Source organism: Eumetopias jubatus, unplaced genomic scaffold (assembly GCF_037043125.1).
Source record: "Eumetopias jubatus isolate StellerSeaLion01/CBP00866 unplaced genomic scaffold, mEumJub1_p1.0 scaffold_15, whole genome shotgun sequence".
Taxonomy (NCBI): domain Eukaryota; kingdom Metazoa; phylum Chordata; class Mammalia; order Carnivora; family Otariidae; genus Eumetopias; species Eumetopias jubatus.
In genome coordinates, this window is record NW_028274821.1 from 1977273 (window position 1) to 2121451 (window position 144179).

Below are 144179 nucleotides of genomic sequence, written 5' to 3' on the forward strand. Positions count from 1 at the left end.
TTGTTTTAGATAATGTGACCAATGCTGCTATGAACATGAGTGTACAATATCTCTTCAGTACCCTGCTTTCATTTGTTTTGGGTATGTTCCCAGAAATGAAAGTGCTGGGTCCTATGGTAATTTTATTTTTAATTTATTGAGGAACATTCCTACTGTTTTCCACAGTAGCCATACCATTTTACATTCCCAACAGTGCACAAGGGTTCCAGTTTCTCCAAATCCTTACCAACACTTTTTTTTCTTCTTACAGTAACCATACTGATAGGTGTGAGGTAGTATCTCATTGGAGTTTTGCTTAGCATCTCCCTAATGGTAGGTGATGTTGAGCATCTTTTCATGTGCTGCTTTGGAGAAATTCTATTCAAGTTGTTTGCCCGTTGTTGAATCAGTTTTTTGTTGTTGAGCTTTAGGAACTCTTCTGGATAGTGATCCCTTATCAGTTTTATATGATGTACATATGTTTTCTCCCATTCTGTATGTTGCCTTTTTACTTTGTGGATAGTGTCTCTTGATGTCAAAATTTGGTTTCACTCATATGTGGAGTTTAAGAAACAAAACAGATGAACGTAGGGGAAGGGAAGGAAAAATAAAATAAGAAAACAGAGGGAGGCAAACTGTAAGAGACTCTTAACTATAGGAAATAAACTGAGAGTTGCTGGGGGGGAGGTGGGGGGTGGGGTAATCGGGTGATGGGCATTAAGGAGGGCACTTGATGGAATGAGCACTGGGTGTTGTATGCAACTGATGAATCACTAAATTCTATCTCTGAAACTAATAATACAGCATATGTTAATTAAATTGAATTTAAATTTTAAAAAATTTTAAACTTTAAAAAATTTTTATAATGTCCAATTTGTTTACTTTTTGTTGTTGCATGTGCCTTTGGTATCATATTAAGGAGGGCACGTGTTGAGATGAGCACTGGGTGTTATACACAAGTAATGAATTGTTGAACACTACATCAAAAACTAATGATAAAGAAGATGTCCATATATACAATGGAATATTATTCAGCCATCAGAAAGGATGAATACCCAACTTTTGCATCAACATGGATGGAACTGGAGGAGATGATGCTAAGTGAAATAAGTCAAGCAGAGAACATCAATTATCATATGGTTTCACTTATTTGTGGAACATCAGGAACAGCAGGGAGGACATTAGGAGAAGGAAGGGAAACATGAAGGGGGGGAATCAGAGTGGGAGACGAACCATGAGAGACTATGGACTCTGAGAAACAAACAGGGTTTTAGAGGGGAGGGGGGTGGGGGATGGGTTAGCCCGGTGTTGGGTAATAAGGAGGGCACGTACTGCATGGAGCACTGGGTGTTCTACAAAAACAATGAATCGTGGATCACCACATCAAAAACTAATGATGTATGGTGACCAACATAACAAAATAAAATTAAACAAACAAAAAACTAATGATGTACTATATGCTGGCTAACTGAACATAATAAAAAGAAAGAAAGAAAGAAAAAAAATTGTTGCCACATCCTGTGGCATGAAGCTTTAGTCCTATGTTTTCTTCTAAGAGCTTTATGTTTTAGGTCTCACATTTAAATTTAAGTTCTTGATCCATTTTAAGTTAATTTTAGTTCTATGGTGTTCGGTAAGGGTCCAGCTTCATTATTTTGCACATCCATATCTAGTTCTGTTGAAAAGGCTGTCCTTTCTGCATTGAATAGTCTGGGCACTCTTGTCAAAAGTCACTTGACTGTATGCAAGGATTTACTTGTGGGCTCTCTGTTCTATTCCATTGGTCCATATGTGGTTTCTTTATGCCAGTACCACACTCTATGGATTACTGTAGCTTTGTAGTAGGTTTTGAAATCAGCAAGTGTAAGTTTTGTTCTTTTTCAAGATTGTTTTGGCTCTTCAGGGTCACTTGAGATTCCATATAAATTTTAGAGTAGGTTTTTCTGTTTCAGCAAAAATAACATTGAGACTTTGGTAGGTATTGCATTGAATCTGTAAATCACTTTGGGTAGTGCTGACATTTTAACAATATTGTCTTCTAATCCATGAGTATGGGATATGTTTCCATTTATTTTTGTCTTCTTAATTTCTGTTTCACCTCCTTGATTAATTCCTAAGTATTTTATTCCTTTTGATGCTATTGTAAATGGAATTGCTTTTGTAATTTCTTTTCCAAATTGTTCATTTTTATGTATAGAAATGAAACTGATTTTCGTGTGATAACTTTATATCCTGTTACGTTGCTGAATTCATTTATTCTAACAATTTTTGTGGAATCTCTAAGGTTTTCTACATATATTATCTGCAAACAAAGATAATTTTATTTCTTTTTCTTGCCTAATTACTCTGGCTAGGACCTCCAGTTCTTTGTTGAATAGTAGTTGTGAAAATGAGGATCCTTGCCTTGTTTCTTTTTTCTTCTTTCCTTTTTTTTTTTTTTTTGAGAGAGAATGAGAGCGCATGTGTGAGCATGAGCCAGGGAGGGGGGCAGAGGGAGAGAAAAAATCTTAAGCAGGCTACCTGCCCAGTATGGAGCCCGACTTGGGGTTTGATCTTAGGATCCTGAGATCATAACCTGAGCCAAAATCAAGAGTTGGACGCTTAATTTACTGAGCCACCCAGGCACCCCAGCCTTGTTTCTGATCTTAGAGGAAAAGTTTTCAGCCTTTCACCTTTGAGGATTATGTTTGCTGTGGGTTTTTCCTATATGGCTTTTATTATGTGGAATGAATTTCCTTCTATTCCTGTCTTGTTACGTGTTTTTATTGTGAAAGAATGTTGAATTTGATCAAATGCATTTTCTGCATCAATTCAGATCATGTGGGTTTTTTCTCTTCATTCTATTAATGTGGTATAGTGATTGATTTTTCTTTGTTGAGCCATCCTTGCATTCTAGGAATCCCATTTGGTCATGCTGTATAATCCTTTTAATATGTTGCTAAATTCTGTTTGCTATCATGTTGAGGATTTTTGCATAAGTGTTTATGAAGGCTATTAGTCCCTAGTTTTTTTCTGCTGTCTTTATCTGGCTTTGGTATCAGGGTTATGTTGACCTCATAGAATGAATTAGGAACTATTCCCTCCTCTTCAGTTATTATGTAAAAGTATGAGAGGGATTGCTTTGTTTTTAAATGTCTGGTAAAATTCACCATTGAAGCCACCAGGTCCAGGGTTTTCTTTGTTGGGCAATTTTTAATTACTGATTCAATTTCCTTACTAATTATAGATTTATTCAGATTGTTTGCTTTATGATTTCAATGTTGATAGGTTTTGTGCTTCTAGGAATTTGTTTCATGCTAGGTTAACCAGTTTTTTTGGTGTACAGTTGTTTCTGTTACTCTCTTATAATCCTTTTTATTTCTGTAAGATCAGTAGTATTGTCCCCACTTTCATTTCTGATACCAATTTGAGTCTTCCCTTTTCCTTAATCCATCTAGCTAAAAGTTTGTCAACTTTGTTGATCTTTTCAGAGAACTAGTTTTTCATTGGTTATCTCTATTATTCTGTTCTCTATTTCACTTAACTCTTCTCTTTTCCTTATTTCCTTCCTTCTGCTAGTTTGGGTTTAGTTTGTTGTTCTTTTTCTGGTTCCTTAGTTGTAAACTTAGGTTATTTGAGATCTTTATTGTTTTTTAATGTGTTTTATAGTTACAGATTTATCCCTTAGCACTGTTTTCATTATGTGGCATAAGTTTTGGTATATGTTCATTTAATTCACAGCTAAGATCTAATTTTTCTTGTGATTTCTTCTTTTATCCCCTGGTTGTTTAAAACTTTAATTTCCACAGTGTTGTGAATTTTCCATTTTTTTTAATGTTACTGATTTCTGCCTTCATCCCACCATGGTTACAGTAGATACTATGTATAATGTCTACCTTTCTAATTAAAGACTTAATTTCTTTCCTAACATAGGGCCTATACCAGAGGCAAAATGTGCACTTGAGGAAAAATGTGTATGCATTTGTTGTTGGATGGAGTGCTCTGTATGACAGTTAGATCCGGTTGGTTTATCATGTTAAGTTCTCTCTGTCCTTATGTTCTACCTAGTGGTTTTATACTTTATTGCGAGAGGGATATTAAAGTCTCCAGCTGTTACTTACTTATATTTTTTCTTTAAAATTTTTAATCTTTTTTAAAGATTTTATTTATTTATTTGGCAGAGACACAGCGAGAGAGGGAACACAAGCAGGGGGAGTGGGAGAGGGAGAGGGAGAAGCAGGCTTCCCGCAGAGGAGGGAGCAGCCTGATGCAGGGCTCGATCCCAGGAGCCTGGGATCATGACCTGAACTGAAGGCGGCCGCTTAACCGACTGAGCCACCCAGGCGCCCCTAAAATTTTTAATTTAAATTCAATTAGCCAAGGTATAGTATATCATTGGTTTTTGATAGAATGTTCAGTGATTCATTAGTTCAGTTCAGTGCTCATATCATGTGCCCTCTTTAATGCCTATCACCCAGTTACCCCATCCCCACACACACCTCCCTTTCCACAACCCTCAGTTTGCTTCCCAGAGTCAAGAGTCTTTCATGATTTTTCTCCCTCTCTGATTTCTTCCCTTTTACTCCCCCCCGCATTGTCCTCTGCACCATTCCTTATATTCCACATGAGTGAAACCATATGATAATTGTGTTTCTCTGACTTATTTCACTTAGCATAATAGTCTTCCATTTCATCCATGTCGGTATAAATGGTAGATATTCATTATTTCTGATTGCTGAGTAATATTCTGTTGTATATGTGAACCACATCTCCTTTATCCATTCATCTGTTGAAGGACATCTCGGCTCCTTCCACAGCTGGTCTGTTGTGGACATTGCTGCTGTGAACATTGGGTGCATGTACCCCTTCTTTTCACTACATCTGTATCCTTGGGGTAAATACCCAGTAGTGCAATTGGTGAGTCATGGGTAGCTCTATTTTTAACTTTGTGAGGAACCTCCATATTGTTTTCCAGAGTGGCTGTACCAGCTTGCATTCCCACCAACAGTGCAAGAGGGTTCTCCTTTCTCCACTCCTCGCCAACATCTGTTTTTTCCTGAGTTGTTCATTTTAGCCATTCTGACTGGTGTAAGGTGGTATCTCATTGTGGTTTTGATTTGTATTTCCCTGATGGCTAATGATGTGGAGCACTTTTTCATGTGTCTGTTGGCATTTGTTGTCTTCTTTGGAGAAGTGTCTGTTTATGTCTTCTCCCCATTTCTTGACTGGATTATTTGTTTTATGGGTGTTGAGTTTGAGAAATTCTTTATATATCTTGGATACCAGCCCTTTAATCTGTTATGTCGTTTGCAAATATTTTCTCCCATTTCTGTAGGTTGCCTCTTAGTTTTGTTGATTGTTTCCTTTGCTGTGCATTAGCTTTTTATCTTGAAGTCCCAGTAGTTCATTTTTGCTTTTGTTTCCCTTGCCTTTAAAGACATATCTTGCAAGAAGTTGCTCTGTCCTAGATCAACGAAGTTGTTGCCTGTGTTTTCTAGGATTTTGATGGATTCCTGTCTCACATTGAGGTCTTTTATTCATTTTGAGTTTATCTTTGTGTATGGTGTAAGGGAATAGTCCAATTCATTCTTCTGTATGTAGCTGTCCGATTTTCCCAGCACCACTTATTGAAGAGACTGTCTTTTTTCCATTGGATATTCTTTCTTGCTTTGTCAAAGATTAGTTGACCATAGAGTTGAGGGTCCATTTCTGAGCTCTCTATTCTGTTCCATTGATCCATGTGTCTGTTTTTGTGCCAGTATCATACTGTCTTGATCACAGCTTTGTACTATAGCTTGAAGTCTGGCATTGTGATGCCCCCAGCTTTTGTTTTCTTTTTTAACATTCCCCTGGCAATTCGGGGTCTTTTCTGTTTCCATACAAATTTTAGGATTATTTGTTTCAGCTCTGTGAAAAATGTCGATGATATTTTGATAGGGATTGCATTCATTGTGTAGATTGCTCTGGGCAGAATAGACATTTTAACAATGTTTATTCTTCCAATCCATGAGCATGGAATATTTTTCCATCTTTTTTTGTCTTCCTCAATTTCTTTCATAAATGTTCTGTAGTTTCTAGAGTATAGATCTTTTACCTCTTTGGTTAGGGTTATTCCTAGCTATCTTATGGTTTTGGTGCAATTATAAATGGGATTGACTCCTTAGTTTGTCTTTTTTCTGTCTCATTCTTAGTGTATAGAAATGCAGCAGATTTCTATGCATTGATGTTGTATCCTGCCACATTGCTGAACTGTTATGAGTTCTAACAATTTTGGGGTGGAGTCTTTTGGGTTTTCCACATAAAATATCATGTCATCTGTGAAGAGAGAGAGTTTGACTTCTTTGCCAATTTGAATGCCTTTTATTTCTTTTTTTGTCTGATTGCTGAGGCTAGGACTTCTAGTACTGTGTTGAACAGTAGTGGTGAGAGTGGGCATCCCTGTCATGTGTCTGATCTTAAGGGAAAAGCTCTCAGTTTTTCTCCATTTAGAATGATAGTCACTGTGGGCTTAGATGGCTTTTATAATGTTGAGGTACATTCCCTCTATCTCTGTACTTTGAAGAGTTTTAATCAAGAAAGGATGATGTATTTTGTCGAATGCTTTCTCTGCATCAATTGAGAGGACCATATGATATGATTCCTGTCTTCTTTTATTAATGTACTCTGTCATGTTGATTGATTTGCAAATGTCGAACCACCCTTGCATCCCAGGAATAAATCCCACCTGGTTGTGGTGAATAATCCTTTTAATGGACTGTTGGATCTGATTGGCTAGGATCTTGTTGAGTATTTTGGCATCCATGTTCATCAGGGATATTGATCTGTAATTCTTTTTAGTGGGGTGTTTGTCTGGTTTGGGGATCAAGGTAATGTTGGCCTCATAGAGTTTGGAAGTTTTGCTTCCATTTCTGTTCTTTGAAACAGTTTCAGTAGAATAGGTGTTATTTCTTCTTTAAATATTTGGTAGGATTCCCCTGGGAAGCCGTCTATTCCCTGGACTCTTGTATTTTGGGGAGGTTTTTGATTACTGCTGCAATTTCCTTGCTGGTAATGGGTCTGTTCAGGTTTTCTGTTTTTTTCCTGTACAGTTTTGGTAGTTCATAAGTTTCCAGGAGTGTATCCATTTCTTCCAAATTGCTTAATTTGTTGGCATATAGTTGCTCATAATATGTTCTTATAATTGTATTTCTTCAGTGTTGGTTGTGATGTTTATTTGGGTCTTTTTTTTTTTTAAAGATTTTATTTATTTATTTGACAGAGACACAGCGAGAGAGGAAACACAAGCAGGAGGAGTGGGAGAGGGAGAAACAGCCCCCCCACCCCCCGCGGAGCAGGGAGCCCGATGCAGGGCTTGATCCCAGGACCCTGGGATCATGACCTGAGCTGAAGGCAGACACTTAATGACTGAGCCACCCAGGCGCCCCTTTTTTTCTTTTTGATAAGTCTGGCTAGGGGTTTGTCAATCTTATTCTTTCAAAGAACCCAGCTCCTGGTTTCATTGATCTATTCTGTTCTGGTTTCTATTTCATTAATTTCTGCTCTAATCTTTATTAATTCTCTTCTCCTGCTGGGTTTAGGCTTTATTTGCTGTTCTTTCTCCCGCTCCTTTAGGTGTAAGGTTAGCTTGTGCATTCAGGATTTTTCTAATTTTTTTTAGAGACACTTGGATGGCTATGTACTTTCCTCTTAGGACAGCCTTTGCAGTATCCCATGTTTTAAACTGATGTGTTTTCATTTTCATTAGTTTCCATGCATTGTTTAAGGTCTTTAATTTCCTGGTTGACCCAAACATTCTTTAGCAGGATGCTCTTTAACCTCCAGGTGTTTGAGTTCCTTACAAATTTCTTCTCGTGATTGAGGTCCAGTTTCAATGCATTGTGGTCTGATAATATGCAGGGAATAATCTCAGTCTTTTGGTATTGGTTGAGACCTGATTTGTGACCCAGTATGTGATCTGTTATGGAGAAAGTTCCCTGTGCACTCAAGAAGAATGAGTATTCTGTTGTTTTAGGATGGAATGTTCTGTATATGTCTGTGAAGTCCATCTGGTCCAATGTGTCATTCAGAGCCCTTTGTTGATCTGCTTAGATCTGTTCATTGCTGTGAGTGGAGTGTTGATGTCTCGTACTATTAATCTATTATTGATCTGTTCCTTTACTTTGGTTATTAATTGGTTTCTATAATTGACTGCTCCCATGTTGGAGGCATAGATATTTACAATTGTTAGATCTTCTTGTTGGATAGACCTTTTAAGTATGATATAGTGTCCCTCTGCATTTCTTACTACAGTCTTTAGTTTAAAAATCTAATTTGTTTAATACGAGGATTGCTACCCCAACTTTCTTTTGAGGTCCATTGGCATAGTAAATAGTTCTCCATGCCCTTACTTTCAATATGGAGTTGTCTTTAGGTTCAAAATGAGTCTCTTGGGGGCTCCTGGATGGCTCAGTTGTTAAGCGTCTGCCTTTGGCTCAGGTCGTGATCCCAGGGTTCTGGGATCGAGCCCCACGTTGGGCTCCCTGCTCAGCAGGAAGCCTGCTTCTCCTTCTCCCACTCACCCTGCTTGTGTTCCCTCTCTCGCTATATCTCTCTGTGTCAAATAAATAAATAAAATCTTTAAAAACACACACAAAAAATGAGTCTCTTGTAGACAGCATAGGGATGGGTCCTGCTTTTTTATCTAGTCTGATACTCTGTGTCTTTTTATTGGCGTATTCAGCTCATTTACATTTAGAGTAACTATTGAAAAATATGAATTTAGTGCCATTGTATTGCTTGTAAAGTCCCTGTTTCTGTAGATTGTCTCTGTTACTTTCTGGTCTATGTTACCCTTGGGGTCTCTCTTCGCTTACAGGATCCCCCTTAATATTTCTTGCAGAGCTGGCTTGGTGGTCACATATTCTTTCAGTTTCTGTCCGTCCTAGAAACCATCTCTCTCTCCATTCTGAATGATAGCCTTGCTGGATAAAGTATTCTTGGCTGCATGTTCTTCTCATTTAGTACCCTGAATATATCATGCCTGCCCTTTCTGGCCTGCCAGGTTTCTGTTGACAGGTCTGATGTTATTTTGATGTTCCTTTCTCTGTATGTAAGAAATTTCTTGCTCCTAGCTGCTCTCAGGATAGCTTCCTTGGCTCTAAGATTTGCAAGCTTCACTCTTATATGTCAGGGTGGTGATCTATTTTTATTGATTTTGGGAGGGGTCCCCTCTGCCTCTTGAATGTGAATGCTTGTTTCCTTCCCCAGATTAGGGAAGTTCTCAGCCATGATTTGCTCACATATACCTTCTAGTCCTCTCTCTCTCTCTCTCCACCCCCTCTGCCTGCTGATCCTGATATTGGTTCCTTTCAATGTATCATTAAATTTTCTTAAGTTTCTCTTCATGTGCTCTGAGTTGTTGTTCTCTCTTTTCTTCAGTTTCCTTCCTTTCCATCAGCCTGTCTTCTAGATCACTTATTCTCTCTTCTGCCTCATTTACCCTAGCTGTTAGACTGCATCTCATTCATAGCATTTTTAAGTTCAGCCTGATTAGATCTCATTTTTGCCCTTGGAGATTCTGTATTGTCATGTATGCTTCTTTCAAGCCTGGCTGTTAGTTTTATCATTGCTATCCTGAATTCTATCTCTGACTTCTTCCTTATATCCACATCCATTAGTTCTGTGGCAGAGGACATTGCCTCTGGTCCTTTTCTCTGTTGTGAGTTCCTCCTCCTAGTCATTCTGCCGAAGGATGGTTGAGCTAACAGAGTCCAAAATACCAACCATAACTGAAGCAAAATGCACCCTAGAAAAAATCCAAAGTGGTCGGAAGCTACTACAGATATGCTAACAAAGCCAAGATGATCCAAAACAATAAACGGGGGGGGGGGGGGAGAGGGGAGACTATAATCTCTCAGGGTGGACAGAGCAGGGTAGTCAGCCCATTTCTGATTGATTTTTGGTCACAGAAGACACTATATCCCCAAATTGCAAAGAAATCAGAACTTTATGTGTGTGTGTGTATACACACACATACATCAAGATAAAGTTGAATAGAGTGAAAAACAGACTAGTATGGGGCATATATCTATAAAACGTAGATGTGAAAAAAATGAAAGTTAAAAAGTGACTTAAAAACATTAAGTTGGGGGCGCCTGGGTGGCTCAGTTGGTTAAGCGACTGCCTTCGGCTCAGGTCGTGATCCCAGAGTCCTGGGATTGAGTCCTGCATCAGGCTCCCTGCTCAGCAAGGAGTCTGCTTCTCCCTCTGACTGTATCCCCTCTTGTGCTTGCTCTGTCCCTCTCAAATAAATACAATAAAACCTTTAAAAAAAATAAGTTGGGAAATAATCTATTTGAAATGGGAACAGGGTGGAAAAAAAAAGAAACAAAAAAGAAATGTAAAATTTTAGCCTGGAATATAAACGAGTCATGAGGGAACACCTGGAGCTCAATATATTATTTTCCCTGGTGCTGGAGTTTTATAATCCTGTGGGAAGTAAGCTTGTCATTCACCTGCTCTTCTAGTCTGCCTTGTGGGGAAGGGGCTTGCTGCTCGGCTTCTCAGGATCTTTGCCTGGGTGGAGTTGCCCCTCCCCTTGTCAGGAGGATGGGCTTAATGTGGGCTTAATGTGCGCTGGTCATCTCTATGGCTTTTGTTCCCTGGTGGCTTTCCGTGCCTCTTTAGAAGGTCAGAGCAAATATGGCCATGTGGTAATCTCTGGCCCAGAGCTGCAAGGTTGCAGTCCCCGTTCTTCAGTAAATCCTCCAGGTCAAACCATCTCCACTTCTACGTGTACCAAACTCCACAGACTCAACGCGGTTTGCGCCTGCTGCAACTCTCCCAGGGCAGTTCCGGGGAACCCCCTCCTAGCATCTCTGTGCTTTTTGCCTTTGCAATTGTGAGTGGCCGTGGGCTCACATGTGCACCCTCTTCTGGGGCTCCCAGGTCATGGCTGGGTGCCGCCCCAGTGTCCTTTTGGGGGCCACACTGACCTGAGAGCTGTTTTTCATTTGTGGGTGCAGGCTCTATGTGCTTCCCGAGGTTTGCGCCCACTGCAACTCTCCCTGGGGGAGTTCTGGGGACCCTCAGGCGTCTCTGTGCTTTGTGTCTTTGTGACCGCTTGCGCACACACCCAGTTCCGCTGTTCCCAGGTCACAGTTGGGTGCTGCCCTAGTATCCTTCCTGGGGCCGCCGCCACCCTCAGAGTTGCCCAGTTATGGGCACAGCCGTTTTGTATCTCCCCTGGGGTGTTAAACAGCCCACATCTTATAGTCCTTTTCAGGTGCTCAGGCAGAGAGCAGTCTCCCTACTGGTCTGGCTCGGGGTTTATGGCAATCAGAGCTGGGAGTCCCTTTTGGGCTCACTGACCATAACCAGTCTTCCCGCTCCGCCGCTTGGGCACTCTCTTCAGGCTCCTCTGTTCTTTCTGAGTCTCTTGGGATCCTGGGACCACAATGATTCACCTAGAATTCTGCCCTACTCATCACCTGTGCTCTTTTCAGAAAGGGCTGTCTCTCACTGGAGCAGATTTCTAAGGGTCCTGATTTTCCCTCCAGTGTTTTATCACTTTCCGGTGGCCGGCTTATGGAGGCTCCCTCCCCCTTCCGTTTATCTTTTGATATTTCCCTGAAGGTTCAAGATTCCACACCTCCTACCTTGCAAAAAGTAGTTGTTTTTCTGCTTGTAAAGATCCAGATAAATTTTCTTACATCTCAGATTGAATTCGTGTGTGTTCAGAATGGTTTGATAGATATCCAGCTAAATTCAAGGGACCAGATGAAATGAGGTCCCCTACTCTGCTACCATCTTGCCCCCAAATATTTATATTTATTTTTTAATAATGTGCAAGTCTTGAACTCATGACCCTGAGATCAAGACCTGAACTGAGATCAAGAGTCAGACGCTTAACCAACTGAGCCACCCAGGTGCCCCTAAGTCTCCAACTATTTTTATAGAACTGTTTCTCCTTTCAACTCAGTTTTTGCTTCATATACTCTGATGGTCTGTCATTAGGTGCACAAATGTTTATAATTGTTTTATCTTGCTATAGTGAACTTTTTATTAACATATAAATGTCATTCGTTGTCTCTTGTAACTTTATTTAAGCTCTTATTTTTGTCTGAGAAATAACAAGTGTTGGCGAGGATGTGGAGAAAAGGGAACCCTTGTGCACTGTCAGTAGGATTGTAAATTAGTGTAGCCACTGCGGAAAACAGTGTGGAGGCACACTCCAGCTCTCACTACCACTCAGTTGCTGGCGGGTGGCATGGAGATAACAAACACGTCTGTCACTCATCTCCAGGGAAGACGTGAGGATCCTACCTGGGAAGTGTCATCATTCGTTGTTTGTAAACATTAAAGTGGCAAGAGGGAAATGTTATAAAATAATACAACAGACCCAATTATCATAAAAGTGATAGGCCAGTCATCCATGAAACTCAAAGGTTCATTAGATTAACTAGACTTTGTGAAGTGGAATGTGCATTTCTAACTGCAGTTCCCTAATTATCACTTAACATTTTACCATTTTGTATATTTGACCTATATTTTTGTTTGGGTCTTAGACACCTGATAATATAAATTCTAAGGCAATAAAAAATTAATTTTCTTGTTTTATATTCTATAGATAATTATAGATATTCCTGGAAAATTATACAGATTTAAAAATTGAAAACAATTTTGGACAAAGAAAATAATCAGTTTTAGTTTTTCTACTTATCTGTCAACTGAGTAATTTTGGAGAACAGAGAATTGTAAACATTCTATGAATATCCTCAACACAAACAGAAGGCCATCTTAAGGTGAAAATCCTCTTTTATAACTGATAAACCAGAGACTCTCTCAAATATGAGAGATCTTAGGACTTCTGGCAGAGCTATGCCTTGGGTGCCTTAATTATCTCAGTCACTCCTGAGATTTACAATGCAGTGATGTCCTGCCATGGCATTCATCTCTTCAAGTCCAAATCCCAGAGTGACCCAGCTGAGCATAGGCCTATGGTAGGTTTTTCCAACATTCATTGTTCTTTTTATAAACAAAATCTTTTATAATGGCCTGTAACTCTAGGTGTGTAGGATTTTTCTCTTTTTTTCATTTTTACTTCTTCTCTGTCCCCAACTGCCCCTCTTCTTTCTTTGGGTATTCACCTATTAGCTCCTGGTGGCCCTGAGTGGCCCTTGCTGTGAGTGTTGACCACCCTTTCTTGGGCATCCCAGTCAGCCTCAGATGGGCTGGGGTCAGCATCCAGGAGGGCAGTGGTGGCAGCATCCTGATTTTCCAACGATGGTTTTGAGGAGGAAAGTCTTAGTATGCTAATGGGCACTGGCTTTAGTAGTGCCCAAACACATCGACCAGGAGATCTGTGATCTTAAGTCTGTTGAGAAACCTCCTTGGGTATCTTGGGGGATGAGAATGAAGTGACCCTTCCCCTTGACAAAGATTCTGTCCTGGGAAGATTCTACTCAGGGTTCCCTGAACTTTCCAACTGGCATTCTTCTGAGTTCTCTGCATTGTCCAGTTTTATTAAGAGTCCTAAGTCATTTCAGCCAGAGTCCCCACCCTTGGTATCTGGTCAGGTTCCTTATCATCCTCCACCATCCCCCGGGGGGGTGTCTGATCACCCTGGCCTGACTCCAGCAAGAATCCTATGAGGTCCATTTAGCCCTGGTCAAGGACAGGCTAGGATCATATACATGCTTCTGATGTCCATTCTTACCAGACCTCTTGGTGACTCCTGGAGCTTTGTATGATCTCCCCCCACCCCCATTCTCTACATCTGGACTTGGACCTCTATCATAGCAGCTTTGAGTGACATAGGGCTTGGTGGTCAGACTGAGGACTGTGGAATGTGGGATGAGTAGGGGGCAAGGGCAGCACAAACAAATACAGAAAAGTTTAGTGGTCAGCAGACACGCAGGACTGTGCACAGGCCAGAGAGGTACTGGGACATGCTGGGGTACAGCACTCCTTCACTGTTGGCAGCCGTAAAGCCTGTGGATTTTAGGTGCTGCTTAATGGGCACACATCACAAGGGAGGTACTGGGTTTGAGGAGCCTGTGAGGACTACAGAAAATGCCAGCTCAGTGCAAGTGACGGATGGTCAGTGCAGTTGTTGGAAAGGACATCTCCCCTTAGCTTGCACAGAACAACTAAAGCAGACATTTGCCCTGCAAGCGCTTTCACATCTCCCTTCTAGTCCAAGACAGTCCTGCAGGAATGCATGTCTTAGGGTGGCCATGCCTCCTCCACCCTCAAGGGGAGTGGTCTGGCTTCCAGTGAAGGGGTGATGGTGCTGTCTCTGCCCATGTTTGTACTGTGAGTGCACACGTCTGCCCCTGTGTGCACACCCGAGGGATTGAGGAGTGGAAGAGTGCAGTATGTCTGGTTGGTTGTAACTGTTGCCTGAAGGCACAAGGGCTTCTGTCTGGGCCTGTCTTTAGCATGGTATGGTCCTAAGGACAGGCACATATGTCACCACCTGTAAATCTGGACCACAGGCCACATGTAGCTATTTGAATTTAAAATTTTTTTTAGATTTTTACTTACTTGAGAGAGAGAGAGTGCGCACAAGTTGGGAGGAGCAGCAGAGGGAGAGGGAGAAGCAGACTCCCCACTGATCGGGAAGCCCAATGTGGGACTCAGTCCCAGGACACTGGGATCCTAACAGGAGCTGAAGGCATATGCTTAACCAGCTGAGCCACCCAGGCGCCCCTGATTTTAAATTTAAATAAAACTAAACAAAATTTAAAATTCAGCTCCTTGGTCACACCAGCCACATTTCAGAGTGCTCAATCCATATATGGTAGTGGCTGCTGTATTTGACAGCACAGATCTAGAACATTTGCATTATCACAGAAACTTCTACAGGACATCCCTGCTCTAGAGTATGTGTTTGTGCACCCACGTGTTTGTACGCGTCCTAGTTCATGAATGTATCCTTGGGTAAATCCCCATTTGTGCATGAGGGTCAAGTTTCTCCATGTGCTGCTTGCATGTGTGTACCTTTCATGAGTTCACATGGTCGTGTGTGCTCCTGGCTCTGCAGGTAGGATAATGGCAACAAGGAGTCACATAGGGTTAGATGTCCATTTGGGACAGAGTTCAACTTTGCTGAGCTTCAGTTTCCTCACATGTAAGACAGCAGTAGTAATCCTTTCCTGCCACTGTGTTGTTGTAAATGATGGAGTGCCGATCATTATCATCCCTATTTCAGCTATAGCAGAGATCTTAGATATATTCCAAAATACAATGTAAATGGTTACTGTATACGACACCCCTATGATGATTGTTCCTCAACATCTCTAGTGACAAAGTGTTATTAGTGAGCGCCTCCAGATACTGGGAGAGATGCTCATTACCCTGAGCTATGATCTGTCATCTCTACCAGCTAACACTAGTCCTTCTGTCAGGGTACACACAGTCTTTACCCACTGATAGTCCTTGAGTTATTTGAAGGTAATATCTTGTCTTGTCCAAATCTTCTTTACCAAAAGTTCACTTCCACACTTCTTGCCAATCTGATCATGTGTTCTGATATGTCATGTTTGTAAAGATCCCTTTGCTCCTTACTCCCAAATGTACAGAGTCGTCAGACTCCCTTGGAGTGCGGTCTGATTGGGCTATTGGTATTTGTACTCATTAGTAGTTAGTTGATAATACAAATAAATTTTGCTAAATCTTGATGGTTTCTAAAGGCCACAGTTCAAAGTTAAAAGTTAGTAAAATTCTCTTATTAGAAGAAAAAAAATGTGCTTTCCTGTTAATCAGAAACATTCCACATTGCTCAGGTTTTCTGCTCCTGATTAAAGAGGACTGGAACAAACATACATGTGTCTGCTACTAATGAGGTTAAAAGGAATAAAGTAATGTTATCAAATCTTATAGAAAGTCATAGCTAAAATGTAAAAACAGAACCATAAAATCTGTTATCTTCCCTTCCCAGAGGGAATTCAGGAATAAATGGGCCTCAGACCATGTTGGGGGAGAGTTCAGAGTCATCTTTGGAGACCAGAGTTTCTAATGGTCCACTCTTCACAAGAATTCATACTGATTCACAGAACCACAGATCAACACTGATTCACAGAACCATGTCGTACTGATACCGCTAATTCCAGTCCAGCACCACAGAGTACATTAGAGCCTTCCTCCTTTATTTTTTCTGTAGTTTCTTTCTCCAGCAGAGAGAACCTGGCTGTCGTTATCCATAATATATTTACTTCTTTCTTAATCCTAGAGTATACATATGGTGTGGGATACACAACCCCAATCCTTTTTGATTTTAACGATTTCTGAGGACGTGGAAACCAAACATATCTATAAATGCAAGGACAATTAAAAGGCATACCCAGTGTTCCTCTTTCTGTTCCTTCAACCCTATTTCCCTTTCCCCATCCTCACCCTTGTCCATTCCCATCTCTATAATCTCATTAGTTTTTAGTTTATATTTCCTGTGGGGTTTTTTTGCACATGTGATAGATATATGTATATTTGCCTGTTTCCTTTACTTTCTTGTATGAAAAGTAGATACTTCATGAGAAAGTTCTTACCTTTAAGTCCAATCCAATACCTAGACAAATGGCATAATCTCAAACATTTAGCAACTTCAAGTGAATACATAAGTAATGAAGAAAAGCTTCTAAAACTAATCTGAATTATGTACTCTACTCTCTATTTTTCTCTGTCTGTAAATATTCTTGTCCTGCGTATGAGTGTCTAAAGGCACTTAAGCATTCAACAAACGTAACCACAAAACAGTGGCAGGCATCCTGTTTGCCACTCTGGTCTGTTGAAACACTCATCTCTGTTTCTGAGCTAAGAGTATATGCAAGCCTAGAAACTTCTGACGGGCAAACGCAAGAGTTCAGGCTAAGTGGGTGGATCTCTGATGCCCCTCAGCCCCAGGATTCTGCGGGGCTCTGTTCCCATGGTGTCATGGTTCTGATATTCCGAACTGCAGGAGAATCATTTTGCTGAGACATTTACGGGAAGCCTCACTCCTGTTTTGACTTTCTTCTGCCAAAGTTTGACCATGGGTGGAATGGGCTACACAGTGAAGAAGCGCGCCTTGATGGCAGGAGACCCCACAGGCCTGCGGAAGGCCCTCGTGAACAGTGCCGGAGAGGGGGAGAGGACTAGGCTCCACATTCAAAGGCTCCGGAAGGCCTTAGATGCCCGGGTCAGGGAAATTGATAAAGAAAAAGCAGCCCTGAGGAAGTTTTTGGGACAGCTTCACAAGACAACTGGCTATTTAACTCGACTGTCCTTCTGGTGACCAGTGCCACTATGGGTGAGGAATTCATGGAAAAGGCTCAGTACAGAACACATCTGCGTCCCTTGCTATCTCTGTGTGACCCAAGAAAGCTGTATAAGGAACCACTGAGAAAGTTGAAAAAGAAAAAAGACTACACTGAAGATCCAAGTAGAATGTCTGTAAGGGAGTCAACAGATACCTCCTACAAAAGAGAGAATAAGGCCTTGCTGTTTCCAGATGGTTCCATACTTTTACAACTTCAAGGGGTAACAGGCAGTGCATACGCTATTTCCATTCAAACGTTCCTTAAGACAAGAATAAAGCTTAGCTATTATAGAGATCATTCTGACATTGATCACGGAATACATCATATATTTGCCTTACTTCTTTTCTCATTGATAATTATTTTCCTATACTTTATAGCACGAATAAAAGTTGAGGCAAAAATTAGGAAAAGCAAAGAATCTTGACTTTATAAAAGAACTTGACTCAAATCTAGGCTTTGCCATGTGTCACCTGTGTGATCCTGGACTTAGAAACTCCTTTCTCTCATTCAAGATGGAGATGGTAACACCTCTATTAAAAGATTGCTTTAAGGGTTAAATACGATACTGTACATACAGGGCACATTGCAGATAGCCCAACATGGTAATAGCTAGTATTGTAATTGATTCTGTTTTAATTATTTTTATTACTGTGTAATGGAGCTGTGGTTCTATTCCTAGCTCTCTAATATCTTATGTCTCTAGGCAAGTCTGTTTCCATCCCTGGGCCTTTGATTCTGCATGGCTGTAATGTGAGAACTGGACTGGACCATCTCCAAAGCCCCTTCCAGCTGTTAGCTTGTTAGCACAGTACTACTTCAGAAGGTGTCTGCAGCACAGAGAAAGGATCCAGCAATCAGAATGCGTACCTAGGGCACTAGGGGCTTGGATACATTTTCTTTTTCTTTTTCTTTTTAAAAAGATTTTATTTATTTGACAGAGAGACAGTGAGAGAGGGAGCACAAGCAGGGGGAGTGGGAGAGGGAGAAGCAGACTTCCCACTGAGCAGGGAGCCCGATGCGGGGCTCGATCCCAGGACCCTGGGATCACGACCTGAGCCCAAGGCAGACCCTTAACGACTGAGCCACCCAGGTGCCCCTTGGATACATTTTCTATTTAGCCATGACTTACTTACCATTCACATGTTTAAAGATACACCTTATTCAAGTATGTATATTCTTGGCAGCCTCTCGTGATTTATTTTCTAGGTGACTGCAGAGCGAGTGCAGCCTAGTTCTTGAAAGCCTTTGGGATTAAGTCGCATGTCTTTATTACTTCTTTAGGCTCTGCCATCCAGCAGACATGGATTCTGCCAGATACTGCTGTATGATACTAGGCAAGTTCGCTAATACTTAAAATACCCTCCCTGTACCATAAATTGCCTAGATTTTTCAACTGTACAATGGGAATAATAGTTCACTCAGAAGACTGTTGTGATGTCTTCCTGTGATACCATGTATATCACAACATCTGACACATTGCTGGAATTCATTATGTAGAATTGCTGTGGTCATTTCTGGGAATAGGCAACAACTGGAGCTTCTGGGCTAAGAAGTGGCATTATGGATTCTGTCAGCACTCATAGTGTGAGTCATTACTCTTGGATCTCAGATAAGACAACTTGCTTAGCTAGATCTCAATCACCTGCAACAGAAATGTGCATACATGTATTTAAAAAAAAGATGAGAGAGATCTAAAGACAGAACGTAGTGAGTTTGAGGATTTCAAGAAAAAGACAAGACTGCAGACAGCAGAAGTACACAGCTTTATTTGGATGGTGTTTGATGGGTTGCATGAGGGGCAAAGCCCTTTACAGGAGACCTTCCAGAGGTAGTGGCACAGGACTACCGCCCAGAAGGGGAACAGGGCATAGGAACTCCTAGGAGAGGGGGGTGTTTCGGATAGGGGGCTTAGGTGTCTAGGCAGTGTTGCTCAGCAACAAGATGGAAAGTGCATTGGTTTGTTCAGGCTGCCGTAGCAAGGTACCACAAACTAAATGACTTATATACAAATTGACTCTCTCAGTTCTGGAGGCTAGAAATCTAGGGTCAAGGGGTTAGGGCAGGTTTCTCTGGAGGTCTCACCTTGGCTTGTAGGTGGCTGCCTTCTCCCTGCATCCTCACAGCGTTGTCCATGTGCATGTTTGTCTCCTGATCTCTTCTTGTAAGGACACAGTTACATCGGATTAGGGCTCACCCTAACGATCTCATTTTATTTTAGCTCTTTAAAGACCCTATCTCCAAATAAAATCACATTCTGAGGTACTGGGGGTTAGGGTGACAACATATGAATTTGGGCACGTTCATATGTTCTGAAAGGCAGCAGCAATGTAGGGTCTTTCACGGCCCCAATGTTTGCCTTACCTGTGGCTAGCAGATGTTGGGTGCAGTTTCACAGGGTATGCAAAGCAGCTGGGTTTTAAATGGGCTTCTTTAGACTGTATTTAAAGCACATATGTAAAAATATGTAAAAAATTGAATTTGGTACCAGTATGCTTTGAACTAGAAGTCTCAGCCTGCTGTGAAGAAATAAACAGCATAGGGGCCAATATATGGGGCATCTTTGGCTCATTTACATAACAGTCCATCTGCTGGCTCCATGTTTGTTTTATAATGGAAATTGTGTGTTACTTTGTATTGTCTGAGTCTGGAGCCAGTAATTAAGCATTCTAAAGACTCCATATCCTACAAGGCGCAAAGCAGGATTTCAAAGCCCACTTACAGCTAGCTGGGGGAAGGTCAGGAGCATAGGTCAGAAAAGGAGATTTTTACTTGTTCGATCTGTTTCGTCAGTAAAGTGATGTTATGGCCCCGTTGATACATGTCCCTGGCTCTCTGTTAAAGCTTAATGAGAATTACCAACCCACAAGCAGCAAGATATGTGAGCAAGTGTACAGACCTCCCTCCTTTAACAGCTCGTAAGAAATCTAAGGCTTTGCAGTTATCTAACACCATGGTCCTAAAGTACACTGACATTCAGCCAAGAGTTCCAGTCCCTGGGCCATTTAGTTTCTGTGGATAATTCCTTGGACACAGCTGTTTTCTTTTAATTGTTGTAAACCTGTATGCCTACTGTCCTCAGATTGGTGATTCTAGAGTGGTTAGCACCAGGGAGACTGCTGGGAGAACTTGTTTTTGGCACTGGAGAGGTTCAGCTAGCATGTGGACGCAAATACTTGGGGGATTCCCCTGCTGAGTAAAAATCTGCTGGGATTTTGAGCCATATCCAAGTGCAGAAGGTACTTTGCAGGGTTGGAGGAAAGCTTGCGACAGGGAGGCCACCTGATTTTCTTTCAGGTCCACCAGGCTCCCTCTGCTCCCTGTATGCTCTGTGTTCCTGAGAAAGGTAAGTTTGTGTGGCTTAGTGCAATTCCAAGTGGTGTTGTAGTCTAATGGGCATGGGTGTTAACTTCACACTCAGCACCTGGGTCAACTAAGTGGGTTTGGTGCTTAGCCTACCACTGCCTACACATTTCTGTGACTAGCCTCACACAGATTCACTGGATGTCAGTGCTGCTGTTGAATGTTGTTGAGGGGAGTAGGGGCAGGTTGATGAGTGAGGTTTACAGGAGACTTTGGCAAGGGGAGAGCTATTATGCTTATATGCACCAAAATCAAGTTGTCAGAACCAAGCCCAGCATGCGAGTAGGTCTGTTTAGGTATAAATCACTGTGGCTAAGGCCCTGTGCAGGTTTGGTTTGGTGAGCAGTTGTATGTTCTTTCTAGCTCAGATTATTGTGCAGTAGTGATTGAGCTTCCCACAGATTGCCAGTAGTGAGAAGCATCAGGGGGCTTTCGTAGGTGTGGAATGAGCTTCACAGGTGCTCTTGGTGGTTTGAACAAAAGTTAATTTAGCTATGTACCAAATTAGATCCTCTGCCATGGGGCACTCACACATGGGATCCTCACAGGTGGGCCAAGTTATTTCAAAAACAGACATCAGTCGTATTACACATTTGGCCCATTTCTGCCCATTTCTGAGAATGTTGCTGTGTTTCACTGTAGGACCACCTGCTCCATTGTCATTGTATAGGGCAGATGTTTTACAACTTTTGTAGCTTCACGGGTGGTACCTTGAGAGGTAGTGGTGTGATCACATCAATAAAGCTCCTCCCAGGTTGCCTTCATTGCCATTTTTTTCATTGTTTCTATCTTCTTCTGTAAGGTAGAATATGTAGGGTTTTTTCTTTAATTGAGATATAATTTGACATATAGTATTAGTTTTAGGTGAACAACATAATGATTTGATAAATGTATAATATTGTAAAATGACCAACATAAGTTTAGTTAACATCCATCAACTCACAGGTATAATTTTTTTTTCTCTTGAGACTTTTTAAGATCTACTCTTAGTAACTTTAAAATATACAATATTATTAACCATAGTCATCAGGCCATACATTACATCCCCAGAACTTACTTCTCTTATAACTGGAAGTTTGTACCTTTTAAAAAATGTTTAATGTAGTTAACATACAGTGTTATATTAGTCTCAGGTATACAATATAGTTATTCAACAATTCCATGTATTTAAGGAGGGCACATGATGTGATGAGCACTGTGTGTTATATGCAACTGATGAATTGCTGAACTCTACATCTGAAACTAATGATACACTATATGTTGGTTAACTGAATTTAAAAAGAAAATTCCATGTACTACTCAGTGCTTGTCAAGATATGTATACTTTTAATCCCCTTCACCTGTTTCACCCCTCCCTCCACCCACCTCCCCTCTGGTATCCATCTGTTTGTTCTCTATAGTTGAGTCTGTTCCATTTTGTCACAAATAGCTGAATTTTCTATTTCTTATGGGTGCATAATACTCCATTATTTGTGTGTATGTATCTATTTCACAACTTCTCTATCCATTTCTACAACAGTGGACTCTTAGGTTGTTTCTGTAGCTTGACTATTACAAATAATGTTGCAATGAACATGGTGCTGCAGATATCTATTTGAGGTAATGAGTTCATTTCCTTCAGATAACCAGAAATGGGATTGCTGGATTATATGGTGGTTGTATTTCTAAATTTTTGAGGAACCTCCATACTGTTTTCCATAGTGGCTATACCAATTTCCATTCCCACCGAGAGGATGCAAGCGTTGCCTTTTGTCCACCTCCTCACCAACACTTGTTTTGTCTTTCTGGTAATAGCCATTCTAACAGTTGTGAGGTGATACCTCATCAGTTTTTGATTTGCATTTCCCTGGTGATTAATGATGTTGAGTTTCTTTTCATGTATCTGTTGGCTATCTGTATGTCTTCTTTGAAGACATGTCTATCTAGGTCCTCTGCCCATTTTTTAATTGAATTGTTTTTGCTGTTGTATGAGTTCTTTATATACTTTGTATATTAATCCCTCATCAGATATATGAATTGCACATATTTTCTCCTATTCTGTAGGTTGCCTTTTCATTTTGTTGTTGGTTCCCTTTGCTATGCATAAGCTTTTAGTTTTATGTAGTTCCACTTGTTTATTTTTGCTTTGTCTTTGCTTTTGGTTTATATCAAAAAAAATCATCATGATGAATGTCAAGAAACTTATGCCCTATGTTTTCCTCTAGGAGTTCTGTAATTTCAGATCTTACATTCATATCTTTAATCCATTTTGAGTTAATTTTCTGTATGGTATAAGTTAGTTGTCTGGTTTTCCCAAAACGGTTTATTGAAGAGTGCCCTTTCACTATTGCATAATCTTGCATATCCTTTATCATAAACTAATTGGTAATATGTGCATGAATTTATTTCTGGGCTCTCTGTTCTGTTGCATTGATCCATGTGTCTATTTTTATGCCAATACCGTGCTGTTTTAATTACTGAAGCTTTGTAAGATCATTTGAAATCAAGGAGCATGGTGCTTTGTTGTTCTTTCTCAAAATTGCTTTGGCTATTTGGGGTTCCATACAAATTTTAGGATTGTTCTGTTTCTGTGAAAAGGCCATTGGAATTTTGATAGAGATAGCATTTAATCTATAGATTGCTTTGGGTAGTATGAACATTTTAACATAGTAGTTCTTCTCTGTGAGCATGGAATGTCTTTCAATTTGTGTCTTTAGTTTCTTTTTTTTCATTTAACTTTAAATTTCAGTATAATTAGCATACACTGTTATATTAATGTCAAATGTATAGTGATTCAACAATTCCATACATCACCCAGTGCTCATCATGACAAGTGCCCTCCTTAGTCCCCATCACCTATTTCCCCCATCCTCCCACCAACCAATAGATACACACATATAATGAAGTAACCATCAGCTTGTTCTCTATAGTTAAGAGTCTCATTCTTGGTTTTTCTCTATTTTTCCTTTGTTCATTTTTTGTTTCTTAAATTCCACATAGAGTGAAATCGTATGGTTTGTTCTCTGACTTATTTCACTTATGATTATACTCTCTAGCTCTGTCCATTTGATTGCAAATGGCAAAATTTTGTCCTTTTTTCATGGCTGAATAATGTGTGTGTGTGTGTGTGTGTGTGTATACACACCATACCTTATCTATTCATCTGTGGACACTTGAGCTGCTTCCATCATTTGGCTATTGTAAATAATACTGCTATATAAGTGGGGGGGGGGTGCAGATATCCCTTTGAGTTAATGTTTTTGTGTTATCTGGTATATAGCCAGTAGTTGATTACTGGATTGTAGGGTAGATCTATTTTTAAGTTTCTGAGGAAACTCTGTACTGTTATCTCCAATGGCTGCACCAGTTTGCATTCCCACCCCCAGTGTAAGAGAGTTCCTTTTTCTCCACATCCTCGCCAACACTTGTTCTTGGGTTGTTTTCACCATTCTTACAGGTGTGAGGTGAAATCTCATCGTAGTTTTGATTTGCATTTTTCTGGTGAGGACTCATGTTGAGCATCTTTTCATGTCTGTTCACCATCTGGATGCCCTTTGGAGAAATGTCTGTTCATGTCTGATGCCCATTTTTTAATTGGGTTATTTGTTTTTTGGGTGTTGAGTTGTATCAGTTCTTTATATATTTTGCATACAAACTTTTTATTGGATATGTCACTTGCAAATATCTTCTCAGTAGGTTGCTGCTTAGTTTTGTTCTCTCCTGCATTGTATACAAGTTTTTTTTAAATTTAAATGCAATTAGCCAATATATCATTAGTTTCAGATGTAGTGTTCAATGATTCATCAGTTGCTTATAACACCCAGTGCTCATTATATCATATGCCCTACTTAATGCCCATCACCCAGTTACCCCATTCCCCACCCACCTCCCCTTCTACAACCCTCAGTTTCTTTCCCAGAGTCAAGTCTCTCATGGTTTCTCTCCCTCTTTGTTTCTTCCCATTCAGTTTTCCCTCCCTTCCCATATTGTCCTCTGCACTAAATTCCACATGAGTGAAACCATATGCTAATTATCTTTCTCTGATTGACTTATTTCACTTAGCATGATACCCTCCAGTTCTGTCCTTGTCAATGCAAATGGTAGGTATTCATCCTTTCTGATGGCTGAGTGATATTCCATTGTATATATGAACCACATCTATTTATCCATTCATCTGTTGAAGGACATCTTGGCTCCTTCCATAGTTTGGCTACTGTGGACATTGTTGCTATGAACGTTGGGGTGCATGTGCCCCTTCTTTTCACTACATCTGTATCTTTGGGGTAAATACCCAGTAGTGCAATTGCTGAGTCCATAGGGTAGCTCTAGTTTCAACTTTGTGAGGAACCTCCATACTGTTTTCCAGAGTGGCTGTACCAGCTTGCATTCCCACCAACAGTGTAAGAGGGTTCCCCTTTGTCCACATCCTTGCCAACATTTGTTTCCTGTTTTGTTAATTTTTGCCATTCTACTTCGCGTAAGGTGGTATCTCATTGTGGTTTTGATTTGTATTTCTCTGGTGGCTAATGATGTTGAGCAATTTTTCATGTGTCTGTTAATCATTTGTATGTCTTCTTTAGAGAAGTGTCTGTTCACGTCTTCTGCCCATTTTTTAAAAAGATTTATTTATTTTGAGAGAGTGAGAATGAGAGAGAGTACATAAGAGGGGGGAGGGTTAGAGGGAGAAGCAGGCTCCTTGCTGAGCAGGGAGCCCAATGCGGGACTCGATCCCGGGACTCCAGGATCATGACCCGAGCCAAAGGCAGTCGCTTAACCAACTGAGCCACCCAGGCGCCCCTGCCCATTTTTTGAGTGTTGAGTTTGAGAAGTTCCCTTTATAGATCTTGGTTATCAGCCTTTTATCTGTAATGTCACTTGCAAATATCTTTTCCCATTCCGTGGTTTCCCTCTTAGTTCTGTTGACTGTTTCCCTTGCCATGAAGATGATTTTTATCTTGATGAAGTCCCAAAAGATCATACTTGCTTTTGTTTCCCTTGCCTTTGCAGACTTGTCTTGAAAGAAGTTACCAATGTTGAGAGTTTACTGCCTATGTTCTCCTCTAGGATTTTGAAGGATTCCTGTCTCAAATTGAGGTCTTTTATCCATTTTGAGTTTATCTTTAAAAAAAAAAAAAAAACAATGAGTTTAGTTTTATTTTCTCTGTCCATTTGCAAAACACTTAGGACCAACATAGAAAAAAAAAATAAAACCTTATGTGAAAAACATTACACTTGAGAGAAAAAAAAAAATAAAAGGCCTGAGAGGGATTATTGCCTTAGCCATAGGGAGCTACAGCAACTCTGGTTCAAGGAATTGAAAAGATGATTGGGAAGATAGAACAGGAGGCAAAAGAATGAGAAATTACTGAGGAAGAGGGCCTCGAAGTGGGCCACGAGGGGGAACTGGAGGCCGGGGGGTAGGCCGGGGTGGAGGGAGGGGCCCCCGCTGGTAGCCATAGGGTGGGGGTCATGGAGGCCCAGTGTATCCATGAGGAGGCATCAGTGGAGGAGGTCCATGCATCCCATGTGGAGGTATAGGACCTGGGTGACCCATGGGAGACCCAAACGGAGGCCCTCAAGGGGGCATGCCCATTGGAGGAGGTCTAGGATGAGGCATTCTGGGTGGCGGTCGGGGTGGTGGCTGCCCCCCAGAGCCTGGGGGCCCAGCATGGGGATGTCATAAGCCATGAAGGCCATGGTGGGCCAGCTGCATCTGAGACATCCCTGGATAGGGCATCGCACCCGGTGGGAATGGGTGAGGATGTGAGTGTCCATGTCCAGGATGTCCAGTCCTTGGGGTTCCTGATGGCGGGCCATGTCCTCCAGCCCCAGGAGGCATAGGTGGTGGGGGCATGGCTGGGGGTATCCCAGGTGGAAGGGCTCCAGGAGGCAGCACTGGGGGTGGGAAGGACCCAGGAGGAGGCATGCCTGGTGGAGGAAGCCCAGACCCCAACGATGATACCATAGGACTGGGGGCTGAGGGTGGAGGGGGTGCATCTGCAAACAGCTGATGAGGGCGGTCAGCCTGGAAGAGTGGGTTCTGGGCTGCCAGAAGTCGTTCAGCTGCTGAGCCATGGCGCTTACCCTTGGAGTCCTTTTTGAAGGCGTAGGACACTGATAGGGCAGTTACAGAGATACTGCCCGTTCATGGCCTCAATAGCTGCATCCAGAGCATCAAATGAAGCAAAATTAATAAAGGCATAACCTTTGGAATTGCCTGTGTCAGGGTCCTGCATAATCTTCGGGGTTTGTAAGATGACCCCAAAGGCGCTGAAAGTATCATGAAGCAGCGTATCATCAATCTCCGGGTCTAGATTGCCAATGAAAATGTTGGCCCCCACATCCAGGTTCTTGTTGTGAGCTGATGCTTTGTTCACCCGTATTGGTTTCCTATGGAGTCTGATCATGTTCATGATCTTAATGGCATAGTCCGCATCTTCCTCACTCAAGAATTCCACAAAGCCATAGCCTTGGTGTTGACCTGTGACTCTATCCTTTGGCATGTGGGTGTTGACTATTGGCCCTCCCTGGAGAAATAGGTCCCACAGCAATGGTTTGCTAACCTTCTCATCCAGGCCCCTGACGTAGACAGTGGCATCCTGTTTCTGCTTGGAGATCGGCCCAGCCACCATGGTGAAAGAGCTTCCACAGTCTCCAGGCAGCAATCCTGCCCTCTGACTGCAGTCACTACTTCCACTTCCGGCGCCATTTTGAGTTTATCTTTGTGTATGGTGTAAAGGAATGGTCCAGTTTCATTCTTCTATGTGTAGCTGTCCAGTTTTCCCAGCACCACTTATTGAAGAGACTTTATTCCACTGGATATTTATCCTGATTTGTCAAAGATGAGTTAACCATAGAATTGACGGTCCGTATCTGGGCTCTCTATTCTGTTCCATTGATGTATGTGTCTGTTTTTGTGCCAGTACCATGCTGTCTTGGTGATCACAGCTTTGTAATATAGCTTGAAATCGGGCAACGTGATGCCCCCAGCTTTTTTCTTTTTCATCATTCCGTTGGCAATTCGGGGTCTTTTCTGGCTCCATACAAATTTTAGGATTGTTTATTCCGGCTCTTTGAAAAATGCCAATGGTATTTTAATAGGGATAGCATTGAAAGTGTAAATTGCTCTGGGCAGGATAGACATTTTAACAATGTTTATTCTTCCAATCCATGAGCATGGAATATTTCTCCCATCTTTTTGTGTCTTCCTCAATTTCTTTCATAAATGTTCTGTAGTTTCTAGGGTATAAATCCTTTACCTCTTTGGTTACGGTTATTCCTAGGTATCTTATGGTTTTGGGTGCAATTGTAAATGGGATTGATTCCTTAATTTCTCTTTCTGTAGTCACATTGTTAGTGTATAGAAATGCAACTGATTTCTGTGTATTGATTTTGTATCCTGCATAAAAGGATGAATTGCTGAATTCCTGTATGAATTCTAGCAATTTTGGAGTGGAATCTTTTGGGTTTTCCATATAAAGTATCATGTTATCTGTGAAGAGAGAGAGATTGACTTCTTTGCCAATCTGGATGCCTTTTATTTCTTTTTGCTGTCTGATTGCTGAGGCTAGGACTTCTAGCACTATGTTGAACAATAGTGGTGAGTGGGCAGCCCTGTGGTATTTCTGACCTTAAGGGAAAAGCTCTCAGCTTTTCCCCATTGATAATGATATTCGCTGTGGGCTTTTTCATAGATGGTTTTTATATTGAGAACATTCCCTCTATCCCTATGCTCTGAAGTTTTAATCAGGAACAGATGTTGTATGTTGTCAAATGCTTTTTCTGCATCAATTGAGAGGACCATATGGTTCTCCTTTCTTTTCTTAATGTGCTCTATCACGTTGATTATCTTCTGCTATCTGCCTGCAGAATCACAACTCTGTCCTTCATACTTTGAGACTGTGGATTTTCTGCTTGTGGAGATCCAGATATATATTCTTACATCTCAAGCTGATGTTGAGGGTGTTCAGAATGGTTTGGTAGGTATCCAGCTAAATTCAGGAGACCGGTTGAATCTGAGTCCCCTGCTCCTCCGCCATCTTGCCCCCTTGTCTTCTGCCCATTTCTTGACTAAATTATTTGTTTTTGGGGTGTGGAATTTGATAAGCTCTTTATAGATTTTGGATACCAGTCCTTTATCTGTCATTTGCAAATATCTTCTCCCATTCCATCAGTTGCCTTTTAGTTGTGTTGACCGTTTCCTGTGCTGTGCAGAAGGTTTTATCTTCATGAGGTCCCAATAGTTCATTTTTGCTTTTGTTTCCCTTGCCCTTAGAGACGTGTCTGGTAGGTTGTTGCAGCCAAGGTCACAGAGGTTGCTGCCTGTGTTCTCCTATAGGATTTTGATTAATTCCTGTCTCACATTTAGGTCTTTCATCCATTTCAGGTTTTTTGTGTGTATGTGTGATGTAACGAAATAGTCCAGTTTCATTCTTCTGCATGTAGCTGTCCAATTTTCCCAACACCATTTGCTTAGGAGACTTTTTTTTCCCATTGGATATTCTTTCCTGCTTTGTTGAAGATTAGTTGACTATAGAGTTGAGGGTCCATTTCTGGGTTCTCTATTCTGTTCATTGATCGGATGTCTGTTTTGTGCCAGTACCATACTGTCTTGATTACAGCTTTGTAATAGAGCTGGAAGTCCGGAATTGTGATGCCACCACCTTTGGTTTTCTTTTTTCAACACTCCTTTGGCTATTCAGGGTGTTTCCTGGTTCCATACAAATTTTAGGATTATTTGCTCCAGCTCTGTGAAAAAAGTTGATGGTATTTTGATAGGGATTGCATTGAATGTATAGATTGCTTTGGGTAGCATACACATTTTAACAATATTTATTCTTGCAATCCATGAGCATGGAACATTTTTCCATTTCTTTGTGTCTTCCTCAATTTCTTTCATGAGGGTTCTAGTTTTCTGGGTACAAATCCTTTGCCTCTTTGGTTAGGTTTGTTCCTAGGTAGCTTATGGTTTTGGCACACTGTAAATAGGACCCACTCCTTAAGTTCTCTTTCTTCAGTCACATTGTTAGTGTACAGAAATGCAACTGATTTCTGTGCATTGATTTGATAGCCTGCCATGTTGCTGAATTCCTGTATGAGTTCTAGCAATTTTGGGGTGGAGTCTTTGGATTTTCCACAGAGTATCATGTCCTCTGCAAAGAGAGTTTCACTTCTTCTTTGCTGATTCAGATACCTAGCATTTCATTTTGCTGTCTGATTGCTGAAGCTAGGACTTCTAGTACTATGTGGAACAGTGGTGAGAGTGGGCATCCCTGTCGTGTTCCTGACCTTAGGGGAAAAGCTCTCAGTTCTTCCCCATTGAGAATATTCACTGTGGGCTTTTCATAGATGGCTTTTATGGTATTGAGGTATGTTCCCTCTCTCCCTACACTCTTAAGAGTTTTAATCAAGAAAGGATGTTGGGGGCCCCTAGATAGCTCAGTTGTTAAGAATCTACCTTCAGCTCAGGTCATGATCCCGGGGTCCTGGGATTGAGCCCCACATCGGATGCCATGCTCCATGGGAAGCTTGCTTCTCCCTCTCCCACTGCCCGTGCTTGTGTTCCCTCTCTGTGTCTCTGTCAAATAAATAAATAAAATCTTAAAAAAAAAAAAAGAAGCTGTACTTTGTCAAATGCTTTTTCTGCATCTGTTGAGAGGATCAGATGGTTCTTGTCCATTCCTTTATTTACATAGTGTATCATATTGATTGATTTGCAATTGTTAAACCACCTTGACAGCCCAAGAATGAATCCCACTTGGTCACGCTGAATAATCCTTTTAACATACTGTTGGATCCTTAATAGGATACTAGCCAATGCTAGTATCTTGTTGAGAATATTTGTATCCATGTTCATTAGGGATATTAGTCTATACTTCTTTTTGGTGGGGTCTTTGCCTGGTTTGGGGATCAAGCTAATGCTGGCCTCATAGAATGAGTTATAAGTTTTCCTTTCATTTCTGATTTCTGAAACAGCTTCAGAAGAATAGGTATTAATTCTTCTTTAAATAGTTGGTAGAATTCCCCCTGGGAAGCCATCTATTGGACTCTTGTATTTTGGGGGAGGTTTTTGATTACTGCTTCAATTTCCTTGCTGGTTATAGGTCTGTTCAGGTTTTCTCTTTCTTCCTGCTTCAGTTTGGTAGTTCATAAGTCTCCAGGAGTGTATCCATTTCTTCCAAATTGCCTAATTTGTTGGTTTATAGTTGCTCATAATATGTTCTTATAATTGTATTTCTTTGGTGTTGATTGTGATGGTTCCTCTTTCATGATTTTATTTGGGTCTTTTTTTCTTTTTGATAAGTCTGGCTAGGGGTTTGTCTATCTTACAAATTCTTTCAAAGAACCAGCTCCTAGTTTCATTGATCTGTTCTTTTGGTTTCTATTTCACTGATTTGTGCTCTAATCCTTAATAAATTCTCTTCTGCTGGGCTAGGCTTTATATGCTGTTCTTTCTCCCGCACCTTTAGGTGTAATGGTTAGCTTGTGTATTTGAGACCTTTCTTTTTTTTTTTAAAGATTTATTTACTTGACAGAGAGAGCACAAGTAGAGAGGCAGGCAGAGGGAGGAGAAGCAGGCTCCCTGCTGAGCAGAAAGCCCAACATGAGGCTTGATCCCAGGAGCCTGAGATCATGACCTGAGCTGAAGGCAGACACTTAACTGACTGAGCATCCCAAGCGCCCCACTTGTTTCTTGAAAAAGGCTTGTATTGCTATGTACTTCCCTCTTTTGTGTTTTTATTTTCATTTGTTTCCATGCGTTTTTTTAATTCTTCTTTAATTTCCTGGTTGACCCATTCATTCTTTACTAGGATGCTCTTTAGCCTCCATGTATTTGAGTTCTTTCCAAATTTCCTCTTGGGATTGAGTTCCAGTTTCAAAGCATTGTGGTCTGAAAATATGCAAGGAATAATCCCAGTCTTTTGATACCAGTTGAGACCTGATTTTGTGACCCAGTATGTGGTCTGTTCTAGAGAACGTTCCATGTGCACTTGAGAAGAATGTGTATTCTGTTGCTTTAGGATGGAATGCTCTGTTTATATCGTGAAGTCCATATGGTCCAGTGTCGTTCAAAGTCGTTTCCTTGCTGATCTCCTGATTAGATGACCTTCCATTGCTGTGACTGGGGGTGTTAAAGTCCACTACAATTACTGTATTATTATCAGTGCTTTAATTTTGTTACTGGTTTATATAATTGGCTACTCCCAAGTTAGGAGCATAAATATTTATAATTGTTAGATCTTCTTGTTGGGTAGACCCTTTAAGTATGATAGAGTGTCCTTCCTCATCTCTTAGTACATTCTTTGGCTTAAAATCTAATTTGTCTGATATAAGCTACCCCAGCTTGCTTTTGATGTCCATTAGTGTGGTAAATGGTTTTCCACTCCCTATCAGTCTGGAGGTATCTTTGGGTCTAAAATGACTCTCTTCCAGACAGCATATCGATGGGTCTTGCTTTTTTATCCAATCTGATACCTTTTGTCTTTTGATTGGGGCATTTAGCCCATTCACATTCAGAGTAACTATTGAAAGACAGGAATTTAGTGCTATTGTATTACCTGTAAAGTCACTGTTTCTGTATACTGTCTCTGTTCCTTTCTGGTCTATGTTAATTTTGGGCTCTCCACTTAAAGGATCCCATTTCGTATTTCCTACAGGGCTGGTTTAGTGACACAAATTCTTTTGGTTTGTTTGTTCTCCTTCCATTTTGAATGACAGCCTTGCCAGATAAAGTATTCTTGGCTGCTTATTTTTCTCATTTAGCTCCCTGATTATATCATGCCAGCCCTTTCTGGCCTGCCAGGTCTCTGTGGATAGGTCTACTGCCAGTCTAACTCTTCTAGCCTTGTAGGTTATGGACCCCGTGTCCCACTTTGAGGACTTTCTGTCTCTCTGAGACTTGGAAGTTTCAGTATGTTGAGGTGCTGACCTGTTTTCATTGATATTGAAGGGAGCTTCTCTGTCCTTCCTGGACTTGAATACATGTTTCCTACCCGGATAAGGGAAATTGTCCACTATAATTTGCTCCAATATACCTTCTGCCCCCGGTCTTTCCTCTCCTTCTGGGACCCCAATTATTCTAATACTGTTGTGCTTTACGGTATCACTTATCTCTTGAATTCTCCCCTCATGATCCAGTAGTTTCTTTTTTTTTAAGATTTTATTTGAGAGTGAGTGAGTGAGTGCACAAGTAGGCAGAGCAGCACAAAGAGTGGCAGGGAGAAGGAGAAGCAAGCTCCCCGCTGAGCAAAGAGCCTGATGCAGAACTTGATCCCTGGACCCTGGGATCATGACCTGAGCCAAAGGCAGACACCCAACTGACTGAGCCACCCAGGCATCCCCCAGTAGTTTATCTTTTTCTCAGCTTCATCTCCATCATTTTGTCTTATAACTAATTCTTTCGTCTGCTTTTATCATAGCACTTAGAGCCTCCCATTAATAGCTTTTGTGATTTTGACTTGGTTAGATTTTAGTTTATTTCTCCAGAAGTGCTTCTCTAGTGTCTTCTATGCTTTTTTCAAGCCCAGCTAGTATCTTTATAATCATTATTCTGAACTCTGGTTCCGACATCTTATATCATACTGATAGGTCCCTGGCAGTCAGTATTGCCTTTTGTTCTCTTTCCTGAGGTACATTTTTCCGTCTTGTCATTCTGTCCAGAGAAGAATAGATTAATGAGAACAAAATACTAAACTGGCAACAACGACCCCAGAGAAAAATACACTAAACAAATCAGAAGAGACCCGAAACTGGGGAAAAAAAAAGAAATATATATATATATATATAAGCAGACAACAGAACAGAGCAACACACTGGATCCTGGGTGCATTTTCGTCCATTTGTTACAAAACTAGGTCCCAAAATCGTAAAGAAAGAAGAACTTATATATTGTCAAAAATAAATACAATGAAAGGATAGAATGTAACTGTAAAAATGAGAAAGACAAAAAAAAAATATATAAAGAGGCGAACAGAACAGAGCAATACACTCTATCCTGAGTGCAGTTTGGAGTGTTAGAAGAAACTGCATCCCAAAACTGTAAAGAGGAAAAACATACACACACACACACACACACACACACACACAAATATATATATATACACATATATAATCACATACATACATATAGCTATATATATACACAAAAACAAATACAGTGAAAGAATAGAATGTAAGTGTAAAGATGAAAATTAAAGATTTTTTTAAAAGTTGATAAATTGGTTGAAAAAAATTAAAACTGAATGACTGAAGAATCATGGGGGTCAAAACATGAATTCTATATATTTTCTCCTAGTGCTAGTTTTGCAGTTCAATGTAATGGTAAACTTGCTCTTGGCTCGATGTTTCTGCTGATCTGGGTGAGGGGCCTGTTGTGCTGATTCTCAGGTGTCTGCCCTGGGAGGAACTGCACCACCCTTGCCAGATGGCCAGGCTAAGTAAGTTGCTCCAGATTGCCCTCTATGGCTTTTCTTCCTTGTAGGCTTTCCACACTGCTTATAGGATGAGAATGAAAATGGTGACCTCCTAGGGTGCCTGGGTGGCTCAGTCAGTTAAGCCTCTACCTTTGGCTTAGGTCATGATCCCAGGGTCCCAAGATTGAGCCCCATGTCAGGCTCCCTGCTCAGTGGGGAGTCTGCTTCTCCCTGTGCCCCTCAACCCGCTTGTGCTTTCTCTCTCAAACAGAGATAAAAGTCTTAAACAAAAAATGATAGCTTCCCAATCTCCAGCCCCAGAGCTGAAAGTTTGGAGCCCCACTTCTCAGTGCGCCCTTAAAGAAAAGCAGTCAATCACTCCGGTCTCCCTAGTCTCCATCTGCACTCCGTGCTCACCCAGCCTGTGACTGAGTGTTTCTGTCATGTGATCCCATTTCAAGTCTCCAAACCCGGCACACTCCTGCAGCACGCGCACACGCCATTTCTCCCGGGGGAGGAGAGACCCGAAACTGTAAAAAAAAAAAAAAAAACGGTTGCAACGGTAATGCTGCTTGCTTGGCCCCTGCTCAGAGAACAGTGGCCCGATCATGCTGAGCTTCATGGTTTATGGCAACCCCAAGCTGAAAGCCCACTCTTGGACAAGCTGATTGCAGCTGGCTTTCCCCGCTCTAATGCCTGGGAGCTCAGCCGCACTCACACACCCTGCTCCTTCTGTGACCCTGAGGATCCTGAGACCACACTGTCCCGCCTAGGGTTCCACCCCACTTCACCACCAGAGCACCTTTCAGGCAGGGATGTCCCTCACTGGAGCAGACTACTAAAGTTCTGATTTTGTGCTACGCTGCTGTAACACTTTCCGGTAGTTGGCTGACAGAGGCTCCCTCCCCCCATGGTTTATCTTACCATATGTTGCCTTGGATTCACTTCTCCGCACCTCCTACCTTGCAGAAAGTGGTCGCTTTTCTATTTGTAGAGTTGCAGCTATTTTCTTAGATCTCCAGTTGAGTTCGCAGGTGTTCACAATGATTTGCTAGTTATCTAGCTGAGTTCCTGGGAACAGACAAAACTAAGGTCTCCTACTCCTCCACCATCTTGGACTATCTCCTGTGTTTTGATATCTTAACATTAAATGTTGTAGTCCATGAACGCAGGATTTCTTTCCATTTACTTGTGTCTTTTTTTCCTTGAACATTTTGTAGTTTTCAGCATACAATTCCTTTACTTTCTTGTTTATTTTTTCTTGTTAAGTGTGATTTTTTTCTCTAACATTTCATTATTATCACTATTATTAGTTTCAGGGGTAGAATTTAATGATTCATCAATTGCATATAACACCTAGTGTTCAATCATCAAAAAGAATGAAATCTTGCTATTTGTGATGCTGTTTTAAGTGGAATTGTTTAATTCCCTTTTCAAATTGTTCATTTTTAGTGTGTGATTTTGTAGCCTGAAACTAACCTGAATTTTATTCATTCTAAACATTTTATGGTATTTTTAGGTTTCATGACTATATCATATTTTCTTGTGTACAAAGACAATTTTACCTCTTTCCAAATTGGATACCTTTTATTTCTTTTTCTTGCTTAACTGCTGTGGCTGGAACTTCCAATATTATGTTGAATAGAAGTGACAAGAGTGGAGCATCCTTGTCCATATTCTTAAGAGACAAACCACTCAGTCTTCTGCCATTGAGTATGTTTCCTACATGGCCTTTATTATGTTGAGGAAGTTTGTGTTCCTAGTGTATTGTTTTTAATATGAAACTTAAATTTTATCAAATACATTTTCTGCATACATTGAATGATCATATTTTTCACCTTCATTCTCTTAATATTGAATACTATATTGCTTTTGAAGTAGTATTAGTTTCAGAGGTATAGTGATTCATCAGTTGCATATAACACCCAGTGCTCATTACATCAAGTGCCCTCCTTAATGCCCATCACCCACTTACCCCATTCCCCCACTACCTCCCTTCCAGCAACCCTCAGTTTGTTGCCTACGGTTAAGAGTTTTTTATGCTCTGTCTCCCTCTCAGATTTTGTCTTATTTTCCCCTCCCTTCCCCTATGATTCTGTTTCTTAAATTCCACATGAAACCATATAATTGTCTTTCTTTGATTGACTTATTTTGCTCAGCATAATACCTTCCAGTTCCATCCATGTTGATGTAAATTTCTGATGGCTGAGTAGTAATCCATTGTGTGTGTGTGTCTGTCTATATCTATATATACCACATCTTCTTTATCCATTCATCTGTTAGTGGACACCTGGGCTCTTTCCACAGTTTGGCTATTGTGGACACTGCTGCTATAAACATTGTGGCGCAAGTGCCCCTTCGGATCCCTACATTTGTATCTTTGGGGTAAATACCCAGTAGTGCAATTGCTGGGTCATCGGGTAGCTCTATTTTTAACTTGAGGAACCGCCATACTGTTTTCCAGAGTGGCTGCACCAGCTTGCATTCCAACATCCTCACCAACATCTGTTGTTCCCTGTCTTGTTAATTTTAGCCATTCTGACTGGTGTGAGGTGGTATCTCATTTTTGTTGACTAGATTATCAAGCAGAGAAAGACACTTATCATATGGTTTCACTCATATGTGGAACATAAGGAATAGCAGGGAGGACCACAGGGTATGAGAGTAAAAACTGAATGGGAAGAAATCATAGAGGGAGACAACCATGAGAGACTCTGGACTCCAGGAAACAAACAGGGTTACAGAAGGGAGTGCGGGGTGGGGGGTAGCCGGGTGATGGATATTAAGGTGAGCAGGTGGTGTGATGAGCACTGGGTGTTACACATAACTAATGAATCATTGAACACTACATCAAAAACTAATGATGTACTGTATGTTGGCTAACTGAACATAATAGAAAAGAAACTGATTAAGTAATCAAAGAACTTCTCAAACTCAATACCCATAAAACAAATAATCCAGTCAAGAAATGGGCAGAGGACATACAAATGGCCAACAGAACATGAAAAAGTGCTCCACATCATTAGCCATCAGGGAAATACAAATCAAAACCACAATGAGACACCACCTCACACCAGAATGGCTAAGATTGACAACTCAGGAAACAGGGCTTGGCAAGGATGTGGAGAAAGGGGAACCCTCCTACACTGTTGGTGGGAATACAAGCTGGTACAGCCACTCTGGAAAACAGTATGGAGGTTCCTCAAGAAGTTAAAAATAGAGCTACCCTACAACCCAGCAATTTCACTACTATTTACTCCAAAGATAAAGATTTAGTAAAAAGAAGGGGCACATGAACCCCAATGTTCATAGCAGCAATGTCCACAATAGCCCAACTGTGGAAGGAGCCGAGATGCCCTTCAACAGACGAATGGATGAAGATGTGGTTCACAAATACAACGGGGTATTATTCAGGGGTCAAAATGAATGAAATCTTGCCATTTGCAATGATGTGAATGGTACTAGAGGGTATTATGCTAAGCGAAATAAGTCAGAAAGACAAATATGTGATTTCACTCACGTGGAGTTTAAGAAACAAAACGGGAAGGGAAGGAAAAATAAGACGAAAACAGGGAGGCCAACCACAAGAGACTCTTAACTACAGGAAATATAAACTGAAGAGTTGCTTGAAGAGAGATGGGTGGGGGTGGAGTAAGTGGGTGATAAGCATTAAGAAGGGCATGTGGAGGTAATGAGCACTGCGTGTTGTATGTAACTGATGAATCACTAAATTCTACCTCTGAGACTAGTAGTACACTGTTAATTAAAGTGAATTTAAATGAAAATTTTTTTTAAAAAGCTGAAAGTATCACAATTCCAGGCTTAAAGCAATATTATAAAGCTGTAGTGATCAAAAAAGTATGGTACTGGCACAAAAATAGACATAGGTAAATGGAACAGAATAGAAAACCCAGATATACACCAACAATTATACAGCAAATTAATCTTTGACCAAGCAGAAAGAATATCCAAAGGGGAAAGAAGTCTCTTCATTAAATGGTGTTGGGAAAACTAGGCAGCTACATGCAAAAAAATGAAAACTGGACCACTTTCTTACATTCTGAATTTACTTTTGTATATAGTGTATCAAAGACCTAAGTGTGAAACATGAACCCATAAAAATCCTAGAAGAGAGCTCAGGCAGTGATCTCCTTGACATCAGCTGTAGGAACTTCTTTCTAGATATGTCTTCTGAAACAAGGAAAATAAAAGCAAAAATAAACTATTGGGACTACATTATTCCTGGGTTGCAAGGGTGGTTCAACATTCACAAATCAATAAACGTGATCACATTAATAAAAGACAAAAACCATATGATCCTCTCAGCTGATGCAGAAAAAGCATTTGACAAAATACAACATCTTTTCTTGATTAAAACTTCAGAGTGTTGGGATAGAGGGAACATACCTCAATACCATAAAAGCCATCTATGAAAATCATCTCATTCTCAATGGGGAAGAACTGAGAGCTTTTCCCCTAAGGTCAGGAACACGACAGGGATGCCCACTCTCACCACTGTTCCACATAGTACTAGAAGTCCTAGCTTCAGCAATCAGACAGCAAAATGAAATGCTAGGTATCTGAATCAGCAAAGAAGAAGTGAAACTCTCTTTGCAGAGGACATGATACTCTGTGGAAAATCCAAAGACTCCACCCCAAAATTGCTAGAACTCATACAGGAATTCAGCAACATGGCAGGCTATCAAATCAATGCACAGAAATCAGTTGCATTTCTGTACACTAACAATGTGACTGAAGAAAGAGAACTTAAGGAGTGGGTCCTATTTACAGTGTGCCAAAACCATAAGCTACCTAGGAACAAACCTAACCAAAGAGGCAAAGGATTTGTACCCAGAAAACTAGAACCCTCATGAAAGAAATTGAGGAAGACACAAAGAAATGGAAAAATGTTCCATGCTCATGGATTGCAAGAATAAATATTGTTAAAATGTGTATGCTACCCAAAGCAATCTATACATTCAATGCAATCCCTATCAAAATACCATCAACTTTTTTCACAGAGCTGGAGCAAATAATCCTAAAATTTGTATGGAACCAGGAAACACCCTGAATAGCCAAAGGAGTGTTGAAAAAAGAAAACCAAAGGTGGTGGCATCACAATTCCGGACTTCCAGCTCTATTACAAGACTGTCATCATCAAGACAGTATGGTACTGGCACAAAAACAGACATCCGATCAATGAACAGAATAGAGAACCCAGAAATGGACCCTCAACTCTATAGTCAACTAATCTTCAACAAAGCAGGAAAGAATATCCAGTGAAAAAAAGTCTCTTCAACAAATTGGACAGCCACATACAGAAGAATGGAACTGGACTATTTCCTTACACCATACACACACAAACCCTCAAATGGATAAAAGACCTAAATGTGAGACAGGAATTAATCAAAATCCTATAGGAGAACACAGGCAGCAACCTCTGTGACCTTGGCCGCAGCAACTTCTTGCTAGACACGTCTCTAAGGGCAAGGGAACAAAAGCAAAAATGAACTATTTGGACTTCATCAAGATAAAAAGCTTTTGCATGGCAAAGGAACAGTTGACAGAACCAAAAAAGGATTGACAGAACGGAAGAAACTATTTGCTATAAATGTATTATGAGATAGAGGGCTAGGATCCAAAATCTATAAAAATTTATCAAACTCAATACCTAAAGAATAAATAATCCAGTCAAGAAATGGGCAGAAGACATGAACAGACGTTTCTCCAAAGAAGACATACAAATGGCCAACAGACACATGAAAAGATGCTCAATATCACTCAGCATCAGGGAAATACAAATCAAAACCACAATGAGATACCACCTCACACCAGTCAGAATGGCTAAAATTAACAAGTCAGGAAACATAGATGTTGGGGAGGATGCGGAGAAAGGGGAACCCACTTACACTGTTGGTGGGAATGCAAGCTGGTGCCGCCACTGTGGAAAACAGTTTGGAGGTTCCTCAAAATGTTGAAAATAGCTACCCTACAACCCAGCAATTGCACTACTTGGTATTTACCCCAGAGATACATATGTAGTGATCTGAAGGGGACACCTGCACCCCAGTGTTTATAGGAGCAATGTCCACAACAGCCAAACTATGGAAAGGGCCCTGATGTCTATCGACAGATGAATGGATAAAGAAGATGTGATACGTGTGTACGTATATACATACAGACGTACACACATAATGAAATAGCCATCAAAAATCGAAATCTTGACATTTGGAACAATGTAGTTGGAACTAGAGGGTATTATGCTAAGCAAAAGAAGTCAATCAGAATATTATATCACTCATGTGGAATTTAAGAAACAAAACAGATGATCATGGAAGAGAGGGGAAAAGAAAAGTTGAAATTAGAGAGGGAGACAAACCATAAGAGACTTAATTATAGGAAAAAAACTGAGTGTTGCTGGAGGGGAGGAGAGTGGAGGATGGGGTAACCGGGTGATGGGCATTAAGGAGGGCACGTGATGTAATGAGCACTGGGCGTTATATAAGACGGATGAATCACTGACCTCTACCTCTGAAACTAATAATACATTATATGTTAATTGAACTTAAATTTAAAAATAGAGTACAAATAAAAAGATGTGAAAACATAGATCTATAGATTCAGTGCAATAACTACTGAAATCCTAAGTAATGTTTTTGCAGAAATAGAAAAACCAAATTCATATGGAATTTCAAGGGACACTGAATAGCCCAAACGATCTTGAACAAAGCTGGAGGGCTCACACTTCCTGATTGCAAAACTTATTGTCAAGCCACAGTAATGAAAACAGTATAGTACTGGCATGAAGACATATATAGGGACAAATGCAGAATAGAGAACCAAGAAGTAAACCTTCATATATATGGTCAAATGGTTTTTAACAAGGGTGCCAAAATTATTCAGTGAGGAAAGGATAGTGTAACAAAAGAATCAAGTTAGATCCTTAACTAACACCATCTATAAAAATTAACGTGGACCAAAGACCTAAACATAAGAGCTGAAACTATAAAACTCTTAGAAGAAAATCTAGGAAAAAAAGCATTATGACATTGTATTTGACAATAATTTCTTGGATATGACACCAAAAGGACAGGTTAAAAAAAACAAATTGGCCTTCATTAGACTTAAAAATTTATACATAAGAGGACACGACAGTGCAAAGGCAACCAAACAAATGGGAGAAGTATTTGTAAATTGTTTATCTGATAAGGGATTAATATCCACAGTTCTGTAAAGAACACCTACAACTCAACAACAAAAAAACAAGCTGATGAAAGAGTGAGCAAAAATGCTGGATAAAACGTTTTCCAAAGAAGACGTACAAATGGCCCATAAGTTCATGAAAGATGCTGAACATCAGTAATCACTGGAAATATGCAGTTCAGAACTACAATGAGATACTACTTCATACCCATTAAGATGGCTAAAAATATATCATGCTGGCAAAAATGTGGAGAAATTGGAACTTGTGCATTGCTGGTAGGAATGTAAGATGATGCAGCTTCTATGAACAACAGTATGGTGGTTCCTCAAAAAATTAAACATAGAACTGTCATAATCCTCCAATTCCACTTCTAATCCACCAATTCCACTTCTAGTATATGCCCCAAAGAACTGAAAGCAGAAACTGAAGCAGATATTTATTTTTTTTAAGATTTTCTGAGAGGGAGGGGGCTGCGGGGGAGGGAGAGGGAGAACCATAAGCAGGCCCCGCACCGAGCGCAGCGTTCCCAGCACAGAGTCTGATGCGGGGCTGGGTCTCACAAAGCTGAGACCGTGAACCGAACCAAAATCAAATGTCGGGCACTTAACCAACCGAGCTACCTAGGCACCCCTGAAGCAGGTATTTGTACAGATACCTGTGATGTTCTTAGTAGCACTACTCACAATTGCCAAAATTTGGAAACAACCCAAGTGTCCATTGATAGATGAGTGGATAAACAAATGTGATATATACATATGATGGTATATTTTTCAGCATTAAAAAGGAATGAAATTCTGATACATTCTACAATATGATGAACTTTGAAAACATTATGCTAAGTAGAATAAGCCAGATGTAAAGGGATATATATTGTATAATTCCAATAATTATGAGGTAACTAGAATAAATTCACAGAATTAGAAAGTAAAACAAGTTATTACCAGAGGCTGGAGGGAGGAGAGACATAATGATTGTTGTTCAATAGGTACAGACTTTCAGTTTGGGATGACTGAAAAGTTCTAGAGATGTATAGTGGTGACTGCATAACAGTGTGAATGCACTTAATGCCATTGGACTGTACATAAGAGCCTCCTAACTCTGGGAAACAAAATTGAGGGTTGCTGGAGCGGAGGTGTGTCTCTCTCCATCAAATAACTAACCAAAGTTGTAGTAATCAAAACAGTATGGTACTAGCACAAAAACAGACACATAGATCAGTGGAACAGAATAGAAAACGCAGAAATGAACCCACAAGTATATGGCCAAATAATCTTTAACAAAGCAGGAAAGAATATTCAATGGAAAAAAGACAGTCTTTTCAACAAATGATATTGGGAAAACTGGACAGCAACATGCAAAAGAATGAAACGATCACTTTCTCACATCATACACAAAAATAAATTCAAAATGGATGAAAGACCTAAATATGAGATCTGAAGCCATAAAAATCCTAGAAGGGAGCACAGGCAGTAATGTCTCTTGACACTGGCCATAGCAACATTTTTCTAGATACCTCTCCTGGGGCAAGGGAAATAAAAGCAAAATTGAACTGTTGGGACTTCATCAAGATAAAAGCTTCTACACAGGGGGCGCCTGGGTGGCTCAGTCGTTAAGCGTCTGCCTTCGGCTCAGGTCACGATCCCGGGGTCCTGGGATTGAGCCCCGCATCGGGCTCCCTGCTCTGCTGTAAGCCTGCTTCTCCCTCTACTCCCCCTGCTTGTGTTCCTGCTCTCACTGTGTCTCTCTCTGTCAAATAAAATATTTAAAAAGTTAAAAAAAAACTTCTACACAAACAATAAACAAAACTAAAAGTCAACCTATGAAAACGGGAGAAGATATTTGCCAATGATATATCTGATAAGGGGTAGTATCCAAACTCTATAAAGAACTTATCAAACTCAACACCCAAAGAATAATCCAGTCAAATGGGCAGAAGATATGGACATTTTTCCAAAGAAGACATCAAGATGGCCAACAGAGACATGAAAAGATGCTCAACATCACTCATCATCCAGGAAATACAGATCAAAATTATAATGATGCAATTTTAAATGGGATCAATTCCTTGATTTCTTTCTTCTGCCTCACTGTTAGTCTATAGAAACGCAACTGATTCCTGTGCATTGACTGTCTATCCTGTGAATTTGATGAATTCCTCTATCAGTTCTAACAACTTCAGGGTGGAGTCCTTCGGGTTTTCCACATACAGTATCATGTCATCTGTGAAGAGTGAAAGTTTGACTTCTTTGCCAGTGTGTATGCCTTTTATTTTTTTCTTGTCTGATTGCTGAGGCTAGGACTTCCAGTACTATGTTGAACAACAGTGGTGAGAGTGGACCTACCTGTTGCATTCCTAACCCTAGAGGAAAAGCTGTTTTTCCCTGTTGAGGATGATATGCACGGTGGGTTTGTTGTATATGGCTTTTATAATATTGAGGTATGTTCCTTCTGTCCCTACACTGTGGAGAATTTTTATCAAGAAAGGATGTTGTATTTTGTCAAATCCTTTTTCTGCATCGAGAGGATCATATGGTTCTTGTCTTTATTAATGTGCTCTATCACATTGATTGATTTGTGAACGCTGAACCACCCTTGCATCCCAGGAATAAATCCCACTTGGTCATGATGGATAATCCTTTTAATGTACTGTTGGATCCGACTGGGTAGGATCTTGTTGAGCATTTTGGCATCCATGTTCATCAGGGATATTAGTCTATAATTCTTTTTGGTGGGGTCTTTGGTTTGGGATCAAGGTAATGCTGGCCTCATAGAACAAGTTACAAGTTTTCCTTCCATTTCTAAGGAAGGAAACAGTTTCAGAAGAATAGGTATTAATTCCTCTTTAAATGTTTGGTAGAATTCCCCCTGGGAAGCCATCTGGCCCTGGACTCGTTTTTTGGGAGGTTTTTGATTACTGCTTCAATTTCCTTGCTGGTTATGGGTCTGTTCAGATTGTCTGTTTCTTCCTGTTTCAGTTTTGGTGGTTTAGCAGTTTCCAGGAATGCATCCATTTCTTCCAGGTTGCCTAATTTAGCATATAGTTGGCATATAGTTGCTCATAATGTTTTTAAAATTGTTTGTATTTCTTCATTGTTGGTCGTGATCTCTCCCCTTTCATTCATTTTATTAATGTGGGTCCTTTCTCTTTTCTTTTTGATAAGTCTGGCTAGAGGTTTATCAATCTTATTAATTCTTTTAAAGAACCAGCTTCTAGTTTTGTTGATCTGTTCTACTGTTATTCTGGTTTCTATTTCACTGATTTCTGTTATCTTTAGTTTTTCTCTTCTCCTGCTTGGTTTAGGCTTCATTTGCTGTTCTTTCTTCAGCTACTTTAGGTGTAAGGTTGGCTTGTGTATTTGAGATTTTTCTAATTTTTTGAGAGGCTTGAATTGCAATGTACTTCCTTCTTTGGATCTGCCTTTGCTGTATCCCAAATGTTTTGGAGAGTTGTGTTTTCATTTTCATTAGTTTCCATGAAATTTTTAAGTTCTTTAATTTCCTGGTTGGCCCATTCATTCTTTAGTAGGATGCTCTTTAATCTCCATGTGTTTGAGTTCCTTACAAATTTCCTCTTGTGATTGAGTTCAAGTTTCAAAGCATTGTGGTCTGAAAATATGCAGGGAATAATCCCAATCTTTGGTATCAGTTAAGACCTGATATGTGACCTAGTATGTGGTCTATTCTGGAGAATGTTCCATGTGCACTCAAGAAGAATGAGTACTCTGTTGCTTTAGGATGGAATATTCTGTATATATCTGGGAGTCCATCTGTCATTCAAAGCCCTTGTTTCCTTGTTGACCTTCTGCCTATATGATCTGTCCATTGCTCTGAGTGGGGGTGTTGAAGTCTCCTACTATTATTGTATTATCAATGTGTTTCTTAACTTTGGTTATTAATTGGTTGATATAATTTGCTGCTCCCAAGTTAGGAGCATAAATATTTATAATTGTTAGATCTTCTTGTTGGATAGACCCTTTAAGTATGATATAGTGTCCCTCTTCATCCCTCACTACAGTCTCTGGTTTAACATCTAATTATTTGATAAGAGGATTGTTACCCCAGCTTTCTTTTCATGTCCATTAGCATGATAAATGGTTCTCCACCCCTGACATTGAATCTGGAGGTGTCTTTGGGTTTAAATGAATCTCTTGTACACAGCATATTGATGGGTCTTGCTTTTTTATCCGATCTGATACCCTGGGTCTTTTGATTGGAGCATTTAGCCCATTTACATTAACTATTGAAGGATATGAATTTAGTGCCATTGTTATTACCTGTAAAGTCCCTGTTTCTGTAGACTGTTTCTGGTCTGTGTTACTCTTGGGCTCTCTCTTTGCTTACAGTACCCCCCTTAATATTTCTTGCAGTGCTGGTTTAGTGGTTATATATACTCTTTCAGTTTCTGCCTGTCCTGGAAGCTCTTTATCTCTCCTTCCGTTCTGAATGACAGCCTTGCTGGATAAAGTATTCTTGGCTGCATGTTCTTCTCATTTAGTACCCTGAATATATCTTGCCAGCCTTTCTGGCTTGCCAGGTCTCTGTGGACAGGTCTGCTGCCAGTCTAACATTCCTACCCCTGTAGATTAAGAACCTCTTGTCTCAAGCTGTTTTCAGGATCTTCTCTTTATCTCTGAAATTTGCAAGCTTCATTATTATACATCGGGGTGTTGATCTGTTTTTATTCATTTTGGGAGGGGTCCTCTCTGCCGCTTGATGTGAATGCCCATTTCCTTCCCCAGATTAGGGAAGTTCTCAGCTATGATTTGCTCAAATATACCTTCTGGCCCTCTCTCTGTTCTCCACTAGGGACCCCAGTAATTCTAATATTGTTTCCTTTTGTGGCATCGCTGATTTCTTGAAGCCTCCCCTCATGGTCCATTAGTTGTTTTTCTCTCTTTTCCTCAGCTTCCTTCCTTTCCATCAACTTATCTTCTATGTCATTTATTCTCTCTTTTGCCTCACTTACCCTAGCTGTTAGAGTATCCAATTTAGACTGCATCTCAGAGCATTTTTAATATCGGCCTGATTAGACCCTGTTTCTGCCCTAAGAGATTCTCTAGTGTCTTTTAGCTTTTTTCAAGCCCAGCTAGTAACTTTATAATTGCTATCCTGAATTCCAGCTCTGACATTTTACTTCTTATATCCATATTGATTAGATCTGTGGCAGAGTATTACCTCTGGTTCTTTCTTTTGTTGTGAATTCCTCCTCCTAGTCATTTTGCCCAGAGAAGAATGGATGAATGAGTGAACAAAAACAAATATATCAACCACAACCCAACAAAATAACATACTAGACAAATCTGAAGAGGTCAGAAACCAGAAAAGAAAAAGAAAAAATATGGGAAAGAAAACAAAAGGGGGGGGGGAGAATATAATCCCACAGGGTGGACAAAACAGGGTGATCCACTTGGTCCTCAGTGTATTTTGGTCCGTGTGTTAGAAGACACTAAATCCCCAAATTGTAAAGAATGCTAAACTTACATATATACAAAAATAAAATTGATTCGAGTGAAAGGAAGCCAAAAATGAAGAATATATCTATAAAATGTAAATGTAAAAATTGAAGGTTAAAAAAAAAGGACTTAAAAACAAAGAGTTGATAAAATAAGAAACTAGTTGAAAAGGGAAAAAAGAAAAAAGAGAAATGGAAAATTTTAAACTGAAACATAAAACAAATCATGAGAAAAAAACCTTGAATTCTATATACTGTTTTCCCCTAGCGCTAGAGTTTTACAGTTGCTCTGTGTGGCTTTTGTTCCCTGGGCCTCTTTAGAGGATCAAAATAAAAATGGCCGCGCCTGGATCTCCAGTCCCAGAGCCAAAAGATCAAGGTCCTCTCTCTTCCGTAAACCCTCAGGGATAAACGGTCTTCACTTTTGTGTGTGCCGAACTCTGCAGACTCCTGTGGTAAGCTCCCACACAGATCATCCTGGGGGAAGGCAGAGGGTCACACGTTTCTGCACTTTGCGGGGCCCCGCACTGAGAACTGTTGCCTGGTCCTGCGTACACCTGCTTCACCCGCCGCTACTGTCCTGTCTTCTGCAGGGCTCCCACACTGAGAGCTGTCCCCGGTGGTGCGCACATCTGCTCCACCCCTCCCAGAGGAAGGCTGAGGGTCCCCATGTTTTTGTCCTTTGCAGGGTCCCCACTTGGAGAGCGGTCACCCAATCGGGCAGCAGCACGGGCTTGCTGTTTTTGGCGAATTGTGCTGAGAGCCCCCTCCTGAGCTCTCTGACTTTAACCAGTTTCCCCACTCCAATGCTTGGGAACTCTGACTCAGGCACCCCCGTTCCTTCTGTGACTCCAGGGATCCTGGGACCACACTGCCCCACCTAGGATTCTGCTCTGCTTCACCAAGTGAGCACCTTTGAGGCAGGGATGTCTCAAAGGGAAGAATAAATATTGTTAAAATGTCTATGGTATCCACAGCAATCTAGACATTCAGTGCAATTCCTACCAAAATACCAGCGAAAATACATTAAGAGGATTATTCACCATGACCAAGTGGGATTTATTCCTGGGATGCAAGGGTGGTTCAACATTTGCAAATCAATCAATGTGATACATCACATTAGTAAAAGAAAGGACAAGAACCATATGATCCTCTCAATGGATGCAGAAAAAGCATTTGACAAAATACAGCATCTTTTTTTGATTAACTCTCCACAGTGTATGGATAGAGGCAACATTCCTAAATATCATAAAAGCCGTATATGAAAAGCCCACAGTGAATATCATTCTCAATGGGGAAAAACAGAGCTTTTTCCCTAAGGTAAGGAATACAACAAGGATGCCCACTCTCACCACCGTTGTTCAACATAGTGCTAGAAGTCCTAGCCTCAGCAATCAGACAACAAAAAGAAATAAAAGGCATTCAAATTGGCAAAGAAGTCAAACTCTCTTTGCAGATGACATAATACTCCATGTAGAAAACCCAAAAGACTCCACCCCAAAATTGCTATAATTCTTAAAGCAGTTCAGCAATGTGGTAGGATACAACATCAATGCAGAGAAATCAGTTGCATTTCTATACACTAACAATGAGACAGAAGAAAGAGAAATTAAGGAATCGATCCCGTTTACAATTGCACCAAAAACCATAAGATACCTAGGAATAACCCTAACCAAAGAGGTAAAGGATCTGTACTCTTAAAAACCACAGAACACTTATGAAAGAAATTGAGAAAGACATAAAGGGATGGAAAAACATTCCACGTTCATGGATTGGAAGAATAAACATTGTTAAAATTTCTATGCTACCCAGGTCAGTCTACACATTCAGTGCAATCCCTATCAAAATACCATCGACATTTTTCACAAACCTGGAACAAATAATCCTAAAATTTGTATGGAACCAGAAAAGACCCCCAAACAAAAGCAAAAATGAACTATTAGGACTTCATCAAGATAAAAAGCTTCTGCACGGCAAGGGAAACAGTCAAAACTAAAAGGCAACCTATGGAATGGGAGAAGGTATCTGCAGATGACATATCAGATAAAGGGCTGGTATCCAAGATCTATAAATAACTTATCAAACTCAACACCCATAAAACAAATAATCCAGTCAAGAAATGGGCAGAAGTCATAAACAGACACTTCTCCAAAAAAGACATACAAATTGCCAACAGACACATGAAAAAAAGCCCCACATCACTCGTCATCAGGGAAATACAAATCAAAACCGCAATGAGATACCACCTCACACCAGTCAGAATGACTAAAATTAACAAGACAGGGAACAACAAATATTGGTGAGGATTCACAGAAAGGGGAACCCTCTTACAGTTGGTGGGAATGCAAGCTGGTACAGCCACTCTGGAAAACAGTATGGAGGTTCCTCAAGACGTTAAAAATGGAGCTACCCTACGACCCAGCAATTGCACTAATGGGTATTACCCCAAAGATACAGATGTAGTGAAATGAAGGGACACCTGCATCCCAATGTTCATAGCAGCAATGTCCACAGTGGAAGGAGCCAAGATGTCCTTCAACAGATGAATGAAGAAAGAAGACATGGTTCATATATACAATGGAACATTGCTCAGCCATCAGATAAATGAATACCTACCATTTATATTGACATGGATGGAACTGGAGGGTATTATGCTAAGTAAGTCAATCAGAGAAACAGTTATCATATGGTTTCACTCAGATGTGGAATATAAGAAATAATGCAGAGGATCATAGGGGAAGGGAGGGAAAACTGGGAAGAAATCAGAGAGGGAGAAAAACCATGAGACTCCTGGCTCTGGGAAACAAACTGAGGGTTGTGGAAAAGGAGCTGGGTTGGGGGATGATGGGCATTAAGGAGGGCAAGTGATGTCATGAGCACTAGGTGTTATATACACCTAATGAATCATTGAACACTACACCAAAAACTAATGATGTACCTTATGTTGGCTAATTGAATTTAAATAAAAAGGAAAAAAATAGAAAATAAATTTTTAAAACTTCATTTCAATACATGAAAATTTCTGATATTTTTGTCATTTATTTCTAAAATAATTTTACTGTGGTCAGAGAACATACTTTGAATAATATTAACATTTACTGAGACATGATTTACTTCCCAGTATATATTTTTTTTCTTTTAAAATGTTCTGTGTGTACTTGCAAAGGAAGTACCTTCTGTAGTTGCAGATATGATGTCCATACTGGGAAGGAAACTGTGTACCTTCTTAGAGTCTCAAGTACTCTTGTTTATTTCTCTTGGTCAGGGGCCCACCTGAACTAGTTTCCCCTCTAGCACTTGGATGACATTCAGTAGCATGTCGGTTTACAAAAAGTAAATGACAGTCATCCTCCGACTTCAGAAAACCTATGAAAGCCAGAGAATCTTATCTTCTGTCGGCACAGGGCAGAACGCAAAGGAGTCTGCATGTACAGCCTCAGCAGGTCTTCTGTGAAAATCAGGCCCAGATGCAGGATGAGTAATACTGTAATATATATGGGTTGGGATATTTTGGTGGACAATCTGAGAATCGTGACATACACACCCATTTCCCTGAATCCTTCCTGGTGTCAGAAACAGCCCCTTCCATGTTAGCCTCACCTGAGGTGGATGCCTTGAATGATGATGCGTGGCCTCCTCAGGACCTACCCCCTACTCCTCATTGCCTCTAGGTTGATATCAAGAGTCAGGTATCAGCAGAGCCTGGAGAAAGAAATACAAACCCTGCTTTGACGAAAAAGTGCCTACATAACAAAGGAATTACAGGACCTAATAATAGAGCCTGGGGAGTGTGCGTAAAAGTGGATCTTGGTGTTCGATGAGGGAAGGCAGAATATGAGACCCGAGACATCTTCATTTACATGGGGCACTCACCTTTGATTTTTACTTGAGTAAAAATATCCAAGGCCATCCCAGCAGACTAAGGACGGGCAGAGTCAGAATGGCAATCAAGATGGTTTGACCTGCAGGGATCTGAGGCAGTGGCTGTTGCACCACAATTCCCTAGGATGCTAGTTTATTTATATAAAGAGGAAAAAAAAAATGAATGAATGAACTAGTTGCCTTCCACCTCGATGGAACATTGGGACCCCACACCAGGTTCCCAGCTCTAAATGTAGACCTAGAGCACACTCAGTGCAAGGAAGGTCAGTTCCCCTTCAGTAACATTCCTGTAACTCCATCGCAAATGAACACAGTAAATATTCCTTCAATCATTTCTCAAAGGAACCTGTGGCCATTTGTCAGGGTAAACGTGCACTGGGAAGGTCAAGGGCATGTCAAGATGTTTCTTCTCAGGTGAAGGACAAGCTGTGGCACTTCAAATATATCTCCACTTAAACAAAAACAATGAAAATAACATTTTGTGGGTCTCTCTGGAATTTGAATTTGGAGGCAACAAGTACCAAAGTTGGGAATACTCCTCTGACTCATTTATTGGGCAACCCCAGAGGCTGCCAAATTCTCAGGGGCCCAGAGCCAAAGTAGGCTCTCCAGCAGATCCTAGCTGTGGCACAAGATGCTATCTTTTTTTTTTTAAGATTTTATTTATTTATTTGACAGAGACAGCGAGAGAGGGAACACAGCAGGGGGAGTGGGAGAGGGAGAAGCAGGCTTCCTACTGAGCAGAGAGCCCGACGTGGGGCTCGATCCTAGGACCCTGGGATCATGACCCGAGCCGAAGGCAGACGCTTAATGACTGAGCCACCCAGGCGCCCCACCCCCTTCTTGATCCTAGAACTCAGCAGGTCAGAAGGTGCTAGCAAGATCTGTGATTGGTTAGGATGTCTGGAATCTGGAAAGCTCCAACACCGGAGAGAGAACACAGGGGTAGGATTCTAGAGTAAATCGGTGCCTTCTAGGGATGAGAACCAGTCATGTGAAGAGCAGCTCCTGTGCCCTGGTAGCAAGAGATCACCCAACAGCAGGACACCAAGTGAGAACTGATCAGTTTCCCATCATAAAATAGATGTGATATGATCCACCCATCACAGAATTCAGTGTGCACAGCAGTGAGCTATTGTGCAATGGTAATAGCCTGTTTGGGACTGGACCTAAGCGTGGCCACGAGGCCGAAGTGAATCACAGAACATGTGACCCAGACTCGTACCTGTGCTGCCTCTCCCCTCGACAGCACCCATGCTTCACGGGGGGTTCCTACGACTAACCGGCACAAGAAAAGGACTCAGAGTGAATCACAAGCAGCCTGGCTTATCATGTTGGCGGAAATGCCCTGCTGCTGCATGCTGCCTCCTTATAGCACCGCTTGGGATGTCCTTGAAAGACATTGTGAAAGGAAGTCCTTCAAATATACCAAGCTGAGAGTGGCTCGGTCAGTCACTCGTAAGAAAATGACTGAAGGTACAGAGACACATGGACTTGTGACAGTGGCAGATGGCTTGCCTGGTTAGGGGCCTAGAAGGGTCACACTGGAAGTCCAAGGAGGGAGGGCAAACAGCAGGAGATCTGTGGGTCTTACCTGAAAGCCCACCAGAAACCACACACTACAGGGAAGTCTCTCAATAATACGGTAACAAGACGACCACCCTCTGGCTGCCAGGCAGACTCTTCTCACCAGTCTGATCCTTGTGCAAAGGCCCAGGAACAAGGTCAGGGAGACCAGCTAAGCACAGGCCCAATGGCAAGGACTTCCTGTATCAAGACGCACCCTACCACCACAGCTGAAGGCCTGTCTGATGGACAGCACACTGATGCTATCAACTTGGCACCGTTAATCCTGGGTCGGTATTTTGTCCTTGTGACACCTGCCTATGGTTCTGCCAACACCATCACCCAAAGACTTAAGAGAATGCCTTACCTGTGATATCCCACAGTACTGCCTCAGAACGAAGGACCCATTTCACACCAAAGGAGGTGTGACCATGAGCCCATGACTGTGGAATGCACTGGTCTTGTCCCATACCCATCATCCAGGACTGACTGGCCTGATATGATGGTGACACAGACTACTGACAGTCCCACTAAGGTGCTGGCCAGGGGTCAACACTTACTATGGCCTGGATACCACCTTCCACCCAGGATGTGAACCAGTGACCAATGATGAATAGTGCCACCACTGCTAGAATACAGGAGTCTGAGAACCAACAAGTGTGGGAGCGGCCCCATCTATTATGACAGCAACCCTGCATATTTTGTTTCCCATTCATGCAACCTCGGACTCTCAGGGATTATAGGTAGATCCTAGCTCCTGGAGATAGGAGTGGAGACAATTCTTTCAGGGTCACAGCAAGCATTCCTTTTAAGGGGAAGCTATGACTACCACCTGACTCTTTTTTGTTCTTGGCCAGTAGCCCAACAGGCAAAGAAAGGATTGGCTCTGATGGGACTGTAACTGACAAACATCAGGGACTAAGGTTGCCAGTAGGTGACCGAGTGGAGTGGAGTGTGTCTACAACCTCGGTAAGTAACTGGCTATCGCTTGGCAGTAACTTAGCAGCAATGACTTTCAATGAGCAAGGAATCCACCACAACCATCACCTTGGGGAGGAAGGTCTGGCTCACCCCACCAAATAAGCAACCCAGATATAGCCCAAAATGCTGCTTAAAGGGAACCCAGCAGAGGGGCTCTTGCTCACTTCACTAGTGCTCTTGCCGCAGGCATCCAGAACAGGTCATCATCGACTTTGGGACCCTGGTCACACTTCCAGAGTAAGGACGCCTTTATTCTCAGCAGGAGGAGGCTCGGAGATGGTAAGCCCAACAACGTAGTCTGAGAGATGTACACGATGGGAGCGAGTGGTGCAAAAGGGTGGACTGAGCCGGGGCGCAGAACTTACGTATACCTCCAACTCCCTCAGCCAGTTCCGTCTCTCCTGCGCTTGGCACCCACCTGCACCAGGCTGCCCTGCACTTAGAGCTGACTGAGGCACACACTGCAGGGCATCCTGAGCTGCCTGTCAGCCACTAGGTGCTGGATGGGACACACCAGAGGTGCACAAGACTGAGTCCCCCACTGAGCGCGGACCTCAAAGAGCTTCACCCTCAGAGCAAAGGAGAGTAGCATCTAAACCTGCCCCTCCTGCCAGGTGCGGGGAATGAGAAGGCAGCCTGCTGTGGACCAGAACAGGGGAATGGCGGGGAGAGGAGGCCTGGTAGGGAGCTGAGACAGCTTCCCTGAACCTGCGCTACTGGAACACATACCTTGGATTGGCCAGACATTCACATGTGAACAGGACTGAGGCTGTCTCCATCACTGGGTCCTGTGTCCATGTGTCTGCACACACTCAGCTTCATCCAGCTTTCTACTTTTTTTTTGCCAGCCTAATAGTACAAAGTGATAGGTCATTATTTTATTTGGCTGTGATTACTAATGATTTTGAGCATTTTCTCCTGTACGTTAGGGTTTGGTTTCTCCTGTAAATTACATTTCCTCTTAGTTCAATTTAGGGGTTGCTGTCAATGGCATGTCTTAATTTTGGTTATGGTGTCACTTGTACAAAAGATTTAAATTTTGATATAGACTACTTCGCTATGGGTTTTGCTTTTCTATGATGCCTTTTCTAACTTTTCCCCTATAATTAAAAATGCTGTTTAGATCCTTTACACATAAAAAAAAAACTTATTTTTGTGCACGGTATGAGGAAGGAATCTGATTTTATTCCATTTGGATAGCCAGTCCTTCCAAGATCACATTCTGACTTGAAATGTCACTTATATTGTATACCCAATTTCCAAACATACCTGGGTCTGTTTCTTGATTCTCTATTGTCTATTCACACACTGATGCCACTTGCTGCAATGACAAAGTTTAATTTTGTCTTCATAATTCAAAGGGCAGGTCTACCCCTTCCTTTGCCCTTTTGCTCCTGCAAGACTGTCTTGGCTACTCTTGTCCTCTTATAGCTCCATATACACCCAATAATCATCTTTTTACATTGTTTTTAAAATGGTAGGAATTTTATTGGTATTGCTTTCACTATATGGTCTCTTTGAAGCAGTAATTCTTCTATCCATGAACATGGGTTATCTCTATTCTTTATTCCTTTAGAAAAGCTGTGTTTTTTCTTCATAAAGTTTTTCTTCTTTTTAGATCCCAAGATATTATAGTTTCTGGTGTTACTGTGAATGGGATAATTTTCCTATCATATTTTCTAATTTTTGTTACACTAATTTCAACATGTAGATAACCTAGTCACCAATCCTGCTGATTTGCTAATTTTAATGATTTTCTTAAGTTTCTAAACGAGATAGTACTATTTAGAAATTATAGCACACATACCCATTTCTAATCATTTTTTTTAGAATTTAAAAAAGTATTACATTAGTACATCCAGGGCAATACTAATCATGGTGGTGATCAATGTTGTGCTTACCTTGTTTCTAACATCAGTATTGTGATTACCTTTCATTAAGCATGTTTGCAGTCTTTCATATTCCTTTTACCCAGTTAAGAAAATTATCTTCTATTATTGATATTTCATCACTTCTGCTTAGATTTTTATTTAACTCATCATTTAAAAGTGAATTTTAATGGTGTGTGTTTGTGTGTTGGCGTGACTGTCTTTTCAAAAAGGAATTTTATAGTTAGCAATTAGTATTTTGGAATTTGTGAAGACTTCACTTGTGGCCAAGTACTAGGGAAAATTCTTCAATGTTTTCTATTTCTACTTAATACAGAGTATCTTGGCCTGCACCTAGAGTAAGAGGCTCAGAGGAAGGATGAGAGCTGCCTACTGGCAGGACTCAGAGGTGCCACTGAGGCCTTTGTGCTCCCCCAGCAGTAGCAGTCCTGGCCGTATGGAGAAAGAAGCCTCAGAACTTGGATTTAGAGGACGTGAGTCATCTGTGTTTCCACCAGGTCGTGCTGTCACACCTCACAGACCTTGCTTTCCCAGGAGGAGCCTGTCTGCCAGACCCCACACACACACACACACACCTTCCACAAGAGTTTCCTGTGCCCCCATCAGGACTCCCTCCTAAGCTTCCCACATCACACCCAAAGCGGGGGTCCACAGCGCTGTCCTTGGGCAGGGCCACCACAGCCAGACACGACACCACCCTAACGCTGCAGCCAGCACACGCCAGGCTCTGGCTGGCTGCCTTCCCTAAGAACTGACCATATTGCTTTCCCAGTCACCACATGTCCGTGCCTCTCAGGTGGCCCATACACTTACCATTCCCTTATCTGACCTCCCCTTTTGCCAACACTCCCTCTTTTCATGTGTCTCCACCAAAAACTCCTATATCTCAACTTACCTGAACTTTCCCTTCATCTTCTGAAACAGCGGTTTCCTTTCTTGCCGTGTCACATGTGTTTATCTTAGCTAATTTCTTGTCTCCTCTCCCTTTCCCCCATGGCTGTACGCAGGATGCACTAGGACCACTGCGCACCAGATAGGGCTATAATAGGATTAACAGAGAGTTCTGACAAAGACCTTGGGTTTCCAAATATCTTACGTTATGTAAGATATTCACACCAGGGGAGGCTGGGCAAAAGGTATATGGAATCCACGGCACTGCCTTTGCCACTTTTCTGTAAACCTAAAATTATCCCAAAATAAACCTTATCTTAGATTTTTAAAGGGGGTGAGGGTAGGCTATAGATTTTTTCCTTTTGAGGAAATGGCTATATCTGGGTTTGTCTATATGGGGCACAGGTGCTATGTTGGGTATAAAGTGCCAGGAAGAAGGGGCTGTGGTACTGGACAGCTGAAGCCACAGGTTGTAGTAGAGAGTTTTTCATCCTCATTGTCTGTTTCTCAAGAATGCTTCCTATTTTTGAAGAATTTTTCACAGTGCAAGTCGACTGGGAGCCGCTCAACTGAAGCTGAAGGGGTCGCTCTCCCGCATCCTGGCCCAGGTGGTGTGGGCATGTGGTGAAGCCAGAAGGTCGCACACACATCCTGGTGTTCTGAGCGTCGGGGCAGCTGGGACGTTTTCAGACAGCGGCAGCACCATGGGAGCGCTCGGGGCGAACGACGGCAGGCCAGACCTTGCTGGAACGGGCCCTGGCTGCTGCCCGCTGCCCTGCTTCCTGTAGTTCCACGTCTGTTCCTCCAGCTTTCCCACTGACCTGGTGCACTGCTCTATTTCCTTCCAGTAAATTCCTTTCTTGCTTTCTATCCCGTCGCTTACAGTTGAGAACACTAATGATACGCCCACCAAAGCAGCCGGGGCCTCCCTGTGGACCAACGCCGGGGATGCCACTTGCACAGAGTACAAAATGGTGTCCCTAGAGTTCTGCAGTGTGGCACCACACAACTATTTATTAATGTGTGTCTAAAGCATGTAACAGAATAGGACATTTCCTTACTTCACTACATATCTGAACAACAAAACAATCAGGATACAAGTCTAGTACCTTCAACATGGGCCTTCTTACATCCACTCCTCTCTCCCACTTACTGTCTGAATAAGCTTGGGCAGGTGGCATGGCAGCCAGACAACAGGCCAATAATGGGTCTCTGTTACTGGTCATGCTCCTTGTCTGAAAAATAGAGACATCATATGTCCTTCATTGACTTGTTGTGAGGATTTAAAAAGAAAGTCACAGGGCGCCTGGGTGGCTCAGTCATTAGGCGTCTGCCTTCGGCTCAGGTCATGATCCCAGGGTCCTGGGATTGAGTCCCGCATCGGGCTCCTTGCTCAGTGGGAGGCCTGCTTCTCCCTCTCCCACTCCCCCTGCTTGTGTTCCTCTCTCGCTGTGTCTCTCTCTGTCAAATAAGTTAATAAAATCTTAAAAAAAAAAAAAAAGTCACATTGCACAGTGCCTGGCCCGTAAGAGGCATTTGAGAATTGCTCATTCCTTTTCCAGTGTTGATAAAAAAAAAAAAATCATTTAGTTTGTATGTAGACAAGCTTTTCACCAAAATGAGATTATCTTCAATTGACACAATCATCTGAGCCACGCTGCATGTTGAAGCAATACGACCTCAGAATACTCGTCCCGATGCTTCTGGCTTCCACACCTACAATGCTCATACTGTCACTTTCCACATGCGTGAATCCACTGCAAAAGGAAGGGACAGGCTGCATGTTAAACTTGAGGAAGACACATATTTAAGTAGCTAAGCCTTTACGTAAAGATGGAACACAACCTCTGGACCTTCTCCACCCTAGTGCACCCCATCCGTGTGGAGACCTGCATTCATTCCTACCAATTAGCAAATATGCTCACATTCTGGAGTGGGAGTATCAGCTTTGGGCCCTCCTGATGGTAGCTGTCTGAATTTTGATTTCAGCAAGTCTAGAAATTCCCAGTAGAGAACAGGCACCTAATCCAATCTCAACAGGGTAGAGTCATTTCCCCAGAACCGAGAATCAGGCCATCAATTCCCAGCCAGTCTCAGTGAAAGACACCGACAGGAGCCGTCATTCTCCATGATGCTGTCTTTGCCTAGAAAGACAATGCTGCTCTGAGGTATGACAGAGAGTGAGCAGGTGGGGACGGAACCATACCAGCCAAACCACAAAAGGGACCTGAGTTTCCGGTAGAAGCTGGTTTTGGCCATAGATTGCTTCTAAAATATTGCCACTTTGGCTTTCATGAACTACCTTTTAGCTTAGAAGAAACTCCACACTAAAAATAGAACAAGACAAAATAAAGCTGCTAAGAACGTTCATGTACAAGTCCTTGTTTGGATGTAACATTTCTCTTGGGTAGATACCTGGGGGTATATGGCTAGGTTTCTGGCAAAGTTATATTTAACACACCCATGTTCCCTGTTTTCTTTAGAGAATTATTTACGCATTATGTATTCACAGATGATAACATTTTAGGAAACTGAAAAGCTCTCAGAAAGTACTGGTTATGTCTTGAGGCATTCAAAAAGGTGCTGGAAAAACCTTCCAGGGAACAGCATGGAGCAAGAGTGCCGAGTTTATTGTTGCCAAAGGAAGCTCCCAAAAGAAATTACCACTCAACTAAGGATTTCTGAAGGAATCTCTTCTGAATTAGGAAAGGGGCATAATTGAAAATCATGATCCCTTCTGGGGTCCTGATTAAAGCACACTTTTGAAAAGATATTTCTAAGTAAGTGTGCTACTTATTTATCACGTTGAGAATGATGTCATTTCAGTGAAAGATGTTTTCCATTCTACATCCATGTAATTCAGCGTGTAAAAACACGTGTTCAAGAGTCTCACAGTGCTACCTGCTCAGCACGAGGGTTCCCGTTGTGTAGTGCATGCAGGGCAGTGTTTCAAAAGACATGTAAAAAAGTTTCTAAAAGTGCCACTTGCTTGCTTAGTTGAAACAGTGTTATTTCAGTGAAAGGATGCTCTAATCACTCAGGAATGATGTAGAGAATTCTTTAAAGACACACATAGAAAAGAAACGGGAAAAGTGTATTTTGAGGCCAACATGGGAGCATAATCCCCTCACTTTCCAGCGACCATGAGAACAAATGTCTGCACCGTGTGTCCCTCAGCAGAGAGAGGCTTCCTGCCTCTGGAGGAGGAGGCATCACGACGGTCCGAGTGGTTGCGGCGTCTAAGCGGGACCTCTCCCGCCAGAGAGGTATGTCACAAACGCCGGCCCCTGGTCACAGGCAGACTCAGCATCGTGAAGCCACGATGCCCCCGCCCCTGAAGGGCAGCGGCATGAAGGGGCAAGCGTATAAGGGCGTTAACTAGCAAAGATACAGCAAAGCAGATGCAAACATGGCCTCAAACTTCAAAGGAATTTAAGGAGGAATCCTGAGTGAAGAAGCAACTGATGCAAGTCCTTCTCAGAACGGGAGCATCAGGCTGTCCCCTATGCTTTGTTTAGCAAGTTAAGAGAGTGTTAAAACCTACCAGTTATCATAAGATTTAAGCTGAATCTCTACTTCTTTCTTACCAGAAAGTTGAGTTTGTTTACTAAAAGGAATGAAGTTTTTCTGTATTAATTAGTTTGCTTTAATAATTATCTTCAAATGACAACTGACTGAAAACTCAGAAATGAGGTAGGTTTGTTACAGAAATCTAGTTTTTTTTAAATATTTGGTTTGGGGCTTGGTATTTTTTCATTTATGACAGTAAAATGTCTGCCACAGGAGGCTGCAATTACCTCCGACCTCATACCAGTTAAGTGATGGCGGTCAGCCATCTCACCGTGAGCGGCCCGGGGCAGGTCTGCCCACCCTGTCCGTTTGCAGAACTCAGTCTGGCAAGAAGAAACAAGTGATTCCAAAATACTAATTAAAGAACCAAAGCAAAACTGCATTCTTTGGGACTTTTCCCACCCCACCCCACTGACTCCACCACCATCTGCGTTTGGGAAATGGTTTTGGAATCGTGTGGCTCAGGGCGGGAGGTGAGAGCGGGGCTGCAGTCCATGCCGGGCCCACCTGGGTGTCACTGTGCGTCCCTGTGGGACTGTGGGCAAAAGAGCCACATCTCAGAGCCTCTGATCTGGGAGAGTGGGTGGTACCAACTGTAGGTGACAGTTTTGTACATTAGAGGAGATAATGTAGATGCTGCTTAGCATCTTTGCTTTCAAGCAGAGCAGGAAATGGTATCTGAGCAGCGACTTATCTCAGGTCCCCAGAGAGTGCAAATAGGCCGGGCTGAGACCCAAGTCCCAGCCACATGCCTTAACAGCTGCCGCCGGCAGGCCAGGTGAGGCCACTTCACGGGTCAAGCAAAGGGAACTGGAAGCAGTTACCTGGCCCATCTGTGGGAGCCCCCGAGCAGGTGATAGCAGCTCTTGAGGACAGGAAACTTATTTTCCTTGTTCCACACGTAGACCCGCAGGGAGAGGTCGAAGGAAGCAGTGAGGACTCGGCTCTGGTCCTTGAAATGAGAAGCCAAGTGAGGCGGAGCCACAGGCTCCGGAGGCGGGGCCATGATGCAGGCAGGCGGGCCCACACTCACCACCCACAGGGATGTGACAGGCCTCTGGTGGTCCTGGAAGGCTGCCAGCTGCAGGCCCTGGATGGTGAAGAGCACTAGCTCCGGCCCCGACACCAGCAGGATCACCTGAGAGCCGTGGCCCTTCATGAGGTGAGGAGGTGTCATGGTGTCTGGCAGAAGGAAACTTGCAATCTGTTGTACTTTTTCAAATAAAAACACAGATTGTCATCTCTCAATAGCAGCTGGGGGTGTGGGGCACACGTGCCTCACCTCAGATGACATGGTACACTGACAAGACCAACATCTTTGTGGTCACACCTGCAATTACTCCCTGAATCCTCCCGGTCATCCGCTCTCCCAATACGGATGACGGTGCCCTACTTAAGGGGACTGTAAAGATTCAAGGCAAAAATGCATGTGGAAGTGACAGTATCTGGCACATGTACCTTCCAGGGGATAGGCCCCCTGCCCCTCCCCAGCTACGGCAGGGTGATGTAAGACATGGCGCCATGAGAACTATGACATTTATAACATCTGCCAAAAACTATGATGATGATACTGTCTTTTATACTGTATAGCATTCCTTGTTTTTTGTTTTTGTTTTTAATTAACTGGATCATTTCCTTATGGTTTACCAGCAAGGAAAAAAATTACCTTTCGAAGAATTCATGCTCATACCAAACAAGGGATTAGAATACACATCCCGTTTCCCTTTTCTCCTTGGCTGCTAGGAAGCTCAAAGTAAAGTTTATGGTCAAATGATGACATGAAAACAAATGAATATATACAAAAGAAAAAATTCTAAGGGCCACAGGGCAGGCCAGTCACAGTGACATCCAGTTTGGGAGAGAGAGGAGGCAGAAAAAAAGACGGCTATGGGTCTTATTTTCCTGCTGGCTGGGGAGCTCCCTGGGGAAGAAATGGTTGTGGCTTTTACTCATCTCTGTGCACACTTAGCACCAAGAAGAGTGTGTCTGCCACAGTTGTGACAAGACAGGAGAGGCGAGACTGTACGTAGTCAGTGGTTCGTGTCTGGATCCCAGGGCCACACAGAAGGCCCGGAATGCGGCAAGCGCTCAACCACTCAGCCAGTACAATCACAAACAACAAGACATTTGTTGGGCCACTATATTCACTGAGAGGGAAGAAAAGTGCCCCAAAGGAAACACGAGGAATCTGTGCTTGAGGCACCACAGTGCAACAGTGACAGTCCTGGCACGGGGACCCTTACCCACAACGTCCACTCCTTCCTGGGACTGCTTGGCCCCCAGCTCGTAGGTGGTGATGGCCAGCTGCCCGCTATCATTGTTTCTGTGCATCACCATCAGCCTGGCTGCCTCATCAGGGGCCCAGCAGGCTCTGGAAGTCAGCCAGATGGGGAGAGTGGTGGAGACAGGAGGTTCATCCTCTACCAGACAGAGTAGGGAGCGAGTGTAGAACACCTGGGGGAACACCGCCATGTGGTCCATGCTGCTGACAAGCACCCAGGAGGGCCGCAGACCCACACCCAGTGACCTGTGTCTTACAGGGTTGCCGGTGCCCCTGTGCGCCCTGCTCTCCCCACTGCTTGGACTAGCCGGTCGGGCCCTGCTGGCAACATCTTGCACACCAGTCCTGGGTTGGTCGGTGTGATAGGACAACCAAATCAATGGCTCTTGTGTTTTTTAAGGGCTCTTGTGGTTTTGAGCAGTGTACGCCACTGGCATGCTTTTGCCTCCAACGTCTTGCTCTGTATTCCTGTCCTACCACTTGGAAGTCTGCTCCAGATGACTCCTCTGTCCCTGGACCGTCCTGTCTGCAGGTGCTTCTGCAAGGCTTGGTCCTGCACTGGAAGCCACCCTCCCAGACCCATCCACAAGCCTGGGCACAGAACTCACCACCTTGTGTGCACAAAGCCACTGACCTTTGGGCCCAAGTCTGAGTCCTGGGTCGAAGCCAACACCCACTGGCAGTCAGGAGAGCAGAGGAGACTGGTGGGGCTGCTCGGAAACACACTGGTCCTGGAGAGCAGCTGCAGCTGGGGCACGGTCAGCGCGTAGAGGACGCCCTCAGCAGAGGCCACCTGCACAGACAGCAAAGGCCGTGGTCAACACATGGCCTCCCCCAGGGCGAAGGGCAACCGCTTGACTGCCTCCTTGCTGGCTAACGCTCCTTGGAAATTTTTCTTGCCAGACATTTCCCACAACTTTTTACTTCCTCTCACTCTGATGGAAATTTAATGTGTTCACAGATCTTGTCACTGCAGCACTGAGTGCTCCTGCAGAGAAGCTCCACACACCGATTCCAGTATTTCCTCTGAGAGACCCCCTGCTGGTAAACCATAAGGAAATAGAACAAGCACGTGCAGACATGAAGCAACACCCTGAATTAGAAACTCAACACTCAAACCAAAATGGACAGAGAGCCAAGATGTGAAATCAGAGTTAAATTAATTCGGGGAAGATACTGAAGAAAAAGTTATCTTAAAGACCAGCAATAGACCTAGGAGAGAATATATTCCACTGGGCCAATAAGGACCCTGAAGAAGAAGGAAAACAGGCCAGAGAACAAAGATGGAATAAAGAACGAAGACGAATCCGAGAGCAGGTGTCCCGGAGGACGGGCAGAGAAGATCTAGTAAACATACGAGTGAAGCTCCCGCAGAGGAAAAGCAAGCAATTAAGAGACTAATACTTAAAGCTCACATGCAATGAAACTTTCTGAAAATAAAAGAAAACCTGAATCCATACATCAAAAGGGTACATATGCTCCTGGAAAAGTCAATCCAGGATGGCCAGCACAGACACCTCACAACAAAACTACCAGACTTTTAAGTATTTCAGAAATCCTTCAAGCCTTTGATTTACAAGTCCAAGTGTATAACAAGGAAAGTAAGTCAAAGTGGGAATAGACTTCTCAACAAAAACACAGTGAAATAATATTTTCACAAAATTCAAGACAAATATGAGTCAGGGATTTGGCGCCCAGCCAGGCCATTCTTCAGGCGGCCAGGCTGCGGGAAGCAGCGTCAGACCTGCAGGATGGATGGATTCGATGGACCTCCTCGGGGTTCTCCTAGAGGACGGGCCCCACCAGACCACAAGACACAAGGAGAACGTCACCAGAACTGGTGTGACTACCACGTACAGTACACTGTAGGTCAAAGTTTGGAAAAAAAAGCGGGGGGGGGGGGGAGACAAGGAAAAAGAATGTGTAAATGTTGCATATTCTCAGAAAGGTGGAAATAGTGCTCTGCAAAGGCAGGAAGAGGAGGGGCAAGGATCGGAGTAGAGGAGGTTCACCGGCCCCCATGGGAGAGAAGGGCTAGCAGGTGATGCCGGCAAACAAAACAGTGCGTGGGCCTGAACAGGGAAAACGGAGACGGGAAGCATGAAGACAAAGGAAACGACGCCACAGGAAAAATAAATACAAGCCTTCCTAAATAACAAAAGATAGCACCTTTACCCAAAAAGATACACATTAAAAAGGGAAAACATATTTGAAGAAAGGAGCTCAGTAATGTGCCACATCACACCATAAACGTGACATAAAACAACACTTGAGATCAGGCACAGACGTCATTCAATGTAAATGGCTTAACTCACTAAAAAAGATGATCACACTGATGTACAAAAGAAAACCTGACTGTATATTCAAGAAGCTCAATCAAAACAGAAAAGTTAACCATGACGGAACAGTAAAGGTGTGCCAGGCACACACAAATCTGCGGAAGGAGGCGACGTGGTCCTAATACCAGAAAAGGGAGGCCTCCGGCCAAAGCAGGAAATCCAACAGACACTTCCTATCCCTGTGAAAATTACTAAAAGGAAACCTTGTCTAGAATGGAGTTCAGAGGCTGGCGGGGGGGCTCTCACGCCAAGCACTGGTTGTCAATTGTGGACCCAAGAGGAAGAGAGGCACCTCCTGGAGGATGCTCCTTAAAATCCCAGCAGGAGGAGGAAGGTTTCTTCCGTCCCAGCAACAGCTCAGCCAACGAGAGGCAGTCACAGCTCGGCCAACCAGAAGCCACTACACTTCCAGCTCCCAGTTCATCCCCTCCCTACACCCCTTCCCCTCTCTAAAAGAACCTTTCTATTCTTTGTTTTTTGGACTTCTCTATGGTTTTGCCACAGCTAGCGTGTCCTGAATTAATTCTCTGCTATTTCCACACAAACCCATTTTTGCTAATAAAATAACTGGCAGTTTTTTTTTTTTAGGTTAACAACACTAAAGGCTGTAATTCACAATGAAGAAATAAAACCTCTGATACTTATCAAAGAAACACCCCAATCACCCTCACAAAGCAGACACAAAAAGAAACAAGGTGAAACACAATAATATTCAAATATTTATGAGTTAAACATATTATATAAAAATAAACAGGGGCACCTGGGTGGCTCAGTCGGTTAAGCGACTGCCTTTGGCTCAGGTCATGGTCCCAGGGTCCTGGGATCGAGCCCCACATCGGGCTCCCTGCTCCGCCAGAAGCCTGCTTCTCTCTCTCCCACTCCCCCTGCTTGTGTTCCCTCTCACGCTGTCTCTCTCTCTCTGTCAATTAAATAAATAAATAAAATATTTAAAAAAATAAATAAATAAACAATAATAATGCTCTCAGTCTAAGGCGAAGTAGACAAAAAGTAAATAAACGTTAAGACCCAACAATATAATTGAGGCACCTGGGTGGCTCAATCGGTTGAGAGTTGGAATCTTGGTTTCAGCTCAGATCATTATCTTGGGGTTGTGAGATCGAGCCGCATGTCAGGCTCCATGCTCAGTGCGGAGTCGGCTTGAGATTCTTTCCCCCTCCCTCCCTCTCTGCTCCTCCCCCTGCTCGTGCTCTAATAACAAGACTTAGCAGTAATAATAATGACTATATTTGGATATTTGTATCCCAATAATGGAGAATACACCTTCCTTGCAAGCACACATAAACTTTCACAAAAATGGAACAGTCACAAAGAAACCTCAGTAAATTCTATATTGTAAAGTAATACAACATTCTCTGGTCATGATAAGGAAAATCTGTGTCCTAAGATGGCTGACCAAGCCAGTGAGAGAATTCCAGTCCTTGCCCCGGGGCTCTTCCAGGTTCTTCTCCCTGCTCTGCTTCCCGCACCCACCAATTCGGGTTCTTCTCCCTGCCTCGCTTCACACACACACCAAAAGTGCCACGTGTGCGGAAGTAGAAGTGTACAAATTGCCCCCTTTGTGCTCGGGGCTCAGACCTTTGGAAAGCACTCTCCTCTGAGCCCGCCAGCATTAAATAAACCTCCTATGCTCCAAGATCTCCGGGTGCCACTTGGTTCTTCTGTCAGGCGATCCAGTCCAGGTTCTGTAACATTTGGTTCCCTGACCAGGAAACCCAACCGTGCTGGCCCATTGTTGCCACCGGTTTGGGGGCAACAGCGGGGGCACTGATGGAACGAGGGATCATAATGGAGAAGGTGTACCCTGCCTAATTTTTGGCAGTCTCCCGCCCCCGCCACCTCAGGCTGGCCCCTCTTTGCTGTTCCCACCCAACTCGAGGAAACTTGGCAGGTGAGGACCTGGTCCCAACATCGGATTCCAGTTAAGGCCTGGGGCCCCAGGACCCAGACAGGCCCTCCCCCACTGGGGCGGAAGGGGAGCCTGATCACCTCCCAGAGCCCTCTTGGAGGTCTCACAGGTCAGGACTCCCAGGGAGGGAATGTAATAACTTCTGGAGTGTGAATGTGGGAGTGAATGTGCAGTCCGAGCTTGCACTGATTCTGTAGCCCCACGGGGGGGCACCCTTCAGGTCCCCAGAAGTCTACCGAGTCTTGAGTGGGCCCGTCTGCAATTCTGTGGTGAATGGCATACAGTCTATGGCGGTATCAGAACAGTTTCCGATTGTAAGTCACAACGCTGAGACCGCTACAGCTAAGCCTCACCCAAGCTCCTTCGGGACACGGCCAGAAGGGCATCTGATTGGTCTCCTCACCTCAGGAGGCACCCCACGCCTTGTCTGTCTCTGCGCCACTGCACACGGGGACATCACCATGGGGTCAGGGCAAAGTAAACCTATGGTTCTAGAGACCATGATCCAAAATTTCAGGAAGGGGTTTTCAGGAGACTACGGAGTCAGGATGAACCCCGGCAAGTTAAGAATCCTATGTGAAATGGAATGGCCCACCTTTGATGTCAGGTGGCCTTCAGAAGGGACATTCGATGTCCCAACGATTCGTCGAGTATGGCGAGTCCTAACAGGAGAACCAGGACACCCTGACCAGTTTCCATACATTGACTCCTGGCTAGGAACTGCTCAGACTCTTCCCCCCTGGGTGCGATTCGTTTTCAATTGGCAGGGACAGGCCAGGATCTTAATCGCTTACCCCCAAGACCGTCTACACCTGGCCCTTCAGCTCCAGACACTCCACCGCCATCGGTTTCACCAGAGCCCCCAGGCCCAAAAGATCCACTTTCTCCAGGACCAGCAGCCAGGCTGCGCCCCACGCTGGGCACAAGCACCCTTCAAATGCCGGTATGAGGGACGCAGGGACCCGAGAGGCATGATGAAGACGGGACAGTCCAACCTGGGCCATTCCATGATGTCTTATCAGCCCTTCTCCACCACCGACCTCGTCAGCTGGACTCATCGGCCAACCTGGGAAGACTGCCAACGGTTACTCCGCACCCTGTTGAACACAGAGGAAAGGAGGAGAATAATGCAAGGTGCACGGCAGCACCTGGAAGAGCAGGCACCAGCTGGAGTCATCGACCCTGCTGCCTGGCCTAAGGTGGCCGCACCCGAAGAGCGCCCAGCACGGGACTTCACCACAACCGAGGGACAGGCCCACACCCACCGGTACCAGGAGGCCCTCCTCCGGGGAATCCGGGCAGGAGCTAAGAAACCCATGAACGTGACTAACGTATCCTCGGTCACTCAGCGACCAGGGGAGGCCCCCGGGGACTTCTACGAAGGACTATGTGAAGCCTACAGGATATACACTCCACTTGACCCCGAGGCACAGGAAAGCCAACAGACGGCAAACACCTCCTTCGTGGCTCAGGCCGCCCCAGACATCAGGAAAAAACTTCAGAAACTAGAGGGTTTTGCCGGGATGAACATCACCCAACTAACAGAGATTGCCAGTAAGGTCTACATGAACAGGGAGGTCGCAGCCGAACGGGAAGCCGACAAAAACATGAAAAAGAAAGTCAGCCTCCTCGCCGCCACCCTGAAAGAAAACGACAACACAAAGGCAGGGAGATCCTGACCTCCGGAAGGGGGGGAGCCCAGAACCCCCTGGGCGAGGGATCAATGTGCCTACTGTAAAGAGAAAGGGCGTTGGAAAAACGAATGTCCCAACCGGGGAAAGGCTCGGAAGCCCAGCCGCTACAGGGAAGAACCCCGGGGGGAGGCCCTCACAGGCCTTGTGGGAACGGACTCGGGCTGAGGGGGACCGGGCTCTTTCCTCCTTGGCCCCCATGAGCCCACCGTCAGAATGAAGGTGGGGGGCCAGTCAGTGACTTTCATGGTTGATACTGGGGCCGAGCACTCTGTCGTCCCTCCCCAGTGGCACCCTTCAGCAAAAGGACTGCGACCGTCCTCGGCGCCACTGGGGCACAGGCGATGCAACAGCCCTTGTGCCAGGCTCGCCAGTGCGGACTCGGGGGCCACAAGGTGCGACATGAATTCCTTTATCTGCCTGACTGCTCCATCCCCCTCCTGGGCCGAGACATACTCTCCAAACTTAGGGCTCAGATAACCTTTGAGCCCGCTGGACACACTAGCCTCCGACTGAACCCAAGGCAATTACCACTAGCAAGTACCACGCTGACGGAAGAAGAATGGAGGCTATTCTGTGCCCAGGCCCAACGGAGCAGCCCGCTGGGGTTCAGACTTGCCTACTCCCACCAGTCAAGGATACCGACCTACCCCCGCCAGGCGGGGGATACCGACCAGGTCAAGACCTGCGGGCCATCAACAAGGTGCCCATCTCTCGGCACCCAGTGGTCCCAAATCCATACACCCTCCTTGGCCAAATCCCAGGTTCGGCCAGATGGTTCACTTGCCTAGATTTGAAGGATGCCTTCTGCCTCCGCTTAGCTCCCCAGAGCCAGCCACTATTTGCCTTTGAATGCCCTGAACCTGATACAGGGCGCCAGATGCAACTGACTTGGACGCGCCTCCCGCAGGGGTTTAAAAACTCACCAACCCTCTTTGGGGAAGCACTGGCCGAAGACCTCGCCAGGTTCCCAAGAGGCCACACGATGCACCCTCCTCCAGTATGTGGATGACCTCCTCCTCACCACTGACACACACGAAGACTGCACAAAAGGCACAAAGGCCCTCCTACAGCTCCCGTCAGACTCGGGGTACCGGGCCTCACGGAAGAAGGCACAAATCTGCCAAGAGGTCCGATACCTCAGTTTCCTCCTCACCCAAGAGAAAAGAGAACTAGGGCCGGGGAGAGAGAAAGTCATCACCTCCCTGCCACAGCCCCAGACAAGGGGCCTACGAGAATTCCCGGGGGCTGCAGGATTCTGCCGCACCTGGATGCCTGGGTTCTCGGCAATAGCAAGACCCATCTATGATCTCTTAGGGGGACCAGACTGAGAACCCCCTGCCTGGACTGAGGAAGCAGAAGCCGATTTCACAGAGATAAAGATCGCCCTGGGGTGGGCTCCAGCCCTGGGTCCACCAGATGTAGAAAAACACTTCAATCTCTTTGTGCATGAAAAGGAAAAAACAGTGCTCGGGGTACTCACCCAGACTGTTGGGCCCTGGCAACGGCCAGCTGCTTACCTGTCAAAGAAGCTGGACCCTGTGGCAGTGGGATGGCCGCTGTGCCCCAGGGCGCTGGCAGCCACAGCCCTACTCATCAAGGAGGCGGACAGACTTACCCTGGGGCAGGAACTTAACGTCAAGGTCCCTCATGCACGCACAGGGACCCCGCTTCCTTCCCAACTCTCGGCTAGCACAGCACCAAGGGCTCCTCTGGGAAAACCCGCAGGTCACACTCAAAACAGTAAGGACATTAAATCCAGCAACCCTTCTCCCCACAGAAGAGGAGAAACCAGACCATGACTGCTCCAAAGTGACTGATGAAGCCTATGTGAGCCGTCCAGATCTGTGGGACCAAGCCATAAAGGACCCAGAGCTCACGCTGTTCAGTGATGGAAGCAGTTACCTACAAGAGGGTGCCCGGAAGGTGGGTTATGTAGTAACCACAACCTCTGAAGTCCTAGAAGCTGAGGCATTACCAGCTGGATGGTCAGCTCAACAGGCTGAATTATACGCCTTAGTCCGAGCCCTCACCCTCGGTGACGGCAAACAAGTCAACATCTATACTGACTCTCAGTATGCCTTTGCTACGGTACATATACATGGAGCCGTCTACAAGGAAAGGGGCCTCCTAACCGCAGCAGGAAAAGCTATCAAGAACAAGGAGGAGACACTGAGACTCCTCAAAGCCATCTGGCTTCCAAAGGAAGTAGAAATCCTGCACTGAAAGGGACACCAGAAAGGAGACGACGCTATAGCGCGGGGAAATCGCCTGGCATATGAGGCAGCCAAGACCGCAGCCAGTGAGGACAGGGACAGAGCCCCTTCCCTCACCATGGCCCTAACACCCCCGGAAGAAGTCCCTCCACCCAGTTGCACTAAAAAGGAAAATGAATGGACCGTGGCTGAGGGAGCCACCCTGACTGAAAAGGGATGGTGGATGATGCCAGACAGGCGCATCTTTGCTCCAACAGCAACTGGAGGGCATCTAGTCAAGGAGTACCACCAACTCGCTCATCTGAGAAAAACCATCAGAGGCCCTTCTCAAAAATAAAGCACTATTACATCAGTCAGCTGCCAGCACTATGCCGAGGAACAAGTAGATGCTCGGTCTGCACCACGGCCCCTACCAGGTGTCCAGAGGATAGGAGCAACCCCCTTCGAAGATCTAGAGGTAGACTTCACAGATGTGCAGCCGAGCAGGGGGTTCAGGTATCTCCTAGTAATAGTATGCACATACTCTGGGAGGGTCGAAGCCTTCTGTACGACTGAGCAAAGCTGGGAAGTAGCTGAAGTCCTCTCTTGCGGGAGATCGTGCCCTGGGTTGGCCTGCCATTAACAATCCATAGTGACAATGGACCCACATTTGTGGCAGACATTGTACAGGTCTTGACTAAATCTCTCAACATCACCTGGAGACTCCACACTGTATACCGCTCACCCTCTCAGTCTTAGAACCCAATGCCACCTCATGGGCTACAGGAATCATTCTCCTGTTGGGCCAATATCACCCCATGTGGACCGACCCCATGGCCAAATTTTTTTTTTAAAGATTTTATTTATTTATTTGAGAGAGAGAGAGAATGAGAGACAGAAAGCATGAGAGGGAAGAGGGTCAAAGGGAGAAGCAGACTCCCTGCTGAGTAGGAAGCCCGATGTGGGACTTGGTCCCAGGACTCCAGGATCATGACCTGAGCCGAAGGCAGTCACTTAACCAACTGAGCCACCCAGGCGCCCCCCCCCTCCATGGCCAAATTTATGATTAAGTCCATGTTCACTCCAAGCCTTACAGTCAACCCCTAGAGTCAGACAGAAAATAACTTGCCCTGGCTCATCCCTGGGTCCCCCATCCACATGCAGCAAGCATCTATACTGCAACTGTTAGGTATGATTAACGCCTCCCACCAAGTGCTTAACCACTCAAATCCACCCCTAGTGTCTGACCTGCTGGATCTGTATGAAGCCCGGGTCCCATCCAATACCTAGGTGTTATCCTCAACCAATCTACCATGTCACCTCCCACCCCGGCACTGGGGACCTCGGATTATCCCCTTCTGTGTCCGGTACTGCTGTATGGCAACTCTTCCTCTCCTGTCACAGGCCACAGTCGGGTCTGTGCACCTAACACCACTTCTGGCCTGAGATCACGGTGTACGCATCTGCACCACCCCGCGCGATCAATCACGCACGCCTGCCGGTCTCGTACCCGATTTTCAGTCCTCCCCGGAGCGATGCCCCACTCCTATGGAGACCTCCTAGCTGCCCTCGACGCTCCCCTGCAGCCGCCCCTCTGATTATGAGCCTGCCGGCTGCACCAGGTGTTGCCCTCAGCGCCACTGGCGTCAGTACGTCTCAGGTTCAGTACCAGGGGTTAACTCAACAATTCACGGCGGATTTTTCCACCCTCACTCAGTCGGCCCTGGCCCGGCAGCACCAACTCGATTCACTGGCCTCAGTGGTCCTCCACAACAGGCGCAGGCTTGACCTGCTCATGGCCGCGCAAGGGGGGCTCTGCCTCTTCTTACAGGAGGAATGTTGTTTCTATGCTAATGAGTCAGGGGTGGCCCAAGAAGCTCTGACCCAATTACGGGAACGAGTACATCGTCGGTGGGAAACACTCCAGCAGACAACTTGGTGGGATACCCTCTCACAGTGGTTCCCTTGGTTCGGCCCCCTCCTGTTGCTTCTCCTCATAGTGGCATTTGGTCCTTGTATTCTTAATGCCCTTATTGGATTTATTACTACTCAAACTGCTAAAATCAGACTCCAGTTACTCCTTATTCACTATTGCCCCTTAGAAGATGAAGATGATGCCCTCAAAACTAGGTGTTTAAAGGGGCATCAAAGGGGGGAATGATAAGGAAAACCTGTGTCCTAAGATGGCTGACTGAGCCAGAGCGAGTTCCAGTCCTTGCCCTGGGGCTCTTCCGGGTTCTTCTCCCTGCTCTGCTTCCTGCACCCACCAATCCAGGTTCTTCTCCCTGCCCCGCTTCGCGCATGCACCAAAAGTGCCAAGTATGCAGAAGGAGAAGTGTATAAATTTCCCCCTTTGTTTGTGCTCGGGGCTCAGGCCTTTGGAGACCACCCTCCTCTGAGCCCACTGGCGTTAAATAAACCTCCTAGCCTCCAAGATCTCCGGGTGCCGCCTGGTTCTTCCATCGGGAGATCCAGTCCAGGTTCCGTAACAATCACAATGAAATAAAAGGAAATGAAACTGGAAATCAATAGAAATATTAAATAAAACAGACAAGGCACTAGCTAATATAATCACGAAAAAATGGGAGAAAGCACATATACACAAAAAGAAATGGCAGAGCAATAAAGATGTGGTATTTATATATAGTGGACTATTACTCAGCCATCAAAAAGAATGAAATCTTGCCATTTGCAATGACGTGACTGGAACTAGAGGGTATTATGCTAAGCAAAGTAAGTCAGCCAGAGAAAGACAAATACCATACAATGTCACTTGTATGTGGAATTTAAGAAACAAAACAGATGAACATAGGGGAAGGGAGGGGAAAATAAAATTAAGATAAAAACAGAGAGGGAGACAAACCATAAGAGACTCTTAACTCTAGGAAACAAAACAGGGTTGCTGGAGGGGAGGTGGGTGGGGGGATGGGGTAACTGGGTGATGGGCATTAAGGCAGGCACGTGACATAATGAGCACTGGGTGTTATATGCAACTGATGAATCACTAAATATTACTCTTGAAACTAATAATACATTATATGTTAACTAAATTGAATTTAAATTAAAAATTTTTTAAACGACAGGGCATAAACAAATATTCAAATAGAGGAAATTTAAACAAAAAAAATCTCAAGAGTATTCTAGACAATTGTATGCATAAAAAAGTGAAAGTCTAGATATAGGGGGTCGTTTCGTAGGAAAACACAATGTATTAAAATTGATCCTAGCAGACAAAAGCTTGAGCAGGCCAATTTCCATAGAAAACACTGAGAAAACGGTTTTAAAACTCCACCACAAAAAAAGCACCCAGCACCCAATAACATCAAAAATAAATTCTACCAAACTGAAAAACCAGATAATCCCAATGTGACTTGAATTGTTCCAGGGCATTAAAAAAGCAGAAAAATGTTCACATTCTTGAAGTATAGCATTTATATGTAAACCTGATAAAGGAAGACCAAAAAAACTATCAACCAATCTCCCATAGACAGATCCAAATCCTGGTAAAATGCCAGCATTTAGAATGCATCAGCACATTAAAAAGAAATGCATGAATGATTTATATTTTAAAAATCCAATAAATCACCATAACAAACCTAAGGAGAAAAATCCTGTAATTATATCTGCATACTGAAAAGGCCTTTCACAAAATTCTACACTTAATCATGATTTTTGAAAACTAATAGTAAAATGGTCACTGATGGATCTTTCATTAACATCATTCCTGAAGCCAGAACCCCACCCCCCACCAATGAAGCTTCAGGTCATCCCACCACAGTCAGCCTCAAGGAGAAATGGCCACCAATGCCACCGCTGATTAATATTGTACTGGAAGTATTGGCCGGAGAAGCCAGAGAACAGAAAGCAACTGGATGCCTAAGGCTTGAAAAATAAATATCTCTAGTTATGGATGATAAAGTGTTTACCTAAAAAAATTAAGAGAATCAATTATAAAATAAATGCAAACAGGAGAATTCAGTAAGCTGACAGAATATAAAACACAACAACAGTTTTCATTTAAACAAACACCCAGTTAGAAAACAATGGAACAGAAAATACTTTCCCATACCAATGGAATAGCCACAAATGATAAAATACTTTGGAATACTGTTAACAACAAGAAATGGGCAAAATTTATCTGAGGAAAAACGTAAATCACTTCTGAAGGACATAAAAAGCAAACCTGAACCAATGGAAATACATCATTTATTCTTGAACAGACTGACTCGGCATCATGAAGATGTCCATTTTCTCCATGTTAGTATTTAAACTGAACGTGGTATCAATGAAAATACCCTTTTCTTTCCAGGACACAGAAATTTTGATTCCAAAGTTCATATGGAAAAATAAACATGAAAGTAGCTAAGGAAACTTGAAAAAATAAGAGTTAGGGAAGTCAGACTTACTAGATATCACAACCATAATCCGGTTCTAGAACATCTCCATCATCTCCAAAGTTTCTGTGTCCCTCAGCAGTCCCCTCCATCCCTAAGGACCACCGGTCTGCCGACAGTGCAGATCTGTTCTGTCGAGACTGGAATTTCCCAGAAACAGAATCATATAATATACACATACTCTGCTGTGTCTGGCTTCTTTTGCTCAGCATGTTTCTGAGGTTCATGCATGTTGTTGCACAGATCCATAGCCTTGTTCCTTTTCCATGCTGAGGAGTATATTCCATCGCATGCATACACCATTTTTATAAATCCACCTGTTGATAAGCACTTGGGTTGTATCCAATGTGGCTATTATTACTAAAGCTCCTACAAACATTTGTGTACCAATCTTTTTGTGTAAAGATTTTCATATCTCATTGGTAAACAGCTAAAAGAGAAACTGCTGGATAATACAGTTAAGTGTTTTTTAATAATAAAATAACTGCCAAACAATTGTGTCACATCTGTGTAAACATTTGTTTAATTTCAGCTCTTCAGATCAACATGGTGCCATATCTCACCATGGTTCTAAACTGCATTTCACTGATGACTGGCGGTGTGGAGCTTCTCTATGTGCTAATGGCTACCACTCTATATTCTTCTGTGAAGCATTCATATCTTCCACCGAATTTAAAAGTTGGGCTGTCTCTTACCTACTGAGTGATAATAGTTCTTCACATACTGTGGACAAAGTCCTGAAACGAGGTTGCATTATTATAAATATTTTCTTCCAGCCTAAGGTTTGCCTTTTCTTTTGCTGAACAGTGCTTTAAAAATGCAAAATTTCTGAATTTGATGACATCCAATCATCTATTTCTTTCTTGTAGTGTTTTTTGTGTCCTAAGAAATCTTTACCTACCTATGAAAATATTCTAGTCTACCAAAAAATAAACTACTAAAATCAGTAAGCGATTTAGCGAGGCTGCTAGATTATGAGATAAATACACAAAATTCAAATGTATTCTTACACACACACACATATACAGAAGTAGCTCCTATGTGTGCTATGTACAGTATGTATAGCAACTTCCTTATAAATACAGGAATACACATTTATATATTATTTACACATTTCTGTATATGCCAAATACTAGCAATGAAAAATCAGAAATTAAATTTTCAAACATTTAAAATATATAATATACAAATGACTAATTTTAACAAAATATATGCAAGCCCAGTTCTCTTAAAACCATAAAACTTTGTTGAGAGATACAAGTGAAGGCCCATCTAAATGGAGACATATTTGCCATGTCTGTGGCTTAGAAGACTACATCGTTGGATGTCAGTTGTCTCCAAATCAATCTATAGATTCAATGTCATCAAAATTCCAGTAGGTAGTTTTAAAGAAATTGACAAGCGTGTTGTGATGAGCACTGGCTATTTATACGCAACTAATGAATCGTTGAACACTACATCAAAAACTCATGATGTACACTCTATGTTGACTAACTGGGCAAAAAAAATTTTTTTTAAAGAAATCCATCTGTTTTTGAAATAAGAAAATGCTGTAGGTCATGACTTACAAGTCTACAGCCCATGAGAGCCTGTGTCTGTCCTTAGAGTGGAAATGGACTCACACATCATGTTGGTATTCTGACAAAGGTGCTGATGTAATTCAGTGAAGAAAGGATGGCCTTTCCTACAAATTCTGGAAACCCATTTGTAAATAAAAATGAACCTCGATGCTGACCTCGCACACACATATAATTTAACTTTAAATGATCTACATGTAGCATCTCCAAATAATCCCTGGGTGAGAGAAGTCACATGAAGCTGAGCTGAGGCGCCAGGTTTTTACCCGGACACCCAGTGGGATTGTTGGCAGCTCAGCCCCTGTGGCTGCAGGCAAAACTGAGGTTTCCCCTGTGGTGGGCGGTGGGGTGTTCCCAGTTCCCAGGCCCCCCACAACAGGACAGCCAGTGGGGGGTTCACGTGAGTGCCCCCCAGGCCTCCAGTCTCTGACTTCGGCGTCCAGCCAGAGGACTCACTGCCTTCAAAGCACTCACAGTGTGTCCACCGAGATCATTTCTCTTTAGCTGTGTAACAAACTTCTCATAATGCTTGTAGATTTGACCATTTCTCCTTGAAATTCCACAAATTTTGTTCTATATGTGTTTAGGCCAATTTTAGCCTTGCTCTATCTTCCTTGGAGGCTAATCAAATTATTACAACAAAGTTCCCCCCTGGTATCTAGTGATGACTTTCATCTCAAAGTCTCCTGGTCTAACGTTAAAAGCTTATCAGCTTGCTTTTAGTTAGCATCTCCAGGGCATCATTTTCCGTCCTTTTCATTCCAAACTTCCTTAAGTGTTCTGGGTTTTGGGTTTTTTTTAAGATTTTATTTTTAAGTAATCTCTACACCCAATGTGGGGCTCAAACCTACAACCCTCAGATCAAGAGTTGCACACTCTACCCACTAAACCAGCCAGGTGCCCCAAGTGTTCTGTTTTAGGGTCTTAATTTTTAGGGCTGCAGTAACAAATTGGGTGGCTTAAAAAACTAAAAATTTATTCTCTCACAATTTCAGAGGCTAGAAGCCCAAAATCAGGTGCCAGCAGGGCCCTCTCCCTCTGAAGGCTCTAGAGTTTTCCTTGACTTGTCTGCCCCCGTGTGCACCTGGCCTTCTCTGTATATCTGTGTTTTCTCCTCCTCTTAGGAGGACACTACTCATTGGACAGAGGGCCCAGTCTAAATCCAGGATGATTTTACCTGAAATCCTTAACCGGATACCATTTCTAAATAAGGTCACAATCTGAGGCTCTGGGTAGATGTGAACTGGCAGGGGGAGGGGGCGGAGAGGGTAGCCTATTCCATACCCTACTGGTGTACGTACAGAGCTAGCGATCTCCAAATCTGAGTTCAACCTTGGCAGGGGGCTGATCCTGCTCCATCGCCCTATAGGGCAACACCAAGAAAATGAGTGCTTCTGGCAAAACCTGCTGTCCTCTGGTCACAGAACACTCCACTAGGGTGAAGGACGCCAGCAGCGTCTGCGCCCTTGTGCTGAGGTTGATGCTCAGAGGTCCTGAGCCCCCGGACTTCCCACGTAGGCATCAAGCCTCGGGATGTGGAGGCGCACCTTGCAGCCTCTGCCCAGCCACCGAAGCCTCCCTGCTGACATAAAAATGGCATCTTCAGAATCCAGGCAGGCTTGGGCCATGGCGGGCTTTCCCTCTGTGGGAGGAAGTAGCTTCCCGTTGTCCTCAGACCCTTGCCACGTGCAAGGACGCTGGAGAAGGGCACCCTCTGAGCAACCAGGAAAGGAGTTCCCGTGCTACACAGGTACCATCACACGCAGTGGAGCCCGCTGCCGTGGCCCCTCCGCCAACTGGAACATCCCTGCTCAGGGGTGGACCCCACGGTTGGTGCAAAGGGCCCTGGAAGTGCCCGCTAAGGACCAGCAGCAGACGCCCGCCGATGCTCTCGGGCCACTGCTGGTGCTGCAGCCACGGGGCCAGAAACAAAGCTTCTCATCCCAAATTCTCCCTCTTGGTGAAGACTCAGGAAGGCTTGCCTCCCAGAACCCCCAAGACACAAATGGCAATCATACATGTCTCTGCACATATCAGACACCCCATCCCCTTTGGAGACCCACACATACCGACAGTGACCGGGCACTCACTTCACTTCTTGAATACACGCCGCGGAGCTCCTGAATGAGCCAGACGAGAGAACTCGCCCTCAGGTTCCAGCCTTAGCAGGCGGCCCCCAGAGCACCACACGTCTGGCTGCCTTACACAAGCCCGCGCTCGAGGACATAAAACGTGCACATTTCAGCCATCAGCCTGAAGGCAGAATTACAGCAAAGTCACCAGGAGGGAAGCTTACTGGAGTCCGACCCTGTCTTTGATGTTTGGTGACGGACAGCTTTCTGGCCTGCCCATCTCACCCTCCGTTCCACATGCGGGCAAGCGGAGAAAGGCCACCCACGGAGAATTCAAACCACAGCAACCTGGCCCACGCAGGAGCCCTCCCTCCATCCCCCCCAACCACGGGAAGAGCCGGCCACTCACTCCCCCTGCTGCCCCTGGCCCTTCAGACCCGCCTCCTGGGAGCCTCCGTCCTGAAAGCCTGGTGACGTGACAAATTGCCTTCTCAGGGCTCATGTGGCTTCATCACTCGTGATAATCAAGCCAAATTTGGGGTCAGGGTTGATCCTGCCCCTTTGCTCTTAGGACTTCGAGGCTGTATGCTCTTTCATTTCTCTTCTGGGAGTGAGGGGAGAGGTTCCTCCTTGTAGACGTCACTGCCCATCACTACGTAAATGGTCCCAACAATTCAAGGAGCCTGGGCCGTTTAGTTCCTCATAACCTTCTCCTAACGTAAATGCTAACGCCGTTTCTCCTCTGCGTGTAGTTTAAAAGCCACAAGACGCGGTTCCTGCTGTTTTACAGTCGACGCCCTCAGATCTCCTCGTCCCCAGCGCGGCTCATCGGCCTTCCGCTCCGGGTCCCACGCGTGTCCTCAGCAGTGCTGTGGCTGCTGCTAAGCCTCCATGTCACCTGAGATGCCTTCACTCCCCTTCACTCCTGGGGGTCACTTTCTGTTACGGATTTCCCGCTGGCAGTTCTTTCTTTCAAGATCCCACATTCTAGGATCCTGGAGATCCACGGCTGCCCGTAGTGAACCCTGGCTGCTACCAGACAGGCTTCCTTGGTCCTCAGGCAATCTCAGTTCACTCTGATGGGCCCAGATGCAGATTCAGTTTTGTTTATCCCACTTGGGGCTTGTAGGCCTTCTTGATTCCATGGATCAATGTCCTTAGTCTATTTTTTTTTTTTTTAAGATTTTATTTATTTATTTGAGAGAGAGAGAATGAGAGAGAGAGAGCACGAGAGGGAAGAGGGTCCGAGGGAGAAGCAGACTCCCTGCTGAGCAGGGAGCCCGATGCGGGACTCGATCCCGGGACTCCAGGATCATGACCTGAGCCGAAGGCAGTCGCTTAACCGAATGAGCCACCCAGGCGCCCTCCTTAGTCTGTTTTGGAGAAATATCTGCCATTATCTCTTCAAATGTTGCTTTTGACCCATTCACTCCCTCACCGACTCCTGATACCAAATACTAGAATTTTTCCATGGATCCTTTATGGCCTTGCTACTCAGAGTGTCCTCTAACACCGACAGGACCGATACTACCAGGCAGCTTTTAAAATGTCAGAATCCAAAAAAAAAAAAAAAAAAAAAAAAAAAAAAGTCAGAATCCAGGGGGCGCCTGGGTGGCTCACTCGGTTAAGTGTCCGACTCTTGATTTCGGCTCAGATCACGATCTCAGGGTCGTGACAGAGCCCCATGGCGGGCTCCACACTCAGCAAGGCGTCTGCTTGAGATTCTCGCTCCCCCCTCCCTGCTTGTGTACTCTCCCTCTCTCACAAAAGAAAAAAAAGTTAGAATCGAGGCATCCCCAGGGACCCAACAAATTGGAATCTACATTTAAACAACATCCCCAGTGGTTCACATGCCATTAAAGCCTGAGAAGGACTGGCCTACATCTTGTACCCTCTCTTTCCATTTACCTCACTCAATATCTGCATTTCATTCCAGGTAACCTCTTAACTTTTTCACTGATGCAGAAAACACCATACAGAAAAGTGCACAAAACACAAACCCAACGCTCAGTGCATCATTACAAAGCAAATATTCACGCTGCCACCCAAGTTAAGAAGTGGAATGTTGCCAGAGCCCCACAGGCTCCCCTCCACCCCCTATTTCGGGGTGATTCCACTGACCATCCTGCTATGAAACCCACCCACCGCGTTAACCTTTGTGCTCAGTGTTTCTATTCTGGAATTTCTACTTGGTTCTTTTCCAAATCGGTTCCATCATTTTTCATAGCTTTGAGCTCTGAAGCCCTCTCCCTAACCTACAGGGGTTTCAGCGTGTAAGGGCTGCAGTATCTGGAGCACGCGCTCTCTCATCTCTCCCGCACCTAGTTGGCTCTAAGTGTGTGCTGGACACTGCATTTCAAAGCAGAAATAACATGCGGCCCCGGGTGCCGTTATCTTTCCCAGGAAGGACTCTCCTTTACTCCTCCCAGGTGGCCGGGGTGCCGGGCTGCAGGCAGGTGGAGCACGGCAGGCCTGCAGACCCCAGTTTGGGCTGCAACCCCCGACACCCTGCCCAGTGTAAGGGGAGGCCCAGGGCTCCGCTCTCGCCGGCCCGGCACTCCGACTCCTCCCCGGGCCGTCAAAGGCCTACAGCCTCTCAGCTGCCTTGGGGGAAGGGTCTCCAGGGCAAAGTTGCCACAGTATCGGCGACTCCATCTGATTCCGGCTAAATCTCCTGAATCTCAGTCTAGACATTTTTGTTCTGTCTCCTCTCTGGGGTTATCCAGCAGATGTACGCCTCCTACCTTTACTATCCTTCGCAAAGAAAGGGAAGCACATGGTCTACCGCTCCCAGAGAGAACCTCAGTGGCCTCTTCATCTACGCAACGGATTCTCAAATGGATCTGGGGATGCCAATTACACTTATTCAGAAGTCTTCTTCAACAGCTGCACCGTGGTTTATGTGAAAACTGTTTCATCAGATGTTATTTTGTTTGCTGAGCTTAGTTCCTTTCCAGTCAGTTCTGTGCGCACGGACGTCTGCTCCTCCTGAACCCCGGGACGCCAGCCTGCCCAGCCTTCCCAAGGTCTCCTTCCCCACAGGTGGGGACACTGCCTCCAGCTGAGAGCCACTTCCCACACCTGCCACCTTACACCCACTTTCCTCGTTTCTCCCGGCCAAACCCTCCAACGCCCAAGAGTCACTTCTAAATGGACATTCTGGTAACAGAGGCTTTTGGTGTCCCGGGCAAGTGCTCATGTTTGTCAAACGTGCCTCAGTTTCTCCTGAGTTGGGCCTTAGCTGGGACTTGAAACAAGGTAAGGAAGGGTAAGAATGCAGACGAGAGAAGGAATTGCAGGGAGGAGAGAGACTGCCAGCAAGCTCAGGGAACAGGAGAGTGGGGGCACACGAACTGAACCCGGAGGCAGCCCGTGGCTGGGTCTCAGTGACGGTTCGCGAGGCGCAGAGACGGGGCTAGGGAGCCAGACTGTTGCAGGCAGCTGAGCTGGAGAGGAGGAGCCAGGGGACCGGGCCACAGAATGACGGCTTGTTCTGCCACACGGAGCACCCGGCTCCAGCCGCCACCCATCACAGTGGTCACAGCACCAGAGTGTCCGTGACCCCGGGAGACAGCCAGGACCTGCAGAGATTCCCAAGAGCCAGCCACTCACCAGCAGGAAGGGGCCCTCTGGATGGTCACAGGCCTGCAACGCAGAGGAGTGCGTAGGCAGGGGGAAGGAGGCCCGCTCCCTCCCGTTCTCCGCTTTCCACGCCTTGATCAGGCCCAGCTTGTCCACGGTGACGACCAGCTGCAGCCGAGGGTAGGTCACCAAATTCACCAGAGCAGCAGGCTGCAGGGGGCTTGACCAGATCTCTGTGCCCTGTGCAGCGACAAAAGGAAAATAACAACTTATACGGGGGCCATTCATTTCATAACCATATGACCATCGCCTGGCGCACACGGGGGACGCACGGGTGGAAAAGGCACACACCCCACGCTCACAGGAGCCACAGTGTGCTGTGGAGCACGACACGGAAGTGGTGTTTTGGGGCACAGCAGTGGCAGAACTGGGGGTGTACGGAAATTCCCAAGCGCTGGCACCACCAGGACTGCACGGGGGGAGGGGGGGGCGCGCGGCAGTGTGCACACAGTGGTTGCCCCCGGCTCCACCAAGGCAGGCTGGGCAGGGAGCTGGGGCCTGGGCCACACGCTGCATACAAAGAACTTACATGTGCAGCATCTCCCTCAGGCCCCGGCAACCCCATTTTATAGATTAGCTAACTCAGGCTTGTGGGTAAGAACAGTTCACGTGGCATGTCCATGTTGTCCTGCTTAAAACACCCCCTTTCCTGGGAGAGGCCCTAGCCAAGGCCCGAGCTGGGCGATTCCATGGTCTTTCCCAGGAAACTGGAACAGGTGGGAAAGAGCCGATGCCGGTGGGCTAAGGGCACCTGAAGGCGGGACACCAGAGAACCATCTGTGACGTTCCGTTCCCAGTCTCCCAAAGCCGCCACCTGGGCATCCGTTCCCATTCTGGGTCACTATGACCCTTTTTCTATCATGTGTTCATTTTACCATGATCTGGATCTCTTTTTCCAACCAAGATACTCAGGATTCCTCTATGAGATCCTTTCTCAGTTGATTTCTGTTGCTCGAGCAGCCAGGTGATGCGGAGGGATGGCAAGGAGTCTCGGGGAACAGAGCACATTCACCAGGGTTAGTGAAGGAGGCGTGAGACTCCCTCCTGGTTTCGGAGTGGAAGCGGAGGTCGGGGGTCAGAGCACAGAACACACTGACCAGTGACTGCTGGGCAACACGCCTGCCACAAGAAGGAAGTGGGCTGTGGTGGCACCAGGACTCTGATGCCAGAAACAGACGAACTCAAACCCTAGAATCTCCAGGGACAGTGGATGACACGTGGCATGGAAAGCCAGACCAGAAACAAATATAACCAGTCAAAAGCATGGTCTTAAATACTGTAAGTGGAAACTAAGATCATTTTTGAAAAGGAGGATTTATCGGGGCATCTGGGTGGTGCAGTCCGCTGAGTGTCTGACTCCTGGTTTTGGCTCAGGTCGTGATCTCATGGGTCGTGGGATCGAGCCCCACAATAAGCTCCACACTCAGCAGGGAGTCTGCCTGAGATTCTCTCCCTCTCTGTCCCTCCTGCTCGCATGCGCACGCTTTCTCTAAAATGAATAAATAAATCTTTAAAAAAAAAAAAAAAGGAATATTTATTAACTTTAGGAAAAGCCAAATGTTAGTTTGCCTCATAGCTCAGTGTGAAAAGCACTCACACAATCACAGTACCACTAACCATACAGATAACTCTTTGGGGACAGGAAGACTGCTCTGTATGGACGTGGAAGGAGGACGGGGGGGTCGTTTCCTACGGGAGGTTTGCTCGTGAAGAGTACTAAGGTTGTGCAGCCAGGCACGGTGTGTGCAGGTGGCTCTGGACTCTGAAAGAGGCTCATGCTGGCAAAACAGACCACACGGAAGTAGAGCTCAGCAAATCACGGCCTTCAGCCAAACCCAGCCCACTGCCATTTGTAGTTAAAAAAAAAATCAAAAGATGATTTCACAGCACATGAAAATATGTGCACCTCACATGTCAGCGTGAGTCGCTAGCTCTGTCAGAACAGGCCACTCTCCTGTTTGCTTTCTGCTCCTGCATCGAGCCCACAGAGCTGGGGGGTGACACAGGGACCACAGGGCCCTTGACGGGAAACGTCTGCCGAGCCTGTACCCAACTGCTCTCCCCGTTCAAGTCGAGACCTGATCATGTGGGCAACTCGAGGGCCTCCCAGGCGCCATGTCTTCTTCTGCCAAGCCCCCACCCTGAGCCCACGTGGCCAGGTGTCCGCAGCCGATGCAGGTCCTACAGAGAGGCCACAGGAAGGCGGGCAGCCTCCCACCCCAGCAGCAAGACCTTCCTGTGAAATGACCCTCAAATACTGCCTCGTAGGAGGAAAACCAAGCTTGAGAAGAGGAAACTAGCATCAACAACCGAAAACTTGGCCACAGAGAGAAACGATGCAAACAACTTTGTACCCTTTAAACAAAAGAGCATGGGGGTAAGAACGGGCTCCTGGTAACAAAGGAAGTTTCTGCAAAGCAGGCAGACAACACAGACTCTCTGAGGCATGCGGATGGAGCAGACTCCACTAACGTAAAGACGGATGAATCGACAGCCGCCAGGAAGACGAAGACTGGACAGGACGCAACAGGGGTCGCCTCTGGGAAGAACCGCTGGGGAGAGCAGGCAGGGGAGAATTCTTTCACTCATGAAATATCTCCCAGTCCTAGTTTCCAAAACCCTCAACAGTGTTCCACTTTCATGACTCAAAAGCAAAATAAATTGTAACTAACCGCAGTGCATCCCTCATGTGCCCCCGCCCGGTGCCCCCTCCTCCCACTCCGAGCCCCTGCCCCGGCTCCTGGGCCCCTCACGCCCGAGGCTGCAGCCCAGCTGGGACTTTCAAGACTCCATCAGCACCTCCGTGCCCAGCAATGGCCTCAGGTGGCCTCTCAAGTGCCCCCGCGTGACCAAACGGAGCACACACCCGCCCTCTCCCAGACTCTAACGGGACGTCCGGGCAGAGCAGTGACCCCACAGCTGGCACGGGGGTGGCAGGACGCAGCTCCCAGCAGCCTGCTTCCCTCGCACACTAGCGAGGAAGGCCCAGGTCTCGGTCAATGTGCTGAGAGCCAGGGTGCCCTGTTCAAAGCGGCCAGGGAAATCTGGGGAGCCCCGTCTGCTCTCTGCGCGAACTGGGCACTTCCAGCAGAGCTGGCCAACAGCGACACGAGGAGGCTCCCCACTTACCGTAGCAAGGACCCACAGGTGCCTTTGCTTGTCCAGGGCTCTCAAAAACATGAGGTAATCTGTAGTTTCCAGGAAAAAGTCCTACAGAGGAGGTTGGGTTCTATGTGTGCAGAGCCCTTGGATTTACAGGAAACCACACAGTTCAGGACTCAGAGACACTTCCCTCTCTGTCTCAGACTGACCGTCCACAAAATCAGGGTGATGATAATGCATGCTTTGCTCAGCTGCGGTGAGAATCAATGAGGAAATGGACTGCAAAGCTTTTTAACAATAGTGACAACCAAGTGTGAAATACCAGTTATCAAAGTCTCAACACTTAGCTGGTATATGGGGTAACTAGAAGGGGCAATTGTTTGGGCAAAGCACCCTAGACTGGGCATTAGCTCCAATGTGGACACCGCGGGACCGGGGGCAGGTGTTGGCTGTGTGGCCGCTGCCACAGGCGCCCACCTCCCCGAGGCAGGCCGCTCAGAGTCAAGGGCAGATCTGGCTCCATCTGTGATCAGACCGGAGTTCTAAGTGCAACCCGGCCTGTTGCAGCTCAGAGATCTTGTCTATACCAGGGGGGTCCCACCACCCGGTAGCTGCCCCCGGGGCTGAACGAGCTAGTGAAGGGGAAGAACCTCACCAGGACCCCGTGAGTCGCACCCTGGCCCCTCCACTCGGCTCACCTCCTGCACATCCCAGGCACGCACTGTGCTGTCCGAGGACACGGTGCACACCACCGACTTCTCCTGCCCATCAAACCGGCACTCGTTGGTTGATATGTAGGCCAGCTCATCTATGCCTCCTGGAAGAGAGCAGAGACTGGCCTTGAACGCACACCGTATGTCTGGGATGCGGACCCGCAGACTGGGGAAGGACCAGCGGAACACCCCTTCCTCCTTCTCTCTTGGGAGCACACAGGCGCTCCTTAGGGGGCAGCTGTGGCCATAGGGCTTCACACCCAGGACTGCCCCCTCCCACCAGCCACGTGGCCACAACAACTCCCTACTCTCTTGCCTTCTGTTTCTCTCTACTCTGAAATAAATGTAACAATTCCTTCTTCACAGGGCTACTTTGAGCACCAAGTGACATAGCCAAATACAGAACCCAGCAGGGCAAGTCCTCATCAAGCAGCCCCTTCCCACTCCCTGGCTAAACACCAAATCCCAGGGCACTCGACCTGGGCAAGTGAGCAGCAGGAAAGCTCGCAGCCATACCATTGTGCCCAGCAATGGCTTTGCAGATGAAGTCCTTCTCTGGCCGCCCAGATTCCATTCGGAACTCCAGCTCAGATCGGCAGAGATAGTACTGTTTCCATGTTTGTGTGCCCAAGGTCATCTGGGAGGCTTTACATGATGACCAGCGTCTCAGACACAGCTGCCTGGAAAACAGACCCATGACCCCAGGCAGGACAGGGCAGGTGTTAGAAGAAGGTACTATGATATCCACAGGTCTAGTTATGATTCCTGGCTTTACCATCTAGTAGCGTGGACAATGCACTCTGCCTACTGAGGCCTCAACTGCCTCCACCGTTAAATGGGGGTGATGATGAGATGACACTGAACAAGTGCTCATCACCACCAGGCATCAGTGCTTCTTGGGTACTCCACCAGTTTTCCTGACACCCCCGTGAAGTAGGTCCTGACCCCCTTGTACATGACCGGGGCTTTAACTGGCCCAAGGCTAAGGGCATGCAGCTTCGGTCATGCAATTGTAATTCAAGACTATTTCTTGGGGCGCCTGGGTGGCTCAGTCAGTTAAGCATCTGCTTCGGCTCAGGTCATGATCCCAGGGTCCTAGGATCGAGTCCCACATGGGGCTCCCTGCTCAGCGGGGAGCCTGCTTCTCCCTCTGCCTGCCACTCCCCGTTTGTGCTCACTCTCTCTCTCTGACAAATAAAATCTTAAAAAAAAAAAAAAAGTATTTCTTGAAGTCTCCAACTCTTATTGCTGAATTGTCTATTTCTCCCTTTAGTTCTGTCAACCGTTCATGTATTTTGCTGTTATTAGGTGCATATGTATTTATAATTTTTAGATCTTCAGGGATTCAGTTATCATAAAATAGCCTTCTTTGTCTCTAATAATGCTTTTTGTCTTACAGTCGACTTTGATATTAGCATGGCCGTTTCACCTTTCCTTTGGTTACTGTTTGCATGGTATATCTGTTTGCATTCTTCAAATTTCAACTTATCTAAGTCTTTGAATCTAAAGTATGTCTCTTGTAGACAGGAGAAACTTGGATATTGTTTATCCCTTCTGACAACCTCTTTTTTATTGAAGTGTACACTTAATACATTTCACATGATTAATGACAAGGCATGATTTACATGTCATCTTGCTACTTATTTCTAGGTTTTAAGCATTTTCCCCTCTAGTCTTCTGTTACTGTCTTCTTTTATGTTGAATAATTTCCAATGTACTAATTCCCTTGTCGTTTCTTCTGCCATATTTTTTGAGTTCTTAAATGGTTGCCTTGGGGATTAATCTAGTTTTGATTAATATCAACTTAATTTCAACAGTATTCAAAAACTTTGCTCCTATGTAGCACCATTTCCTGCCCCTCTCCAATTGTGCTGCTACACCTACAAATTACGTTTTATACATTATATATGCATCAACAGAGAGCTATATTGTTTTATGCAGCTGTCATTTAAATCTTTAAAGAGAAAAAAAAGACTTACAAATAAATATATACTGCCTTTTATATACACCTATACAGTTACTTCCCTAGTGTTATTTTCATGTGGATTCAACTTACTACCTAGTGTCCTTTCACTTCAACCTGAAAGACTCCCTTAGGGTTTCTTGTAGGGCAAGTGTATAGCAACAAACCCTCTAAGCTTTTGCTAATCTTAAAAGGTCTTCATTTTCTCCTTTATTTTTCTAGACATTCAACTCTTAATAATCTTTTCTTTCAACATTTCCAATGTCATCCCACTACCTTCTGGGTTCCATGTTTTTTAGTGAGAAATCAACTGTTAAATTTCATCAGGGTTTCCTCGTATATGAGGAGTTGTTTCTCTCTTACTGCTTTCAAGATTCTCTATCTTCAGCTTTCAAGTTTGATTAAAATGGTCTTCTTAAATATTTTATTTAAGTAATCTCTACACCCAATGTGGGGCTTGAACTCATGACCCCAAGATCAAGAGTTGCATGCTCTACCGACTGAGCCAGCCAGGTGTCCCTACAATGTGTCCTGATGTGGAACTCTCTGTGAGACTGACGTGCTGCCTAGTGCACTAAGATGACACTGGTGATGTGGAACTCTCTGTGAGACTGACGTGCTGCCTAGTGCACTAAGGTGACACTGGTGATGTGGAACTCTCTGTGAGACTGACGTGCTGCCTAGTGCACTAAGATGACACTGGTGATGTGGAACTCTCTGTGAGACTGACATGCTGCCTAGTGCACTAAGGTGACACTGGTGATGTGGAACTCTCTGAATTTATCCTACTTGCAGTTCGTTGAGCTTTTGCATGTGTAAATGAACATCCTTTATCAAATTTGGCAAGTTTCCAGCCCTTATTTCTTTAAATATTTTGTTCCTTCTCCCTTTCCCTTCTCATTCTGGGACTCCGGTTATGCAATGCTGGCAGGCTTGATGGTGTCCCACAGGTCTCTTAGGCACTGTTGATTTTTCTTCCTTCATATTCACTCTATTCTTCAGACTGGATAATCTCCCTTGGCTTATCTTCAAATTCACCAATTCTACCGTCTGTGCTCAAATCTTGAGTTTTTAATTTGATAGTATAATTTTCTACTCTGTAACTTCTATTTAGTTATTTTTATAAATACTCTTTACTGATATTATCTATTGGATGAGACACTGTCCTCCTTCCCTTTAGTTCTTTGCACATGGTTTCCTGTAGTTGTTTGCACATAATGAAAATAGCTAATTTGAATTTTTTACCAAGTCAGTCCAATGCCTGGGCTTTCTCAAAGTTTCTGTTGTTTGCTTTATTTCCTGCGTATAAGCTACACATTTCTTATTCCTTTGCATGACTCATAACTTCTGTTGAAAACTGAACATTTTAAATAATGTGGAGTTCTGGAAATCTGAACCGCCCCCCGGGTTTGTTGTTTCAGCTGTTTACTGTTATTGTTTGTTTAGTAACATTTATGAACAAATTCTGAAAAGTCTGCATTCTTTATTACATATGGCCACTGAAGTCTCTGCTTAAACTAGAGCTCACTAAGACTGGCCATGGATATCCCAAATACCTGGAACTACTAAGTCTTCTGGTCATCACCAAAAGGCTCCTGTGCATGTCGGGGGAATGCATTCGACACTCAGTAAGGCAGTTGACAACTATACCCAAGCCTTCGCTTCCTACTTGCATAGAACCTCAGGGTTAGCCAAACAAGTGAGTTTAGAGCCTTCCTAGGTCTTCCCTGATTTTGTGCACACACAACATGTGTTACATGTGCCTGGGCTTTTACATTCCTAGGAAAGTGTCTGGGCTTTTCAAAGCTCAAGCCCCTAAAGACATCACATTCTCAGGTTTTCAAGCTTTTTGGTTAGCCTACTATTTGCTCAATTGCTGTCCATCAGCTCTGACAGGCCACAAAGTTAATCAACTGTCAGTTACTGTTTTGACAAAGGTCCCAAAGTAAAAACTTTCACACTGACTGAACTCCAAGTCAGACCAAATAAAAACAGTCTGCCCATGGGGTCTCCCAAGAAATACCAGCAGGTCAAATAATGACAATTCTCTGGTAATGAGACTCCAGCCCCATTCTTCCCCCTCCAGTGACTGCCAGGCTCCTGGTTTCACTGTGATCGTGAGCTGTTGATATTCAAGGCTAACACAGAACTGGAGAGGTTTATAGGAACAGGGCAAGAAAACTTGCTGTTCTAAGATTCAAATATTTTTTCTTGAACGAACACTTCCTAGACTACTATAAGTCTCTTGTTAATTTCCAGAGTTCTGAAAAAGTTGATTTTGACAATTTGTGTCAGTTTTCTCATTGCTTTTATAGAGGAGAAAATTTTCAAATCCACCATTTTCCAAGATCCTGCATTCTGAGCTTCCATGTGACTGCTCTCAATTCTGATAGCACCCCTCTCATCGAGTTTTTGAGAATAAAAATGTTAGCTCATCCATACTGTAGAGGACTACGGACTCTCCATCTAGTCTTTGGGCACCAGAGTGAGTGAGACATGGCTCTTACCACAGGGCACTCTCAGCCAGTGGTTAGGAGAATAAGCAAAATACAAGTTCATGGGAGAAACGTGACATTTCAGAAGAGGCAACATGTGATATGGGACCTGAGCACAAAGAGAGTGGACTTCTGGCTGGGAGAGGGCTAGGGAGGCTTCATGGGCAGAGGCTACCAGCATTTTACAGTCCACAGAGCTGATGTGGCATTGTGTGGCTCCAGCCTAGCACTCCTAACTCACAGAGAACACAGATGAGGTTAGGTGGGAAATACGTGGCTCACAGCCCATGGCCTCAACGAGTACAACACAGTCATCATAGCTTCTCCATTCACTGAGCACCTCCATGTCAGTCCCTGGCTCTAGGAACCTTCTAACACACTGCGAAAGATCCAGCACCCATGCTGGATGAAGGTTTTACTGTGCTTACTGGAACTCTGGTCCTTCTATGTAGTATACTGGGGAGCCTGGGTGGCTCAGGTCATGATCCCAGGGTCCTGGGATCCAGTCCCGCATGGGGCTCCCTGCTCCACGGGAGTCTGCTTCTCCTTCTTCCCCTCCTCCCACTCATGCTCTCAACCTCTCAAATAATAAATAAAATCTTAAAAAAAAAAAAAAATCAACTTAAAAAAAAAAAGCAGTATACTGGATGCCTATGCACCAAACGGACCCCCAGATTATTTTGCTTGGCTTGCATAGGATTAGCCCACATGGACTAGCTGCCACACTTAAAAATCTTAAGTTTTCACATAAAAGTCAGGAAAAGGCAAGTGGTCTGGCTATACTGAACCCAAATTCCCACCTGACAAAATCTGTCTGGAGCTGCATAAGCCTGTACCCTTTAGATAAGAACGAGCTCTCAGCTTCACCATCTCTTTTATCTTCTGGATGGTGAGACCGAGTGTCAATTACCTCATATCACCATTCCTTATGTTGTTGGTTTTCAGTTGAAATAAGAAGAGAAATTTCTTGTACCCATATCTCAATCTGAAGAGTGTGAAAATGAAAGCTAGACCAAGAAGATAATGTGGCTTAAGAATAAGAGAAGGCACATTTCTTAGTGGCAGTAAAGTCTAGTATTTAAGGCCATTACACATCATTATACAAACCTTAAGTAGGACCCATGACCAATATTTAGAAGAAATGAAAAAACAAATGATTTGACAAAAACAAAGGCAGACTGGGGCCCCTGGTGGCTCAGTCAGTCAAGCAGCTGACTCTTGATCTCAGCTCAGGTCTTGATCTCAGGATCGTGAGTTCAAGCCCCACGTTAGGCTCCACGCCGGATGTGGAGCCTACTTTAAAAACAAACAAACAAAGGCAGACCATCAAAAAGGTTTAAGTATGACTATGAATAAAGTATGTGATATGCCTCTGAATTTCAATGTATCAAGTGAAAAAATACTGTGATACCAAAACTTTTCAGACAGCAATTAATAACAAATGATCTGCAGTACACAATAAAAATTATGTACCTTAAACAAAAGCAAATATTTGCAACTTTACTTCTAACCAAAAGTTAATGTTTAGTGTGTTGAAGGTAGAAATTAAAAGGTCATGAGGCATTAAAAAAAGGAACTTGCAGCATTCTCAATTAAAATTATACAGTACACATTAAAAATATATGACCAATTAACTACATTCATTTGCTGTGTCCATAAGAATTTCTAGCGGGCCCGGAGAACTTTGGGGCCTGGTACCCATGACAGACACAGCATCAGAAATGATACATGCATCTGACCACAGATGACGATGCTCCTGAAATGCTGTTGTCCCAGCTCCAGAAACAAACCCACTGTTTTTATAAGAACACAGTTCAAGGATATAATGCTGAGGAATGACTTTATGCTAAAAACATTTAGCACCAAACAGTATGAAATAGTAATGAACTGAAGCCTGTTCGTGACCTGGCTTGTAGAAGCCAAACCATCTACCTGGGGAATCAGAAGCACCACGTGGTAACATGTGACATCTGTGTGGAGGTTAGGTGATAAGCCACTGAAGGTATTTTTTGAACGGCTGAAAGAAACTTACTCCTGTCACTCAAACAAAAATTCCTCTCCTAGCCTATCAGCTATGAAGACCAGGGTTGCGGCTGGCATCCTACCTCTCTATTCCAACACGTGAATATTGCTCTGCTAGGTCTTCCACAAATACTCGCACCAACCCATGAGTCAGTTCATTTATTTCCCACGACACAAAGTCACTGAGCATCATATTTGGCAAGACATAATCTTGTCCACTCCCTAAAGAGAAATCAATTTCCAGAACTGAATGTTCTATCTGGAGTACATTCCCCCAAACTATAGATAAAGACAGAAAGCCAACAAAAGTTCTCTTCAAAACTACAGGAATTAATGTAATTTATATTTACATTAAGAATTTAATATTAGTTAATATTAAAATTAATATTAAAAATATATATTATAAATTATGTTAATTATAATAATATAATTTTTCTAACTAGTATCATTAGCAATAACAAGTGAATGAAAAGCAACAGATACTATAAGACACTGAACACTAAATACCGCAACACTGGCATTCTAGAATTCTCAAATATCTCAATGCACAGTTATCCTGAAAACGAAACCTATCAAGCAGAGATTCCCTCCATGTTTGGCAGCCCCTTCACGTGTGCACAGCTGTAGTGGCTAAAACTAAATACAGCTCCGCTGACAGTCAAGGCTACAGTCTGTCTTACATTCAGCAAGAGACAGACGATGACACTCCTTTCTTGGGACAAAAGAAGTCAGGTTCCAAAGGAAAAATGAATAAGAAAGAAAAATGTAATTAATGATTAAAATATTTTTTATTTTCAAATTTTATTTTTTTTTTTAAAGATTTTATTCATTTGAGAGAGAGAGTGAGCACGTACACAAGAGACAGCACGAGCAGGGGGGAGGGACAGAGGGAGAGGGAGAAGCAGACTTCCCACGGAGCAGGGAGCCCGAGCCCCAGCCCCTTCCGCGACTCTGAGGTCAGGACCTGAGCCAAAGGTAGACACTTAACTGACTGAGCCACACAGGTGCCCCGATGTTATTTTTTTTTTTAATATCATATGTGCTTATACAGCTATGTTGTTACACCAAAGATGAGTTCAAATAAAAGTAGTTTGTTGATTTATCTTGTCAGCCAGCTGTATGCATCTGCCCCTGAGTTTGGTACTCCTGATGTTTATCAATCTCCCACTCAATTAATAAAACTCTTATATTTCAATATACTATTAAAAAAAGAGTATTACACGCCTAACGGGGAGGGGGGTTTCCTGCTGATAAGTTCTGTGGATTGTCCTTTCTTGTGTATGCATCAAAGCCAGAAACACAGTGCTCAGACCACTTATCCAGTGTACCCCTCACCTTCATGGGACACTCTCCTGACCATGCTTGGCTTTTCCTTCACTCACCTCCACAGCTCCTTGGTCCTTGAAACTTCATTCCAGACCTAGAAGAGGGCAGAGAAGACAATGTCTGGTCAGTCAACGTAATGTTGGCGCCTAGCTTGCCGGACACTATAGAAGGGGCAAAGAGCTAAATCAGACTTGGTGCCAGCAGGAAAGAAGATTCACCCTGGGGAATGAGACCTATTTGGACAGGGCAATAAAAACAACCAAATGAGTGAGAAAGGAGAGAATGCCCAACTCAGTGGAGCCAAGGGGCTCAGAGGTGACTACTGATCAAGTCCCCAGTGTCTGAAGCACTCTAGGGAGAGATAAGACTACTTGAGCAAAGATTCTGAAGTGTGAAAACATGAGTATTCTGCCATAATTGGAGTATAATGTTCTGGGGAAAGGAGCTGGAGATCTGCTTAGATGCAAATGCCAAAGTCCTACCGGCAAAAAACTGTGTGAAGCCATTCGGGGACTGTGGCTGGAGGAGTGGCAGGGTTACACTTGTTTTAGGGGGAGGATCATTAGCTGTCATCAGAACTGGAAACAAGGGCAAAGCAACAGGCCCCAGAATGGCTGCTGCACTGGCCTAGAGGATGTCCCAGAGACGCCGAGATGGTGGAACCGACAGCCACCTGGGGGCGGGGGGACACGACACACAGTCAGCCCTGCTTCACAAACTGCCCCCTGCATTTGGGAGAGGCGCAGCGTCAGTCCCGGGAGGGGACCAGAGTGCCATGCCTGCCCTCCATCAGGCCCACAGCTGCATCCTGGGACTCCCTGGCCTCTCCAGCCTAGGCCAGCCTGGATTCTGAAGCCCACACAGCTTCAGTGGGAACCACTCTGGAGTTGTCTGTGGTCCAGCTCCACTGAAGGCCCCATCCCAGAAACTGGCTTTCTGATCCGTGACAGAAGGAACCACCTTCCTCTGAGCCCAGGCCCCCACTTCCACAGCCCTTGGTCACCTGCTAGATCAAAGTTTCAGTATTTTTGGAAGGAAAGTAAAATTTGTATTTTGCAAAAATCAAGCCAAGTCAGGCAAGAAGATTTACACATTTTCCTTTTCTGTATCTCCTGGTTCAAAACCCAACTGAGACCTTATTTTCCAAATACAGAAGTATAATGTGTAATATAACCTGATAAATGCCCCCCTCCCCCACCTTCGAGGCTCCCTGTTAGATCCTGGCCTTCAGGATGACACGGTGAGGCAAAAATTACTGACCTCCTCTTTCCTAAGGGGGAAACTATCTCCCAGCGAAGCTGGTGCTTTCCAACGTTTTAAGTCACCCTCCTTTCAACCTCTGCCCCTGTACTATGCCTATAGCCTGCTGCCGGGAAAACCCAGGCCTGTATGGGATTACCTGGGTGATACTCAGTTTCCTTATTGGTAAAAAAGGGATGAAAACCCAGTATTTTACGCGACACATTTTAAATGAGTTATAGAATTCAAGTAAAAATCTGCTAAAAAGAAATCTGCTTATTGACCTTTCTGTAAAATGGTGTGATAATGTGTTAAAATTAATAAGGAAAACCTTAGGAGACCAGCAGGGGGGAAACTCTTCAGGCCACGGCACTTGACAAGGGCAGACCCCACAGGAAGAGATGCACCTTGCAAATTGACACTAGCTCAGCTACTACATTACCATCCCAGAGGAAGATTTCCTGCCCCAGCAGCAGCCCAGCGAACGAGAGGCCACTACACTTCCAGCTCGCAGCTTGGTCCAATGGACGTTTAGTTTACAGCAGCCTTCCCCACCTTCCTCTATAAAAAAGCCTCCTGGCCTTTGTTTTCTGGACTGCCTATGATTTTACTCTTCAGTTGCCTGTCCCAAATTGCAATTCTCTGCTATTCCCAAATAAACACGTTTTTGCTGGTAAAATAACTGGCAGTTTCATTTCTAAGGTTAACAAACGTATTTTAGGTTCCTTAACGAAACTCATTTACGCAGCAAGTATTTACAGAGGTTAGTCTCAGTGCCAACAAATTCACCGGTGCTAGAGACAACATGACGCGAACCACAGAAATCCTTGCTCTCGGTAATGAGAAAAGCAGACGTTAACTAAATACGCTCTACCCTCAGTGAAGCTGTGCGCAGCTCTGGGACGAGCTCAGCGCAGGGGCCTACGGGGGCGCAGGCGCAGGCGGATGCGCTCCACAGGCACAGGGCAAGCACAGCCAAGCTCCAGGTGTGGCGAGGCCTGAGCGCAGGAGACGTGCCACTCACAGGAGAATCTTGGCTTCCCAGGCAGGCCCCAAGAGGAAAGTTCCAGAATATTCCCGAAGTGGGAGGGGCAAGGAAACCGGTGCCCAAGCCCATCTTAACTCTGAAGCCTGATGATGGCAGGGCGCCCGCTGCAGGCGAACCGAGCAGGGTTCTGGGCTCTGCCCCCACAAAAGCCGCCCAGGTCACCACCCCGGGGGCCAAGAGCGCTCCGCCAACCACGGCATCAGGGCCGCCTGACGCCGCCTCCCAAAGGGGGAACCCAACCCAAAGCAGAGCCAGCCGTGAACACTCAGGGGCCAAAAAGCCGGCCCTGCCTCCGCCCCGGACAGAGCGCGCTACCTTGTCCACCTGGGCGGCGCAGAGCAGGTCTCGGGCCTCCAGGAAGGAGAAAACGTGCAGCAACTCGTGGAGTCCAAGCTGCGGCTCCATCTCTCGCCGCCGCCTCGGCCGCTCTCTCCACACGCTTCCGCGCGTCTCAGCCAAACCCCGCCCACCTCACCGCGCTTCCGCCCGGCGGGCCAATCCCCCACCGATCCTACCGCGCGCCCGCCTGGCGGCCCAAACCCCGCCCACCTCACCGCGCTTCCGCCCCGCAGGCCAAACCCCGCCCACCCCACCGCGCTTCCGCCCCGCAGACCAAACCCCGCCCATCCCACCGCGCTTCCGCCCCGCAGGCCAAACCCCGCCCACCCCACCGCGCTTCCGCCCCGCAGACCAAACCCCGCCCATCCCACCGCGCTTCCGCCCCGCAGGCCAAACCCCGCCCATCCCACCGCGCTTCCGCTCTGCTCAGCCAAACCCTGCCTACCCCACCGCACTTCCGTCCCACTCAGCTAAAGCCCACCCATCCCACGGTGCTTCCGCTCCACTCAGCCAAACTCCGCCCACTCCGCCGCGCTTCCGCCCCGAAAGCTAAACCCCGCCCACCCCACAGCACTTCCGCCCCTCAGGCCGAGCCCCGCCCGCCCCCCCGCGCTTCCACTCCACTCAACCAAACCCCGCTCCGCCCACCTCACTTCCGCCCCGTAGGCCCAACCCCTCCCGTCTCCAGGCCTTCCGGCCCGCAGGCCAAGCCCCGCCCAGCCCGCCGCACTTCCGCTCCACTCAACCAAGCCCCGCCCATCTCGCGGCGCTTCCACCCCGCAGGCCTAGCCCCGCAGACTCCGCCCAGCCCGCAAGGTTGCCGCTGTTCGGAGTCCATCCTGTCCAGCCAGCTCTCCGCCTTATGCAGCAGCCAGTCCGCCCCGCTCCTCCCCAACCTTCCACCTGCCCCTGCCCCTCACCCCTGCACGGACCCTCACGACAGGGACCTCGGGCGGGCACCTCCCCAGCCCTGGCCGTTGCCCTCACCCTTGCCAGTAAACGTGCCCTGTCCCGCATTCCAGCCCGCCCCTTACCCTCTCAACCTGTCCTTTGCCAAGGTCCTCTCCTTTACCAGGGTCGGGCTGTCCCTGGGCCTGACCCCTCCCCTCCGCCCTGCTAGCACCTGCCATCTACCCTAGCCGAAGCCCTACCTTCACCGGACCCTGGCACCGTAACCCTCACAGTGAACCTCACCCTGGCCGTGACGCCCAGCCTCACTGTGACCTTGACATGCAAGGCCGCAGTCGGCGGTAGACCTGTGGGTACAAGCTCCAATTTATTCGGAGCTCAGAGCTCCCAGAAGGTAACCAGACTGCAGCTTCGAGCTGACAGAAGATGTAGCTGGAGAAACAGGCACACATCCCTCAAACCTCAGCTTCTCCCTGAAAGCAACAAATGAGTCGGCCTCGTTTTGCATGTGCCTAGGAGCTTGGAAGGAAATGACCTGTCCTCAGTGCTCACTGAAGTTTATCCACACGAAGAACAAAAGATTGCCAAGTTTGCTCTGTTTTTAATTCTTCCTGAACTAAGGCTGCACTGTCCCAATTACTGAGCCCTACGGTAAGTCTTAGGTCTAACAGAGTGAGTCCTTCCCTCCTTTTTCTCCTCTTCGGCTGCCTTCTCTTAACCCTTTTATTTCCATACATGCTGTAGAAAAGGCTTATCAAATCTTATTAAACAACAAACAAGGGCTGCTTTGGCTTGTATTTGGATTTACTAAATTAAGACATGAGTTCCAGGAATGCCTGTCTCCTCACTTGCTCTGTATCTGAGTAAGGAGGTGACACATCTGGTCCTGGCTCACCCTTATCCTGAGGGTAGAGATGTTGGTAAACCGACTTAAACCTGATAGACCCCCAACCTGAGCCAGCCCTGGGCTTGACTTCTGCCACCTCACTGTCTGAAGCCCCCAGGACCAGAGTAGCCACGACTGGGGCCACTTCCCTGGTGACCACAGAGAAGCAGAAGCCGGGAATCAATGCCATTTCCCTCAACAGGAATGGAAGAGGGGCAGACACCAGGCAGGACTACCCGGGCTTTTCATAATAAATCTCGAAACTGAACTAGCTTTTAATGCCTCTGAAAACAAAACCAAAACAAACCTGCCCTCCCACTTGTGTTTCAACGTGTGGACATCTTACACTCTGCACTCCCCTAGATGGCTCTACCAGGACCATCCCTGACCAGGAAGGCAGGGCCTGGAGAACCAGGACCATGGCAGGCACAGCCCTGGAGCCCACTGTCTCGCTCTGATGGGTAAGTCAGCAACACACAGATGGGAAGCCGACAGAGCAAGCTGCAGGTTTCCTCTGCTGGAGCTGGACGTCCTCATCACCTGGCTGGGAGCAGGACCAGGCATGGAGTGGAACAAGTGTGGCTGGGTAGAGGCCATGGGCGGTTGAGTCAGGCTAAGCAGAAGTACAAGAAGCCTGGGGCGCTCTGGGGAGCGGGACAGCAGGGCTGGCCCAGCGTCTCAGCCCTCTGGGATGAAGGGCCGAATCAGCTCCGGGTTCAACAGTGACTCTTCGAGAGGCCGGTCCACACGGAAGTCATGGACGTGGGGGGGCCCTGGGTGGGCCTTGGGGGCAGGTCCCCCTGGGCGCTGGGGAATCGGCAGCTCTGAGGGGTGGGCAGGCAGGGGAGCCGTGAAGAAGTACTGGTGCAGGAGGGCCTGGGGGCAGCAAGGGACAGCAGAAGGAAATCGGTCACCTCCCCACCCCCACCTCAGCTCACTTCCCTCTGAGGGGGGATCTGAACACTGCCCTCCCAAGGCTCACCCCCACAGCACCTCTGAGTGCTCACCATCTGAGCACTGTTCCAGAGGCCGGCAGACCAAAGAACCTGCCCTCGTGAAGTCTTCCACGAGTCAGGGGTGCGAGTGACCCGGATAAAGAAGATACAGGGTGCAGAGACAACAGGGGGTGAGGGATGCTGGAGAAACTGCAGGCCTGCAGAGCGCTGCTCCAGCAGAGAGCTGAGAGGTGCAGGGGTGAGGCCCGAGGACAGAATGCACCTGGAGCCCAGGGGAGAATGAGCAAAGGGGCAGGCGCTGACAGGGCCCCAGAGGTGATGGCTCCAAGTGTGTGATACCCGTGGGCCCCTAGGACCTGGGCTTCTGCTCTGAGAGGGGGTCACAGGAGAGCCCTGCGGCGGGTATGAGCCAGCCTGCCAGGCGGAGGACACACTGAATGGGCAGAAGCAGGCAGTGGCGGGGGGGGGGGGGGGTGGAGGGGGGTAGTGTGCAGGGGCTCAGACTGAGGGAAGCAGTCAGATGACCTCAGCCCACTTTAGAGGTGCCGATGATGTAAGAACTCCCCAGGGGGCATGCCAGTGCTGAGAGTGGGGAGGGGACAGTGGCCGTGAGGCTGGGGACACAGGGACACCCAAGATAGAGGCCCTGGCACCACTGGCTAGCAGCCCATGGTCCTCCCTCCTCCTTCCCGGCCACACAACCCACCCTTCCAGGTCCCCCCTGCCAGACCTCTGCTCATCATTTCTCCCATGCTTAAACCCCCACTTACGCACAGTCAGTCCCAACCCCCCCACCCCCAGGGCCCAGGATGATACTGGGCATGTGCCGATGCAGAGTAAATATCTGCTGAAGGGATGAAGGAGCCAGTCACTGAAAACCCAGATGTGCTCTTCTGCAAGGTGGGTATGGGCCCCCTGACCTGCCCGTGACCCCCCAGGCTCTGGTTCCAGCCCACCACAGATCCTGAGGGGCCTCAACCTCGGGGGTGCAGGGCCCAAGGAGGGTCAGGGAAAGCGGGTCAACCGTAGCTACCTGGGAGGCTGAGATGCGCTGGCGTGGAGGGTAGAGAAGGAACTGCCCCAGCAGGTCCAAGGCTTGAGGAGACGCGTCAGGCAGCACCTCCTCCAGGGGCACGGGCGCCTGCTCCTTGAAGGAAATCTTGTTGTAGTCGGGCAGCTCCGTGATCTCCTAGAACCACTGTCATCAGTTCTTGCTCGCTATCACCCACCTGCTCACTCTCATCCACGGCTCCCGCTCCCGCTGTCGCTCCTGAAATCCCACATCCCCTCCCCAACTCAGGCACCTGCGCCATACCCAGCTTGGTGAGAAGTGCAAGTGTGCTGGGAAGGGACAGGACCTGGCCTCAGGCACCCAGCAGGGCAGAAAGGGAGAAGCCCCGGAGGGAGGCCAGGACAGTGGTCTGGGAGGGCAAGGAGGCGTAGGGCCACAAGGAAAAGGTGCAGGAAAGGGCGGTCCTGGCTACTGGGGGGAAGGGAGGGTACCTGCCCCCACCCCCGCCTCACTGGGAAGCCCTACAAACCGGCCAGACTTGAGGACTGGGGGTGCCCAAGATTCGAAGCACACAGCAAAGCTGTTCAATATCGTTCTCCCCAGGAAAGAGAGGGGATCCGTTCAGCAATTCCCCCAGGATGCAGCCCACAGCCCTGTGGATACAGACGCAAAGAACTCAAGAGATCTCACACCAGGACACAGATCTCCACCCCCCCCCAGCTCCGTCACCTCACACCAGGACACAGATCTGCCCACACCAGCTCCGTCACCTCACACGAGGACACAGATCTGCCCACACCAGCTCCGTCACCTCACACCAGGACACAGATCTGCCCACACCAGCTCCGTCACCTCACACGAGGACACAGATCTCCCCATACCAGCTCTGGCACTTCACACCAGAACACAGATCTCCACCCCCCCCCAGCTCCGTCACCTCACACCAGGACACAGATCTCCCCATACCAGCTCTGGCACTTCACACCAGAACACAGATCTCCACCCCCCCCCCCAGCTCCGTTGCCTCACACCAGGACACAGATCTGCCCACTCCCAGCTCCATCACCTCCCACTAAGGACACAGATCTTCCCACATAGACCCACACCCCATACTGGGGCCAAGGAACCACAAAAGAGCACAGATGTTTCATATCTAGGAATACAGATTCGTAAATAAAGACCACAAGCCTAGAACATAGAACATATTCCCCTACCAAAGAGCTCATTGGCCTCAACCCTAGAAAACAAAGCAACATCCTCAATAGTTCTGAGACTTCTCAGAGTCTCAGTTTCTGGGACACACAACCACCACCTCACACTCCTCACCTTCTGGGGCAGACATCCAAAACAGCCCCTACATCTCAAGCTCTTAGGCATGTACAAACAAACCATCCTACCCCAAATAAAGGCTCAGAGCCTTCACACTCAGGGACCCAGGCCTCTAGACAGCTCACCTCGTGGGATATACGCAACCCCCTGTCCACTAATGAAGATGACCCATATGCCTTGAGCCTCAGACCACCTCCCCCACTCCAGCCCAGAAGCTTCCCACTCTGATTACCTAATCCCCACCCAGCTCAAAAATGTCACAGAGAGGAAAACTGACTCCAAACTCCTCAGAGATACCCCAACCAGGGAAGACACCCCCAAGGCAACCTATAGTTCACAGCAGGAAGACAGCCCCCCCAAATGGCTTAGCAACCCCGAAGCCCAGGAGAAAAAGGTGACTCCATAACCCACACTCCCCCACGCCCAGCCCACAGGGGCCTCACCACAGGTCCACGCCCTGGTCATATTGGCGGGCGCCGTACAGGAGCTCAGGGGCTCGGTACCACCTGTGAGGAGGAGGGTGGGCAGTCACAACCAGGTCGCTGGTCTGCCAGAAGGCTGCCCGGAGAGGTCACCCCAGCCCCACAAGCTATGTCTGAACTGAAGGTCCAGAAGCATCTCATCCCCAGTGAGAAGGCTGAGGCCTGTCCATCGCCAAGCCCTGCCTGGGAACTGGCCTTCCCTACCTGGTGGCCACCTGGTGTGTGTAGAGGCGGCTGCCATCTGGGGAAAAGACCCGGGCCAGGCCAAAGTCCGCTATCTTGAGCTGGCCTGAGGCACTGATGAGCAGGTTGGCCGGTTTCAGGTCCTGAGCACACCAAAGGAGGCATCAGTTCCTCCAGATCCCCCAGAGGACCTTGGGACAGGAGAGCTTGGCAGGCTAAGTGCATGGGTCAGCCCAGGCCCCCACCGTCTCTGGGGCCACTCACCCTGCGGTGCGGCCACACCATAGGTCCTGTCCCCTCCGAGACCCCACCTTCTTCAAGGGCTGGCCCCACAGGTCCCGCCACAGCCCATGCCAAGACTGACCCGATGCACGATGTTGTTGGCATGGCAGAATGCGACACCCTTGAGCAGCATCTGCAGGTAGCTCTTGACCTGTGCCTGGACCAGTGGCCTCTGGGCGTGGCGCACCACCTCAGCGAGATCTGACAGCATAAACTCGAAGGCCAGTACAAAGCCTGCACCGTGTGGGAACACCGCCTTCAGCTGCACCACCTGCAGGGCAGGCATCCTGTCAGCCCTGGACCCACAGTGCTCAGAGCCTCTCTGGGACCCCCAACCCTTGCCCTGACCGAGGACAAGGCAGGCAAAGGTGATATGTGATCTGAGCTGGGAAGGGAGTTCAGAGTTCCCTACTTGCAGGTCCCCATCTAACGCTGCCTTCACACTCAGGGAAAAGGAGGTCTAAGGAAGGTCACCTAGGGCAGTGTCTGGTCATCCACCCAGCCCAGGAACTGGAAAACCACCGGGGGGGGGGGGTCTCTCTCTCACTCTCATACACACACACACACACACACGGCACAGGTCTTCTCTGGGGCCATGAAATCCCAGTATCAGGAGACACATCACATATGCTTCCTGAGGGCCCACAGGTCACAGGGACTGGGCGGCACAGCAATGAGCAGGAGCAAGGCCTGGCAGGTCCTGACGACCTTAAGGAGCTCACAGGGACACACACACCTGACACACGAGCAGGCAAGCCCCCCGCCGCCCGCCGTGTCCAGGTTCTGAAGAGGACGGAAATAGAACGGGTGGGGTCAGAAACGCAGGGATGTGGGAAGGAGCTGAGGGCAGAGCGACAAGCACAAAGGCCCGCGGTGGGAACAGGAAGGAGGCTGGTCACTGGCATGTAGGATCCTCTAGGGAAGGGACCTTTGCTCGGTTCTGTGCTGTGACCTGGACGGTGTCACAGGAGACACTTCAGAAGGTGTGTGAAATGAATAAAGAGAGGGGCTGGCGTTCTCTGAGTGAAGCAAAGCCAGTGGGCTTTTCAAGCAGGGAAGTGGATTCCATCGACACCGGCTGACGGTGGGGGGAGAAGCACAGGCAGGAAGCAGCTGCACTGGCTCTGCTCAGAGCTGAAGGTGGCCGGGGCTCAACTCTGGAGGGTTTTACGGTAGAAACTTCCGGGCTGCTGACTCGAGTTGAGGCCCCTGTCACCAGCCTTCTTACAGGGCCTCCACCTCTCCCACACGTGGGCTGTCTGCATGCCCCTGGACTGTCCTCAAAAAAACGTGAATAGCCTTACTGCTGGTTTTCAGACTTTGAAAGCAGCACAGAATCATTTCACAGATCACACACATACATTCAGATAATACACAGAATTATAAAGAAAAAAATCAACAAAAGAAAAATCCTATCAACTACAATCAACCTCAGAGTACATTCTATCAGACTTTACAACAGATATAGCATGTACTAACATATATTGTATATATATATACACACACACATTTGCACACAAAACTAGGATGACATATTTTTAGACGTGTTTTATAAGCAGTTTTACCACATGCTTTTTTGTCATATATCCAATATATCATGGCCATCTCCAGAGGATAACAAACAAGCAGGGAGCACAACAGGACTGTCACTCCCCGGGGATGAGAGAAAGCCCAGCGAAGAGCACTGAGGCTGAGGGTGAATGTGTCCCTCCCCGTGTGCCCACAGCGCCTCCAGCCCCATCACAGCAGAACAGGGCCACGTGGGCCCTGCTGTCTCTGTGCATCTCCCCTACTGCACTTAAGTTATCAGAAGCCCAATCTGGGCCCATGCCCAGCCCACGGTAGGGCCTACGGGTGGACCCCAGGTTAGAACATCTGGACTCCTCAATCAGACCCCAGCCAAAGCCTCCACGGACCAGCTGCGAGCCCACAGCTGGTGGATGAGCCTCCCCACCCTGGCCTGAGAAGGGGAGATCCTGAAATCACCCTTGCAGAGAAGCAAACTCAGAATGAAAACGAACCCAACAGTTAACCTAGCCTGAGAACAGAACAGAAGCTCAACAGAGGCAGTTACCATTATCATTACAAATCACCAAGTGTTTTATGAAAAGAAGTCAGTGAATAAATGAATGAATTATGAGTACAGGAAGAAACAAATGGGTGAATAAGAGGGAATGAGTGCAGAGTGACGTAAGTGGGGGACTAGGTGGAGGAGACAGGGAGTAAGGGAGGCGAGCCGGAGGATCACAGGGAGGCTGCCAAAAGGGGCCCCCAGAGCCCAACCCCACTCACGTGCTGATTGTCCTCGATCTCCTGCAGGGCCTTGATCTCCCGCAGGGCCTGGTTGGGGATGCCATCCTCCAGCCGCCGCAGAGCCACCTTCTTGAGCGCCACGATCTCTCCAGTCTGCGGGACAGAACTCGGACACTGCCACCCGTCCAGGGCTGGGGAAGGGGGTGCGCCGACGGGGCAGGCGCCATCGGGGGGACGCAGAGGCCCGAGGTCCTCTTGGGGGTGGGAAGCGCCCCCACCCCGTTCTGGAGGGAAATCAGGTTCAGCCTGGGACCCAGCTGTTGCAGAGCTGCGCGAACAGCTCCGAGACTCTGACGCCACGCTCCTTGGGACACTGGCGGGACGACTGCGGTGGCATCGCGGGTGGGTGGGCATCTGACCGCAACCCGGACGACCCCCACTGAAGGGGGCCAAAGTGGTGGGCGCACACCACGAAGCGGGGCGGGGAGGCGGGCGCGGCGATGCAGACGTGGGCACGGAAAACGGGGCTGGGGGGGTCTTTCCCTCGACCAGGAACGGCTGGAAGCGAAGGCAGGCCTGCGCGCCGCCCCGCATCCGGGCTCACCTCCACGTGCTTGGCCTTAAAGACGATACCGTGCGCGCCCTCCCCGATGCGGCCCAGGATGCTGTACTGGTCCATGCCCGCGGCGCCGCAGGCCCCGCCCCTCCCCGCCGGCCCGACGCGGCTGCCTAGCAACGGGCTGCCTCCCAGCGCCCGGCCGAGCGGCCGGCAGCAGCTGCGGACAGCGTCCGGGCCTCGTCTACGCCTTCGCCGGTTCCCCGCGGCCAGGCCGCAGCCCACGCCATTCGGGGGAGGCCATCGTGCGCGCAGGGCGCCGGCACCGGGGCGGCGCAACAATGGCGCCCGGGGCCCCCTCCCCGCACCTCCCAGGCGTCACGTGACCAGCGACGCCGGGGCACGCGGCGGGGGGGCGTGGCCGCGCTTCCTGGGGTAAGGCTTCGCGGCCAGGTGGGCGGGGAGGGGCGGGGCCGGGATAGGCGGGCCTCGCAGGTGGGAGGGCGGGGCTGCGTGTCTGGGCGGGGCCTCCTGTAGAGGCGAGGGCAGCTCCGTCCCAGCAGGCCAGGCTCCCCGCCTGTAGCTGGTCATGCCAGCTTCAAGGACACTCTGGAGCCAATGATGATGGGACCCCGGTCCAGGGCCAGGTTGTGGAGGGAGCGTCAGTGGGGCCTCCCTTCTGGAAGGTCAGTTGGCAACACATAGAGACATTTTTTTAAAAAGTTCAAACTCTGACCAGAAGTGCATGTCTAAGGCTTCTCTTGAGGTAACATTTGGAGGAATTTGCATGAGTGATTCTGAAGAACTGCATACCATCAAAGGATGTTGACAAAAAACACAAGTTGCTCTTAAACCCCTGAAAAGATGCTCAATCTTATACACAAGATAAATGCAAAATAATCTACAATTTTCCGCCTATGAAATGACTAACGATCCCACATCTAAGTCCATTAGCCAGGCTATGGGGAAAAAGGAGCTTTTATACATTGCTGGTGGGAGTGTAACTTGGCAATGCTGACACGTTACAGATGCATATCCCTGGACTCAGCAAGTCCACTTCTAGAAATACCCCAACAGATATACGGCACACATGTGAGATGACCTGTGCAAAGTTACTCATTGCAGCCTTGTGTGAACAGCAAAAAATTGAAAACACCACAGATGTCCATCAGTAGAAGACTGCCTAAATGGTGGTACACCCATCCAGTGGAATATGTGAACTGCTGCTCTTTTATGTGCAGTAATAAGACTTCTAAGATATGTTTAGTTCAAAAGGCAAGACGCAGAACAGAGCATACAGTGTGCGCCTAGCTGTGTAAAGAAAAGAAAAAAATCTAATGTCTATTCATCCATTACTATATATCTGCAAAGATACTCAAGATTTCATAATTGCAGTTACCTGATGAGGGACTGGAATGACTGGGGACAGGGTAGGAAGTAAACTTTTCACCGGACCTTTGTATTCTTTGAGTTTTGAATCATATCATTTATTAATTTTTCAAAAAGGTAAATATTTTCTAGCTCAGAAGTTCCACCTTTGTTTTTTTAAATATTTTATTTATTTATTTGACAGAGAGAGAGACAGCGAGAGAGGGAACACAAGCAGGGGGAGTGGGAGAGGGAGAAGCAGGCTTCCCTCTGAGCAGGGAGCCCGATGCGGGGCTGGATCCCAGGACCCGGGGATCATGACCTGAGCCGAAGGCAGACGTTTAATGACTGAGCCACCCAGGCAACCGAGGTTCCACCTTTGTTTTAAAAAATTGCAGAAGAATGCCTTGATGTCCATACAAAGATGTTCACCCTGTTTGATGATAGCAGAGGCCGGAAAATAACCCAAATATCCCATGGAAGAATGGGTAGATAAGTTATGGGAGTGCCTTAGAATGGAATATTTTATAGCTATTACAAATGGAGAGGAAAAGGATGTGGCATGGGAAAAGGATGGTCTTCAAAAAACAGTACTGGGTCACTTGAAAGGTCATATGAAGAAAAAAATGTGTATTGACCCAAACCTCACACCATACACAAAAACTGATTCCAGATGGAGTGCAAAACTAAATATGGAAGGTAAACAATGAAGTTTTAGAAGAAAACAGAGAATCTTAATGACTTTGGGTTAGGTAAGATTTTTCTTAAAGAGATTATGGAAAGCACTAAAGGGAAACTGAAAGCACTAAAATGAGAAATTGGACTTTATCAATATAGTAAGAACATCTATCCTTCAAAAGACACCACTAGAAAGTGAAAAGGAAAGCCACAGAAAGGGAGAAGATACCGAAATACATATATATGACTAAGGCTCCTATCTAAAACTAATAAAGAACTTTTTTAAAATAATTAAGAAGCAGACAACCTTACCAGAAAAATGGGCAAAACCTGGAGTAGGCACTTCACAAAAGGCAATACCCAAATAGCCAATAAATGTTTGACAAGGTCTGTGCTAACTTCACTGGTCATCAGGAAATTTCAGATTAAAACCATAATTTTACTGGGGCGCCTGGGTGGCTCAGTCGGTTGAACGTCTGACTCTTAGTTTCAGTTCAGGTCATGATCTCAAGGCCATGGGATTGAGCCCAGCATCAGACTCCATGCTCAACAAGGAGTCTGCTTGTCCCTCTCCTTCCCTCCACTCATGCTGTCTCTCAAAAATAAATAAGTAAAATCTTTAAAAAACTCATAATTTTACTGTAACCACCCAGAATCATTTAGATGAAAAAGATAGACAATACCAAATGCTGGCAAAGATGTAGAGCAGCCAGAATTCTCATACACTGCTGATGTGAGAGCAAGTTCAGACAACCACTTTGAACACTGTTTGATACTATCTTTTCAAACTCATGTGGAAATTTTACATATTTATAGATAGATGATAGATAGATGCACACACACACATATATATATAATCTAGTAATTCCATTCCTAGGAATTTAACTTGGCAGAAGTGCATATAAGTGTGTTCCCGAAGGACATACAGGTTCATAGCAGCACTCGTTAATAGACTAACCTGGAAACAACCCAAATGTCTACAGTAGAATGGATAAATAAACTGAAATATGTCCCCAGTGGAGTACTACACAGTAATAAGAGTGAAGAAAGCATCACCACTGGCAACAACATGGATGAATCATAAACACAATGTTGAGGGAAGAAGCTAGACACAAAAGAATGTAAAATGGTGTAGCCACTGTGGAAAACAGCACGGTGGTTCCTCAAAAATTAAAAATAGAATTGCCATATGATCTAGCAAATCTACTTTTGGGTATCTATCCAAAAGAATTGAAAGTGGGATCTTGAAGAGATATTTGTACACCTATTTTTATATCAGCATTATTTACAACAGCCAAGAGGAGGAAGCAACCCAGGTGTTGATGGCAACAGATGAATAGATTTTAAAATGTGGTATATATATACAATAGAATATTATTTATCCTTAAAAAGGGAGGAAATTCTGAAACATGTTACAGCATGGATGGACCTTGAGGACATTATGCTAAGTGAAATAAGCCAGTCACAAAAAGACAAATACTGTAGGATTCCGCTTATATTCATAGTGGAATTCATAGAAATAGAAAGTAGACTGGTCAGTGCTAGGGGCTGGAAGGGAGTGGGGTGAGGAAAATAGGGAGTTATTGTTTAACGGGTATAGTGTTTCAATTTTGCCAAATGAAAAGTTCTGGATATTGGTTGCCCAGCGATATAAATATACTTAATACTACTGAACTTTACACTTAAAAGTGGTTCAAAAAACAAAAGAAATTATTCAGATGGCAAATTGTATATTTGTTTTTTCTCCACAATGAAATTTTTTAAATTAAAAATCTAAAAAGAAATGAATGGAGTGGGGTGCCTGGGTGGCTCAGTCGGTTACGCATCTACCTTCGGCTCAGGTCCTGGTCCCAGGGTCCTGGGATCGAGCCCCACATTGGGCTCCCTGCTCAGTGGGGAGTCCGCTCCTGTCTCTCCCTCTGCCTCCCCCCTCATGCTCCCTTTCTCTCTCAAATAAATAAAATCTTAAAAAAAAAAGAATAGAGTATGAGGGACCTGTAGGACAATAATAGTGCTTCTAACATTTAGGAGAGGAGAAAGAGCACAGGGCTGAAAAAACAGAATAAATGACAGAAAGCTTCACAAATTTGGGGGGAAGATAATGTAGAGATTTTAGAAGCTGAGTGAACCCCAAACAGAATAAACTCAAAGAGATCCATGCCCAGAAGCATCATAGTCAAATTTCTGGACACTAAAGGGAAAAGAACACTTGAAAGTATCCACAGAGAGATGATACATTGCCCACCCAGAGTACAATGTCCCCAGTGGCTGTGATTTCTCACCAGAAGCCACAGAGGCCAGAGAAGTGGCACCATGTTTTTCAGGTGAATTCCATATCCAGTGAGAAAATCCATCAGAAATGAAAGGGAAATGAAGATGTTCTCAAAGGAAGGAAAACAGAGATTTTTGTGGTTAGCAGACCTCACCTAGAGGAACTGCTAAAGGAAGTCCTTGAGACAGAAGGGAAATGGTAACAGAAGAAAGCAGGGAATGTTGGGAGTGAAAAAGAAGAGTAGAATGGGTTAATATTTGGTGAATATGGTAGATTCTTCTCCACTTGGGTTTTAAAAATTGATATTTGAAAGCAAAAATTATAGCATTGCTTGAAGTGGTTCTCAAAGTAGTCACAGACAATATTGAAAATGAAAAGGAAAAAATGCTTAAAAAAAAAATAGTTCACAGGAGCCAACCGGAAGAGCTCCCAAAGGCCAACGCTGTAACTGTTTGACCAACGAAATAAATAATGTGGTATTGGATTATAGCCCCAAATATAAAGTAAATGTCCATGGGTCCATAGTAATATAAATAAATGATTGAATAAATAAACAGATGGAGGATAATGGAAAGTACCTTACGCAGGAGAAATAATTTAGGTAGATACTCTGATCTCGGAGGTGCGGCATGACTCCCCGCTCCTTAGCGGGTGGTACATTTTGTCTTCCTGGCAAAGAGGACATAAGTTGTGCTGATGGCACGTATCACTGATAGATGCTGATGGTACGTATCACTGATAGAGAATAGAAACTTACCTCTGTGGTCTCCTTCCACCAACCCCCCCAGCAACCCCATAACTTCCATGTAACCATGAGAAAAACATCAGGAAAATCTCAACTAGGGGGCAATCTACAAAAATACTTGACTAGTACTCCTCGAAACTATCAAGGTCATCAAAAGCAAGGAAAGTCTGAGAAACTGTCACAGCTGAGAAGAGCCTAAGGATATGTAACAACTAAAAGTGACTTGGTATCTTGGATGGAAACCTGGAAGAGAAAAAACACATTAGGTTAAAACTAAGGAAATCTGAATAAAATATGGACTTTAGCTAATAACAATGTGTCAATATTGTTTATTAATTGTGATTGATGTACCATATTAATATAAAATGTTAATAGGAGAAACTGGGCTTTAGGCATATGCAAACTATGTATTATCTTTGCAGTTTTTTGGTAAACCTAAAACTATTCTAAAATTTTCAAGTTTCCTTTAAAAAATATATATATATAAACACTAATCCAAGACAGCCAGAGTGGTTATATTAAAATAAGGCAAAGTCCACTTCAGAACAAAGAAAACTACCAATGTCAAAGAGAAACATTATAATGATTAAAAAGTGTCAATTCATTGAGATATAATCTAAAATGTGTATGCACCAAGCAATAAAATTGACAGAACTGAAAAGAGAAATGGACGTATCTTCAGTTATAGTTTGGGACTTTAACACTTTTCTTTTTTTTTTTTTTAAAGATTGTATTTATTTATTCAGAAGAGACAGAGAGAGAGAGGCAGAGGGAGAAGCAGGCTCCTCGCTGAGCAGGGAGCCCGATGCGGGGCTCGATCCCAGGAAGCTGGGATCATGACCTGAGGTGAAGGCAGACGCTTAACCATTTGAGCCACCCAGGCGCCCTTTTAACACTTTTCTATCACAGTAATTGATAGAACCACCAGACAGAAAATCAGCAAAGACATAGAAGAACTGAGCAAAACTATCAACCAAGTACCCCCAAGAGTGTGTAGATGTAGACAAGCTGATTATAAGGTTTATATGGGAAGGCAAAGAAACTAGAATAGCTATTTTTAAAGTTTATTTATTTGTTTTTAAGCAATGTCTACACCCGTGTGGGGCTTGAGCTCACAACCTGGAGATCAAAAGTCACATGCCCTTCTGACTGAGCCAGCAGGTGCCCCTAGAATAGCTATTTTCGAAAGTGTAGAAAAGGAAGAATAAAGTTGGAGGGAGGAACCACCCTTCCCAATTTTAAGGAGTTGTATATAGGCACAGTAATCAAGACAGTGTGGTAATGGCAGGCAAAGAGATACATAAATCGATGGAACAGAATAGAGAGTCCAGGGATAGAGCTAAAAAGTATGGTCAAATTTTTTGTTTTGTTTTGTTTTCTAAATTGAAATATAATTCACATACCATAAAATTCCCCCTTTAAATTGTACGCTTAGGTGATGTTTGATATATTCACAAGATTTTTAAATATTCACAAGATTGCAACCATCACCACCACCTAAACCAGAATATATTTTCATCACCCTCCAAAAAGACCCCCTTCCCCATTAGCAGTCATTCCCCCTTCTCCTCTTCTCCCAATCCTGGACAACCACTAATCCACTTTCTAGCTCTATGAATTTGCCTAGTCTGGACATTTCTTATAATCATATGATATGTGACATTTTGTGTCTGACTTCCTTCACTTAGCATGTTTTCAAGGTTCATCCATGTTGTAACATGTATCAGGATTTCATTCCTTTTTTATGAATAAATCATATCCATCAAATGGGCATACCTCATTTTGTTTATCCATTCCTTAGGTGATGGACATTTAGGTTGGCTCCACTTTTTGGCTTTGTTAAATAGTGCTGCTATGAACATTTGTGTACAAGTTTTTGTGTGAAATTATGTTTTCGGTTCTCTTGGGTGTATATGTAGGGGTAGAATTGCCTGGCCATATGGTAACTATGTTTAACTCTTTGAGTCGCTGCCACATGGCTGTCCAAAGTGGCTGCACCTGTTTACATTCCCACCAGAGGTGTATGAGAGTTCTTATTTCCCACATCCTTGTCAACACGTTGACCATCTTTTTTATTTCAGTCACCCTAGTAAGCCTAAAGTGGTTTGATTTGTATTTCCCTAATAACTAACACTGTTTTTTTTAAATGTTTTATTTATTTATTCATGAAAGTCAGAGAGAGAGAGAGAGAGAGGGAGAGAGGCAGAGGCAGAGGGAGAAGCAGGCTCCTCGCCTAGCAGGGAGCCTGATGCGGGACTCGATCCCAGGACCCTGGGATCATGACCTGAGCCGAAGGCAGACGCTTAACCATCTGAGCCACCCAGGCGCCCAATAACTAATACTGTTGAGCATATATTTATGTGCTTATAGGCCACTTGTATATTTTCTCTGGAGAAATGTCTATTCAAGTCCTTTCCCCATTATCTATTGGGATATTTGTCTTTATATTGTTGACTTGAAAGAGTTCTTTATGTGTTCTGGATGCTACATTCTTACCAAATATATGATTTGCAAATATTTTCTCCTATTCTGGGAGTTATCTTTTTAACTTTCTTGATAGTATTCTTTGAAGCACAAATTTCATCTTTTTCACTTTCTTGATAGTGTTCTTTGAAGCACAAATTTCATTTCAAATTTCAAGCATAAATGAAAAAAAGATATGATGCTTTTGCTATAGGCATCATATTTAAGAAACCATTGACTAATCCAAGACCACAAAGACTTACATTTTCTTCTAAGAGTTTCATAGAGTTAGCTCTTACATTTAGGTCTTTGACACATTTCGAGTTCATCTTTTGATGTGGTTTGAGACAGAGGTCCAACTTCATTATTTTTAATGTGGATATACAGTTGTCTTAGCAGTATCTGTTGAAAGGACTATTTCTTTCTTTTTGCATTGTCTTGGAACCTTTGTCAAAAATCAGTTGACCATAATATATAGGGTTTTTTTCTTGACTATCAATTCTATTCCACTAGTTTTTCTATCCTTATGCCAGTATCACCCAGTCTGGATTATTGCAACTTTGCCATAAATTTTGAAATAAGGAAATGTGAATCTTTTAATTTTGTCCTTATTTTTCAGGATTGTTTTGGCTATTCTGGGTCCCTTGCATTTTCATGTGAATTTTAGGATCAGCTTATTAATTTCTACAAAAATGTGAACTAGATTTTGTAGGGATTGTAGTGTATCTGTACATAATTTGTGGAGTTTTGCCATCTTAAAGATATTAAATCTTCTAATCCATGAAGATGGGATGCCTTTCTACTTATTTAGATCTTCTTTAATTCCTTCAATGATGTTTTGTCATTGTCAGTGCAACATTGCTAAACTCTTTTATTAGCTTTTACCATTTTCACGTGATCCCTTGGTGTTTTCTATATACAAAATCATGTCCTCCATAAATGGAGAGAGTTTTACATCTGTCTTTTAATCTAGATGCCTTTTATTTCTTCTTATTTTCTAATTGTCCTGGCTAGAACCTCCAGTAAAATGCTAAGTAGAAGTGGAGAAACCAGACATGGTTGTCCTGTTCCTGCTATTAGGGAGAAAACTTTCAGTCTTCTACCATTAAGCGTGATATTAATTGTGGGATTGCCATAGATGCCTTTATTAGGTTGAAGAAGTTCCCTTCTATTCTTATTTTGTTGGATATATTTATCCTGTAAGGGTTTTGGATTTGTCAAATGTGGTGTGTGTGGTTTTTTTTTTTTTCTGTGTCTATTGAGGTTAGCATAGTGGTAAATAGACACAGAAAAAAATTCCACATGCTAATTGCACACGCTAACCTCAATATCCTTTATTAATATGGTATATTACATTGCTTATTTTCTTATTTTGAACCCACTTTGCATTCCTTGGGTAAATCTCACTTAGTCATATGTATAATCCCTTTTTAGAAAAGCATCCTTTATTTTTTAGAGCAGTTTTATATTCACAATGAAATTGAGGAGAAAATACAAAGTTCCCATATATTCCCTGTCCTTACAAACACACAGCTTCCTTCACCATCAACACCCTGCTCCAGAGTGGTACATTTATTAGAATCAATGAACCAACACTAATACTTCATTATTATTCAAAGTCCATAGTCTACACTGACAACTACTTTTGGTGTTGTACACTCTATGGATTTTGACAAATGCATAATAACATGGACCCACCATTACGCCACGATATAGGATAGTTTCATCGCCCTAGAAATCCCCTGTGCTCATCCTATGCATACCCTTTCCACTAACCCCTGGCAGGCACCAAACTTTTTATTGTCTCCATAGTTTGGGCTTTTCCAGGATGTTATGGAGTTGGAATTGCACAGTATGTAGCCCTTTTAGATTGGCTTCTTTCACTTAGTATTATGCATTTAAGGTTCCTTTATGTCTTCTCGTGGTTTGATAGCTCATTTATTTTTATTTTTTTATTTTGAAATTGTTTTACTATACAAAACCTGTTAGGGAAAAAAATGAAAGGAAAACACAAAACATACAGGAAAATTTTTACTCCATGAGCTCAAATCCTCCCTTGTTCGCCAATCCCCAAGATGAAAAAACTCTTCTAAAAAAGTATTCAGGGGTCCCTGGGTGGCACAGTAGGTTGAGCGAACGACTCTTCGTTTCGGCTTAGACCCTGACCTCAGGATCTTGAGATCAAGCCCCACATTGGGCTCTGAGCTCAGTGAGGAGTCAGCTTGAATTTCTCTCTCTCTCCCTCTGCCCCTCCCTGCGCTTGCTCTCTCTCTCCCCCTCAAAAATGAATAAATAAATCTTAAAAAAACTAAAAGGTATTCAGTCACCAACAATGATGTTATTACTAGCGATATGGATCAGTTTCACAAAAAAGGCCAGTGAATCCCATTATAGCAAATCCTATTGCTGTTGCCATGGCAATCTTCTGGAATTCTTTTCTACCAGGTTTAGTGCATCTTTTAGCCAGCCAAACTGCTGACTTGGCTCAACGAACTGCATTACCTAATCCATGATACCTGCCCACCGACACCTCAGATGCCCAGGACATGTAGCACAAAAGTGGACTAGCTCATTTCTTTTTAGCACTTAGTAATATTCCATTGTTTGGATGTACCAAGGCTTATTTATCCAATCACCTACTGAAGGATATCTTGGTTGCTTCCAAGTTCTGGCAATTATGGAATAAAGCTGCTATAAACATCCATCTGCAGGTAGTTGTGTAGACATAAGCTTTCCACTCCTTTGGGTAGATACCAAAACAAGAGCACACTTGCTGAATTGAATGGTAAGAATATATTTAGTTTTGTAAGAAACTTCCAAACTTTTTTCCAAAGTGGCTCCACCATTTTTGCCTCCTCATAAGCAATAAATGAGCTTGTTTTCCTTGCTCCACGTCATCACCAGCATTTGATGTTGTCAGTGTTTTCGATTTTCACCATTCTGATTGATGTGTAGTGGTATTTTATGGTTGGTTTAATTTGCAATTCTTAATGACATATGACATGGAGCATCTTTGCACATGTTTATTTACCATTTGTATATCTGTATATCTTATTTGTTGAATTATTTATTCTAATCATTTGCCCATTTTGGATAACAGTCCTTTATCAGATATGTCTTTTGCAAATATTTTCTCCTTGTATGTAACCTGTCTTCTCATTCTTCTGGTATTAGCTTCATTATGCTATATAATATGAACCAATGAGTTGGCTCATTGAAAAAAATGGACAAAATTGGTAAACCTTTAGCCAGATTCATTAAAAAAAAAGAGTAAGAGAGAACTCAAAGTCAGAAATGAAAAAGGAGAAATAATAACCAACACCACAGTAATACAAACAATTGTACAAGAATGTACAAGAATATTATGAAAAACTATATGCCAACAAATTGGACAACCTAGAAGAAATGGATAAATTTCTACAAAGATATAACCTATCAAAACTGAAGCAGGAAGAAATAGAAAGTTTGAACAGACTGATTACCAGCAATGAAATTGAATCAGTAATTTAAAAACTTCCAACAAACAAAAGTCCAGGACCAGATGGCTTCACAGGCAAATTCTACCAAACATTTAAAGAAGAATTAATCCCCATTCTTCTCAAATTATTCCCAAACATAGAAGAGGAAGGAAGCCTTCCAAATTCATTCTATGATGCCGGCATTACCCTGATACTATAACCAGATACAGACAGCACTAAAAAATGCCCAGAATACAGGCCAATACCTCTGATGAACATAGATGCAAAAATCTTCAACAAAATATTAGCAAACAGACTTCAACAATATATTTAAAAAGTCATTCACCAAGATCAAGAGGGCTTTATTCCTGGGAGGCAAAGGTGGTTCAATATTTGCAAATCAATCAATAGATGAATGAATAAAGAAGAAGTGATACACACACACACACAATAGACTGTTACTCATCCATAAAAAAGAATGGAATCTTGCCAGTTGCAACAACATAGACGGATCTAGAGGGTATAATCACAAGTGAAATATGTCAGAGAAAGACAAATACCATATGATTTCACTCATATGTGGAATTTAAGAAACAAAACAAATTAAGGGGAAAAAGGACAAACAAAAAAACAGACTTCTAACTATAGAGAACAAGTTGATAGTTACCAGAGCGGAGGTTAGAACCTGAACAAAACCCCAAAGGGCCAGGAAAACATGGGGTGATGGTTTCTCAAAAAATTAAACAGAATTACTATGTGATCCAGTAATAATCCCATTTCTTGGTATACACCCAAAAAGAACTGAAAGCAGGAGCTCAAACAGATTATGTGCACACCCATGTTCATAGTGGCCTTATTCATGAGAGCCAGGAGGTGGAAGCAGCCCAAGTGTCCATGGATGGTGAATGGATAAACAAAATATATATTGGTATATATGGTAGTAGATAAATCCAATGGAATACAATTCAGCCTTAAAAATAAGAAAATTTTGACTCATGCTACATGGATGGACCTTGATGACCTGCTTACCACGACACTATGAATGTCAAGAGTTTCACTCAGCTGCTCCGTGGTGTTGCTGCCTCAGCACCCATTCTGTGTGTGGCCAGGCAGCCTGGGGGGCCTTGAACTGACCCTGACCCCTCCCTGGAGCACATACCCTAGGCGGCCCTCAGAGTCACAAGCAGACATAGGCTCTGGATATGACTCCTCAGTAGCCCTTTTGAGCAAGCATTCCCCCACCAACCCCCACCCCTCAGGACCCTCCCTGTGTGCCTCCCTTAGATAAGACCCCAAGAGGTTACCAAAACCCCATTGTTTTTGAAGTGACTAGTCTGGCCTTAGTAGTGGAACCCAAGGCACTGCACCCAAGGACCCTAATACAGGCATGAGCCCCAGGCCCTGCTTTCTGCCTGCATCCTGCCTTGACCTCCCCATGTGACCCCTGGAGACGTGTGCTTTCCCAGAGGACCTGTGAATAATAAGCGTCTCTATTTCAATTACCTTGTGGTGCTTGTTGTTGTTGTTGTAATCCAGACTCACCGTATGGCACCCTGGGCTCCACTTAACAAATGCTAATTTAACAAAGTCACAACAATTATCTTCCTAAACAGGATGGGTTGAGTTGCTTGCAACTGACCTCAGGAAATGCCTTTTAGCTGCAAATGTTTCTCCCAGGGGATAATCTGAGAGAGGCCCACCATCGGCTGGCATTCAGTTACTGCTGTGGGCTATAGAATACTGCCTGTGCTGAGTACTTACTGCCCGTGCAGAGTATTTACTCTGCAGTGTGTACTGCCTATACAGTGTGCTCCCACTCTTTTCCCAAATTGCAAGCTCAGAGGAAGGCAGGCAGAGTCCCCTTGGACTCTTGGAACTCTGCTTGTTGGAGCTGATGGAGGTGCATGGACCTGTCTTCCACCCATGAACACCCCATGGGAGTTAAGTCCTCCCGAGGTGTGATACTTCTAAGATGGGACCCAGCTGCTGGCCGTGAAGTGAACTGGCTAAGATTTTTGCAAGGTTGCAAGGTCCGTTGCATTAGTTAATGGTGGAATGTCGATCCTGCCCACATGTGGGCTACCAGATAAGGGTGGCAGGCATGCCCTTAGGACAAGGAGGCTCCCTTTCTGTGACGACTGTGTTTATGAGCAGTACCAGGACTCCATGCGCATCCTCACTGGGGAAGGCATGGCTCCTTGCAAAGGCAACTGTGGCCATGGCCTGTGGTCCCTCTGTCACTACACAACTTCCGGCTGTCCCCCCTCGAGATTTGCATTTCCCTGATGAGGGATGTTGAGCATCTTTTGATGTGTCTGTTGGCCATCTGTAGTCTTCTTTGGAGAAATGTCTGTTTATGTCTTCTGCCCATTTTTAAATTGGATTATTTGGTTTTGGGGTGTTAGGTTTTATAAGTTCTTTATATATTTTGGATACTAACCCTTTATCAGATATGTCATTTGCGAATATTTTCTCCTATTCAGTAGGCTGTCTTTTTTTTTTTTTAAAGATTTTATTTATTTATTTGATAGAGAGAGATAGCGAGAGCAGGAACACAAGCAGGGGGAGTGGGAGAGGAAGAAGCAGGCTTCCCGCTGAGCAGGGAGCCCGATGCGGGACTTGATCCCAGTAGGCTGTCTTTTAGGTTTGCTGATTGTTTCCTTCCCCATGCAGAAGCTTTTTATCTTGGTGTAGTCCCAATAGTTCATTTTTGCTTTTATTTTCCCTGCCTCAGGAAACACATCTAGGAAAAATGTTACTATGGTGAATGTCAGAGACATTACTGCCTGTGTTCTCCTCTAGGATTTCTATGGTTTCCTGTCTAACATTTAGGTCTTCAATCCATTTTGAATTTATTTATGTATTTATGTATTTATTTTTGTCACTGCATTATTTTGAATTTATCTTTGTGTATGGTGTAAGAAAGTGGTCCAATTTATTTCTTTTGCATGTTGCTGTCCAGTTTTCCCAACCCCATTTGTTGAAGAGACTGTTTCTTTCCATTGCATATTTTTGCCTTCTTTGTTGTAAATTAATTGGCTATATGATCACAAGTTTATATCTGGGCTCTCTATTCTGTTCCATTGATCTATGTGTCTATTTTTGTGCCAGTACCATACTGTTTGGTTACTATAGCTTTGTAATATATCTTGAAATGTGGGATGGTTGTACGCCCAGTTTTATTCCTCTTTTTCAAGATTACTTGGCTATTCAGAGTTTTTTGTGGTTCCATACAAATTTTAGGATCGTTTGTTCTCATTCTGTGAAAAATGCTTTGATATTTTGACAGGGATTGCATTGAATCTGTAGATTGTTTTGGGTACTATGGACATTTTAACAATATTTGTTCTCCCCATCCATGAGCATGGAATGTCTTTCCATTTGTTTGTGTCATCTTCAATTCCTTTTATCAGTGTTTTATAGTTTTCAGAGTACAGGTCTTTCACCTCTTTGGTTAAGTTTATTCCTAGGTATGTTATTATTTTTGGTGCAATTTTAATTGGGATTGTTTTCTTAATTTCTCTTTCTGCTACTTCATTATTGGTATATAGAAATGCAACAGATTTCTGTGTTTTGATACTTTTAGCCTGCCACTGTAATGAATTCATTTATCAGTTCTGATAGGTTTTTTGTGGTCTGTAGGGTTCTATATATAGTATCACATTATCTGCAAATAGTGAAAGTTTGACCTCTTCCTTGCCAATTTGGATATCTTTTATCTTTTTCTTGTTTGATTGCTGTGGCTATGATTGCCAGTACTGTGTTGAATAAAAGTGGTGAGAATAGACATCCCTGTCTTGTTCCCGACATAGAGGTAAAGTTCTCAGTTTTTTCCCATTGAGGATGTTACCTGTGGATTTTTCATATATGGTTTTTTATTAAGTTGAGGTATGTTCTCTCTAAGCCTACTTTGTTAAGGGTTTTTATCATAAACCGATGTTGTACTTTGTCAATTTCTTTTTCTGCATCTATTGGAATGATCATATGGCTCTTATCCTTTCTCTTATTGATGTGATGTATCACATTGATTCGTTTGTGAATATTGAACTATCCTTACAGCCCAGGAATAAATCCCACTTGATCATGGTGAATGGTTTTTAAATGTATTATTGGATTCAGTTTGCTAATATTTCATTGAGGATTTTTGCATCTATGTTCATCAGAGATATTGGCCCATAGGCCTGTTTTTTTTTGTAGTGCCTTTATCTGGTTTTGGTATCAGGGTAATGCTGGCCTCAGAGAATGAATTTGGAAGTTTTCCTTCCTCTTCTATTTTTTAGAATAGCTTGAGAAGAATGGGGATTAACTCTTCTTTAAATGTTTGGTAGAATTTGCCTGTGAATTCATCTGGTCCTTGACTTTTGTTTGCTGGGAGTTCTTTGATTACTGATTGAATTTCATTGCTGATAATCAGTCTGTTCAAATGTTCTATTTCTCCCTGCTTCAGTTTTGGTAAGTTAAATCTTTGTAGGAATTTATCCATTTCTTCTAGGCTGTCTAATTTGTTGGCATGTAATTTTTCATAATACTCTCTTACAATTGTTTGTATTTCTTTGGTGTTGGTTATTTCTCTTTCATTTCTGATTGTGTTTATTTGAGTCCTCTCTCTCTCTCTCTTTTTAATGAGCCTGGCTAAAGGTTCATCAACTTTGTTGATCTTTTCAAAGAACCAGCTCCTGGTTTCATTGATCTGTTCTATTGGTTTTTTTGTTTGTTTGTTTATTAGTTTCTATATCATTTACTTCTGCTCTATATTATTTCCCTTCTGCTGGCTTTAGACTTTGTTGTTCTTCTTCTAGCTCCTTTCGGTGTAAGGTAGATTGTTTGAGATATTTCTTGCTTTTTGAGGTAGGCCCATATTGCTATAATCTTCCCTCTTAGAACAGGTTTTGCTGCATGCCAAAGATTTTGGATCATTTTATTTTCATTTTCAGTAGTCTTCATGTATTTTTTTATTTCCTCTTTTGATTTCTTTGTTGACCCATTCATTGTTTAGCAGCATGTTATTTAACCTCCATGTATTTGTGATCTTTCCAAATTTTTTCTTCTGGTTGATTTCTAGTTTCATAGTGTTATGGTCAGAAAAGATTCAAGGTATGATTTTAATCTTTCTGAATTTTTCATTTTCTGTTTTCATTTTCATTTCTTATTTCTTTTTTGACTTCAATCTCTTTGGATTTTTTGAGACTTCTTTTGTGGCCTAAGATGCGATCTGTTCTGAAGAATGTTCCATGTGCACTTGAAAAGAATGTGTATTCTGATGTTTTGGGATGGAATGTTCTAAATATATGTTAAATCCATCTGGTCCAGTGTGTCATTCAAAGCCACCATTTCCTTGTTGATATTCTGTCTAGAGGATGTGTCCATTGATGCAAGGGAGGTCAAAGTCCCCTAGTATTATTGTATTATTATCAATGTGTTCCTTTATGTTTATTATTAACTGTTTTACATATTTGAGTGCTCCCGTGTTGGGTGCATAAATATTTACAATTATTTTATCTTCTTGTTGGATTGTACCCTTTATGACTATACAGTGCCCTTTGTCTCTTTCTATAGTCTTTGTTTTTATTTATTTATTTTTAAAGATTTTATTTATTTATTTGACAGAGCAAGAGAGCACAAGCAGGGGGAGCAGTAGAGGGAGAGGGAGAAGCAGGCTCGCTGCAGGGAGCCCGACGTGGGGCTCAATCCTAGGACCCTGGGATCATGACCTGAGCTGAGGGCAGACACTTAACTGAGCCACCCAGGCGCCCCTATAGTCTTTGTCTTAAAGTCTATTTTGTCCCATATTAGTATTGTTATCCTGGTTTTCTTTTTTTTTTTTTAAGATTTTTATTTATTTATTGAGAGAGAGAATGGTAGAGAGAGAGCATGAGAGGGAGGAAGGTCAGAGGGAGAAGAGGACCCCTGCTGAGCAGGGAGCCCAACGCGGGACTCGATCCTGGGACTCCAGGATCATGACCTGAGCCGAAGGCAGCCGCTTAACCAACTGAGCCACCCAGGCACCCGTGGTTTTCTTTTGATACCCATTTGCATGATAAATGTTTCTCCATCCCTTCACTTTCAATCTTCATGTGTCTTTAGATCTGAAATGAGTCCCCTGTAGGCTGCATATAGATGGGTCTTGGTTTTTTTATCCACTCTGTCACCCTATGTCGTCCAGGCTCTGCCAGACTGAGCCCACTGATTTTTAAAATTCCAGACTTTAAATCCTGCTGGTTTTAAGAACTTGCTTTCAAAGCCACATATTATGGGGATTTATCCTCCCCATTCATGGGCTTCCCTGTGTGAACGTTTGTTTTTCAACTTTCTCCCCACTACCAGTTATTTACACTGACGTGAGTGTTATCTAGTTGTATCCACTGGAGGAAGTCAGCTTAAGGTCCTCCTACTCCACAATCTTCCTAGCCTTCTATCACTTCTTTGAACATAGCATTCCAGACGACCTGGATTTCATCTCTAGTCCTGGAGAGGTCCCAGTCAACCCATCCTCCAGAGAATTCTTCTTACAGGGAGTAGCCCCCTCCCTAAATTACAGGGCAGCACTCCTGCACTTTTGGGGTACTTCCCATACTGTTAAGGAAGCCCTATGGAAATAGACACCAGAGGCCCACCATGAGGGAGATGCTCACTCAGACTCAGATTTTGCAGTACTCTAGTGGCCCACCACCCAAAGACCAGCCCTCAGGGGCAGGTCCCCCATCCCACCTCCCAGAGCACCCTTCCCACCTGCAGGCCCTGAGCTACATACCTCCCCCACTGGAGGCAATGCCCAGGATGATTCTAAACAGCAAGGGGCTTTATACCACAGCTCTGCCAATTGTGGGTCCCCAGTGAGTTCATAGATGTGCAGCCCTCGTGGAAGATCCTCTCTCTTGACAAATGATTACCTCACAATACAGCTCAATCTCAAGGGTTGAGAGGCCTTCAGAGGGTCCTGAAGTCTACTCTTCTCCCCCACCCCAATATTCTCTGACCTTGGAGCCTGGGAGCCCCCAGAACCCTACCCTAAGGACTCAGCAGCTAGAAGCTTGTCCCACTTCCTGGGAACAACCACCCATTTGTGATTCTGGTGGTCTACTGGACAAAGGTAATAACCATATTCTTGGCTCTTGTAGTCACAGGAGCCTGAGTCATGGTAATTCCAGGTAACTCTTCTAAAGTCCCCAAGGGAGCCTCTGACAGCCTACCAGAGGGAGTACAAGTCAAGCTGGATATGTCTGTGGTGCCATATTTCCAAAATAGCTGCCAGTGCTGGTGGCCCCCTGCCTCTCTCTTCCTGTTACAGGTATAACACATTGCTGGGGAATGTCATCAAAAAGATGTGACTGCCGGTTGACCTGTGAGTTGGACCTGGGCACTTGGAGGCTCCTCACCCCCTCCCATCCTTGGAATGTGGGTTCTGCTTGGCTTTCCCGCTCCTAGAGGCTGCTCCAAAGATGTAGCCTTGAGATGGTGATGTGGTGTGGAGAACACCTGCGCCATATACGTGACTGAACTCAGTGAGGGCCTCTTTATAAACCTTTAAGATATGGCAGACAGGTGCGAGGATCCATTCATCTTGCTGCTGCTCAAGATGAGCATCATACATAAGTTCCCTTTGCTTATTAAAACAGCCACCTCCCAACCTGGAGTGGCCTGCCTCTTTCTACAGTCTCTCTCTCTGCCCTCTGAATACAAGGTCAGTTTCAGATTTCACCAGGGAGTCTCCAAGAAGGTTGTGATTCAACGCATGCCTACATTCCTGGTGTTTTTCATGGGAACTGCGAAACGGGAACCTGCTCAGCTGCTTCTCCAGTGTGAATAGGAAATGAGCCACAATACTGGCTGAAGCAAGGTACACAAGGCCTTTGGCCCATCATTACACAGATGCTTGACCCTGGGGTCAGTAGCCCACCACTTCATCCTTGTAGTAGCCCCATCTGGCCAGTGTTAAACTGGCCACCAAGGAGTGGAGACTACCAACTGACTCTGGAAATGTAAACGCACAGGTTCCTGCCGTTCAGGCTCCCATTTCCAGTAAGACAGAGATGATAGATGACATCAAAAAAGCTCAGGGCCCCTATTTTGCAGCTGGAGATCTAACCAATGTGTTTTACTCTATTTCCATCAGTAAGGACTCAACACATCAATTTGCTTTCACTTTCAGACACCCGGGGCACCTTTACTCTGCTGCCGACAGGTTACCTACACAGCACTGTGTCTCATATAACCTATGCAGACGAGATCTAAATCCATTCACAATAACCTGCTGTGGCCGTTAGCATCACATAGAGGACATTCTATGAGGGATCCTGAGATGCTGTCCGGGAAGACTTACACCTAACAGAACACCATTTATAGCAGAGCGGATGAGCCACTGCTCCAAATAAGATCCAAGGACCAGCTGCTCTGTCCAGTCTCTTGTCACACTGTGGTCAGCTGAGGGCCATGAGACTCCTCTCCCTGCAAACCTCAACTCCTCACAGTTGGCCCTTCCACTACACTATAGCAGGTGAACCCATGTTAGGTCTCTTCACCTTTTCGTGGCTTAGCCCTACTTATGCCATTACTTGCAAATTGGCCTCCTTCCTTGGGGAGAACATCAGCAAACTGCCTTACAGCTGGCGCTGTCCTTTGTCCCTCTGGGCCCAGACTTCCAAGTTCAATCACTGGCCACAACAAATTATGCCTCAGGGAATCTCCGGACTAAGCACGGCTCTACCTGGCTGCCTGTGGGGTTCTTGACCAAACCTGCCCCAGACCACAGCCTGGTACATGCCACTCAAGTGCCAAATTTTGGCAGCCTCCCGGGCTCTTTTAGAGACAGAGACATTAATAGGTTCATAGCCCATACTTCTTGGCACACAAGTTCCCATCCTGCCTTGGCCACCTTCCAGTGTACCAGACACAGCCTCAACACAACTCTTCCTCTAGAGATGGCGCACCTCTTCGCAGAGCAGGCCCATTACACTGGGTCACAGGGCATGACAGCACTCACTGACTGGGCACACAGGCATGGCAACCCCTCACCCCGGCTCTAGGCAAGGTAGTGGTACCTAATTGTCTCTCACTGGTACATGATTGGCTCCCAGGAGAGGACATGTGCCCCAGGGTGACAGAACCTATTTGTGAGCAGCCCTCTGCTGGAGATCATAGGCACAAAGCCACTATCTGGGCACCTTCGTTGGACTCCTGCTGGCCACTCCTCCACAAACACTGCTGCCAATGTGCAACCTCCTTCACCAGGTCTGTGCTCATTCCCTTTGGCACACCAGACATCACAGATGGAGAGCAAGGTGTGTGTCTCCTCCGAGGCTGTTCAGTTGTGAGTTCTAGAGCATGGCATCTTGTGGAGTTTCCACCTTGCTCACTGGTCCCAGGTGGCCTGGCTTACAGGAGGCACAATGATCTACTCAAAGATGTGCTCCTCAAGCTTTTAAACAAATGGGGTCCCCCAAATGGACAGAAACTTTGCCCTAAGCTCTAGTCTTGCTCATGTCCAGCTCTTGGGACTCCAAAACTGCCGCGCCAACTACCGGTTTCCCCTGAGGACTTCCTGTGAGTGCCGCAGGGAACCTCACCCCCAACACCAGGGAGGACATCATTCACATCTGTCACCAGATGATGTCACCAGAGGATGCTCCCCTCACCATTGCAATTTTTTTTTATTTTTTGGCTTTGATTTTGACTTTTTTGAACTGGTGATCTGGTTGAGGGCCGATTGTTTTTTTTTTTTTTAAGATTTTATTTATTTATTAGACAGAGAGAAACACAGCGAGATAGGGAACACAAGTAGGGGGAGTGGGAGAGGGAGAATCAGGCTTCTCGCTCAGCAGGGAGCCCGATGCAGAGCTCAATACCAGGACCCTGAGATCACAACCCGAGCTGAAGGCAGACACTTAATTACTGAGCCACCCAGGCACCCCGTGGGCAGATTGTATAACATGACCCTCTTATAATAGAAAGCCAGGGAGAAAACCCCACGAAATTGCTTAAAGGTCATGATTATATAGGTTTAATTGGTCCAGGTGGTGATGCCCAGGACCAGTTGCAAAGCTAAGGCCAATGGTGCTGCCTCATGTTTGTGTTATAATAGCTGGTCAATTTAAACAAATTCATCAAAACTTTTGCAGGAGATTGAAATTATAGCTCCAGGACCGTGTGGATCTCAGAGAGAGGAAAAGAGGTCTTCTGCCTAGTAGATGCCAGTCCCACTGCGAAATGGAATCGACGAAGGAGCCCGGCAATTTAGTGGTTGCTGTCGGCAGACATGGGCCCAGCCCCCAGCCCACCATAGACGGAGGGGTGAATGGACTCAGGCTCCAAAGCGGTCACACTGTGCTTCTGGTCAGCATCCAGACTACTGGTCCCAAAGAGGCCCTCCCAGCTGGTCAAGTGTAAATGCTGTCCTTGTTGTGGAGACTCTCTTATTTGCACAGCCTGGATGGTAGGGCAGCCAGTGGGTCCCTGGGGCCTAACCTGTCCTGGAAGATGTGCTGGGGCAGAATCAGCCGGCTGCACAACGGCACCACGGGTGGCTGAGCACCAGCTGCTGTAGGCCTGGAGGACGCTCCCCTGTTAGAAGGGCTTCGGCCACAGTGCCGCCCAGCATGGGTTCTGACCCAGAGCTCACCTCCCTCATATAATGGAGCCATGGAGGCTTGTCTTTATACCTCGCCTCCAATTATACCCCAGACAGAATGTCCTTCCGGTGTGACCAAGTCAGCCCGTCTGGCTGGCAGCTGTGTGCTCTGATGATCTGCCATAGTTTAATGGGGCAGTCTTAGGATTGTGAAGCTGCCATCCACAAATGCCCTACAATTAGTCCATCAGTGTGTCCAGAATCTGTATGCACCATGGATAGAGTCTCCACAAAACTTGGTCCTGGACACCTCGTGGTCCTTTGCAAGATGCATTCCCAACAGCCAGGTGGAACTCCCTGAGGTCCACTCACCTAGCCACAGAGCCCACACCACAGTGCCACCCTGACCTTGGCCCCTGGCAGGGAGACCAGGATTTAACACCAGCCAGCCCCACCAGCCCTTCATGGGTCTCCTCCCGGGTGGGTCACCCACCAGGCTGGCCTCCACTACCCCAAGTACACCATTGCCTTGGACAACGTACCCCCCAGCCCGAGAGAATGATGGGGACAATGTGCAGTAACCTCTTGGACATTGGGACTTTCCCTCCCAGGTGGCCTCTGCACCTGGGGGACAGTGACTGTAGAGGCTGAGCTGCACAGGTGCCTCTTGCTGACCACCCTGACAACTGCACAGAGTACTATTTTTCTGGAGTAGCTAACTGCCTCGCACACCCTGCCCCTATCAAATGCTTGCAAACCTGGGCGTAAGTCCGCTGCCCACCGCCTCGCACCACCAGGCAGCTTTTCACCTTTATGGCAGCCAAACAATGGATTCTAAACCACACCAACGACCAGAGGCATTTCTTGGGTCACCCCAGCTTGACCCGCCTGGACCTCACGGGGTAGGGCCCTTGCTGCCATCCTCACTGCCCCTAGAACACAGCTTCTGCTTTGCACACGCGGCACATCTGTCACCTGCTCCCTTGTCCCCACTACTGCCTCAGCTCTACCCCCTGGCTACTCGCTGCCCCCAGTGGTCACGCCTCATGCAGACTCCATTGTGGACCTGACTCCCCGGCCAGGAGCAAGTCCACCAGAACTTGCCCACCCACAAGTCATCTGCGGAAATGGCCCCTGTCATGGCAACATTGTGACCTTTACTGTTCCAGCCACTCTTTGCCCCCTGGGCATCTCCCCACCGCAGCCAGTCGGCACACTTACCGAAGGGACTTTCCCTATTGCCATCCTGTTGGGACTGGTCACCTCCACTCGCCCGGCAGGAATGGCATGCTAACAGCTTAGCCCAAAATCAAATGTTAAAAAGCCACACAGCAATTCTCAGCTGCTCTCATCAACCACATGCAGACACAGCACCACGCTCCGAGTCTGAATCAGCAGCAACAGGGCCACTCACTAGACGGGGGCGATGGGGAGTCCACGGCATTAGGTTCCTGAGGCGGAGGGGGCGGGGCCTGCTCGTTACAGGGCACCTTTCCCTTCACTCATAACAACTTAGACAGTCCAGGTCGACCTCCAGAAGAGGCCTCAAGATATGGCGTCATGCAGCACATAACTGAAATACCCAACGATCACTATCTCCCCGAGGTCTCAGGGCTCCCAACAGGCACCTGGAGGCAGCAGAGATAACAGGACTGCAAACGGCAGCGAGCCGATCCATCCCAAGCTTTGTCATGATGGCCTTAGTTAAATGTGCATTTGGTGGCTTCAGAAATATGTCCTTTAACAGATTCGCTCCTCAAGCAACCACTGCTGATGGCTGGGCGACCCACCTCGACATCTGTGTTCTGAGTAAGAGCTCTTCCAGGTTCTGTAAAAAGGCAACATTGCGGGGCGCCTGGGCGGCACAGTCGGATAAACATCTGACTCTTGGCTTTGGCTCAGGTCATGATCTTAGGGTCATTGAGATGGAGCGTTGGGTGGGCTCTGCGCTCAGCAGGGAGTCTGCTTAAGTTTCCCTCTCCCTCCCCTCTGCCTTGCCCCCCTATCCCCAAACCCCCAAACACCTGGGCATGCTTTCTCTCTCTCTCTAAAAAAAAAAAAAAAAAAAAAAAAAAAAAGGCAACATTGAGAATTGGCAGGTGGATCGCTTGCCCAAGCGGGAAGTGGGAACAACACAGAGCCCAGTGGGCTCCAAGCCTTACCCAGGACTTTGTAAAGATGCTTTAGGGTTTGGCTACAACTCAGCAACACATTCTGCTCTGAAAGTTCTCATTCTCTATCAGCTGAAGTTCCTACACAGGCAGTCCTTCTTTTCCTACAGGTTCACGCACCTCCTTCCTGATTGTGGCTGCTGGGTCAACAAGACCCCTTCTGCCCTCGGGATGCTCAGCCTGTGCTTGGGCATCTTCCTCAGAGGCCAGGCCACCCCGGGTGTGGTGCTCCTGCTGGGCTGAGGCAGCACCCCATTCCCTCACTACTCACCGCCGGAGTCTTGTCAGCACTCATATGTCCCTGGCAGGACGTCCACTGGACCCCAAAATATTGGGCAGGAATGTACATGTCCATGGGAGGAGGCAGGATGAGCCAACACAGAGTGAGTCTGGCCAACTGAAGTCCGTCCACACGGCCAGTATGTCCTGTTGGGAAGTACGCACGAGGAGGAACCACCCGCGGCCGAACAGTTCAGCATGCTTACGTTTTTGTAAAATAAATCCGATGTTATATGTAGAAATGCAAGGAAACTGTGGCAAAACAATGTAAGCAATTACCCCTGGGGTTGCCATTGGAAGGGTAGGCATTAGGGGCTGTGGATGTGGGGGAGGAGATGTTTTAATTTTATACCATTTTTAAAACTGTGTGGGATTATTGCTGGGTTTGATTTTGTTTGTTCGGTGTATTTTCCTAATGGAACTAAAGACACAAACTTAAGGTGTGGAGGAAGGGATTGTGCCCCTGTGTGTTGTCTGTGTCCTTACCCAGACCCTGGTTTTCAAGGCGTGTCCCCACCTGGCGGAGCCTGCCGATCCATGGGGATCACGACCAGCGCCCCCGTGTCCATGGTGGTGCAGGGCGCAGGCCCGCACCCAGAGTCTCAAGTTCAGGTTCTGTTGGGAGTAGTCCCCTTGGGGAAGTGATTTCCCATCCACCGGCCTTCACCCCCAGCCCTAGCCCCAGCCCCAGGGTAAGTTATGGTAATTTTCTGACTCATGGTTATAACCTCTTAGGAAAAAAAAAACTTGGAGAAAAGGCACAGCAAAGTTGGGACTAGTGCAACTGTCCTGCCTGGAGCCACGAAACACTTGGGTGGTGCTGCAAAGTGGGCCTGGGCCAGTCTGTTTGCATTTCAAAGGCTTTTAGAGGTGATCTGTTGTAGTCACTGCGTTTCACTGATGCAGAAACTGAGGCTCCGAAAGCCAAGTGTCTCACCAAGGCCATACTCTGTCCTTAGGCAAGGCCGTTGGCTGGACAAAGAGTGGGTGAGAGCCAACTCCCACCCCACCAAGGGAACAGTCCACAATCTCCAAATGCATCTCCCTCTGGGAGCTACCTGTGCACCTGGGCAGCACTCAACTCTCCAGATGTTCTGGGTCCTCTGTCTCTTCTGCAGAGGTGGAGAGCGGGCAGAGGCCAAGACCTGTCAGCCGTCTCCACGGTGCCTGGGGGAAAAGAGGAGGACATAAACATTTGTCCATAATTGTAGGAGGCTTAGTGTCCCTCCACGCGTCGCCAGGGAAACGTAGGAAGCCACTGTCCTGGGGCCTGAGCTGGCTCCCCTACTTGGCTGCCCAGTGGTGAGGTCTGCTGGCAGCCTGAGGGCCCACCATTCGGGACTACCATCTGGGGCAAAAGCAAACAGGTGACACTGATTTCACAATATGTCAAGAACGTTATCGTTTCGACCATGTAACGAATAGAAACATCATTGAGCTGCTTCACATCTGTTTTTTGTGTTGAGTGTTTGAAAGGCAGTGTGTGTACGCAGGCTCAGACTTGCCACGTGTGGGCGCCCAACGGCACGTGTGGCTCACGCACTGCGTCAGACAGAAATGCCCTCACGGCCTGTGTCAGGGGAGGAAACAGGCAGCAGGTCATGTTCAAGACCGCTGAAACCCAGGGCTGTGTCTGCTGAGGGGCCTGGGCCTGACCTCTGCTCTGGAAGAAACAGAGATGAGAGTGGAGGTGGGGACCACCTAACACACGGGCAGGGCTTGGCCAGGGCTCAGCCCCAAGCGGAGGTCCACGAGGGTCCTGGAGCTCTGGGCGAATCCCTCCCCGGGATGGCCCCCTCAGTCTCTGTTTTGATCCATTCTTTCCTACGATAACGCTCGAGTTTCTCCCCTCCTGAAACAAGCTCCCCCAGCACGCATGTCCACCGCTGTCAGAGCTTCTCCTTCTCCCGTGCAAACCTGCCCGGGTCGTGTACACCGGCCCTCCTCTTCCCCCCTCTCTCCACTTGTCCCTGCAAGGGCAGCGGGTGTCCTCAGACCCCAGAGCTCTTCAGTGGGACTCGGGGCAAGAAAAGAAGAGAGGGCTTTCAAAGAGGGAAGGGTCGGTTGTGGCCGTTGGGGGACATGTGGGGTGCTGTGGGGCCTTGTATTGTCCCTGTAGGGTTGTTGTGGGGTTGTGAGGCCTGGGGGATCATTGTGGGCGGTGCGTGGCGGTGCGTGGCGGTTTCGGGGTGGCATGGGGCCGTGTGGCGCTGGGGGCGGGGGGACTGAGCTACCTTGTAGCTGGTGTGTCTGTTCCTCTGTTCCCTAGGAGAGGAGTGGGGGGCTTTAGTAGCCATCAGGTGGCTCCTTTGGCCCCAGGCGGACTCTCTGAGGCTGAATACGCTCAGCCAGAGACTCTGCACATGTCCTTCAAAGACATACAGCTCTGGGGACCATTTCTAACCAGAACTGGTGCCTTTTAGGAGTGGAAGCACTCTGGATTTGTGGCCTGCTTCCCCCTTTACAGCAGGGAGCAGGCCAGGAGGGCAGTGCTCCTGCGTCTTCCAGCTTCCTGGCCTGCAGAGCGGGAACCCGGTTTCCTGGGCCTGTCCGGGGAGATTGTCAGGACGGTTCACGTGGTATTTCACGTGGTTCTAGGCAGCTCCCAAGGACGGTCCCGCTCTGCTTCTCAGCCCCCCAATCTTTTCAAGGTTGCTCCTTTGGGTATTTAAATCATTCCGTTCAGCACAGACTTTGGTGAAAATTTCTTTCTCCTTCTTTTTCTGAGTCAACCTCACGAGGCTGTCCCAAAACATTTCACTTGCAAATCAATCCAGCCAGAGACAAAACAAAGCAAAACTCTACAGAGTTTGAAAGGGAGCACTTGCTGCTCATTAAAATGTGGTTGTAATTAATGTCCTGCCCTGCTAATCGGCAAAGTGAGATAAGCCAGCAGACGTGCAGGTTTGCACTCGGGCCTCTGTTCTTCGCTGCCGCCCCTGGAACCTGCAGCTCGGGGCCCTGCCCAACCCGCTGTCCTATTCACAAGGGTTTTCCACGCTACCGAAAACCCTGGGACTTGATCAATCCACCCGGATTCCAGAAAAGGGGGCTCAGATATTTGCATAAACCTTGGCTCACCACCCTCTGTATGCCAGGTGGGCATAGTGGAGCTGCTTTATGGAAAGCTCATTTTGTGGTCAAAATTTGCCCGTTGTAATTCAGAGGGTACAGACGAGCAGGCAGCAGTGGAGGGTTCCACAGTAACTGAGGAAGGAGTGAGAGTCCCAGCCCACGTCAGCTGCTGCACAGCACACACGGGCAGGAGGGGTGCATTTGGGGTGCAGAGGAGGTGCTCCTGTCCATTCTTTTCACTTAATTCGTTGGTGGCTGAGCCCCACAGAATGGCACTCATGGGCGACGTGCGTGGTTGGCATAGGCTACACCTGGCAGCCTGTCTTAAGCCGCGATGTCAGTGAGCTCATCGGGTGGGCAGCCCTGCAGGGAAGAGCCCACACTGAAGGGGAGCGGGGCGGGTGGCTGCGCACCACTCTAGGAAGCAACCTTTCCTGAGAAGATGGTATTAAGGGAGGTGGGTCTTGCAAAGTGCTAAAAAGGGGCTTGACTGGGTGGGTCCCTCTGCCTTTCTATAAGACTCCGGGCGGGTGTGGGGGGGGGGGGAGAGGGACGCAGTTCCCACTGGTCCCTCCTGGGCGCCTTCGGTGTCGGCTTGGTCATGTCTTCAGACGGTGAGTCCTTCAGGGGGGCCCTGGAGGGTTGGCGGGCGAGTGGGGTCCAGGCAGGTCTCAGCCATGTGGCTTGAGGGTTTGTGTTCATGGTGACATCTGTCCTGAGACCCGGAAGGGGGGAGACGAACACCCCAAACCAGCCTCTGGAAGGCCGCCTGGAGGAGCTCAGGTGGTAGAAGGATGAAGGTGGTACAGTGCTCTTTCGATTCAGAAGTGTGGATAAGCTGCTTTGGCGGGATGCTTGGTGCTGCAGGGGCTCTGAGCAGGACTTCCCCTGGGCCTGTATTGTGCCCGCTTTTCTCCACTGAGTGAATTCCGTTTTGGCCTGACTCTTCTTGTCAGTGGTGAGCCCCGCTCTGATGGACTCAGGTTGGGGGGGGGGCGGAGAGGTTAAAATTGAGGGCTGGGGGGCTCCCCTGGGTCACACGGGAAAATGCTGATGTTCAGAAATTCCCTGATGCTTGGATTTCTCACATGAAATTTCCTTATCTTTTGGTTTTTGGCATCTTTTCCTACGTGTGTATCGTGGGTGCAAGCAGAGGTAGGGGACCCGGGTGTGCTCATCTGATACCTGACGGGAACGTGAGATGTCCCTACAGTTCACAGAGCAGCTGCTGGGGAACTGTTTGGGGCGGCCGGCTGTGGCAGGTCGAGCCTCTGGAGCCCCCTGATGCGGGAGCCGAAGGGGCTCACGAGCGGCTTCTGCCGAAGGTACCGGGCCAGGGGCAGCATCTCAGGAGAGACTGGGAGAATTTTTCAGAGGGGCCTGAGTCCTATGCCTGGAAGCAGATGCCTTGTCCTTGGGACGCCACAGGCTGCTCACTGACTGGACATGGGAGGGGTCAGACTAATGCCTCCTCCTCCCCTGTGCATCCGTCCCAGCGCCCCAAGGAGGTCGCAGACGCAGAAGGACCAAGTTCAGCAAAAGCCAGTACAAGGTGCTCATCGAGGCCTTTGAGAGGGACTCGTACCCTGATATTATCGCCAGAGAAGAACTGGCCAGACGAACCCAGATTCCTGAGCCCAGAATCCAGGTGACTATAGAGCCGCGCTCCCTGGTGGGGGGCGGGGTGGGGCAAGAGCCTGTTTTAACTTGGATTTAATCACCCGCTTTGCGTTAATCCTCTCAATACCCTGTGAGATGGGCGTTAATTATCCCTGTTCGCTGGGCTGGGCAAATACAGATCGTGGTTTGGGAACAGGTTACAGCTCTGGCCGGGTTGTATCTGCCGAGTATTTACCATGTTAGCGATTTGGACAAAATTTCAAATACTCATGAATTCTTTTAAAAATAACCATAACAAGCCCATTACACATTAACTGAAACTATTCATCAGGACAAGCAAATGTATTCTCACAGCCAGAAAATCTACTCTGAGAGGATGAGAGAGAAGGCGGGAAAAGCAGGGATGCAGTCGTGCTCTGCAGGGGGCTGCCCTCTGTGCTGCGGGCTTGGCGGCCCCTGGGGAATGGGGAGTGAACGTGGCAGAGGCAGATTACATCTGGGTTTTAACTTCACAGGGATCCCAAAAGGGTGTCAGGGATCCTGCGGTTCCGGGATCGTTGGATCCTCTGGGTCTCAGCATTTGGGGCACTGGGTCCCGCCTCCAGGAAGGCTGCCGCGATGAGCGGGGGTGCAGCCTGGGTTTGAGAGTGGAGCCCTGACAAAGAAGGTTGTTTGGAAAGCCCCCCAGGTGATTCTGCTGTGTAGCCAGGATTGAAATGTCTGTCCCGGCCTGGTGCTTTTCAATACGAGACCATCAGGGTCTCATCCCAAACCGACTCAGGATCTCTGGGAGGGGCCCCTGGTGTGCAGAAGCGTTTAAACCGCCAGGTGACTCCAGCATGCTGACCCCCGCCCCCTGCCTGCTCGTGGCCTGTCACCCCCGGAAAGCCTGCTGTCCACGGAGTCTGGGTTCGAGCTGGCGCTGGGAGTTCTGAAATCTCCCCAGGTGGTTCTCGGGGGCAGCCGAGTCAGAGTCACCCCACCGGGCTCCCGGGGCCCCCCACTTCTTACCTAGCCCCTTTGCGAGGTGCTTGATGAGGGTGATGGCCCGAATCAGAGGCTGCTGCCTGGGAATGAACATCCCTTGAGGGTTTACTAATGTTAAAAAAAAATCTGCAGGATAGTTAAACAAACCGTAGCCCAGAGGGGAGACAGTTACCAGAAACACCCTACGGGGCCCCCCGTGGTGAGGGCCCTGAGGCTTCCTATTTTTAGAAACGTAACCTGAACCAAATTTTTCTAAATGAATTCCCATATCTGTCCTAGAAGCCCCCCTGCTGTTCCAAACCCTACAAAGAGAACCAGGACACTGAAAAGCTTAGTGAAAGGCCTAAGCCTGTGACATTTGATTTAGAGGCCTCTAAACGGTTTGATGTAGAGGCCTTTTATCAGCCGGCCTGGAACCTCACTCATAGACAGGCAGGCAGCCCTTCAGGACTCGAGCACGTTCCCAAGGGCTTGCCAGTCATGGTCTCCTCGAAGCCCAAACAAGCCCACTTGCCAGGTGCGACCTGATGACCTTTCACGGATAGGAGAAGTGGCCACAGAAGTTCAGTCCTTGGGGGTGGGGTGGGTGGGTTCTGGATTCAAGCTCAAGGAGCTCCTGGAGCCAGGAAGAAAACCCTGACGTTGGTTTGGGCTGCCTTCCCTGGCTGCCACTGTTGAGTCCTTGGGGCTGAGTGTGCGGCTGAAGGTCTGATGGCATTTGCAGAGGCTCGGGGGGGGGGGGGGGGGGGGGAGGCTAGGTTGGCTCCCACAGGCAGGACCAGCACGTGGGCCTAGCCCGGGGCCTGGGTGTGTGCGGGGAGGGTGCAGGGTTGGAGTTCTGGGAATGGCCCGCCTTTATCTTGCAGTTTGTCTGGATTTTTTTTTTCCCCCTAAGCAGAGAAAATGCTGGGAGTTGTTTGCCTCTTTGTGTCCCATTGTTCTGTGGGATCGTCGTCAGGCCTTGCTTGGTGCCTGGACCTGTAAGGAGGTCACTGTTATGTTCTGGAAGAGCGAAGGGAGGCCTGGCTGAGCTCCACTGGGAGCCCATGGTGGGGGGGGGGTGCCCCTGCAGGCACTGGAACCACCTCTCAAGCTACACGGGGTGGGGGGTGCAGTGCATGTGGACAGGGCGATTTTTGGCAGAAAGGGCTTTAATCAGAGAGGTGTCCGACTTACTCCGTTTGGTGGAAAGGAGACCCCCCAGGAGGCTGGAGGGATGTGGCAGGGCACAGGCCCATCACTGGGTTCAACGGAGCCTTGAAGGCAGGCGGGGAGCGGGGGGCTGCAGGTCCAGGCGCGCTCCAAAGGGAGGCTGTGGGCACCAGGATGCCAGGGTGGTCGGCGAGAGGCGGCATCTTGTGTACTGGTACGGGGAGCAGATTTGGCTGCTGGTTCTCAGCTGAGAGCAGGTGACGGGGTCCCAACTATCGAAGCTGCAGAGGCTGTGGGTCAGGGCTCCATGGCCGTAGGTGCTCTGGCCCCTGTCTGTTCGCGTGTTCAGCCCCTCACTGTTTTCCAGTACATTTAAAAAACATTTCATTATTTTGAATACCTGTTTAACGAATAATGAACATACGTGTGAAAAAGAGGGCAAAGGTCCTCAGAGCTTTCAAAAATTCTATCTGAAGGTACTGGTTACCATCTCTTTGTGGGGAGAACATTTAGGATCAACTCTCTCAGCGACGTTCAAGTATATGAGACAAACTTATTAGCTATAGTCACCATGCTGTCCCTGAGAACGTGTGAATCTTGAGACTGGAAGTGTGTACCTTCTGCCCAGCACCCCGCATGTCCCCTAACCGTGGGGGAGGCCTACTTTGAAAGGTTATCAGTTAATAGAGGATCAGCTGCAGTTGGCAGGCAGAGAAGGTGCAGGAGCCAGAGTGCCAGTGTGGCCCGCTGGCCTGGGGAGACTCCCAGGGCCCTGAGGCCTCCACCCAGCCTGTCCCCGGGACGTCACCGGAGGCTCTGGTCTTATCCCAAGAAAGATGCAAGGACGCACCAGACGCAGAGGCTGAGCGGTGCAAAAAGGAAAGTGTATTAAAGCCAGCGCGGGCGAGCTCAAGGAGAGCCGCACACTCGGTTTGGGTCTCTTTCGTTGACAGTTATTCACTAGGGAGTGGAATCTTTATTACGTGGGGAGGGGATTTTGGGGGGAGCAGGTTTTCATGTCTCTTCTCCCTTACTGGGACAGGGTCTCCGGCCTTTGTCTGGGGCCGGTCTGGTTTGATCTGGCTTCCTGTGCCTGCCAGGATAACTCTCAACCGGCTGAAGGGCCGCGACTCCCCCTTTGCTGGCCTCCGGCCATCGTGTTAAAGCCGAGTACCTGCCTACTCTAACATAACGGGAGAGCGCGGTATTTCACCGCGAGTGTGTGATGGTGTGTGCACGCACACCCACAGACACGTGGGTACAAGGTGGGTGCTTCGGGGACGTTTGCTGGGAAGGCAGGCTGGGCCAGGCCGTGAATGGTTTGGGTCAGCCGAGCCAAGGCTTTTGCTTTTATTCTAAACCCGAGAAGTCTTCATTTGATAACGGCTTAACCTCGGCTACTCGGTGATAATTATCGGACTGGACTTCATTCGAAAGTGTCTCTTCTCTCTCTCTCCCCTTCTCGTTGCCCCTCCAGGTCTGGTTTCAGAACCGGAGAGCCCGAATCCCGAAGCGCACCCAGAGGAGGCCAGGCGTGGAGGCAGACGCCCAGGTTCCAGGGCCCGTTCAGCATGGCAGCTGCGCCCCAGACTGCCCGTGTCGGCGAAACTTCATGGGGGCCCCGAGCCATGCTGGCCACTTCTCCGGGGAGTCAGGGCGTGCTTCTGCTCCAGCCCTTCCCTCCGGGCATGCTGATGTCCTGAACGCGAATGTGGCCTTGCCTGACCTGGAGACTCCAGTCAGCGCACTGGGCAAGCCTTCTGGAGATTTCTATTACTCTCCCTTGACCTTCAGCCCTGAAGCTCCGCGTCCACTTCCGCCCCTCTTCCAGCAGGAAGCCGGCTGCGGTGGAGCTGAGCAGGGGGACCTAGGACAGCTGCTATCCTACGGGGACTGTGCCCTGCCGGGGCGGGAGCAGCCGCTTCCCACTGAACAGCAGCTGTGGTGGGGCTGGCAGCCAGAGAGGGCACCCTGGCAGCCGATGTCCCAGTGCCTGAGGACCTGGGAGCAGCCACCACCGTCCCCCCCACCCCAGGAGCACTGGCCGCAGCCCTCACCAGCAGAGGAACTTGCGGGTGTTGGGAGCCGTTTCCCCACCTCCCTCGGAGACAGGATGCGGGTGGGGGGCCCCGGGGTCCCGGAGCACCCCAGCCCTCGCCCCCACAGCACCCCAGCCCTCGCCCCCACAGCTGTGGGGCAGCCCATGAAGATTCTCCCAGAGCAGAACGTTGAAATGACTTAAGTAAGCTCGAGGGGACAGGAGAGAGAGTAAATCAGCTATGGTTCCTCTGTACACTTAAAACTACGCAAAATTAAAAAGGAGTGCAAAGGTTTGTGTCCTTTGCCACGGAGAGGTGCCCCAGACTGGCTCTCAAGGGGTGGGGTCTTGTCATCAGTGCAGAGGAGTAGGCAGGCAGACGACCCAAGGGGATTTCCTTACATGGGAGAAAAAGGGATTTTTAAAAAACCCATCTGCCCTGCCTTCTATTAATTGGTAAACGCGGAGCACTTAAAATATCCTATAAACTCTTAGAAGGGGCTTGGGGTCAGGGTGGGGCTGCCTTGCAGACGTGCATGTGATAATAAAGCATGAGGACTCAGACTGTGTCTACTTCTACACACCTGGAACAGATCGTCGCTCTTCTCTGTGTGCTCAGGGCTGCTGCCTTCCGCCTGGCCTTCACGGGCGGGGCCCTCACCTGTCCTCTCCCCGTCTTTCCCCATGTCCAGCCAAGTGGGGCTTCTTTCTGGAGGCTGCAGACTGTGACATGAAAGCGATGGGTGTGAGTGGAGGGAGAAGCCGGGAGGGATTACACGCACCCCTTCTCTCCAGTCCAGAGTGGAGCTGGGGCCCTCCCCACAACCACCTGTACCCAGAAGCAGGGGAGAGGGAAGGAGGGTGGGGAGTGAGCCAGAGCACATGATCACCACTGGCGGTGGTCCCTCAAGGTTGGGGAGATCATGAAGACCCCTCTCAGTCACGGGGAATCGCTCCTTTGAGGTTACACAGAAGTAAACGTTAGCTTCACCCGCCTTCCAGGCAGGGGCCAGGTGCAAGTCAGAGACGGACACCGGAGACCCATTGCCCTGCAGTCCCCGGGAATGCCAGGAGCCGAGCGCCAACTGATGGTCGCACACTTGACTTGCCGGCTGCCTTGCCATTCTGGGAAATGAGAGGAAGGGGGACACATTCACAAACCGCCAGGACTTTCGTGAATGACGGCGCAGCGGTCTCTTGGTCACCAGGTCCACCTGCTTGTCCCCCTCTGTTGGCACCGTCCATCTCGATCGAAGTCCACTTAGGCGTGTGGATCAGTACACATCTTCCTAGCCAACAGTTCCAGTGCTCCCCACCCCCCATTCTCCTGTCCCAGGTGACGGTCCCAGCTGAAGGGGTGTGCAGGCAGAGCCCCAGGCTGCCGGGCGCGACGCGGTCCTTGTCAGGGACCTGCCCCGTGTATCTGTTTATGAAGGCTGTTGTGGATTTCCCAGGGCCGGGGCCAGAAGAGCTGCGTGGCAGGGGACCTGGCGGCTGTCCTGTTAAGATGCAGCAGGGTGAGGGCTTGGCTGACTGCTGACCTGAGGGTGGGGTTCTTTCTTGATTCCCGGTCTTTGTGTCTCTAAACACCTTACATGGTGTGAGTCCACATTGGAATGGATCCGTAACTGTCAGTGGCCCTTACTATGTGCCAGGTCAAGGTAGGGACTAGAGAGTGAGTGAGAGAGAGAAGACACCTGCCAACCATTTATTAAGAACCCAGGATAATGCCGGGCCCAGGATCTGCCTGCGCTGAGACGCTCAGTGAGCGATGTTCTTTCTCTGAAGGGAGACCCTGGCATCTCCAAGCTTCCTGTCGCTGCAAAAGAATCCAAAGGAGCTGTTCCTTTCTCTGTCTTCTATTAGCAAGAAATTTGTCTTTACAGGATTTAGAGGATTGGTATTTGGTAGGAAATGCTCTGGGATATACAATGGGGAGCCAAGCTCACCGAGGCCCCAGGTCTTCAACTCCCGGGTCAGTGGCCAGCCTCCCTGTCCCCAGCTACACGTGCCCATCCACCAGGCAGCTGGCCAGAGAAAGTTTGAGGAGCAGGGGGAAAAGCCCGAGGTGGGATCGGGGTTCAGGTCTGCCTTTCTAGGTGTAGGGTCTGGACAGTATTTCTTCTCTTACAACCTAGTTTCCTTAATTACAGGGCAGCACTGGAGTGCTTGTTTGGGCTGAGACAATTGTGCCAAGCATAAACCTAAACACGTAAGAGAAAAGAGGTGGCTCTGCTATTAGTTAGGGAGAGAGAGTTACTGCAGACAAAACTCACCAGGCAAAAGACAAACTGGGGGCAAAACGAGCTTTTATAATAGCAGAGAATCTAATAAATTAAGATAATGATGAATAGCACCTCCCAGGGACGCCTGGGTGGCTCAGTCAGTTAACTGACTCTCCCTCTCCCTCTGCCCCTCCCCTGTTCATGTGCGTGCATGCCTGCAAGCACGCTCTCTCTGGCAAATAAATAAAACCTTAAAAAAAAAAAAAGAATAACACCTCCCAAAATGAAAGTACAATGAAATGGGCAATAAACATTTTAAAAGTCATCATTCTAAAATTTAAAAAGCAAGGCAACTTAAAATAGTGCCATGCCATTTTTTACCTACTATGTTGGATTGAAAATGAAAATAATCATCACACAGTGCAATATTTAAGGATATGCATAAGAGTTTCATTTATAATAGTAAAAACTGGGAGGAATTTGCCAAGTTTAAGGAATGTAGAATGGCATAGGGATCTTCTGGAACATGAACGATTATGCACTCATTTCAAACAATGTCCTAAATGAATATTTAATGACACAGAGTCTTGTTTCCAGCACCTGGGCGAGAACCATTCAGCTAATTAAATCCTCTACCTTACAGAAAGAAGCAGATAATTAGCCAGAGTCAACCTCCTTCCGTGTCCTTTTTATTAAATCTCTCCAGCTAATCATAAATGCCTTTGGAAGCACACCAGCACCGTTCAGATGAATCACTTGAAACTTCTGAAATGCTCCTGGTCCTGGTCCAGGTCTGGCCCATGTTGAGGGTGGTCAAGCAGGAGTGGAGACCCAGGAGTGGAAGCTGTCTATCCGAGCTCCGAGTGCCCGGGGCAGAGAGGGGCAAAGACGTTTGCTAAGAAATGCTCTCTTTGGGTTGAGTGGGCTGAACGTCAAGACCAAGGGCGCATTCCCTGTTCAGGCCCCCTGCAAACGTGTCACAGTCCCCCGAATGCATTTCACTTCTGGGGGTCTCCCTTATCTGTGTGGCCTCACAGCAGCGAGCACTGCCCGGCAGTCCCTCTTCCTCTGCGTAGGACTTCGGGCTTGATCTCACAAGCCATGAGATGACCTGAACTGAAACCAAGAGTCAATGCTCAACCAACTGAGCCATCCAGGCGCCCCAATCAGTCATTACTCTTGATTTTTTTGGCTTCTATAGTTGATATCTGATTTCTGGTTTTCTATTGAGGACACATTTTATTTCCCAAAGATGGCAAGCGCAGTATCTCTGATCTCACGTGCTTTTCTTACAATGATTTTGACCCTGTCCGTGGCTGAGCGTGTGTGGATAGACTGATGGGTCCAGCGTTCAATCACAACTATAACATTGAGGCGATGTTTGACTTTTGCTGAGTCACTGACCTTCTGTGCTTTAGTTTCCTCATTTGAAATACGAGGATAATGATAAGGTGCTGTGGTACAGCCTTCACAAAGCATCTAGAGTAATATCTGCTGCATGGTAAGCACTCTGTGTTAACTATTGTACGATGATTAAAGAATCTGTTGTAATTTTATTTTTGCCTCCTTGACCCTACTACGATAAGAGTACAGTATCTTACCTCTCCTTGGTGAACAGTCATGCCGGAGGTTGGCTGCTTGGTTGTATTTATCCCTTAGTTCTCCCTTAAAGAACAAATTTTAGACTTTTGGGGGGCCCCTTTAGGTATATTTTATTTCCTTTTTAATCCATTCCTGCTGTTACTTTTATTATATTTTGCTTTCTGTTTTTTGGGGAGAATACATTCTTTTGTTGGATATTTACATCCATGTGGTGCTTTTAGTTTTTAGTTTGTGGCTCTAGCATACAAGGAGATTCAGCATTAGTATTTCCCAACTTCTATCATGATTTCTTCTTTAATCCATGAGTTACTTAGAATTGTTGACTGATTAGTTTCTAAGCCTGTGGGCATTGTTTTCTTAATGCTATCTTCTTTTATTACTGTTTTCTCTTTTAATTGAGTTATGGTCAGAGAGTGTAGTCTAGATGGATACCAGTTCTTTGAAATTTGTTGAAACTAGCTGTATGGTCCAGGATATGGCCAGTGTTTGGGAAATAATGTGCATTTTCTAACTTAAGGATGCAGTGTTCTATATATGTCTATACAGAGATCAGGTTTGTTGTCCAAATATTTACCAGTTTCTGTTATTTAATTGGTAAATCACTGAGAAACATCTTACTATGATCATAGATTTTTTTTAAGTTTCTCCTTGGATTTCTATGAGTTTCTGCTTTATATCTTTTGAGATTTTATGTACTATTGGGCACATACCTTCTAATATTGTTTTATTTTCCTGGTAATTTGGACTTTCACCTGTTCCCAATATTTTTGGCCTTAGAACCGCTATCGTGGCTGATTAAGAACGGCAGGGTCGGCTTTGTTGGGTGTGCTTGCCCACCCCTTCACTTTTTCTTCTCTCTGTGTGCTGCAGGCCTTTCTCTAAACAACATACAACTCCACTTTGTGTCTTCAGGCCACCTAGCGACATATTTAGATTTATTTCTGCTGTTGCATTTTGTGCTTCCGGCTGACTCTAACGTTCCCCCTCCTTCCCTTTTTCTGCCTTCCTTTCTACTGTCCAACTTTTCCTCAAAATTCCATCCTCCCTCCCCATGAATTCGGAAGTTACATACAGAGAGTCCTTACTTCTCACAAACCTTAAAAGCAGATTCGGACGACAGAAGGTTTTCTGCAGGCTCTACTTTGTTCCGATATGTGGATCATCTGCTCTTCTGCTCCTCTTCTCAGACCTCTTCACAGGAAGGCAATGTTCAGATGAACATTTAAAACTTTTGCCCTTAAAGGGACATAAAATCTCCAAAGAAAAATTGCAGTTTGTTCAAACTCAGGTTCCATACTTAGGGCCCCTGATCTCGGCACCAGGACTAGATTTGGATCCAGGGAGACTTCAAGGCATCCTGAACATCCCTAAACCTAAAACTAAGCACCAATGACGAGGTTTTCTTGGACTAGCTGACTACTGTCGAAATTGGATCCCGAACTCTCTTACGGCTCAACCTCCATATGCTTTACTGATTATCAACAGACCTGACCCTATTATTTGGAAAGATCAGGATGACAGAGCTTTCAGGACTTTAAGGAAAAGCCTAATAAGGCCCCTGCCTTTGGACATCTAAACTATCAACCTCCCTTTCTCCTCTTTGTCTGTGAGAGGGAAGGGAATGCCCTTGGAGCGCTCACCCCACCGGGGACCATCATCAGCCAGTAGGGCATTACAGCCAACAACCAGACCCTGAATATGGCTCAGGTATATCCCCCCTGGCGTCACAGCCGTTCCTGCCCCTGCCCTCTTAGTTAAGGTCACTGCAGAAACAGTCACGGGGTCCCCTCTCACCATCCTTGTATTTTGGCCGAAGGGAAAACCACAAACATTTATACAGATGGCCGGTACATCTTCCAGTAGCTCATGACTTTGGAATATTACGGAAACAGCGAGGTTTACCTCCGATGAAGATAAAATGAAAAATGGCTCCTGTGTTCAAAATTTATTACGTCACACTTTTGTGGCTGCTCAGGCCATTACCAAGTTTCCTGGGTATTCCAGATCCGACTCCCTGGAGGCCAAAGGGAATCACCTCACTGACATTTCTGCCCCAAATGCTGCTCTCAAAGGAGGCCAATTGCCAGGCCTCTGTCAGGTCCAAAAGGATGTTCTCCCAAATGATATTTGGAAAAATTGACCAGAGACCTCAAAAATTGGCCCCAGAAAAGGAAAAACAATATGGAAATCTAATAATTGTTGGTTTGATAAAAAGGGAGAACTCTGGTTTGGACCAAATAACAATCTGCCCACAGAAGTTCCAGAATTCCCAGTACTTACCACTGTACATGCTTTAAACCATTGGTCTCCTGACACAGTGACAGCATTCACGAACCAACATTGGTGGGGGAAAGGTAATAGGGCCACAGAAAGTGCTTACCTTGCATGTCCCACCTGTTCAAAGCATAGTCCGGGGAAAACTGCACTGCTCCCAGACTCTGGACTGCTTCAGGGCCCCTCCAGTTTGGCAAATGGATCTCCTGCAGCTTCCCTATCTCAGGGATAGAAACACATTTTAGTCGTGGTCTGTATGTTTGTCATTGGACAGAAGCTTTCCCTTCTAGACAGGCCACTGCTTCTTCTGTGGCTAAAATTCTGTGAGAAAGAGAATCCCTGCGTGGGGACCCCTCTCCAACTTCACAGCGATCGGGGAACCTGATCGAAGAACGTTGTCAGGTGCTTCGACAAATCTGTGCTGTTGGGCGGGTGTTACAACACTTGCACAGTGCACACCATCCCCAGTCCTCAGAGTTAGTCACGCTCACTGACGGCATCACGAAGTCTCAATTGGCAACATCTGTGGAGACCGTCCGCACACCTTGGCCAAAAGCACTGCTGTGGGTCCTTCT

The 144179-nt window shown here is 45.9% G+C and overlaps 2 protein-coding genes and 2 pseudogenes across 4 annotated transcripts; all 4 read right to left on the reverse strand.

The window, feature by feature from the left end:
• Positions 1-25843: 25843 nt before the first annotated feature.
• Positions 25844-28428, reverse strand: LOC114202937 (splicing factor 3B subunit 4 pseudogene; annotated as a pseudogene).
• A 28403-nt stretch (positions 28429-56831) lies between these two features.
• LOC114202938 (F-box/WD repeat-containing protein 12-like) lies at positions 56832-95885 on the reverse strand. Of its 2 annotated transcripts, XM_088019025.1 has the most exons (11): positions 95762-95885; positions 93216-93253; positions 85870-86033; positions 85339-85457; positions 84668-84748; positions 81509-81718; positions 62336-62494; positions 61664-61874; positions 60454-60632; positions 60245-60372; positions 56832-57607 (listed from the first exon to the last, which is right to left on the reverse strand). In XM_088019025.1, the coding sequence occupies exons 1-11, from the start codon at positions 95849-95851 to the stop codon at positions 57481-57483; spliced, it is 1506 nt and encodes a 501-aa protein (XP_087875151.1). In that variant the 5' UTR covers positions 95852-95885; the 3' UTR covers positions 56832-57480. The 2 variants fall into 2 exon arrangements, with proteins under 2 accessions (XP_087875151.1, XP_087875152.1); XM_088019026.1 differs by lacking the exon at positions 84668-84748.
• Positions 95886-97480: 1595 nt separating this feature from the next.
• On the reverse strand, positions 97481-105009 carry CDK20 (cyclin dependent kinase 20). 2 transcript variants are annotated; one of them, XM_088019027.1, is made up of 8 exons: positions 104682-105009; positions 104117-104230; positions 101907-102095; positions 101564-101685; positions 101321-101383; positions 100078-100201; positions 99570-99725; positions 97481-98456 (listed from the first exon to the last, which is right to left on the reverse strand). In XM_088019027.1, exons 1-8 carry the CDS (start codon positions 104754-104756, stop codon positions 98259-98261), a joined length of 1041 nt encoding a protein of 346 aa, XP_087875153.1. In that variant the 5' UTR covers positions 104757-105009; the 3' UTR covers positions 97481-98258. The 2 variants fall into 2 exon arrangements, with proteins under 2 accessions (XP_087875153.1, XP_087875154.1); XM_088019028.1 differs by lacking the exon at positions 100078-100201.
• A 9469-nt stretch (positions 105010-114478) lies between these two features.
• On the reverse strand, positions 114479-114670 carry LOC114203247 (protein transport protein Sec61 subunit gamma pseudogene; annotated as a pseudogene).
• Between the last annotated feature and the right edge of the window lie 29509 nt (positions 114671-144179).

Bases quoted from the DNA above. Each gene is read 5' to 3' on its own strand.
- LOC114202938 (XM_088019025.1), bottom strand. From the start codon at position 95,851: ATGGAGCCGCAGCTTGGACTCCACGAGTTGCTGCACGTTTTCTCCTTC. The intron at 60,633-61,663 runs GTAAGGGTCCCC...TATTTGAAAAAG, and splicing joins GGAAGGAGTGGACGTTGTGG to TACAACAGATTGCAAGTTTC. The intron at 60,373-60,453 runs GTGAGTGTGGGC...TCTCATTTCAAG, and splicing joins CTGTCACATCCCTGTGGGTG to GACCAGAGCCGAGTCCTCAC.
- CDK20 (XM_088019027.1), bottom strand. From the start codon at position 104,756: ATGGACCAGTACAGCATCCTGGGCCGCATCGGGGAGGGCGCGCACGGT. The intron at 104,231-104,681 runs GTGAGCCCGGAT...TCTGTCCCGCAG, and splicing joins TTAAGGCCAAGCACGTGGAG to ACTGGAGAGATCGTGGCGCT. The intron at 100,202-101,320 runs GTGAGGCCCCTG...CTGTATCCACAG, and splicing joins GACCAGGGCGTGGACCTGTG to GGCTGTGGGCTGCATCCTGG.